Source organism: Mustela nigripes, chromosome 1 (assembly GCF_022355385.1).
Source record: "Mustela nigripes isolate SB6536 chromosome 1, MUSNIG.SB6536, whole genome shotgun sequence".
In the NCBI taxonomy this organism is placed as follows: domain Eukaryota; kingdom Metazoa; phylum Chordata; class Mammalia; order Carnivora; family Mustelidae; genus Mustela; species Mustela nigripes.
Window position 1 is genome coordinate 17858978 of NC_081557.1, and position 110268 is coordinate 17969245.

General features: G+C 41.0%; 4 protein-coding genes across 7 annotated transcripts; 2 read left to right on the forward strand and 2 right to left on the reverse strand.

Moving 5' to 3' along the window:
- The first annotated feature begins 4164 nt into the window (after positions 1-4164).
- Positions 4165-4726, forward strand: LOC132010607 (small ribosomal subunit protein eS24-like). Its single transcript, XM_059388375.1, has one exon. It carries the CDS (start codon positions 4219-4221, stop codon positions 4609-4611), a length of 393 nt encoding a protein of 130 aa, XP_059244358.1. The 5' UTR covers positions 4165-4218; the 3' UTR covers positions 4612-4726.
- Positions 4727-15497: 10771 nt separating this feature from the next.
- IFTAP (intraflagellar transport associated protein) lies at positions 15498-82862 on the reverse strand. 4 transcript variants are annotated; one of them, XR_009405291.1, is made up of 8 exons: positions 82722-82862; positions 65353-65508; positions 42256-42413; positions 40342-40413; positions 38682-38748; positions 26416-26555; positions 17610-17834; positions 15498-17337 (listed from the first exon to the last, which is right to left on the reverse strand). XR_009405291.1 is itself a non-coding variant. In XM_059405515.1 (8 exons), exons 3-8 carry the CDS (start codon positions 65483-65485, stop codon positions 17691-17693), a joined length of 714 nt encoding a protein of 237 aa, XP_059261498.1. In that variant the 5' UTR covers positions 65486-65508; positions 78994-79070; positions 82722-82862; the 3' UTR covers positions 17595-17690. The 4 variants fall into 4 exon arrangements, 3 of the variants coding, with proteins under 3 accessions (XP_059261498.1, XP_059261504.1, XP_059261484.1); XM_059405515.1 differs by lacking the exon at positions 15498-17337 and adding an exon at positions 78994-79070 and having other exon boundaries at positions 17595-17834; XM_059405521.1 differs by lacking the exon at positions 15498-17337 and having other exon boundaries at positions 17595-17834; positions 38688-38748.
- Positions 82863-83188: 326 nt separating this feature from the next.
- On the forward strand, positions 83189-84929 carry RAG2 (recombination activating 2). Its single transcript, XM_059388379.1, has one exon. It carries the CDS (start codon positions 83189-83191, stop codon positions 84770-84772), a length of 1584 nt encoding a protein of 527 aa, XP_059244362.1. The 3' UTR covers positions 84773-84929.
- Positions 84930-95931: 11002 nt separating this feature from the next.
- On the reverse strand, positions 95932-99241 carry RAG1 (recombination activating 1). Its single transcript, XM_059388381.1, has one exon. The coding sequence runs from the start codon at positions 99239-99241 to the stop codon at positions 96110-96112; it is 3132 nt and encodes a 1043-aa protein (XP_059244364.1). The 3' UTR covers positions 95932-96109.
- Positions 99242-110268: the final 11027 nt, after the last annotated feature.

Below are 110268 nucleotides of genomic sequence, written 5' to 3' on the forward strand. Positions count from 1 at the left end.
GAAGGGGAAGGGGAAGGGGAAGGGGAAGGGGAAGGGGAAGGGGAAGGGGAAGGGGAAGGGGAAGGGGAAGGGGAAGGGGAAGAAGAAGAAGAAGAAGAAGAGAGAAATCAGAATTCTGAATCCACCACACAGCCAAAAATAAAATAAAAACTCAACAGCAGCGCGCTCCTATCAGAGAGGCTTACTGCTTTCACCCAATTCATCATTCTGTGGGACAAATCAGCATCACGATAGCACGTTTCAAATTAATTAAAAGACATTTCTTTCCATCCAAGGTATAATCAAGGCAATTTACTTCCAAACATAATCAAGAAATTATGTAAAGGAAGATTAACCATATGAGGAATTTTTTCATGTATGAAGTTAATTGATTTTCATATTTTTTTTAATGTTTCCAAGGATTCTGAAAGACTGGGTTTTCTAAAATATCTCAACTCAGCGGAGTTTTGAAATACTTCTCCAAAGGAGATGACACTTTTTGCCAAAAAGTGCTCCCAGGCTGTGGAGGACACTGGGGCACTTAGTGCATTTGTCACGGACCTGCTGCTACATTCAGGGTTCCTGGAACTCTTGGTCAGTATTCCTTCTGAACATGCCGAAAGGGGCAGGAAGAACAATGAAAACATATCCTCTCAGGAAAGCTTGGAGCAACGCATCTGTACCATCCAGGTGGAGGCGAGACCCTTAGCAGCTCTTAGAATGGGAGAAGAACCAGGGATGAAAGAGGCTAGCCGTGTTTGCTCATCTCTGATTTTCGGGGGCAGAAAAACAAAACTGTTCACCTGCAATTATCAGGAGGACTGGTACCCTCTGCCAAGAGCCAAATAAGAGCTTTATTTAGACAGCAGACACAACTGTCATGACAATGGGGATTTGAAAAGGTTTCCCTGGTCCCAAATCTCTAGCTAGCATTTCCATAACCCCTTAAGTTTACTTCTGAGTCACTCTAGGGAAGCCCTCTCTGACCCAAATATTGTGGGAGGGCAACATTACAGGACCATGAACAGTCTTCATGCATGTTTGCCCGGTATCCTGACAATTAAGGATCCCTTTTATTATAGCTTCTACACACGTCTGTGGAGTCCATGTACCGAAGGAGCTTGCCAATCAAACTAATAGCATTTATTAACAATTCTCTGTTCCCTATGTTTTTTAACTAATACAGGACAAAGAAAATGGCAGTGTAAGCTACGGTCAGCACAGAGCTACCAACATCACTACAGTGATTGGATGTAATCCCAACCAAAATCCAGTAAGAGCAGTTTAGAGACAAAATTCTTGAGCCAGAGCACCTGGACTAGAATCCCAGTTCTGTCACTTGCCAACTGTGTGACTTTGTGATAGTTACACAACCTCCCTGTACCTCAATTTTCTCATCTGTAAGCTGCTAGTAATAATAGTACCAACCAATAGGGTTGTTAGACTAAATGTGTTAATATGAAGAACTTATAACACTGAAACATAGTAAATGCTAATTTATGGTAGCTCTAAATTTTTTTTAAACAAACTTATTTCTCAAAAAATCTCCAGGAAATGCTCCTAGAAACTTATGTTCCTGGATATTTGGATCTCGTGAATGACTTTACATAGAGGCCTTTTAAAAATTCACCTTGGGGTACCTGGATGGCACAGTCGGTTAGGTGTCAGACTCTTGATGTCAGCTCAGGGTTGTGACCTCCGTGTCCTGAGATTAAGGTTGTGAGATCAAGGCTGTGAGATCAAGTCCTGTGACAGGCTCAGCACTTAGCGTGGACTCTGCTTGAGTTCTCTCTCCCTCTTCCTCGGCGCCCCCTGCTCGAGCATGTGGACTTGCTCTCTCTCTCAAATAAACAAATAAATCTTTTAAACACTTTTAAAAAATAAGTAATTCATCTTGTTTTCACATGACTCTCACCAGTGTAATTAATCATACCATTAACACCATCTCTCTGCCCCAGGTGAGATGAAAACAAATACAAGTTATCTGCAGCAGGCTGTTTCAGTAACACTGATCTAGATCTTTTAAAATGACTATTTCTTCATTCAATAATGTTCGCCCCATTTTATTTGGAAACTCAAGATACGACCTTTTATCTGATAGAAGACATGCAGTTGGAAGAGAGAGCAGTAATAGAAGAGCAGGAAAAGTCCATTGGTTCCATCAGATTTCTGGGGGAAATAGGTCAAAATGTCCTAACTGCTAAACTATGTTACTATGCCCAGAGAAAATGAAGTATCCAGTAATCTTGGCATAAAGAAAGATCTCTGAAATTGACAGTGGCCTGATCTTTCTAAGTGCTGATATGGATAAGTATCCAGAAGATGAGACAGCTGGGCTGTGCAATCCCCATGCCAGCCAAGCTTAGGGCCACAAGCACTTGGGAACAGACTCTGTAGACAGACACCCCCTGCTTCCATCAGTTTCCAATACTGGCTCTGTGACCTTTTCTTTTTTTTTTTTTCCCCCTGGCTCTTTATTCTTAAGAAGCCACTCTGTGGCATGATTTCCTCATTTTTAAATTAGAGAAAATACCTGCACCTACTTTATAGGATTTTATAAGGATTAAATGACTTAATTATGTAAAGCTCCTAGAACAGTGACTGACACAGACTGTGTTACCTAAGTCTAAACTATTATATTTATTTTTAAAAAAATACAAATTCCTAGGTTTCACCCCAGTTCTAGTGAATCTGAATCTGCCATTCTCCCCTGAGTGATTCTGATGTGGAACAGCTTTGGGAACTACTGATTGGTGACTTTATTATTATTTTAAATGAAAATATCATTTGGTTATTTCATTTAAAATATCTCCAGGGGCGCCTGGGTGGCTCAGTGGGTTGAGCCGCTGCCTTCGGCTCAGGTCATGGTCTCAGGGTCCTGGGATCGAGTCCCGCATCGGGCTCTCTGCTCAGCAGGGAGCCTGCTTCCTTCTCTCTCTCTCTGCCTGCCTCTCAGTGTACTTGTAATTTCTCTCTGTCAAATAAATAAATAAAATAAAATAAAATAAAATAAAAAAATAAAATATCTCCAAATGGGGGATGCCTGGGTTGCTGAGTCCATTAAGTGGTTGCCTTTGGCTCACGCCATGATCTCAGGGTCCTGGAAGTGAGCCCCACATCAGGCTCCCTGCAGGGAGCCTGCTTCTTCCTCTCCCATTCCCCCTGCTTGTGCTCACTTTCTCTCTCCCTTTCTGTCAAATAAATAGATTTTTAAAATCTTTTAAAAAATAAAATATCTCTAAACAGGTCAAAAGTTACAAACTTCCAGTTGTAAGATAAGTAAGTCATGGGAATGTAACGTACAGCATAGTTACTATAGCAAATAATACTGTGTTGCCTATTTGAAATTTGCTGAGACAGTAGATCTTAAAAGTTCTTGTCCCAAGAAAAACATTGTAACTCTGTATGGTGATGGATATTAACTAGACTTACTGAGGTGGTCATTTCACAACATATACAAATATCAAATCATCACTTTATATACCTGAAACTAATGATATATGTCCATTTTACCTCAATTAAAAACATTTAAAGAAACAAGCCATTTAACAGGAAGAAGGAAAAAAAAAATATCTCCCAATGGCCCAGAAACAGAAATATGAGACAGTTTGATGGATCTAGACCTGCAGTTCTAAACTGAGATCAACTTTGCCCACCCCACCTCACCCAGCCAGGGCACTCTTGTCAGTTTTCAGAGAATGGTGCCTGTCGTAATTGGAAGGGGAGCGCTCCTGGCTCCTAGTGGATAAAAGCCAGAGATGCTGCTAAACATCTGACATACAATGCATCAGACAGCCCCAAAATGTCAATAGAGCTAAGATTTGGAGAAACCCTGATTTGAACCAATGCTTCTCAAACGTTTCTGTAACATACAAATTACCTGGAGATCTCATTAAAGTATATATTTTGACTCTAGAGATTTAGGGCGAGGCCTGAGAGTCTGCTTTCCTAACAAGCATCACTGGAGAGCCTGTTAGGGTAATCTCAAGTCCCACCCCAGATCTGTTAGCTCAGCATCCATATTGTCACAGTTTCTCTAGAGGACTTGCATGCACAAGAGAGTTCGAGAAACATTGCTCAAAAAAATCTAATCAGATTCATACTCATCCACCAAAGAGAAAGCTATTTTTCAGACATTGACAAAGAGTAAGATTGAACCTTATTCTCCAGGCGATTTTTCTTTCATTTAAAAATGATGTAGAACTGTCCTCTCCGGCTGCTTGAAGCTCGGCCGCCATCATGAACGACACAGTAACTATCCGGACCAGGAAGTTCATGACCAACCGACTACTTCAGCGCAAACAAATGGTTATTGATGTCCTTCATCCTGGAAAGGCAACAGTACCTAAGACAGAAATTCAGGAAAAACTAGCCAAAATGTACAAGACCACACCAGATGTCATATTTGTATTTGGATTCAGAACCCATTTTGGTGGTGGCAAGACAACTGGCTTTGGCATGATTTATGATTCCTTGGATTATGCAAAGAAAAATGAACCCAAACATAGACTTGCAAGACATGGTCTGTATGAGAAGAAAAAGACCTCAAGAAAACAGCGAAAAGAACGCAAGAACAGAATGAAGAAAGTCAGGGGGACTGCGAAAGCCAATGTTGGTGCTGGCAAAAAGTGAGCTGGAGATTGGACAACAGAAGGAGTAAAGATGCTGCAGTGGCTTTATCTTTGGTGATTGTGCAGATTTTTCATGAGAGGATTAATAAACTAAGAATGTTAATGTGAAAAAAAAATGATGTAGAACTGTGGGCATCTCAAGAGATGAGTCCCTGTGTTGGGACATTCAGAGTAGGGCTTAGTCAAAGCTCCCCTCCACCCCAGATTGTAGGGGCATCCTGGAAAACTGAAGGAGAGAGAGGCAAGGAAGGAAAGAAGGGGGAAAGGAAAGAAGGGAGGAAGGAGAAAATAAAAGAAAGAAGGAGAGAGAAGTAGGAAAAGAAAAAGAGAAAAAAAGGAAAGGTAGGGATAGAGGAGGAAGAAAGAAAGGAGGAAGGAAAAGAAAATGAGACCTCAGGGTTTGGGAGATGCCCCACACAAGATTAAACAGAAAAAAGTTTTCTTTACTGCAGGACTTCTCAGAGCCTTTAATGTTCTAATGTGTGATTTGACATTCCAATGAATGTGTTTTAAACGTTTGATCATAGAAGCTTTTCACTGTAGAGTACGTCAAGTACTTGAGGAACTCACTACTACTTACCTGAGCATGGAAAGGACTGCCATGTCCTCTTCCTGGACCACTCAACTCCTAGGTACTTTGTACCCCTTAGAAATCAGAAGAGACACTAATAATAAAAATAACAGCCCCCATTTTTATCGAGCACCTACAAGACACCGTGATAGAGACTGATACGCATTTTTTTCTCGTCATCACAGCAACCCTGCAAGGCAGGAATTAATCAGTTTACACCAGAGAAAAATAAGGCATGGAGACACTGAGAAAATTGCTCAGATCCACGCATGTTAGTGAAGCTAATCCAGCTCTATTTGATGGAACATTATGCTCCATGGCACAGAGGTAAAAACCAAGAGCCCCCTACCAGACTCAAATCCCGGCTATAGACATCTGGTCTCCTTGAAGCCCCAAATTCTCCTCTGCTAACAAATGGCCTGGCCTCTGTCCGGATTTTTAACCCACATCTCCCTCAACCTACTGCCTGGGAGCTCAGGCTCGCTCTCAGATTTCCCAGGAGGATTATGTCAGCACATCCGGCCCGAGAGGATGCCCACCCAGCAGAAGAAGGTATTGGCAGATGAACAGCTCCCATCTGGGGTGTCCCCTCACCTGACTCAGTACCGAGTAAACGCTGGAGATTTGGCATCTGTTGTCACAGTGGAAAAACAGGCGGTCCTCACACTGGACTTGACTGGGCAGCTTATCTTGTCACCTGATCCTCTGCGTTCATTACCCCTCCCCCCATCAGAAGCAACATCTGTACAACATCCCACTACTGAGTAATTATTCTGTACCAGGCACCCTGCTAAGTGCTTCCAAGTACCTCTTACAAGCCTAACAGCACCATGAAGTAGTATTACCCCCATTCGAAGAACAGTTAAGTAAGCGCAAAAAGGGTACATTATTCACACAATCCCCTAATACGTGCTGAAGTCAAACTCTGCTCCTCCTGATCCCACAACTCCTCCTCTTGCCCCATTAAGTCCTAAAGACCCTTGATCAAACAGTGAAATGCTCGGAGAACGCTACTGGAAGTGGATTAAAGAGGAGGCAAGGAAAAATCAGGCGTGTTGCTTGCTTTGCTCGTCAAAGGTACCTCATGAAGTTTTCTTGGCAAATATTTCCAACGACAGATGTGCAAACCGAGGAAGGCTGCTGTAACACACAATTGTATTTTTCCAGCCAAATTTACCACGAAGTGGGACTTTGGTTTATGTCAAAACAAGAGGCTAAACGTGGGTGCACAAACTCCAATTTCACAGAGATGTGGATTTGTAAAGAAAGTTCATCAAATCACAACACTGGAAAATGGGGACTGTGGAAAGCCACGCACAGAGCCTCAGCCCAGTTTGGGGTGAAAAAGATCATCGAGGGTCCTTTATCCTGGGCTTCGAGACCCTACAGGCCTTTTTCCTCTCAAAAGATGTCCTTAGGATATCAGTTACTTCATCTATAAAATGAGAGAATGGAACTAAACAGTCTCCAAGTGCCTTCCAATTCCAACTTTTATGTCTCTCTGAAATGGCAAAAACAGTTTTAAATGGCCCACGGGGAGCAGCTTATAGAACATTTCTTGGAAGAGATGTAGATAGAATCGGTCCTCTCCACACATGGGTCTTCCATGATCTGTTCAAGCTCAGCTTCCTGCTTCCCTGTAGTGTGGACTCCTGGAATTCCCAGTCATTTCTTGCTTCTGCTTTTTTTGGGGACCCACAAGTGTTACACACAAAACAGGAGCCCTGGACTCCCCATAACCCGCTTGTGATGGGGGACAAGCCGAAGGGGGAAAGAGCAAGAGCCAGCTCGATTTCCCTGCAACGCCTTCCACCTGCCACGTCATGTCATGTTGCTCCCTGTACTTCCGCACCTGGAAGCACAATGACATTGTCTATTGGCCTTGATTAGTGCTTCTTAAACTATCTGGGGGGGGAGGGGGACAGTTTTGTTTGTCCATTTGATTTCCTGTCCATCTCAGATAGAGAGTTTATAAAATAGAATAACAGTGAATTACTGGCGGGGGGTGGGTGGGGAATGAAGTGCTGCCTGGGTGTCACAGCGATTTCAAATTGCAATCAAAGTTTCTAAATGTTGACTCTTCATTTCCCAATTTGTCTCGCCGCAGACCTCCAGCAAACCGCTCAGAACAAACAGTTCACAGAACCACACAGGACAGTCGCCCACACAGAGCGGTACTGCCCTAAATCCCTTTTCAATTCAATTCCAGACATTTATTAGGCCATTCCGATGTCTGTGCTAGGTGCTGTGGGCACCAATGATATTTAGATGACTGGCTTAAAACCTCTTTCAGATGCTGAGATGAATCCGAATGAGGCTGGGCCCATTCAAAGTGAGAGTGTTATTAAATAATCCATAGGTTTTAACTTGAAAAGAAGGAAGATTGCATGTGGCTTGAGAAATATCACATCCAAGTCAGACGATGATGTTTAGGAGAGAACAAAACCTCCTATAATATCGTGCAATGCTGTGTTTGGAAGTTCTAGAAAAATCCCAAACTGCTATCAACATGTTTCTCTTTATCCTGGCTTTAACCCTGGGCGGTTAAAAGAGAAACCTGTACAGTAAAAATTTAAGATTTGGCCTCAGGCCCTCTCATCCACTCACCCTGCCTATAGCTAAGCCCTCATGGAGTCCCAATCCACTCTGCCTCCAGAGCAGGTCCTGAATCCTGCCACCCGCCACCATCACCTCCCACCCGGGTTACTGCAATGCCAGCCACTCGGCTGGTTCCCGTGCTTCTTCTCCCAAACCCAGGACAACCCCATCAGGCAGAATGGAGCTCTTAAGCTGGAAATCACCTCAAAGGTTTAACAAGCAAGCCAGTGGCTTCCCATAGCACTGAGATGGAAATCCAAGCCTCCACCATTACCCACAGTCTCTGGATCCCCCTGACCTGTCCGATCTCACCTCCAACAACCTCTGCGTCCCCTCTTTCCACCCCAGCCACATGGGCTTTCCTCCTGCTCCGTTGACCACAGAGTCTGTTCCCCCTTGAGGGTTTTAGCCTGAAGCCTGGGTCAACCAGAAAGACACTTTCTCCAGGTCCCTGCAGACTGGCTCCATCCTACTGTTCCACTCCCAGCTCCCCTGAAACCTCCTTCGTGAGGCATGCCCTTCCCACCCAAATGCTCTCCGCCACTTCACCAGAACGGATACTCCTCCTAGCATTTGTCAGTAATAGGCATTATGTCTTTTTCCCCGCTTTCGCTGCAGAATGCCAGGGCCTTGCCTATAATAAGCACTCAATAAATATTTATTATCTGAGTTGCTACTTGGTATGAAGAACAATGAATTCACTTTTAAAAGAAGAGTGCAGTAAAAGAAACTGAGGGATTTGTTTGCTGACTTTCTTGAGATTTAATTACACGGAGGATTTTGATGAAAAGAAGGAAAAATATTGTAGTACATTATGGCGCTAACGTGTGGGAGTTTCCAGTGTTTACCCCTGTCTCCATCCTGGGGCTTTATTAATGAGCCACTCTCTTGTATGTGATAATGTATTACAATGAGTTCCATTTGGTTGTGGGTCAAGATAAAATAGCAGAGTGTAATTTAAACGAAACGATGTTTGCTTGGCGAATGGCAGACTCATTTAACATTTGCTTCCTTCTTTCTGCACATCAGCCAAGCACTCCCCAAGTTGAACAGACCCAGCCTCCCTCCCATCTACTTATGGGAGGAGATAGACAAGCCAGCTGCTCAACAATCTAATCTGACCCCTGAAAAATGCAAGAATCAAGGTGGGCCCCCAAACGGCCACTCGTCAAAGACTCACCACCTTGCCTGCCAGCCTTTGAACGATCATGGGTCTCCTGACAGCCACCTGTGCTTTTCTGAAAAGTCGGGCAGGTATTCACCACCTGGTGACTTCTCAGAAGCAGCTCCATGTGCCAAAGCAGGGCACTGGTCCCAAAGGGGTGGCATTCCCCTCAACAGACAACCTTCAAAAGATGGGCAGCACCTTACGCCCACCTGTGTTAACTGCCAGCTGCCCACAAGAGAGGGTGCAGCGGTGGGAATGCCCCTGTTATCTTGGGCTTTCATCACTGTGGCAGAAAGAAGCTGTTCTTGTGGGCTGAGAGGGATGGATTTCAAGGGTTTCTTTGCCTTTGAGGTCAACCCTTCAGTACCACATGATGAACATGTGCCATCTGCGATCTAGCAAAGTGTCCAACAGGGACAAAGTGTCCAACAAGGAACCAGGACAGGCTAAGAAAATATAACCATAACAATAACACAGGCAGAAGGCAGAAGACAAATGTTATTTGTCATTGATGATACATAATCGAGATGAGCCTTCTTTCCCCAAAAGAACATCGAGCTCAACTTGTAGAAAGTTATAAAGCAAGTTGCTTCATTTCTGCTCTTTGCTGCAAAAAAAAAACAGAATTTGAAGCAGTGGGTCTAGCTAGCATAGCACTTGGTCACCCCTGGATTTCCTGGGATACTGCATTGACTTCTCTTTCCTGTCTAAATGGGCCACTCTGTAATGTCATAAAGTATATATTTGTTTTTTGGTTTTTTTTTCCTTCTCCGACATCTCACCTGAGATGCTGCTGGACATGCAGTAGACACTCAGGTGATACTTTGTATTTTCTTCATACTTTCTATTTTGGTCAATCATTGTTTAAAATGCAGTAACTGTCATATTTTGGGGACATGAACATGGGAGCACACTTTCTGCAAAAGGTATTTCATTTCTCAGTCTGAACTATTGTGACGGCATTAGACTGGGTATTTATCTGTTATGTAGCATATTAGAGTTTAATTTCAGGATGATGAGAAGGGACCCCTTCAGGTGCCATCTGGGTAAAACCCTCTGTGATCCTTGCAAATTCAAGACAAGGACTAAATAGGATACAATAGACTTGTTCGGAGTGACAAATACGGAAGCCATTATGGAAGCGAAGACACGTTCCAGAAGTGCTATGACCAGCACTTTACGCAGGCCCTGACATGTAGGCAGTCCACATGTCCTTAGTGTTTCTGCACACAGCAGCATCTCAAGGCCAGCACCCCAGACCTCCTCTGCAACTTGCATACATTCTTCTGTTTTCTTAAACTGCACCCCCTTCTCCAGAGCTCTGTGCACCTGCACAAGGGCAGCCAGGTGTTCAGTCGTTTAAACACAACACAACACAACAAGAAACATGTGCCTCTCTACGTTACACTTACACTCGGTGGACTGGGGTAAGCAGACACAGATGCTACAGGCAAAGCCACAGCCCAGAACAATAGAAAGGAAGAGAGTCGAGTAAAAACAAATGCTGCATGGTTTTTTTTTCCCTGAAAAAGGTTAACAAACTCCATTTCAGCCACACAGACCAATCTGTGAAATTTGTTGACATGTGAACGTAAGTCAGATTCACTGCAAAATAACATATATACACAGACATAGAAAATATATGCAAATCTGCATCGATTACAGGATGACACTTTATCCAACTGATTTCAAGAGAGGCATAAATAAGCCTCTTCAGGAATCAGCTGACCTTTATTTTCCAAGACACTGACCTTCTTAAACCCAAGGATTTAGGAAATCATTTTTGCAAAGGCATCTGAGACCAGGGTTTCAAATAAAAAATGCCCCAGTCTGTGTAGGACTCAAATCCTTCCCAGGTTTTGCCCATCCTCGTGGGGGCGGGAATGGAGGGGGAAGAAGAGAATAATTAGTGATTTTTTTCTGCCTGGTTGTTAAACACCCTAATTACTTCAAGCATCATTACTGCCACTTGCGCATAAGCCGTCCTCTGAAAAGACTTTTCAATCTAAACTAAAATTGATGCTAATTTCTTCTGAGAATATAGCCAATATTAACACAATTTGGAGAGTTACTGGATTTACTTTTTAAATCTTAACAGGGATGTCAATATTCTAAGTGCACAAAATGAAGATAATCCACTGGCCTCTGAAGTAGAACCAACAACAACAAAACTCTGGAAAGACTGGCCATTTTTATAGACATGAAAAGTATTACAATTATGTATCATGTGCCATAGCCATTAGTACTGACTTGCCATTATTTTGATACTCAACTGTCCTCTTAGACTTGTTCAGGAAACATTTACTAACATTAGAATTATATCGTTGTGGGTTTTCCCCCCCAACTTTCGTACTGGATGGAATTACTTTTTCTAATTGTTCTCTCAATACCTCAACATGCTGGCCTTGCTTGTACAGATATTTTGCATTCATTTCTTTACCCTCAATTCAATGGACTAATAAGTCATGACGTTAGCTATTTGTTTCTATAGCAAACGGCAGCAAAGGAGGCAAACGCTAGAAAAATATTAGTTGAATGAATAAATCTTCATTGATCCATGTTTAGGGCACTCAACCTGGATTTTATAAGTCAGTGATGCCCGTGGTGAGAACCACGATGTTCAAGAAACAGTGCTTCCTAACGCTGCAAGAGCAGTGGGATCTGGTGCTTGCCGTCGGGAATGGGAGGGATACGTGCACACAACTAATTCAAGGCAGAATGAGGCTCATGGTGTGACAGATATCAGGGTTCGGGAGAGATGAAATTATATCTGGTGAGAGACTGAAGTCTTCATGAAGTGGGTGAACTCTGGGGTCCATCTTCAAGGCCGAGCAGAAATGCAGTCGGCAGAAATGAAGGGTGACCGTCCAGAAAGAGAGAACAGTCGGAAGGAAAAGCGTGACGGTGGAAGGAAGCTGCGGCAGCTGCGTGTGGTCTGCTCCATGGGCTTCACGGGCATACACAGACACGGGGCTGGAATGCCAATTGGGGGAGTTTTTAAATACATAGACAATGAGCTGCTACAGGTAGTTTTGAAACAAGATAAATGCCATGAAGATGGATATGAAAGCAATGTGTAGAACAAGCCGGAGTGGCGAGAACAGGGGCAAGTAGAGTCTAACCGGGGGGAGGGAGGCTTCCAGGAGAAGGGAAGTAGAAATCGAAGGTCTGAATAACAGCAAGCAGGATACAGGGAAGGGAATGCAGGGAAAAGGTAGCGCAGAGGCCAAAGCAACAAACTTTGGCGACCAACGTGGTGCCATCAACAGGAACAAGAACATCAGAAAGGGGAAAAGGAGCCGCTTGAGGGGGGTAGCACACGAACGCCTCGTACATGTTGAAGGCCGGCAGCCGGAGATCCACCACCCTGGGCTGTCTTCTCGCCCCTCCCTCAGATCAAGGATCCTAGACCAGGGATCCGAGCCACCCCATGTTCACGCCTGGCGCTTTCTACACACGGCAGGAATATCCATGACCCTCTCGACATCTCACCCCACTTCCTGTGGCTCGTTCATCCAACATGGTAAGCACAAGTGCGTCCCCTCAAGACGTAACTCTTCTCAACAAGACCGAGGGTAACACACACCGCCTTCACCTTCCCGGTTCTGATGGTCTCGGCCCGATGCCCACTCCTGGCAGAACAGGATGTGTTTTCTTGGTGTTTGTCTTTTGTTCTGCTGTTCATGGAAATGGTTTTACTGTTTTGTGGACTTAAAAATAGTCTAAAATGCAAAAAAGAAGATACTATACCCACTGCCATAAAAGATGGGGATGATCAAGTTGAAAGGATCTCAGTACAAAAAGAGGAAAACAGGAGAGAAGGAGTATAGGATAGGAAAAGAGGGAGTGCTTTACAGGAGCAATCTAAGGAGTTCAACAGCTGAAATGTGGACGTTCTAGGAAGAAAGAAAAGAGGAAGAGAACTAAAGGAAGAGAATCATCAAAAAATTTACTCAAGACAATTTCTCAGAACTATGGATGTAGTTTTCTTTTCTTTTCTTTTTTCTTTAAAGATTTTATTTATTTATTTGACAGACAGAGATCACAAGTAGGCAGAGAGGCAGACAGAGAGAGAGGAGGAAGCAGGCTCCCTGCTGAGCAGACAGCCCGATGTGGGGCTCCATCCCAGGACCCTGGGATCATGCCCTGAGCGGAAGGCAGAGGCTTTACCCCACTTGAGCCACCCAGGCGCCTCCTGGATGTAGTTTTCTAAACTAAAAGCCTACTGAGTGCCTAGTATCAAAGGATGAAAATAGACCTGTGCCAATAAACAGCCTACATTTTCAGAAAACTGGGGATAACTAGATGACATACACTTGCAGAGGGAAAACCACGAACAGCCCAGCCCTGCATCCTCCTCTCCATGCCGACCCCTCCCCAGGATAGCACAGCGCACCCCGCCCTTTCCACCCACCTCCCCTCAAACCTAAGGCAGACCATGTCCCTCCTCTGCTTAAACCCCTCTGTGGATTGCACTGCACTTGGAATAAATGAAAATATAAAGAAAACGGGGGAATTGGACTTTAAGACACGTTTAAAGTTTGATGATTCTTAGGAGTATCAACATGTTTCAATGAGGGGCTGAAGGATTCTGCTTGATAGACAGCTACCAAAATGGAAGTTTTCCTCTTCCTACCTCTCTCTTCCAGGCTTGTTTTCTTTTCCCTTCCCAGTTTGGCTGTAGTCCATAGTCCATACTCCTCACCGCAGATGGTTGGCCGAATCAGTTCCCACATGAATTACTCCTGAACGGGATCTTTCGTGGAAGAAATCGTAACAAAATTTCCAAAGAGCAGCTGAGAAGTGGGTGAAGTTCCCATGTGAACCAGGATTCTCTCAACTCTCCACAAGGTTATGGTGAGGAAAAAAAGAAGGCACATGGAACACGGAACAGTTCTGTTCAGTCAAGCGAGGCGTCCCAAATTGGCCGTGGCCATCACCTTACCATGAGTCTAGGAAGTAAGGACTTGTATATTCCCATATATAAACTGAAAAGGTGTCTACGAAAATTGCTCAACGTATGTCTAACCAAACTGATATGATGAAATGGACCTCCAGGTTATTCAAACTAATAAACTTATCCTTTCAGGCTTGATTCATTCAATAAATGTTTACTGGACACCCACTTTACTCCAGGCCTTTCCATCAATAAAAAGAGTAAGTCTATACCCGCTTGCAGCTTGTGTCCTCGTGGGAGCATCTGGTAATAAACAAGGCAAGGTGAGGGGATGCGCAGCGACAGGGCGGAGGCTGTGAGACAGGAATTACTTTAGAGAGGGTGGTCTGGGGCAGACTCTGGGGAGACACAGTCCACCTGAGACCTGAAGAATGAGAGGATCCAGGGGCGTCTGGGTGACTCAGTGGCTTAAGCCTCTGCTTTCGGCTCAGGTCATGATCTCAGGGTCCTGGGATGGAGCCCCGCATCGGGCTCTCTGCTTGGCGGGGAGCCTGCTTCCTCCTCTCTCTCTGCCTGCCTCTCTGCCTACTTGTGATCTCTCTCTGTCAAATAAATAAATAAAACATTAAAAAAAAAAAAAATGAGAGGACCCAGACATACAAAGACCAGTGGGTACCAGGCAGAAAGAAGAACAAGAGTAAAAAGGCTGGTGGTGGAAACAAGGTGGTGTGTTTGAAAAATTAAAAAGAATAGCAACTGGTCATAGCATCACAAAAAATAAAGAAGATAGTTCAAGACGGGATGGGAGAAGGAAGCAAGGCCCAGACTATGTAAGGGCTGGGAAGACCATGGTGAAGAATATGGATTTCCATTCATCTGTGGAGAAATGGTTTTCTAGAAAATTCTTGGTAAGACTTAATAATAAGACCTAATAGGGGCGCCTGGGTGGCCCAGTGGGTTAAAGTCTCTGCCTTCGGCTCGGGTCGTGATCCCAGGGTCCTGGGATCAAGCCCCACATCAGGCTCCCTACTCAGTGGAGAGCCTGCTTCCCCCTTTCCCCCTCCCCCTGCTTGTGTTCCTTCTCTCACCGTCTTTCTATCAAGTAAATAAATATTTTTTTTAAAAAATGGTGAATCTTTTCTTTATTCACGACACCAAAATGCTGCATTTTGGGAGTCCAGTCTTGTGAACAATTAGATCACGATGTGTTGTCTTCAAGGCAGTGTGTATATAGATCGTGTGTTAAAATCTTGTCTTAACCTCGCAGACGCTCTCTCATTTCCACATCGTATCAATCAATAATCCTTGCTTGTTTTACTTCCAAACCTCTAATCACATCCATGCCCTCCACCTCTACCTCCAGCGCCTTAATTCGAGCTCTTATCATCTCCTACGCAAACTATTCCAACAGTATCCAACCAAAAACTCCTCCTGATTGCTCCCGAGCAAACTCAGATGTCACCCCTTGATGAAGATTCCCCAGCTCTCTGTTCTTGATTAAATAACTCCACTCACTTTGCCCCAGTAGCTTTCAGTGCACACCACTCTTCCAACACGGGCTGCCCCCTACAGCAGGGCTGGCAAATAGAAATATGCACGATGTGTGTGGAATATTAAATGTTCTAGAAGCCTCACTAAAAAGGGAAGGAGAGATCAGTGAATTAAATATTTTATTTAACCAGAGAGATTCATAGCATTGACCCATATCATTTTAACATGTCATCCACGCACAAAAAAATAAGAAGAGAGTCTACAATTTTTCATGTTAATTCTTCAAAAATCCAATATGCATTTCACATTTATAGCATATTTTAAATTAGGTACTAAAGTTGTCATCAAAAATAACTGATCTGTATTTACCTGTCATAAAATTTAAAGATGAAAAAAATAGATTCCCATACCTACATTGTTTCAAATGTATACCTGAAAGTTTTATAATAACTCTGTCAAATATCGACTTTAAAAAAAAAAAAAAAAGACCGGGGCCCTGTCTTTCTTTGTCATTGGCATACAGTGTATTAGTTTCAGGTGTATAAAATGGGGATTTGACATTCGTACACACTGCAGAATGGTTACCACAATAAGTCTAATCACCTACCACTTGTCACCTTACAAAGTTAATAGAATGTTTCTGACTATATGCCCCATGCTGAACATTACATTACCTTTTTATTTCACATCAAAGGGAAATTAACATTTAAAAATCCGTCCCACGGTCATCCTAGCTACACTTCCCGTGCTCAGCAGCCTCGCGCAGCCTCACGCAGCGTCAATAGCTTGTGGCTATTCCATCGGACAGCACAGCTCTGCTGGAGTTAGTGTACGCATCTATCTTCCAAACTAAATCAGACCACGTCTAATTTACCGCCTCCTCCCCATTGCCTGGTTTAAGGTCTGGCACGAAAATAGTGTTTTATGAAAGTTTGTTCACTAGATAAAGAAAAATAGATGTGGAAATCACTTGACTCTATCATTAAAACAAGAATGTCCTTTGTAAGGAATATCAGTGGCACCCACAAGCACAGGCCTGCATGAAAACTCATTAAGCCCACGCACACTGGACTTGTTACCGATTCCTTTAATAATGAAAATGACTTCATGCATACGATTCCCCCTTTTCCTGCGCCTTCCCTGTTCTTTCCTCCTTCCGTGAACACATTTATGGGTATCCTTCCCAATGAGCACTTCATAATATGCTTCCACATCCTCCAGTTACTTTCTCTACCTAAGTCTTGCCTTCTTAAATTATTCTAAGCTTCTGGATAGAGACACCATTCCTTGTACTTTGTAACGATCATCACAGAAGGCTTAATGGCAATGCCAAAGTACAAGAATTTAATATATGACATACATATAATCAATTCTCAGATGCCTCCTTTTCAGTGAAGCCTTTCCTGATCGATCCTAGGAGCCCAACCTCTCAGCACGCACATTCACACCCCAGTCTCCGGAGAGCTGGGACCAGTGACCGCCCCCCCACCACTGTGTCAGTTTGTCTCTATGTGCTACAGTGTTTCACCCCCAAGGAGGTGGGATGATGTTTCCCATCTTTGTTGCAATAGCGCACATTACCTAGCTGCTGTGCTATCATCAGAAAAGACCCTTCTGTTCCGTGCACCGTGGGTACCCTGGCAGGACGGGTGACGCTGAAGCAGGCACAGGCCAGGGAGTCCCAGGGCACTCTGTGCCTGGGGTGCCCTGGCAGAGGGGCTGGAGGTGAGGCAGCGTGTGGGACAGCAAGTCCCTGAGCTCTCCAAGCAGAGGAGGTCCTGGCAGGACAGCTGAAACTAAAGTGGGGTGCCAGAGAGGAGGAGGCTTAGGAGACAGGCAAAAACAGGTGAAGGAGAGTGGGAGATACAGGCTTCCAGTCAGGGGAATAAAAGGCACCACCTAGGGAATATAGTCAACGATAGCATAATAGCGTCGTATGGTGACAGATGGCTGGTACACTTGTGGAGAGCGTAGCATGAGGTCGAATCACTATGCTGTACACCTGAAATCAATGTAACATTCTGTGTCAACTACACGCAAATTAAAAAAAATTTAATTTAAAAAAATGGACTCTTCTGTGGGTATTGCTTCCTGTCCCTATTGGCCACCTCCATCTCCCCTCGCCTGCCATGGGATTTAGCAACACACGACAGAGGAGAATCCTGTAAGTGTACAGATCTCCCTGGTCTTGTTAGTCGTAGCTCCCTCTTGACAAAAACTCTGATCAACTCATGCACAAGAAAATTTCGACAAAGGGAATCCTAGTAGGTTTACCTTTTATTCTAATGTTGCTTGTATAACAACAAAATAAACACGAACACAAAGATGTCTCCGTGAATCAGCCGTGGGGTTCCTCTAAGTCTGTGTCGGTGATCTCTCTTGCTTGGACAGCTGTGTGATCGCATCAATCTCTGCAGGAGTGAACTTGGGGGTTAGCATCACAGCGTCATAATCAAATTCTTCGTCAAGTGAGAAGGGCTGGACTTCATCTCCGAGTGTCTGTAAAAGGTAGAAGGAGAAAAATCCTACGATCGCTGTAAATGAGGAAAAAGTTGAAAACATAAACTCCCTATTAATATTTAATTCAACTTTTTTTTAGAACTTCAGCACTCTCCGCTGATTAAGCTGTTTTTAAGTAAAGGAATAAATTCAATTATTCAATTTGACCTAATTTAAGTCTCTTAATATGCCCCATTTGTACCATCCTGCATCGGAATGAATATCATTAACTAATTCCACCCACGGCAAGAATCAGAGAGTTTCTCTTGCACACATTCATTACATTTTTACCACTTGCAGTGTTAGGGCTCGAGGCATATGGAAAAACTAAGAGTTACATTAAAATGTGAGAAAATATACCTTGAGATTTGGATCAACCTTCAACACACCTTCACCATTTACTAAAAAAGACTTGTATCTATACAACAATTTTCAAGATAAAAATACTCTACACTTATCATACTTACTTCTTCAGATAATACTTGTAACTCTGCAGCCAATAACAGTGGGAATTAAAACACACACCATCTCCTCAAAAATTCTAGGATCTCTTTCTTCTCTCAAGAATTTTAAAAAATATTACAGAATTTATCTACAAGTCAGAGTAGCTGCAAAGCGGCACAATAATTCTGTACCTATTTATTCATAATCTGTGAGTTTAAAGACTTCCTAGAGGAAGGTAGATATTTTCCAATAAACAAAAAGAGAATACACATTAAATCACATTGTATTCACCTCTTAAAGAGCTGCTCTGAAAGCAAATGCTTTGTAATACAATAAAATTACCTGGCAGTTCTATGTAACTCTATGATATGTATGGCGATGCTAAAATAATTGAAAACTATGGTTTATGGAGGAATGAAAAAAAAATGCCCTGAAGCTATAATCAGCTTTAAATATTCTTGCATTCAAGATTATCTCATTGAGTGGATTTTGCAATGTTCTCAAAAACAGACCATGTAGCTGAGAAACCATGTGCTGTTATTAAAGGTGGGGGGGGGCATGAAAAGTCGGTATCTCCTATCTGTTTGGCAAATTGCATCTTGTAGTTAGGTGTGCAGTGCTAACAGCAAAGATGTAGCCATCTACCATCCTTTCTAAGTAAAACCAGCAAGAGAACAGACTTCAGAGACTTGTTCATTTCCTCTGTATTTGGAACTGTCTGCAGGCTTTCCTGACAAAGGCAATGATGGGAGCTGCCACTGAGTGAGTTCCCACCTCATGTCTGCCCCAGTACAAGGAACAGGGTGGGTAACAGCAGTAATCTTCAAACAACCCCTCTTCTGAAGCTCTGAAAGGTTAAGTGACCGGCCTGGGGCTGTATCGTTAGTAAGGGAAAGAAGCAAGACTGGAACCCAGGGCAATCGGTTTCAGATGAAGCTTACCCTCTCAACCAAAACACCAGCAAAACTCAACCTTGGACTTCTCACTAAGCCAAGTCATAGATGGCTCTTGCGGAGAAAAGACCTTTTCCAAATAAGCTAAGTAATTCCCACGGTTTATCATAAAATCCATATCGAAGGCTCCATGTAACACCATGACTGTCTTGAAAAGAGCGTGCGTGCACAGGAAGCCAATCGGTCTACAGAGTGACCGATCTGTCCATTTTGGTCACTCTCTAAGATTACAATTATCTCCACAGTGGAAGTGACAGAGTGGTAATATGGCTAAGAACAGCTCAAAGGAGGAAACATAAACAGTCGTCTCCATCTCTACTCAGCAGGGAGCACTGTGGCTAGCAGGCCTGGCCACACCCCACCCTGAGCCGATTCCAACAGATCCTGGGAGAGGACCAGAAAGAGTCCCCTCTCTACCAGTGTATCCAGCCTGATGGGATTCTTGCTGCCCTTTTATGGCTGGTTCGAGGCCTGGCATCCACTTATCGGCCAAGTTTCAGGCTGCAAGTACCCACGTGGGTCCATCGCACTAGGAATTTGAACCATCGCCCCACCCTCAGCCTCTAAAACCTTACCTACCCTGTACCAGCCACTCTCTAGATGCAGCCACTTTGCTTTCACCCACCTCCTTCTGAGGCTGGAATGCATTTAATAGGAGACAAATCTCTTTGCTGTGCTAAAATCCCGGTGATACCAGACCATGCTCCTCACATTCCCTCTATACAACACAAACAACCCTCACATTCCCACCTCCCTCCCCTTTACTTGTTCACTCCATAAACACGTATTGAGTGTTTAATATGTGTTAGATACAGGGAACACACGGGATGAAAATAGCAAAATCTGTGTCCACCAGGTATCCTCCCTTCAGGGAGAAGACAGAGCAAATGAACAATTTCTACATCGTGTGCCATGCTCTCCAACAGAGAAATGCAAAGAGGGGCTGCAAAAACATAGAGGGGAAGTGCTGAGGCTTACCTTACCCTCAGCTTGGCATTGCTACTCTCCAGAAAATCCCACTTGCCTCCTCATTCAACACCCAACTCATGACCCACCTCATATTAGCAACCCAGAGAGAGAACAGCTTGTGTGCCGTACTTCTAGACTCTCTGCTAAGGGCTCACTCCCATGGCCCACTTAGCTCTACAAATGGCCCAATCCATCACACCCTTATTCCTCTGCCTTGTCTGAGGTCCCAACATAACTTGCAGCTGTAATATCCAACACTGTGGTACTAGAGAAGTAGAAGTCTATCCTTAAGTAGAAAAATCTTGTTTTCCTGTAAGTTTTTTTTTTTAATACACTTAAATTTTTTCTGTTAAGGAGTATGATTCCCTTCATTGGTCATTCAGTATTAACCAAAACAATAGCAAGGAATAAAGGTTTTAGCTGGTCAATAAATCTGATGGCAACACGAGAGTTACTCATTTATAATACATTTAGAGTTACAAAAATACACCTAAAAATATAAATTTCTTCACTTGGAAATGGAGTTATAATGGCAGCTATTGTTAAATTAACTCTCTAGGCAATCAATTCAGTGCTGAACTACAAAAGCAAGAAACCAAGAAGAGCAGTAATTTCATATTTGCAATGCCAAATGTAATGATACTCATGACATTTCAAACCATTTGAGGGTAGCCCTGTAATGTGGCCAGTATGTCCCTGATTCACAGTGTCAGAGGGGCGCCCTCCTGCGACCATTCAGTGACTTTCCATTCTTTCCACAAACTCTATGCGCCTATGAAATTCTAGACACTGCGATAGGCACTGAGGATACAAAGATGAAGTCTTGTCTGACATCGGAGAGAAAGGAGATAGACATTTAACAAGTCAGTAGAGTAAAATGGAGTAAGTACAAACAGTATGTTGGGGGTGATGGGAACAGAGAAGAGACACCTAAACCCACTCGGACTATAAGGTACTGGGAAGGAATCAGAGACGGCTTCCTGGGAGAGTTGATATCCAAGCAGAATCTTAAGGATATTAGTTAAAAAAGTTGAGGGAAGAACTTTGCAGATAAAGGGAGTTCTAGTGAGCAGGACAAGGAAATAAGATGCCAAGTTTCACATGTAAGGATCTGCAAGTAGTTAAGTGTTAAGGGAGAGAGAAACAGGAGATGCCAGATCACGACAATCTTAGATGCTATTTATCCTAGATATGATGAAGTCATTGAAGGATTTCTTCAAAGAAAGGTAGATACTTGGTCATCCATGCATTTCAGGTAAATTCCTTCATTCCTTCAAATTTTAACCAAGCAACTACAATGAGGCAAGTGCTGGACGGACTGCTTTGTGAAAACCAGAAAGACGCCCTACCCTCATGGAGATTACATCCAGATGGGTTACTTTGAAGAGTAAGAAGAGGGTAGATTTGGAGTCAGGGAGACTAGTTAGGAGCCTGATAGAGCAGTCCAGGCAAGAGATAACGAAAACAGGAAGCTGACAGCAGAGATATGAAAATATAAGAAAGCAAAACTGGCACCACTTGAGGACTGATTTGGATTTGGAAAAGCAAGAATGCATGAAGTGAAGCAGGCAAAGAAAGACAAGTTTGGCTTTGGACATGTTGATTTGAAGGCACCCAAAGGAATCTAGATAGAGATATCAACAGGCCACTGAAAACCAGAACCTGAAGCTCCGAGAAAGGTCTGAAGCTAGAGATGTGGATTTGAGGACAGAAGCAGGAAAGGTAAAACCTAGAGAGGAAAATGGATCCAAGTATGTTAAATGGAAAGAAGTTTAGCACGGACCCCTGAGCAGTACCAACTCAGGGATGGATGGAGGGAAGCCCCCAAAGGAGGCAGGGAAAGAACAAAGAGAGAAATGTACAAAGAATCTGGGGAGAGCAGTAAAGTGAGAACCAGAGGACCATGAGGGTCAGGCACAGCAGAGCGATCCATTAGGGCGCCTGGGTGGCTCAGTCGGCTAAGCGACCGACTCTTGATTTCAGCTCACGTCATGATCTTAGGGGTGTAAGATCGAGCCCCATATAGCACTTCGTGCTGAGCATGGAGCTCTATTTTTTCCCTCTCCCTCTGCCCCCCACTTCACTCTCTCTCTTTATTTAAAAAAAAAAAAAAAAAAAAAAAAAAGGACTGGAAAGTGTCCACTGAGATCTGGCAGTTACAGAGTAAGTGGTACCTTTATTCTGAATACATCCAGGCAGGTGACTAGAGCCAAGGACCTTCTGCAGGACACTGAATGAGGAATGAGGGGGAAAGAAGCAGAGTCAACGAGTGGGGTCAAGTCTCATAGTTACTGGAGTCTAGACGAGAACAGAGGGAGAAGAACGGACAGTAATCCAAAAGGGCCTGAGGTAGAGAGAAGGCTTTTTCCCTTTCCTTTTGTTTTGCTTCATTTCATTAAGGATGGGAGAGACTCGAACATGTTTACATGGTGAGGAGAATGAGGCAATAGAGAAGGAGAGAGAGAATGGCCCTGACCGTGTTGTTGTCGCAGATAAACACTCTAGGTGGGTAATGAGGTTTTTCTTTTATTTATTTGTCCATTCAGTATTTATTGCATGTCTACCATATGCAGATAGCACTGAACGCGGCACTACTTCCTACTTTTTCTGCTTTTTAATTAAGCTTATGAAGACACACATCAGTGAATTCAGAGTCCTCCAAGACAAGGACCACATTATGTAATCCAAAGCAGAGGTACACTGCAATTCAGAAGACATCACGGTGATCTTCAAAATGGTAGCTTTTAAAATGCAGTCAAGTTGCAATTCTACTTGTGTATTTCGGCTCTCGGCTACTGCGGCCCACGCTGGGAATTCTCTTCCTTCGAGTTAGGTTCGTTTCAGGGTTCTAAGCTGTACGACTCCAAGGCTTTGGGATTACAAACTGAAATTCTCATTTATTTCAAAGAGGAGAATGGATGCAATGGAAAACCAAATCCCCTGCTACTAAAAAGAAAACAACTGTGAATTAAGTTATTAACTTGTTATTTTTGCCTAAGGAGCTGAGAGAAATATGTGGATTTGAGGGGTCTCATTTCAAATCTAATTGAAATCTTTTCGTAGCCTCTCAGGGAATAGAATTTGCACAGTGTTAGAAAACGGCTAGTTTCCTTAAAATTGCTCATGTGACTCATTCAAAGAGAGACCCTGTTACCAGAGAAATCATTTTCATTCATAGTACCACACAGGCAAATTAGAGAAAACAGAACTAATGCTCAAATCAATAAGAGCAGCATTTAGCTGTAGGCTATCTGACAAAGTAATATAGTAAATAAACCATCTTTATAGGTGAAAAAATTTAGAGTCCCATTACGAACCAGAAAAAAAGGAGATCTCCCATTGAAATACCACCAAAGTTTCTTCTATGATTTGGGGTTGGGGGAAAAGGGTGGAGGAGAAACACACAATTTTTCATCTTCCCAATGTTACTATAAAGCTGTTACTAAATTCACTGAGACAGAATTACTAAGGCAACAAGTTATTCACAAATGGAAAGATGGAATGTCCTTGGCAAATGTCTGACTCTAAGGGGGAGATGCACATATATAAAACCCCAGTGACAAAATTAGGAAAAAATTTAAATTGGTCTAATCTGTATGAGGAAGTCAGAGCCTCTACTTAGAGGAGGTCAAGACATCCAGGATTCATTTTCATCTTTGAGACTGATATCACAGAAAGAAGTTACCATATTTAGCCCCAAATTGCCCCTTGGCTGGTCCTTACAGGATATATTTGCTAGAAATTGATTATTATGATGTTTTACTGGCAGTGAGTGCTTTAAAATAAGATTAACCAAGGCATAGTTGGTAAAGTATTAGGATTCTAGACAGTTCTGAAAAGTTTCTCTAACAAATCGTGGTCAGAAATAAAAATCCCAGCCAAGATAGTCTAGGTATTTGAAAACCAGCAAAAGCTCTCCATCTATGTTTTCTAAGTTTGCCAACACAAAATTTGTTCAGATCATTTTGATTCCAACATTTAAAAAATGTTCACATTTTCTGGGAAGAAATTGATATTTCTTTTCAAGATACAATCATATCCAAGGTTTTAACCTGCATTTTTTACTGGCTACTTGATGGATTCTAGGAATCATTCAGTTTTTTTTTTTTTTTTAACCCACCAATGGAAACGATTTTATAACAATTTCTATAATGGCACTAGGTGCCATGGCCACTGGCTGGTCCAGCAATTTGTATGGTCACAACTGAAGTCAAGAGCATGAACAAGTCTTTAAAAAGAAACTGATTCCTGCTAGAAATAACACTGCAATTTTAGTTTCTTACTACTTGGAGAAAGCAATCTGTAATTCAAAAAGCACATTGAAGAGTGGCTGTCCCCGCTACCAGTTTATCTGGTAGCCAATTCAGGGGTTTAATACAAGCCTGCAAGCCTCCCAGACACACTTCTGTGATGTCTGTAAACAAAAATTCTATGACAAAGAGGCAATTTAAAATGGGAACATGTGGATTACCTTTGACTGAACGACTGCTTCCATAACAGAATGTCTTTTTTTTCTTTTAAAGATTTTATTTATTTATGACAGAGAGAGATAGGGAGAGGGGAACACAAGCACACAAGCACTGGGGAGCTGGAGAGGGAAAAGCAGGCTCCCCGCTGAGTAGGGAGCCCGATATGGGGCTCCACCCCAGGACACTAGGATCATGACAGGAGCTGAAGGCAGCCGCTTAATGACCGAGGCACCCCCCCACCCCCCTCCTGGTAACAGAATATCTTTAAGTGATAAGATCTGTAGTACCTGAATGATCAAATAGGCAATCCCTAGGAGTTTTATGAGGAAGCAGTAATAAAGAGCTCTTCACAACTTCTTGTGCCTGAGACATTCTTCTGTTGGGAGTAAACATGGTGATCAAGGTCACACCCACCACCAGCAGCCTTAGTTAGTGCGTGTTTCTAACGTATGTGCAGAAGAGCTGCAAACAACGACAAATGATGACTTTCTAGGTGTGCCAGTGGGACAGGAAAGGCATGGCAGAGATTCCGTGCCCCCTGACTATGAAGCGCTGGGCTATGTGACACTTCCCAGTTCCCCCCAGTGGCTGGACAGGAACATACGGTGAAGTGGTTGCCAGCGGAAGGTGAGCAGAAATGAAGTCCTGAGTCCTAAGCCCTGGGGAAATGTGCAGCTCCCACACTCTCCCCTGCTGCCCCTATAGCAGGACCGTGACCTGAGCTGGAACATTCATAGGAGGACAATGTCCTGAGGCACAGCAGAGATCCAGAGAGAAGGAATCTGGGCCCTGGGGAATATCTTTATTTGAGCAGGGAACAGAGAAAACACTCACTTTAAAGGCTTTCCATAGGTGTGTGGATGGCTCAGTCAGTAAAGAATCTGATTTTGGCTTAAGTCGTGATCTCAGGGTCCCAGGATTGAGCCCCATGTTGGGCTCCCACTCAGTGGGGAGTCTGCTTCTCCCTCTCCTTCTGCCCCTTCCCCACTCCCTGTTTATGTGTGCTCTCTCTCTCTCTCAAATAAATAAATAAAATCTTAAAAAAAAAAAAAAAGAAGAAGAAGAAGAAGAAGGAGTTTTCCATAGACTGTTATCTGAGAGAAATAAAGTTCTATCTCCTTTTGGCCACTGACTTACTGTTGGGATTCTCTACAGCAACAGCTTGGCCTTACCTTAACCATTACAAGATGTTTATAGGACCTTGGATACAAGAGTAAAAAGCAAACGGCCAGTCCAGGCAATAAGAGAGAATCTATTGCATAGTCCCCAGATAACACTGTCCTGCAGCATGGTCTACGTCATGAAACAAAAATAGTTTCCACGTAAAGAAGACATAACTGCTCTCCGTGTTTAAAAGAAATCTGCAGCGGTGCCTGGGTGGCTCAATGGGTTAAGCCTCTGCCTTCGGCTCAGGTCATGATCTCAGCGTCCTGGGAGCGAGCCCCGCATTGGGCTCTCTGCTCGGCGGGGAGCCTGCTTCCCCCTCTCTCTCTGCCTGCCTCTTGGCCAACTTGTAATCTCTCTCTCTCAGTCAAATAAAATCTTAAAGAAAAGAAAAGAAAAGAAAAGAAATCTGCACATTAGAGATAGATGGCAGTCAGAGGGACTAGATTAAGCAACATGAATTCTAAATTTTTCCAAATCTAAGAAAAATAAAAAAGCACAAAGATATGGCAGCATTTCACTGAAAGGACAAGTTACAAAATCAAGGCAATTTCAAAACTGACTGAACTCCCTATGGAGTACCTCTTCTGTTTGCTCGTTGGCTCCTCTCCCAGCAGGCCCTGGCTTGACCCCAGGGGCGAAGGGCTGGGCCGCAGAAGGAATATAAGAAGGGACACGTGGGTAGAAGTCCTCCTCCACTTCCCCTGGAAGCAGCAGCAAGTCTGTTGGATACAAAATATTTCACGTGATGCTTTCATCAAGTTCACAATTGACCTACATCACCTAAAAGCCTACAATAATCAAAAGAATGAAGTAAAAATGCTCAAATAAAGTAGGTTCGTTGGAGACAATGCCTGCCCTCATTTGGCGATTTACCGAGAAGATTCCCTTTTCCATAAAATAGAAGTCATTTGTGCATTTATTTTTATCTTACTGTCTCAAGGTCACATTCGATCCAAAGGTTTGGGAGAAGGATTGTTTAGGGACTGACTTGATCATCCCTCTCACCCCCAACCCAATTTCTACCTCTGTAGGAAAATAAGGCAAGATGCTACCTTTGCCTCATTTTCCCACATTTTCCTGAGGGATGGAAAGAAAGGAAATGAAGTGCTGAATTCATCCTGTAACACTATGGCAAAAAAAAAAAATCATATATATATATATATATATATATATATATATATATATATATATATAAAAATAACAGTGATGCCAGCAGGAAAGGACTTTAACTTTCAGCAGAAAAATGAAGTGCTCTGTCATATGCTGAATTCACGGTCTGATGTTCGATCCCACAAACAACTTGTTTCCAGCTTGTTTAGCACCATGACAAGAATTCAATAACCAATCTGGGTTTTCTGATCTGTCCGTTGTAAGTGGATCTGTGGCCTTATTTTTGCATGTGTGACGGAACATGGGGCATCACCATTAGATCTTCCACAGCTTTCTTTAAGGGAGACAAAAAAGAAAAACAAATAGAAGCACAACAGGCCTCCTCGTGGATCCGGGCTTTCATAGGACCAGAAGGGCTGCTGGAGGTGGCCAGGAACTTGCAGCTGTCTCAGGACCATGCTGCCTGCTACTCCACTCGATGATGATCCTAATGAAGACACTAATTAAGTTCTCAGTGGAAGTGATTAATGAACAACAGGCGTGCCTTGGCGGTTGCCAATGGCAGCATATATAGGGAGATAATTAAGCCGGTATTGATATTCAAAAACTGAAACTTACTTGAAATACGTCTCTCACAACTGCAGATAACACCAGCACAAAAACATGTTAATTACAAAATTCTTAGGACTCCAGCAACAGAACATGGTCAGCCTAGAAACTGAACCTGTGAGTGGGTAGGGAGATCGTGAAGAAGATACTTCTACTATGATTCATTATTGGATCCTTAAAATATGACCAAATTAGAAGAAATAAAAACAACAGTCAACACGTATAGGAGCTGACATTTTACAGGCATCAGTTGAGCTCATCCTCCCAAGGATGCTATTACTTCCCATTTCATAGGTAAGGAGCTCTGAGCAAGGAGAGTAACCTTGTTCAAGGGGCCACAGCTAGAAAGTGTCAAAGCCGGGAAGTCGGGCAGCAGAGCCCATACTCTGCCCACATGTCACATGATGAACTTCTTTTATTTATTTATTTATTTTTAGGATTTTATTTTTATTTATTATTTGAGAGAGAGAGAAAGAGACAGAGTACATGAGAGGGGAGAGGTCAGAGGGAGAAGCAGATGCCCCACTGAGCAGGGAGCCCGATGCGGGACTAGATCCCGGAACTCCAGGATCAGGACCTGAGCCAAAAGCAGTTGCTTAGCCAACTGAGCCACCCAGGTGTCCCCGTGAACGTCTTTATATTTTTACTTATTTATTTATTTGTTTAAAAGATTTTATTTATTTGACAGACAGAGATCACAAGAAGGCAGAGAAGCAGGCAGAGAGAGAAAGGAGGAAGCAGGCTCCCTGCTGAGCAGAGAGCCCGATGCGGGGCTCAGTCCCAGAACCCTGGGATCCTGACCTGAGCCGAAGGCAGAGGCTTTAACCCACTGAGCCACCCAGGTACGCCCCCAGGAACTTCTTTTAAACAAGCAATTTCATTACATAAATTATTTAAATTTATCAGATTATACAACCAAACTCAGAGACAAGGAATGTCACTGCCATAGCACATTAGCAAGGTTAGTCAGTATTAAGTACACGTAAACATTTTATACCCAGAGAAGCAATGTTTTTAAACTCAGTAAGGCTGATGGAGAGGTTGGCTTTCTAAGATACCTATTCATGAGCTCCAACGCACCTCCCTCATTGAGCTCCCTGCTGTAACTGCCTAGGACTGACACAAGCGTGGTCAGGGGCCTGCCAACGACAAAGGCAAGCAGAGAAAACCTCTTCATGGGAAAACCAGTACCTCTGAGATGACCGGCTGAGAGCACAAAACATCAGTTCAGACGTGAATCAAAATCAATTCTGCTTTCAGAGCTATCTAAAATGTGACTGACGATATTACGCAGTGAGGAGGACACCTCTCAAATTCCTGTGCTGAAGCTCGTTGCCTCCCCGATATGTTTGCAGAGAAGGGAGGATTTTCAACAAAAATGGTTTCTTTCCTAAAGATTTTACTGCCATGGAAACAATTCCCTCAAAACAACAAGATTCAGTTTCCCCTACACTTCAAATTCTTGCCGTTTGTTTTTTCAGTGTAAAAGCAAAATGCACAAACGCGTATTCACCAACGTCTGACACAACACCTGACACACAGCAAATTCTCAACAGATACTTGAGACGGGAAATGAATTCCCGCACTTCCCCTTCTAAACCGAACAGTAAGTACCAAGAGTTACCTGCTAGGAAGACACTGTAGATGTCTATATAGAGTCCTCACCCTCAAACACTAAATTCTGTTATAGGGGTAAGATTTTCACACATACAATCAATCAGAGAGTGATCAAGAGTAAAATTGAACAGCATTAGCCCTACAGAGGATGGATTTATAAAAGAGTGACACTAATATGTACAGGGATAGTCTGGTAAGATGTACTTTATGAAGAAGGCTACCTTATCTTTCAGCCATTTTAAAATCACGCATCGGTTTATTTATACACTCACAGTGTCTCAGAGAGAAAAATTATTCTATTCATTGGTGGGGGGAGGGGAAATGGAATGTCTGAAGTCCTTTGTAAAATTCTCCAAAACTGAAATGCTTTATTAAACTTAACTTGTTCTTATTTTTTTTAATTTTTTAATTTTTTAAAAAAGACTTTATTTAGTTATTTGACAGATATAGATCACAAGTAGGCAGAGAGGGAGGAGGAAGCAAGCTCTCCACTGAGCAGAGAGCCTGATGCGGGGCTTGATCCCAGGACCCTGGGATCATGACCTGAGCCGAAGGCAGAGGCTTTAACCCGCTGAGCCACCCAGGCGCCCCTTAACCTGATCTTATTAACTGCTGTTTCTGAAACAACCAAAGGCCTTGTTTTCATCTTAACTACACACCATTATTTTGGCTGACGTACATTGCACAGTCCAGCCCTCTCTCAGAAGTGAATGTTCATGTTCCATGGCAAGCCTGGTTGAAAACACTCCCATCTCTTCTTTCTCACTCCATGATAAGAATGTCAACATTTACAAACTATGTGTTTATGCCATTTGTATTTCTGTATGAAGTCAATAATCAACAGTCAAAAGCTATAATCAGATAATCTAATATAACATTAAAAAGTAAGCAATCTACCTGATATCTCATAATTTGGACAACAATATTTAATCTGAGTGGCATATTTATAAAAATTAACCAATCTGTTCCTTTGTTGCTATGTAGAAATGGCCAAAATTTTCTGAAATTTTGGGCCCTCCCCAAAACTAAAAAGAATATAGATAAGAACTGTATTAGTAAAATACAGTAAAATAAACCTCTTCAGCACACGGTTTTTTGTTATGATAGTCCATCTCACTGGTTCTTTTTCTTCAAAATTTTTGAGGACCCCAAAGAGCTTTTGTTTATGTGGTTTATATCACTCAATATTCATCATATTAGAAATTAAAACTGACAAATTTGCAAATATTTATTTATTGAATCACTGACAATAATACCATTATATGTTGAAATACATATTTTTATGAAAAATCTCTTTCTCAAAAACAAAGAAAATAGTAAGGAAGAAACACTGTTTTACATTTTAAAAATTTTGTAAATGCCTTAGGAGAAAAAAAATCTAGGTTTTATATTTGCTTCTGCATTCAATTTTGGAATATGCTGTTTCAGTTGAAGTAAATGAAGAAAATCTAGTCTTCACAGAAATGTAGTTGGAAAAGAAAGGAGTACTTTGATAGTCTTTTTATATAATTGTGGATATTTTTCTTTGATGCTATACCAGATCTTGACAAACGATAAAGTTTTAAAAAATAGTTTCAGTGTGCAATCTGAAACTATTTCAGTGAATTTTTCATACTGTTACATTAAAATTCATTGGTCTATCTTACACACTGAACAGATCTTTCTCCTATGCATAATTTTGTAACATCATAAATTGGTCATTTGGAAAATACTGGTTCACTGTTTTATGTAGGTCTTCCAAATGTTGACACATTTCATTATATAGTATAAGGATCACATTAGTTAACATCACCAATTTTATCAGAATAGTCATCAAATATTGGGAAGCTGTCAAGCACACAGGACTGGATACAAGTTTTCCAAAAATGAATTTTCACTTGATCTACTGCCAATTTTATCATTGGCAACGAATATTACCAGTGTTTCTCTTGAAGGGACAGGCTTGCTTCTTTCATTCTGAGAACTATAGTTTGTCTGTCAGTCATTCTTTTAAGTAAAAATGTTATTCCATGAAAGTAAGGGGCAAAAAAGAACTCGTTCAGCACACCAAGCAATCACACAAGTGTTTTCCCATGAGACAACCAAGTATGGCAGAATGCCCCAGAAGTGCTTTGTGCATACCTATGGTTTCAGAACATAAAACAGTAAAAAAGGTGTATTCAAGAATCAAGATTTAATAAAATTAATAATTTTTACCAATTCATCAAGAACATGTTCAATGGAAAATAGCACTCATTTTATTTTATTTTTTTAAGATTCTATTTATTTGTTTGAGAGAGAGAGCGAGAGAGCACCAGTGAGGGGTAGGGCAGAGGGAGAGGGAGAAACATACTCCCTGCTAAGCACAAAGCTTTCCCTAGGAGTTTCCCTAGGAGTTCCTAGACCACATCCCCAGGGGTCTACTGGTCTACCTAATACCATCTAACCCTCTGATCAATAAAAATAATAAAGCTAGATAAGTTACCAAAAAATCAACTATTTAAAGGCATTGGTGAGGGGCCCCTGGGTGGTTCACTGGGTTAAGGGCTCTGCCTCCAAATCAGGTCATGATCCCAGGGTTCTGGGATCGAGCCCAGCATCAGGCTGTCTGCTCAGTGGGGGTCTGCTTCCTCCTCCCTCTCTGCCTGCTTCTCTGACTACTGGTGATCTCTGTCTGTCAAATAAATAAATAAATAAATAAATAAAGGCATTGGTAAGCTACCAGGGTAACCAGGGTAGCCTAGGACTTGAGTGGCCAAGATCCCAGAGAGATGGAAAGTACCGAGAAGGGAGTCCAAGAGTCTAAGATGCTTTTCAACTCGTGGCATTTACTGATTTTCAAGGAGAAACTGAGAAGCCAAAATAAAGATGAGAGAAGCTAAGAAGCTCAGAAGCTTAGCAGAATTGCCAACAGAAATCACAGTGTTATGAAGAAAAAAATTAGAGTTCAGGGTCTCCAAGAAGGCGATGCTATGATTTACCTTGAAGGGCCACACCCTAGAAGTAAGCAAGAACTAGAAGGAGAGCAGCCCCCACAAGGCCTTGACCCCAGTCCTAAATCAGCCCAATCCCAGACTGGATGAAGGTGACCTTTTACTACTCTAATTGCTAGCAAAATGTTGAACAAAAGCTATGCTAGAAAAAGATAACATCATCCAGTCCCTATATATTCTATATGCTATGTTCAACATTTAAACAAAAATTACCACATATACAAAGACATGAAATCAAAAGGAAAATGAATAATATAAATAGACCCACAGGAGATCCCAGGTATTAGCATTATAAGACATGAACTTTAGGGACACCTGGGTGGCTCCAACATTTAAGCATCTGCCTTTGGTTCAGGTCATGATCCCAGGGTCCTGGGATCAAGTCCTGAATTAGGCTCCCTGATCAGTGGGGAGCCTGCTTCTCCCTCTGCCTGGTGTTCCTCCTGCTTGTTCTCTCTCTAGCTGTCTCTCAGGCAAATAAATAAATAAAATCTTTAAAAAAGAAAAAAAAAGACATGAATTTTAAAATAACTGACTAATATGTTCCCCCCAAAATACATTATAAATGGAGAATTCCACCACAGAACTGAAATCTCTCAAAACAGATATTCTAGATCTCTTTTAAAAGCTAAAATAACTGAGGGGCATCTGGATGGCTCAGTTGGTTAGACCTTGGACTCCTGATTTTGGCTCAGGTCACAATCTCAGGATCAAGAGATCAAGCCCCACACTGGGCTCTGCACTCAGTAGGGAGTCTGCTTAGGATTCTCTCCTTCTCCTCTCCATCTGCCCCTCCCTGCCCCTAATCTGTCTCTCAAAAAAAAAAAAAAAAAAAAAAGCTAAAATAACTGAAATATCCATGGCTTTTAACAGAAGACAGACACAATTGAAAAAAGAATTAGTAAACTAGAATACAGATGGTAGAAATACTTTTTTTTTTTTAAGATTTTATTTATTTACTTGAGAGAGAGTCCATACAAGTTGGGGGGAGGGACAGAGGGAGTGAGAGAGAAGCAGACTCCCAACTGACCAGGCAGCCTGATGTGGGGTTTCTATCTCAGGATCCTGAGATCATGACTGAGCCACCCAGGCATCCTGATGGTAGAAAATATTTTAACTGAAGCAAGAAAGGAAATTAAAAAGGATGGAAAATGCAGAAAAGAACATAAAAGATAGATGTATGGAATATGGTGAAAAGATCAAGGCACAAGTATTATATGAAAAGACAAGTGCTGAGAATTTCCCAATATGTATAAGAATCTCTAAAAACCCCACACAAAATAAATTCAAATTAAATAACACCAAGGCACAGTGAAAGTACTAGAAAAACAAAAGAGAAACTTATAAAAGCAGAGAAATGAGAGGGAAAATATGTTATCATCAAAGGAACAACCAACAGATTGACATCTGGTTTGCAACAATTAATACCAAAAAGAACAGATTATCATCTGTAAAATACTGAAAGAAAACAATTACAAACCTAGAATTCCCAACTGAGCAAAAATAGTGGGCAATGAAATAATACAATAATAGCTGATTAATCTAAAATAAGCAAGAAATGAGGGGAGGGGGAGGCATAAAACTGGCAGGACAAATAGAAAACAAAATGATAAGGTACTAGGTATAAAGCCAAAGGTATCAGCAACTACATTAAGTGTAAATGAACTAAATAAAAGACAAAATTTTAGAATGTGTGTGTATAGATGCATACATATAAACCATACATTGCTTTCAAGGGACACATTAACACCTATTTTGAGAAAAAAAAATGCACAATAAATAAAAATGGAAGTGAAAAGGAGGAGAAGATAGTGATGATGAAGGAAGACTTACTTCACTGGGTGGGGCTGGCATTGGACAGTGACAATAAATCATAGCTCTCTATCTTCAAATATAGAAACAAAAGAGGAATAAACACAGAAGTCAGAAAGATGAGGATTAAAACATGAGCTTTACAACTAATAGAGCTGAATTTGAAAACAGAGCTTGTCCAGCAGTCACATTTGGGCTTCTTATGTATCAATCTTTCCTACAAGTCTAGACCATGGGATTCCATTTAACAGGAAGTCCACACAGCTGACACGGATCCATCCAGGTATAAGAATAGCTTCCCTAGAGCTCTTCAAGTCAGGCTTCAGAGAGTAATGCCTCCAGATGTCTGCCTAGAGTTGGTTCCCAGCCTCAGCTGCATAGGAGAATGACCTGAGAAGCTTTAAATATCAGACTACTGAAAAAGAATCGCAAAGGCAGGACTTAGGTATCTAATTTTTTTTTAAGTGTTTCTACTGCGTCTCTAAGGTTGAAAACCACTGAATAAGGTAGGCATTGGGCCGCCTGAGGTGTGTCTACTATAAGAAAGATGGCACAGACACAGAGGAGAAGACATACATCTTCCAAAGAGCATGAACCTAAAAGAAGAAACAAAGGGGCTGATCCATAAATACATAGTTTCTTTTCCCAATTTCTCTACATAGATAAAGTCTTACATTTCCCTTGGGGAGAAACGGGCAGAGGATTTGGAAAGGGCAGAAGTATCTTCCCAGTTCTGTGCTCTTCTCAGGAATGGAGTTCAAGTTTCCTTGTATAATTGTGAGGCTCGGGCAACTGGTTTGCCCTTGTAGTGGATGTGACTTTCAAGCTAGGCCTTCATAGAGAAATTTGCACATACAAAAAATTGGAGGAACAGGAAAAAAAAAATGGAGGAAGAGTGGATGAAGGAGAATTTGGAAGGAAGGATTTTTTTTCTCTCTCAAGATGTTTTCAGTGATCTTCTGGGCAATGATAGAATAATTTTTTTTTTTTTTAAAGTAGACTCCACACCCAACATGGATGCCAACATGAGGCTTAAACTCAACACCCTGAGATCAAGACCTGAGCTGAAATCAAGAGTCAGATTCTTAAGAGACTAAGCCACCCAGGCATCCCTGAAAGAATGATTTTTTTTTTTTTTTTTTTTTTTTTTTTAAAGATTTTATTTATTTATTTGACAGAGAGAGATCACAAGTAGGCAGAGAGAGAGGAGAGGAAGCAGGCTCCCTGTTGAGCAGAGAGCCCGATGCGGGACTCGATCCCAGGACCCTGGGATCATGACCTGAGCCGAAGGCAGCGGCCCAACCCACTGAGCCACCCAGGCGCCCCAAGAATGATTTTTAAAGTACTATGTATAAAATAAGAAAAATACCTAAATTACAAGTTGGCTGAAATATGTCTTTCTGAGCTCAGGACCTTCAGCGACTCATTCTTTATATCGCAGGCTCTCAGCATTCTCCGATCCTACGGACAAATTGAAGTTCCCCTGCCATAGGTTCTCGTGACACGCAGAACAATTTAGAAACCTGTATTAGTGATTATCTGGTGAATGTCTGGTCAATGAATTCAATGAGGACAGAAGCCGGATCTGCGTATTCTTCATTAGATTCCAGGCTCCGGCCAGCGTTGTTCCAGGTCTGTCGAATAACAGTCCCAGGCCATTCACTGGCAGCAAAAGCTGCTCGAAGTTGCAAATAAGGAAAGAATTTTTTTTAAAAAAAGAGGTGGTTGGGGACTTCATTAGAATTGGGAGTATCAGACAGCTTGAAAATGAAAATCAAATAAGGTTGCCAGTCTTTGCACAGGGCTGAGTTGCCTGTTCTCACCCAACATGATCCGCCACAGTGTAAGCACGCCCGCCACCAGTCAAGTGACCTGTATAAGGGGCACCTGGGTTGGCTCAGCGGGTTAGGCCTCTGCCTTCAGCTCAGGTCATGATCTCAGGGTCCCGGGATCAAGCCTGGCATCGGGCTCTCTGCTAAGCGGGAGCCTGTTTCCCCCTTTCTCTGTCTACCTCTCTGCCTACTTGTGAACTATATCTCTTAAGTAAATGAATAAAATCTTGGGAAACAAAAAAAGAGAGAGACCTATATAAGACAAGATGATTCTAGAATAAGACCTCAAAAGACCATCTCCAAGCAGTCAATTGCACTCAGCCAGGGCACCTGCTCGGCCGAATAAGGGGAAAAATAAATAAAGATGTCCAGAAGATTCTTCCTGCTCTAACGCCTCAGCATAATAACCAACACCTATTCCAAATAATCATTTTTCTGGACAACAGTCTGGGGCATGACAGTAACCATGAGGTTAACTACCCGACCTTGAATTCAAAGGAGGAAAATGTGGTTAACTCGATGTCAAATAAACACAGGGCACCAAACTCCCTGGTAAATGCTACCCTCAAACAACTGCTCAATTCAGTTGCACTGCCTTGGCTCTTCTGAAAAACCATCTCTGCCCGGGCCACCCAAATGATAAGCCAAATCCTGGGAAAGAATCATGCTCCTGAATCTTGGGGAATATTTATGAAAGCAAATACAGGGAACAAATAAATTCAGTGATAGAAAAACATACCCAGCTCTCTTCCACGTTGCCCTGGGCAAATCTGTTGCTTAAACAATAACAACAGGATCTAATCAGTAAACCTCTCGGCTGCCAAAATTATACAAGCAACTTGCCTATTTAAAATGTCACATTTCCCCATCTGATATAAATATCTGCCGTCTGCTCACATTCCTAAAGTGTAATACAAATTAGGCCCAAACTAAAATCTACCGTGGCACAAACTAATTTTTTTTTCCCTTTCAAATGACCTAGATCTTGCATTATAAAAATTGTGAAGCCCTGGTGGTCTTTTCAGTAATTGGAATAGGTCAATGAAGCCTGGGTTGCTTTTCAGCCCCGCCTGTCCACATTATTTTACACATGGGATAGGCTTGACTAGCTCATTCTCTCTACAGAGACCTGGTTCAGCCTCAGCAACCTCTTATACAACACCACAGCAACACTGCCTGTTATCTGATTGCTGGGAAAATCGTAGTAGTGAGCGTTTTTTATGCTACTGCATAGATCTGGTAATAAAACAAAACAAAACCAAAAAACACACAACTTGAAAAATATTTTTTAAAAAAATGTGGAAATAATGGAAAAGGTAAAAAGGCTAATCTGAAGACTAATATAACTATAATCAGATTTGTTGCCTATGTAGGTTTATGCCAGTATACAGATTTTCTCATTAATGCCAGGAAGCAAGAAATGTAAGCCATGAAAAAATACCCAACCTGTACACTTTGGTGCCTTCCTATAAAATTAAATTTATATTGCAAACGCACTACATGCAGACCAGAACCATTTGTCTCCAAGTGTCTTCCTTGGGCACAGCTATATCACGATCCCCTGGGGTAGTGGTAAAAAATGCTGTCACCAAACACCTTCTGAATTAGACTCTCTCTTAGGAACAGGACCCAGGAATCTGCATTTTCAACATCTCCTGTTCCCCTCAAATAGTGTGCTTGCTCTGCAAACCCAGCTTCCTGATAAGTCCTTAGCTATCCCTTCTGATCCAATCGGACCCCCTAAGCTGCTTACATAGAGAAATTCAGAGCTGCCTGGGCTTTTACAGTTAAGAGAACCTCTCCCTGGAGCTTGTGATTCCTTTAGATCTCTGATCTCACTTGAACCAAGTTAAGTAAGGAAAAATTCCATGCAAAGTCTAGTGGTTAATAGAGGGCAGAAGAAACAATACTTTCGGTGGAGTAATGTGATGTTTGGAAGCTGAATAAAAATGTTAACTGCTTCCAATCTCGAAAGCCTCTCAAATTCGGGCAACCAGAGAAGCCAGAGCCATTCCCAAACCACCACCACCCAGCACTGTCACTTCTGTGTGATTATAAACAAATCACCTTCCCTGATCATCAACACCAGCACCCATGTTTGTGATTACCTAAAGCCTATAACCAACAATTCAACACCAGCAACCAAACCCCCAAGGAAAATAGCCCCTTCCCTAATATTCACTATCAACTTTGAGATATTCTTGCACATTAAATTAGGAATGAGAATTTTCAAAACAAACAACTCTAATTTTGAACATATTTCAAAGGTCTTTTGAGCAACAAAGGATACCTATGTTTACACAGTAATGTCAAGCAGGAAAGGAAAAAGGCCTCATATGCATAAACATCATTGGACTGGCATTAAGCCTCCCCCAGTCCAGCTCAACTGGAAAAAACGCCCCAAAGAAACATTTACAATATGTCTTTACTCTTTAGTGTTTGGCTTATCTGCTTAATAAATACTTATGAAAGTCAAGATTTTGATTTTATTTTTTATTTTATGATGAGTTCTGCTATTTTTATGATCAATTGCTATATGATGTTATCTCTCAATTTACACGGCACTTCTAAGATATAAAGAGTATGACTCAAATGGCGCTCCTTGAGAAAATTATCCAAAATTCAACCATGTGGAGGCATGTTGGGGGAGGGGGGCACCTTTATTTCATTTTAGACCAAAGACTTCACAACCTTCATCATGCTTTGACCTTTCGGCTGAAATCTTTGTTACTGAAAAAGAAATCGCAGGACTGTAGTTTTCCCTAAGTCAGGGAAGGCGCAAGTAGGGCTTGCCAAAAAGAAAAAAAAAAAGAAGAAAAAGCTATCTAAAAGTCTTACTTGTAGTTTCTGGAAAGAGGTCAAGCAGTATAGATAGAGGAAACAGAAAGCATACCCTTACTCATTTGGGGCTGAGTCTCTTCATCCACATCCAAATCTTCTAAATCTAGGAAATTGTCTACCTAGAAAAGAATTAACATCATTGTTATGTATATTAGACCTAATGAAAAAGTGCAATTAAGAATCAATGAATCCACTTCCACAGCATTCAAAGTGTGCAACTGAATCCACTTTTCTCATTAACTTTTGAGTCCCAGCTAAAGGTCTTTGTGTTCACTGTGGTTTCCCAGAGATATCTGAAAGAAGCAGTAAATTTGGAAGTTGGCCTGGATTTCATAGGCACCATAGTAAGATCTCTATACTGAAAGGGAAAGAACAGTCTGAGGAGTTTTTTGAAAAGGGACTCTCCCAGGATATATACCACCGCCGAGACAGTCCAAAACAGTCTCTACTTTTTGTTTTCGTTTTATTGCTTTTGCTTCTCAAGCAAATGATGGTGGTGGGTCTGGCTATTACCATAATGGGCTTTTCACTCTACAGAGTCAGAGAGAAGAAACTAAAGAAAGCAAAAGAGAGGGGCGCCTGGGTGGCTCAGTGGGTTAAGCCGCTGCCTTCGGCTCAGGTCATGATCTCGGGGTCTCGGGATCGAGTCCCGCATTGGGCTCTCTGCTCAGCAGGGAGCCTGCTTCCTCCTCTCTCTCTCTCTGCCTGCCTCTCTGCCTACTTGTGATCTGTCTCTGTCAAATAAATAAATAAAATCTTAAAAAAAAAAAAAAAAAAAAAAAGAAAGCAAAAGAGAAAGGCTCATTCGAAACAAAAATCATCCTGCCCCAGGTAAATCACAAAAGAGGTGAGTGGGGCCAAAAATCAAGTGTTCTTTCTTTCCAGCAAATAAAACTGAAAATTACTTCAAAGGTAAAAAGCAGAGCAAATGACCTTTACAGCCACAATAGCAGCATTTCAATGAAAGACTATTCCACGTGGAATACTGCTTTCCACAGCAAGCTGACAATGAGACATTTCATATTAACAAAATGGTAACATTTCAGACACGAACTAATTCATCTCAGGTGAATATCAAAGAGTGTAAATAAGAAAATGATTTCACCACCAGCACAAAGGAGACCTAGCAGAGTAAAGGTGTAATGTCGAAATGCCTTTTATGCTCATGACCTAAAACGTGTTCATAACAAAATACCATAAAATTACAAATTTAGATCTCCTAAGTGGAATTCAAAACATAGCCTAGGTCTTTCTTCCCCTAGCTCTACACCCCAGACCACGGCTCTTACATACGAATTACAAATGGTAGCTTCCATTGCTTGCACGTACATAACTGCAGTTCTTTCCTGGCATCCAAGTGACAGCAAAAATTTATCTTCCCCACGATGGTTTTAGTGCCAAAACTGCTAAATTGTCATTTCTCTTGATGGTGTATGTTCAGGGTGACTGAAGTCATGTTTCTGTACTCAAGAACCCATTCCATTTGCTAAGCTTTGAGGAAGAAAGATCTGGAACCCAGCCAACTGAACGTAGTTTAAGATATTTAAACACCAATTAAAAATCATATATATATATATGACAGAGAGAAAGACAAAATCTGCTAAATTCTCCGATTTTGTATGAATGACAGCAAATGGGTCCTTTGGGATTTTTTGTTTTGTTTTCAATTTTTTGTATTCTTTGCCATGGAAGAAAACTGAATCATCCCTTACCTTCACCTTTCCAGCCCGATTCAGATCACCTTGAAAGGAACTGCCAACTTTTTGGCCTTCATCTATCACTATCTGAAAAAGAAAAAAAAAACCAGTGAGGACATCTTGATGAGAAAATGAAACAACCAAAAATAAAGGAGCTGATCTTGTAGCCCTTCAGGCAATAAAACTCCCCTTCCGGTTTTTGTTAATTAGCTATGCATGATGGACCAGAGCCACTAAACCATAGTAGTGGTCAGGGAATAGTTTTCAGGAGGTCTGACTTCTACTTGTGCTTGTAGACTCATCCACAGAATAACCTAGAGTAAATTACTTAACCTCAGTTTTCTCATGTGTAAAATAGGAACACTCCCCACCTCATTACCCCACCCCCCATCCCACCCCAATGCACCTCTCAAGGACAAACCAGAGAATGCTAATACAACATTTTCAAGTTATTAGGAAACAATATCATTAAACAATTCATTGCCTCTCCACATGCTGGTTAAAGACTCAACAGAAAATGCCTCTCCAACTGCCAGCAATAGCCAGTATAAAGTGAATCCTCTAGGGGGAAAAAAAAAGTTCTAACAACACCCGGTGGCTCAGTTGGTTAAACATCTGCCTTTGGCTCAGGTCATGGTCCCAGGGTCCTGGGATGGAGCCCTGCACCAGGCTCCCTGCTCAGCTAAGAGCCTGCTCTCCCTCTCTCTCTACTGCTCCCCCTACTTGTGCTCTCTCTCTCTGTCAAATAAATAAATAAAATCTTTTAAAAAAAGAAAAAGTTCTGGTCCCATAATCATTTCATTGGATGCTAAGTTCTGGAATTAAAACACTATAGGCCTCTGGCATACAGAAACACTTTTCTAACACAGAGACTTTTGTTCCCTCATATGAAACCACATCTCACATATAATTTTGTCCACGATAACACAGGAAGACATGATGAGCTAGAAAATAGAAAACTGGGGCACCTGGGTGGCTCAATCCTTAAGTGTCTGCCTTCAGCTCAGGTCATGATCTCAGGGTCTTGTGATCGAGCCCCACATTGGGCTCCCTGCTCAGCAGGAAGCCTGCTTCCCCCTCTCCCACTCTCCCTGCTTGTGTTCCCCTCTCGTTGTGTCTTCTATCAAATATAAATAAAATCTTAAAAAAAAATAAAAGAAAGAAAGTAGAAACTCAAATGTTGTAAAAAATACAACAGCTTCCACTAGGGTTCCTTGAAAATTAAAAAACCATAGCTAAGGAGAATATAAATATTGTCTATTAAGTCTTAAAGATTAGGAAGAGAGCATCCAATATTTAATAACAAAATGTTGGAAAAAATAAGATAACAGATTTTACTTTAAGAGATGAATCCAGAGCAGATAATAGAAACTCCCATTTAACACAGAGAATTATAAAAAGCAATTCTTTTGTCCAAAATAGAGGACAAGCTAAAATATGTAAATAATTACAAGAATTTTTAGATGGCAGTTCCTTAAAGGAACTTAAAAACTTGGGGTTAACCAAGTTACCCTCATAAACACTGGCTGCTGAAATCATAAAATGTAATGACGATTTTTGGGGGTGCCTGGGTGGCTCAGCCAGTTAAGTGTCCAACTCTTGGTTTAAGTTCAGGTCATGATCTCATGAGTCCTGGGACTGGGCTCCACATTGGGCTCTGCACTTTGTAGGGAGCCTGCATGACCTCTGCTCTTCCCCCAACTCTCACTATCTCAAATAAATAAATAAATAGATCTTTTTAAAAAAGGAAAAAGAAATATAATAATGACTCTTAATAAAGTTTCCCAATGGCACTCCTTCCAGAATTAAGAATCTGAGTTACTGATCCAATAACTGTCCAATGTTTCTTATGTTTTTACAGTTTCTTTCTCTTTTTAATTCATAAAGAATGCTCTTTTTCCTGTTTCTATAAATGTGCTATGACATTACCTGTTCGTCTTCTGAACATTGTGATGAAGTATGAAGAAAGACGGCTTTGTTTCTAAGATGATGATCATTTGGTTCATTTTCATGAGCAAATTTTACTGAAGGAAATACATTTTCTGAAGAATCAGTTCCAAATGCTCCTCGTTTGGTCACATTATCCTCTGAAATGAAAGTTACACATTAGAAAATATACAAACACCCAGTCTTGCTTATTTTGCATTTCCTGAGTCTTTCTTCCAAACAATAACAACAACACATGCTCTTCAAAGTCTACAAGCAGAATGTTTGAGATACTGAGCACTCTGAACTTTATAAAATTTTTTCTAAAAATGCATAGAACGATAACACTATTTCATTCACTTTTCAACAAATACTAAGTGCTTACTATTATACCCAGCACTGTTCTCAGCCATTGTTAAAAGGTCAATGAAGTATGGTATTTGAAAAACTCTTGGACATTAATTATCTCATTTTTTCCCTAAATTTGAAGGGAGGTTTTCCTTATATGGAAGCAATGTATGTGTCATTTTAGAAAGTTTTTAAGAGAAAAAATTAAAATTAGAAATAATTCTGCAAAACAGAAAAGCTATAACAATTTTTTTTCAATGGCTATTTTTCTCGTATTTTATCTGTGGATCCATATACTTCTAAAAAGCAATGTTTGACTATTCTTGACTATTTAAAACTATAAACAATTAATACTTTTGTACTAAATCTATGCATATTCATGATTATGTTCTTAGGATAAAGAAAGTCTAAGATTAATCCTAAATTAAGAGATTGAGAAAATTATGATAACATGATGCCATTAACAGAAATGTGGGGGATAAATTCAGATGAGAGATAATGAATTAAGCTTTGATCATGTTCATTTGAAGTGCCAGTAGAAATTGTGAGGGAAATGTCCCAGAGGCAGCTGCAAATGCAAGTTAAAATGTGGGCGAGATATCACAGCAATAGGTAAATATCTGCTAAAAATCACACTGAGATAATGGTCTAAGCCATAAAACTGCTTCCTATATTAGAATTAATCATTAGGGTTAATGTTTACTGTGTGTCAGATAGTCTTTTATGAGCACTCATAAATCTCATTTAAAGCCCGCAACAACCCTATAGGTGGTTACCATTAGTACCCCCATTTTACAGATGAGGAAACCAAGGCCTACAGAGAGGTCGAGTAACTTACTCAAAGTTACATGGCTAGTGGGGCACCTGGGTGGCTCAGTGGGTTAAAGCATCTGCCTTCGGCCCAGGTCATGATCCCACAGTCCTGGGATCCAGCCCCGCATTGGGCTCTCTGCTCAGCGGGGAGCCTGCTTCTCTTCCTCTCTCTCTGCCTGCCTCTCTGCCTGCCTGTGATCTCCGTCAAATAAATAAATAAAATCTTTTTTTTTTTTTTTAAGATTGTATTTATTTATTTGAGAGAGAGACAGTGAGAGAGAGCATGAGAGAGGAGAAGGTCAGAGGGAGAAGCAGACTCCCCATGGAGCTGGGAGCCCGATGCGGGACTCGATCCCGGGACTCCGGGATCATGACCTGAGCCGAAGGCAGTCGTCCAACCAACTGAGCCACCCAGGCGTCCCAAATAAAATCTTAAAAAAAAAAAGTTACATGGCTAGCAAATAGCACAGTGGGGATTTGAAGTCAGGCCTTTAGACTCAGAATCCACACTCCCAACCACAGTGTTATGCCAACTGGAGTAATATAGCAGATAAAGGCAAAGAGTCCTTAGAAAACAGAAGAATGAAGCAGAAAAAAGACAAAGAAAAAATCCTGGAAAAGAGACAAGAGAAGTTTACAATAGCACCAGAAGAAGCAAGAGTGCATAGAAGTGGCTTGCTGCAAATGACCAGAGCAAATGCAGGAATCTGTGTAGTGATCAACAGAAGAGTGATAAAGAGATTCAAAAGAGGTCAAGTGGCAGAAATCAAGCAACAAGCAGATTGGAGAACCCTGTTCCATCTCCTTATGGTACTCCACCATGAAAAAGCTCCAGGGTCACAAGGACTGTCTGATCTGTGAGCTTTGTAGGCAGGTATCTGCTAAAGGCGTTACAAGACAGCCTAACCCAGCCCAGTGGCCAAGCTTGTTTCTCTTGAGCTGTCGATTGCACGGCTTCAGAGTCAGTGAGATTCTTGCTCACAGCCGGGTGCAACTCCAGAGTCCTTTGTTTGCTTCCTTCTACCCCATCACCGGCAGAGTTAAGACATGTCGGGGTACCTATAGGACATGAACACAGAGATACTGCTGGAGCACAGAGGTCACGTAACCTAGTCTATAAGCCAGTGAGGGAAAATGCAAATACTAACTGCACCACTTTCTCTTTAAAAAGAATTAAGAAATAACACAAGTTCAGGCCAGCTCTCTCTACTGACTCGGGAACCAACATCTGTGACTCCTAATGCTTTCCACGGGCACAGTAGAAACTCTAATGTGAAGCACTAGTCTTGGCAGGGGGCAGTGAGGGAACAGAGGGGTAGGAAGGGGGAGAGTGAGTGAGGTAGTGGGAGGGTTGCCGAGAATACTGCTGGAGTAATCGACAACAAAAAATTCTCTTCCAAATCCACAGGCTGAATGCTTGAGGTACTAAAAGACCAGAGAAGTGAGGTAGAGAAGGTCATGGGACTTCTCCTCCTGGACTTTTTTTACAGCCACAGAGGGGTCCTTCATCAGTCCTAGGGCCAAGATAAGTGATGGTAGCAGGGTGGAGGGAGATAAGCGTAGTAACAGGAGGAGTTCCTCAAACTCCATCAAAGTTAGAGGCAAGAAGACTACTCGTGACTACCTGTCATTCTTCCTCAGTGCACTGTTCTCATAGGAGGTGGAAGTTTCCCTTCTCCCTGCTTATCCTTTATGTCTAGCACAACCTCAATCTAGTATTGACTAAGAAAACACTATGTCCCAGCACACTGTTGTAATAGTCTATTGACTTAAGAACCTGAAAAGCACAGCGATGTCTGGGAAGAATAGATGCTCTGTAAGGACAAGCTCTATTTATTCTCATAATCACTCAATGTACACCTCTGTCATTTCCAATAAAACATGCAGGTTATTTGACAGATAACCCGATGAAACTCCTTCAAAATAAAAAGCAATGTATCACAAAGTCCCAGGTTCTGATGCCGACGTTGGACTATTGTTGGGGTCTCAGATCTAACAAAATATTTGGCTCATCCTTTTAAAACTTTATTTCGTAAACATAAAGCTTTCATTTAAAAATACCAGAAGATTCAGAAAAGAATGTGTTCTCTCTCTGACAGAACCTATAGTTGAGGCCTCCTTCCTGAACCTTGAAAATCGTTCCACAAGAATATATACTCAATCACTCCAAAGACCCAGAAGTGCTTCTCATAAAAGCTTTTATCATTTTTTTTTTGAAAAAGCAGCAAAATATAAATCTCTTGGCAAAATAAAATAGGAAAAAAAGTTCTTTTTTTTCAATATGATAATGTCAAAATGGCAGATGCTGGCACAGCCCAGAATCCAAAGTGGCCTACAGCCTGATCAGAGAGCCAGCTGCTGCCTCCTGGAGTTACCCTGGTGGCATTCCAAACGTGCCACCCAAGTGTCCGTCTCATCTCCTTCTGTTTCTGTGTTCCATTGAGCCCTCTTCCCCCTTTCATCTTATCCCTAATGTTCCTTGCTTTGAAATAAGTGTCAGACATAATACACTTTAGAAATCTAGCAGCAATATTTCAGAGCACAAGTAGGTTACTGAGACCTGAAAGAGAGTTTCTCTGGGTATTTCTGAGTGGAAACTTCAATACAGATGAAACAAAGGCTTTTTGTTGTTTTGTTTTGTTTTGTTTTTTTCCTCTCCTAAAGGTTGCATTATTCTGAAGCAATGGAATTTCAATTTTCTTTTGATACCAAACAGACACGCTTCCAACAGATCTCCCTTTCAAGGCCACCAACTAGACCCACCGTGTCTAATTTCAGGCCAAGGAAAAAGATTTCACTCCTTGAAAAGGTCGAAACCACAGATGCCTCGATAAATTAAACACTGATCCCATATTGATTGTATAGCTTCTGGATGAACATGACCGCTTTCAGAGAACTCCATTTTGAAAGAAAAAAAAAAGTTTTAAAAAATTCAAATCCATCCATACAAAAGTCAGATTAGACTAGACCCCAGGTGCGGAGAAACATCACTGCACTGGCAGGAGAGTTTTCACAAATCAACACAACCAGCATCAGAATTCATGACCAAATCCCGACAACAACCTCCAGTGTCTTTACTTCTGCACCAGGGTCAGTGGCAATGTAAATCAAGAGCATGTTCTCAATCGTGAAGAGATATTGACCATGTGGCTAGAAGGAAAGAAAACTTCTTGGGGGGAAATTCTGTGCAACACTGGATATTTGCAAAAAGCCCTCTGCAAAGAGAATAGGGGCTAAGCAATCATGCTGATAACAAGGCTGGGTACTTTGAAAGTCAGGGGGTGATTTTCACATTATATTCCTAGCCTGGAGCAATGTTTCTCTGGACAATAATATTTGCTCTTGATTTGTCCAACCAAACTACTTCACTCCACTGCTTCTTGATCACATGCTCCTTGGTATCCGGCCTCCCCTGGAGCGATAGTCATTAGGATTAAATAAGCAATTTAAAAACCAATCAATCATAAATCAGAATAAATCCAAAGAAGCTAAATTCAGCAGACAAATGTTTTGTCTAAATTCCCTTCGCAGTGTTCTGAATTCCAACTGTTTTATGTTCTTCATTTGAAAGGGCACAGGGAAGAGAGGATTACCTCAGCCCGGCCAGTCAGGAATAATTGTGCTTTCCCCCAGGCTGGATGATAATTGACTCATTATTCACAGTCATAGCTCTCAAGCTGCCAAGACACAAATGCACAACCCTGGCCCAGGGGAAAAAAAAAAAAAGTGTGTGTCAAAGCCCAAGATGAGGGGCACAACAGCAGTAAGTTAACATTGTTGAAACATCCAGTTTTAGGTACTCATAGAGAGAAAAATGTGAAGAGAGTGTAAAGTGGTTGAAAGTTGATTTATGGGAAGAAAATCCGAGTGGCCGTTGAGTCATACAATCCGTTCAGTCTGGAAAATTATACTCCAGGCATCAACTATATGCAAGGTGACAAAGATGGGGAGCCCCAGTCCCTGCCCTTACAGAGTTTACACACCAAGAAGTTAACCCAAGTATGTCAACCACGAGAAGAGAATACAACCATGGAAGACAATGGAAGGGAGTCCAAGGTAAGAGAATGGCAAAATCACAACAGGTTTGGGAGAATTACAAGAGGCTTCACATAGACATGGAGCATCTGAGTTGGGCTTTGAGAGACCGCAACAAATTTCAACAGGCAAGCACTGCTGAGGTTATCCCACAGAGGGAAAATGGCATGAACAAAGCCCCCAAAATGGGAAAGCAAAGCCCCTGGGGAAGAGTCACAAAGTATTCCAGGAAGATGGGAGCACATGTGCTGTGACACATGGAAGGGCTGATATTTGGAGGGCCTGACAAGAACTCTGCAGTTTATCTAGGCCTTGGAGAGTCACAATTAGAGCTATGCTCTAAGGAGAGGAAATGAGTAGAAGGGAGCATTGCAGACCAGACACTGGAGTGAGCAATAGAAAGTCAAGGTAGTAATCCAGGTAAGAATTAAAGGGACCCTGAGCAAAGGATTTAAGAAAGAACTCCCTTTGTGAGTTCTTTTTTCATCTGTGAGACAGAAATGAAGACATTATCTCCAAGTGGTTATATTTCCTCCTCCCTGTAGATAACTCAGAATATGCACCTTATCTTCCCACTGGAATCTGTACTATTCTTCTAATTTGGCACACCCTAAGTAACTTCTTTTTTTTTTTTTTTAACAATCTCTGTGAAGATGGAAGTAGATAATACAGCACGCTTGCAACCTGTGAAAGGGATTACACTCTGATGCAAAAGAGGCTACACATGTCACCCCACAAGATAAGCTCACCTTCCCAGTGGATTCAGCCACGGAAGTGAGGTGGCCCGCGGTAGCAGCAGATAGGGCACATTTGAACAAAGCTTTCCTTAGCTCCCAGAATCCTTAACAGGGTGACCGCTGCTGCTGACATGTCTACACAAGGTAGGATCTTGTTACATCCAAGAAGTTCCTTTCTTTTTCTATCACAATCCTTACCTACTTAAAACTTCCAAGTCTATGCACATACACTTCATTTTCTTAGTCGGAAATATGAGGACAGACAAACAGGTCTCTCCTCATTCTTGAGCCAAATCCAGAGTCACAAGGCCATAGACTCACCTAGTGAAAAACTTACAATAAACATCTCAGTATCCATGAAGAGTAGCTCTACTTCTCCATTAATGACGTATAATTTACTAAATTCACTTATTTTAAATGTACAATTCAATGATTTTTAATCAACACAGAGTTGTGCAACCATCACCACAATTAAATCTTTAGGTCACGTCCTTCACCCCAAAAAGGTCTCTGGGGCACATCTGAAGTCACCCCCTGTTCCCACATCTAACTGCAGGCAAACCATACCACTAATCTACTTTTTATAGCTATAGATCTGCCTTTTCTAGACCTTCCATATAAATGTAATCTTACAATATGTGGTCTTTGAGCCTGACTTTTTCACCTAGCACACATCTTTGAGCTTCACCCATGGTAGCATATATCAGTACTTCGCTCTTTTTTATCTACTGTGTGGAGAGATGCCATTCTGTTTTTTCCATTCACCAGTGAATGGACAATTGGGGGCTTTCCACATCTTGTACCCCCTTGATTCTGAGGCTGAGTTTGATCAAGGACCACTACTGCTAACCCAGTTCTGTGCTGTGCCACTACAGGATAAAGCCAAAACAAAAGACAGAGTTCCAGCCTCCCTCCACACCCAGACAGTGGGAAGAATGCACATACTCAGTGAAGCTAAAACTCTCTCATCATCTCTCTTCACATGGTCACAGCCTTACAATGAGGCCACTCTATTACATAGTCCTGTTTTCTTCAAATTTATCTGAAGTCACCTGAAACTACCTTTCTTATTGTTCATTGTCTACCTCTTCCCAGTAACGTAAGCCTAAGGAAAGCAGGGACCTCTTGGTCAGGAAATCACTCACAGTTCCTGAAAAGGAAAATATTCGTTCTCCACTCCAAAGGGCATGTAACATTTAAGACCGAACATAGAGTGATGCTCAACCTTTCCACCAGGGAGTTCACTGTGTGAACTGAGCTGGAAGATTCAAGGAAGAGTTAAGAAAGTTATAAGATGGTCAACTCCACTCAGATCATGATCTCAGAGCCCTGCACTGGGCTCTCTGCTCAGCAGGGAGCATTGCTTCCCCTTCTTTCTGCCTGCTGCTCTGCCTACTTGTGATCTCTCTCTCTGTTAAATAAATAAATAAAATATTTTTTAAAAATAAATAAAATCTTTAAAAAAAAAAAAAGGAAAGAAAGTTATAAGACATGGCCTTTGTCTATGAGAAACATATAATTTATTCTCTTAAAACCTGTACTCACTCAAAGGCACAACATTTTGCATATCTTTCAGCCAGCATTTCCATGTCTAAGAATTTATCCAAAAGAAATAATTAAGTATGTGGGCAAAGATTTCACTACAAAGCCAAAAATGTCTAATATTTTCCCTTGAAATTTTTTACTTAATCAAGGCCTCAAATTTTTGCATATCTTTGAATTTCCATGTGTAAAAATGTATCCAAAGGCCATAAATAAGAAGGGTACAAAGAAAAAAAAAAAGCATACAAAGATGTAGCTACTGAAAAAATAAATAAATAAGGCCAAAAGCATTACTAGGAACCTACGACGCTAGCCATGTCCACGCCTCAGCTGCCCTCCATACCCTCTGACCTCAGCTCCCCCCTCTCACCCTTGTTCCTGCCACTCAGGCCACAATGACCTCTTCCCTGCTCCTCAACCAGGCCCAGAGCTGCTGTGACCAGGCCTCCACACTGGTTGTTCCCTTGGCCTCAAATGCCTTTCCTTCAAGAATCTATAGGCTTTCCTTCATCAGCTCCTTCCAATCTTCACTCACATTTTACCTTCCCAAAGAGGCCCAACAGCATCATTCTACATAAAAATGCAACCCTATACCTCCCCATCAGCACTCATGACCCTCAGATCCTGCTCAGTATATTTTTTTGTCTTTACCAGAACAGTTACTATCTTCTAACATAAATATTTTTCTTACTTATTATGTTTACTGTTCGTTGCTCTCTCCCCCTGCTAGGATTCAAATTCCCTGAAGGGTAATGACCTTTGTCTCTTTTGGTCACTTATGTGAGCATTACTTGGCACACAGTAGGTGTTCAATAAACATTTACTAAATGAATGAGGATAGACAATGCAACATCATCTGTAATAGCCAAAAATTGGAAATAACTAAATGTCCAACAAAAAAGAGAAGGGCGAAATAAATTATAGCATATCCACACAATTGAATACTATGCAGTCTAACAATTCTATTAAATTATCATATTTATTAATTGGGAAGTTCATAATACATTATGTGAAAAAGCAAGGAACAAAAAGTATGCATAGTATGATATCACTTTTATACAATAATTATAATAAATTTGCTGAATATATAAATGAATGAAACTATTAGGTTGAGACTATAATTTAGGTAATGTTAATACAAATAAATATAAAAATATATGTGTGGTTTTTGTATATATGATTATTTAATCCTAATAACACATCTGTGAAGTAGAGGTTATTATACCCATTTTACAGATGATAACACTGAAACTCAGAGATTCTAAAAACTTTCCCAAGACCACCTCATTAGGAAACAGTGGAGCTCAGATTCAAATCCTGGTTGTCTCTAAGTCACATGTTCATAGCTAATAAGTGCATCTATACACAAACTAATAGAATAATTCAGCAAGGAAGTATACACCCATGGTTTATCTCTAAGATACAGGATCACAGTTTTATTAATTAGTTAACTGGATACCGCTTTAGTTGTATGAAACAGACACCTCAAGTAAGCATGGCTTAAATGAAATAGAAGTTTATTTCTCTCTCATGCATTAATACAGAGATGCAGAGAATCCATAATAACATGGTTATTCTGCTTCCCAGAATTATTCTAGAACCCGGGCTACTTCTTCCTTTCTGCCATCCCTAGGGTACCACCCTTCTCCAACATGGTACACAATGGTGCACGACCCACTCTTGCTCTATGCAAGAGGATAAAGAGGAGAAAGTGTGTACCTCTGTTCCCTTCTGTCATTAGCAAAGGCATAGTTTAAGCTCTTCTATCAAGGAGGCACCAAAACAGAGCAGCTCAAACAGGAATTTCATTTCTCTCTCAGGTAATAGTTTAGGGCAAGTGGGCAGGCTGTGTTCCATGAGATGGTACAAGCACACAGGCTGGCAGGATGCTGTGCCATCCTTGGCACATGGCTTCCATCTCTGTGTCTAAGGATCACTCCCACAGTTGTCTATTTCCGGCTGGGAGAAAAAGATTAAAGGAGCCTAGGCCATGTTTCTTGAAGATATCACCCCAGAAGTTACACATATCAGTTCCCCTCCCTTCTTATTGGCACAAACTTGGGCAAACAGTTATACCCAGCTGCAAGGAGACTCGGGAATGTCATCTTTATTCTGAGGGGCCATGCAGCAGCTAAAAATGTTACTGCTATAGAAAAAGTGTATTTTTTGTTTGTGTGTGAGGGTGTGTGTGTTTATGCCTTTTTATTTTCTTACTTTCCTACCATGAACAAAAAAATAAACATCGGTAGAGGTGAAAAGCACTTTATCTAACCAAGTCTCTTCCAATTTTTAATCTAGGGAGAATACCTACAAGCATCTCCTTCCTTCTTAAAAAGTTGTTCCTAGAAATACTAAGAAAAGAATACATCTACATACATAATATCTCACATTTACATTTCTTTATATTGTAGACACAAGATTCTTTTAATATTCAACTTTGATGTCCCTCTTTTAAATCCTAGTTATCTAGTCATAAAATTTTACATCTCAATAAGTTTTAAAAGTACCTTCATTTATAAAATACACAGCAAAAAAGGTACAAAAAGCACTGAAATTACTGGAGGAACACTTCCTAGAAGTACAGGTGACAACATACCTTCATGCCTATGTGGTCTCCCTACACTGTTGCCTGTGCACTTGCCAATGGCAAAATGCTCATAAAGAACATAGTTCTTCCAGCAATAACACAAGTAGCCAGATTTTCGCTGTGATGGAATAACTCTGGCCCGTTCACACATGCTCTACAATCCTTCAGACTTGGGACAGAATATACGCTAATCCAAAGCTCACCTTAAAATTCTGTAAGCAAGGGGCGCCTGGGTGGCTCAGTGGGTTAAAGCCTCTGCCTTCGGCTCAGGTCATGATCCCAGGGTCCTGGGATCGAGCCCCACATTGGGCTCTCTGCTCTGCGGGGAGCCTGCTTCCTCCTCCTCTCTCTCTGTCTCTGCCTACCTCTCTGCCTACTTGTGATCTCTGTCTGTCAAATAAATAAATAAAATCTTTAAAAAAAAAAAAAATTCTGTAAGCAAGTATACCCTGTTCTCCCTATCAGAGATCAGCAAGATCACAGTAAAATTATTCCTCTAACCCATCATTCTTTGTCTACTGTCGAAGTTCCTTTTTAAATAATATAAAATGGTGACGTGACATTAAACAAAAAAAAAATTATGGTGAAAGTAAAATAATAGTTCTTACTCCCTGGGCAGGGCATGTAGATGATTTCTTCATGAAAGCTGTGGACCTTATTCCTGGGAAAATGCAGTACATACAAAAGCAGAGAATTTTATGGAACACAAACATTTCCCCCTTCCTCTCCTTGATCTCATTCAGAACATATTTCTGAAAGTTGGTCTAGAAGTCAAGGCTCCTGGTCCATCCATACACTAGCACTGTTGAACTAAAATTTGGGGACTGATTCCCCAAGAATCCACATTTTAATAAGCTTATTAAATGATACTTGAGGTAAGACTCCCAAGGAAAGGTTTCTTGGAGTAGAATGCAAAAATTGAGAATTAAAAAGAGAGGGAGGTACAGGCTTCTCATTATAGAATGAAGAAGTTCACAGGGATGAAAGGGACAGCACGGGGAGTAGAGCCAATGGAATTTTAATATTGTTGTATGGTGACATAGCTACACATGTGGTGAGCACATTACAATGCACAGAGTTGCTGAATCACTATGTTGTACAACTGAAACTATGTAACATTGTGTGTCAATTATACTTCAATTAAAAAAAAAAAGATGTAGTATCTGATATCTTTGTCAAAGTATATAAATACCTTTGCTTCAAGGTTCTGTGTAGACATACTATTTAGTCTATCCACCAGAGGCCAGTGTAGGATTATTCCCTGAACTGTGCAGTCTTACACTATACGAGAGACTCTATACATAGATACTACACAATATATACCATACAGAGTTCGTTTTGACTCCACCAAGGGTGTGGACAGCTAACACGGTAAACAATACTTTTACCTTCTTTATATTGTAGATTCAAGATTTTTTTTTTACTATTTAACCTTGATGTTTCCCTTTTAAATCATAAATAGCCTCCACAAATAAAAACCACACCGGAGTACATCTTTTTAAAACCTACCAAGTACCTTCATGTATATTTCATCGGCTTCACCTCACAACCATATGAGACATACTGAGCAGGCAGAATTATCCCTCATTTACAGATTCAGAGAGAATAAGCGGCAGGCCTGCAGTGTCAAAGAATTAATAAGTGCCTGGATCAGGTCTTCTGAATCCTGAGCTCAAAGAGAACCCTTTCTGTAACACTGGCCCTGCTCGCAACAAAATGAGAAATAAAAGGGCAGTACACTAAACTCTTCATAAAACCAAATCCCATCAACCTAAAAAATCTTCCTTCACCCTAAGATCATACCCTCCTTCTGCCTGCCTACACAGTGATACATCAACTTAAGACAACCTTTTTTATGCACACAGGTTGGAGAAAGTCAGGGACTGCGAGGTTTTTCTACCCTTTTACAAATAAATGCTTTTTAGGAGTTTTCAAACTGCCCAAATTTGCAATAATCCAGGACCCATTCATTGGTATAAAGCATTGGGGCAATGCAAGAACACACTTAAACTGTACATGTCTCTCACATTCCCTCATTTTTTTTTTCCAGTGCACTTCAGGGTGTCCCTCATTTAAAAAAAAAAAAAAAAGCTTGAAGTCAAAAAAGGAGAAAAAACAGTCTGAAAAATCTACTGTTCTAATCATTCTGATTTCTCTTTTTTAAACTCATACAGAGGGTTTATTCTAATCTAAAACTGAGTCCCCCAGACCAAAGGCAATATTCTGCATATTGTTTTATCAGCACTACGTAAAGAGTGGTTAGTATTAGCTTACCAACTGACCTCTAACTATAGTGTGCTTGACTGCTAGTGTGCCTTCACACATCTGGAGCATTTGAAACGCAGAGCACACAGAAATAAGTAAGAATGACGTATCAGACTAGGGACTCTGTCTCGTTCATCTTATATTCCCAGATTTTAGCTCAATGCCTAAAATACAGCAGGAACACAGTCAATACAGAAATGATTTCAACATTTGCAAGAAGAACTGCAGTGACACTTTAATTGGGGACTAAGCCTAATACCCAGAAATTAGATGACTGGCTACAAGTCACACAAAGCATAATTGATGGAGGAGAGGAGGAAAACGTGTCACTTGATCCACAATCCCTTTTTTCTAATCAGCAATCCATACACTATAAAACCTAAGGCAAAGTCAGGCTAAGCTCAAAAAACACATGAAACTGGTATGATTCAAGAAGAACGAGTTAACTGGTGCCACTTAAACCTTTCTCATCTGGAGGGAATCCAAGTAGGAGGGGGAAGAAAAAAGACACTAACAATCTCAAACTAGACAGACTGTGGTTTGATTGTCATACAAAGAAGATGTGAGTTTGGCTGCAATAAAGTTTCCTGTTTGTATCCCTTTGGGTTTAGCTGACCATTTCAAAGAAAATATTATTGGTCTACGGCTGAGAGATTCCAGATTTGAAAGCCACACACATTTGAATACAGACCCATTCAACTGAATCAAAGGATACAGTCTTAAAACCACCTCAGTTCCAAGCTACACAATTTACTCTTTCTTTTCAAGCGTAACAGTACATTTAACAATGAATAATAAAAATAAAGTCTCAAGTTAAAGACCAATGCATACAAAACAACTGTGCACTCACTCAATATTGTTTTCATCAGCCTCTTAAAGGCTGACTGTGACCATCTTTAAAGTTTCTTTGGCCACTAGCAGTTTTCTGCTTGTCTTTTGTAGAAGTTCAAGATTCCATTTGCCTGGGACACTTGGGTGGCTCAGTCGGTTAAGCGGCTGCCTTCAGTTCAGGTCATGGTCCCAGGGTCCTGGGATCGAGTCCTGCATCAGGCTCCTTGCTCCGCGGGGACCCTGCTTCTCCCTCTGCCTCTGCCTGCCACTCCACCTGCCTGTGCTCTCTCTCTCACTCTAACAAATAAATAAATAAAATCTTTTTTTAAAGATTCCATTTGCCTAAGAAAATTTACCTCTCTCATCTATATCCACACACACAATATATATAATATATATATGTTGAAAACATATACAGAGAATCAAAGAAAATTATTCTTTATTTATAGGCCAACCAAATTAAAAAGCTCATAATATTTTATTTCACTGAGAAACAAATTTATTGCAACAAAATACTATGCGTTAAAAACGCTGCCAAAAATAAATTTTAAAGCTTATAATTCAAAATGTTGTAAATACTTAAACATATTTTCTCTCCTTTATGCAATTACACCTGAACTATAGCAGGCACAGAAAACAAACGATTATCTATGGGCCAAATATTCATGGATAGAATATGAATCGTAACAACCACAGCTGAACATTTACGCTAATATATCTGAAACAAAATAGCTTAATCAGCTCAAAATGCATCGTAATTTGAGGGGAGAAATTTCCTTCTATCACGAACCAGTGGTTTTCTGTGTTTCCTAATTTGTCAATTTGTTCCCTAAATGTACTGATTTAGTGATGACAAAAGGAATAGAGAAAAAAATGAAAATTGCTTAATTACAGTTTACAGATGTTCCCCCAGAGAGAAAGAGTAGGGTAGTGCTGCTGGGGCTGTTTCCCCCACCAGGCTTGGCTCTGCTAGTAATGATTTCACTTCGTTCCACACTTTTTCCTCCTTCAGCCTTCTAGGTGGTTTTTGGTACTCTATTTTGATGAAGTCGTCACATACATATGGCTACTGATCTAAAACCAATATAAACTGTATTTCTGTTCAGGGTCCTTGCAGGGCTCCCTAACTCCAATGTTTCTCCCCTCCTTTGCAAAATCACTTGCACTGTCTGCTTCTCTGTGTGGGGGACTGCATTACCAGAACTATAGTCTCAAAACTAGTGGAGCCAAATTACTAGTTAAGAGCCTTATGAATGTAAAAATTCCTGGACCCCTCACTATAGAGCCTCTCATTTAATAAGCCCAGGATAGTGTCTAGAAATCTTTAGTCTTTCTTTCTTTTCTTTTCTTTTTTTTTTTGGAAAGCTTTAGTCTTATATAAGTTTGATTTATATCAATATAAAACCATGTTCTTTTTTTTCCCCACTCTTTCTAGCAATACAAAAAAAAAAAAAAAAAAAAAGAGTCAATGAAAAGCTTCGATGGGGCTTCCTTATTCTCTCCCTTGAGATGCCAAGATGCCAGACTAATTAGTGGGTTTTTTAATCACCTGGTTGCTTTCATTAGCAAGTCCTCCTAGGATGTCTCCTACAACTTTCCCTTGAGGTTAACATCCCAGTGGCCTATGTCTTCAGTCGAAGGATGGTGGCTGCTATTTGCTGGGCTGTTTCCACCGTGGGCTTCGCTGTTCAACTCCCATTTCCAAACGTGCCTCCCAAGCAGCCTTTTTTTTTCCCCCTCAGTGTGACTAACGGAAAATTTTTTTATAAAAAGGAAAAACAGAAAGACTGCAAATGGCCTGTGAACTGAAAACACCACTCAATATTCAGTAGGGAATTAAAGTGCCTGATAACAACCGCCCAGAAACTGGGGCGCGCGTGCCACCTGGAAGCAGAAAGCCGGCCGTTCGCTCCAGCTTCCTCTAGCCGGCGATCTGCCAGTTGCAAGGGTATCAAAACAATGTTAAGCCCGCTGGTCTTTGTCTAATACCGACTGAAAACAACCGCAAAAGGCTACACAGCAAGGATTATTTTTTGTTTTGGTGTGTTCTTTTACGAGTGAGAGAAAGCTGTTTTTTATGCTCCACTGAAATTTCTTTCCTGCTCTGAGATTGGTAAGAGGGCCAGCTGCTTTCGCTATTTTTTTCTCTGTGGTATTTTTCAACAGCCTACCTTAAATGCATCCTTCAGACAGGGAAAGGACTCTCTGTACCCCTATGGAACTTTAAAGATGTGTTTTTCTAGCGTTCCCATTCAAAACAGCTTTGGGGAACAAAATGATATGTCAGCTTCGGAAATGTGTTGTTTTATGCGCTGTCACCACTTTCATTTTTAATTACATTTTCTAGAGGTTGTCAAGTATGCGGAGCGATATTCCTTTGCCTGAACTGACAACTCAAAACTTATCAGTCCAGAGGAGTGAAGCAAATCCCAGCTCAGGATTCTAAGCTCTTGACAGAAGTGACGCCCAATAAAAAAAGAAACAAAAGCCTCCTGAAAACGAGAAACATGGACCTTTGAACAGGTCCCTCTGCCTCTGCGGGCTTGGCCTCTCCCAGGCAGGACACCTCTGACTGCTCTTAGACTCTTTCTTCTCCCTTGTCCTCTGTGACTCTTGTTGCCAAGTGCCCTCAGGGTCTCATTACCCTTCCCTGCTTTCCTTGTCCCCCTCTCCTGGTCCATATCCCTAAAGCTGTATTTCTGTTCAGGGTCCTTGCAGGGCTCCCTAACTCCAATGTTTCTCCCCTCCTTTGCAAAATCACTTGCAATATCTGCTTCTCTGTGTGGGGGACTGCACTGCCAGAACTGTAGTCTCAAAACTAGCCAAATTACTAGTTACTAGTAGCCAAATTACTAGTTAAGAGCCTTATGAATGTAAAAATTCCTAGACCCCTCACTATAGAGCTTCTCATTTAATAAGCCCAGGATAGTGTCTAGAAATCTTTAGTCTTTCTTTTTTCTTCTTCTTCTTTTTTTGAAATCTTTAGGCTTATACAAGTTTGACATTGTAAAAGTCTTTTTGATACTCAGCCAACTTTAAGAACCACACTGGTCTCTAGCAGATCTGCCCAGTAGAAATAGAACATAAGCCACAGGTGTGGTTTTAAATTTTCAAGCAACCACATTTTCAAAAGTTTTGAAAGTGAAGTTAATATTCATAATGTATTTTATTTAAGCCAATTTTCCAAAATATTGTCATTTCAAATGTAGTTAAAATAAAAATGTTATTGAGGGGCACCTGGGTGGCTCAGTGGGTTAAGCCTCTGCCTTCGGCTCAGGTTGTGATCTCGGGATCCTGGGATCAAGCCCCGCATCAGGCTCTCTGCTTGGCAGGGAACCTGCTTCCCCCTCTCTCTGCCTGCCTCTCTGCCTACTTGTGATCTCTCTGTCAGATGGATAAATAAAATCTTAAAAAAAAAAATTAATTAAAAAAATAAATAAAAATGTTATTGAGGTATTTTACATTCTGTTCTCATACTAAGACTTCACACACCCCTGTGTATATTTTGCATTTATAGCGTTTCTCAATTCAGATGTGAATTTCTCATCAGAAATACTTGATCTGTATTTGTAGTAGTCAACCCCTCTTTCTTGAGGAATTTGTTCCAATACTTTCAGTGGAAGCCTGAAACTGCATATAGTACCAAACCCTATCTATACTGGTTGTTTCAAGTACATATATACCTATGATAAAGTTTGATTTATAAATTAGATACAGTAAGAGATTAACAACAATAAAGTAGAATAATTACAACAACATACTATAATAGAAGTTATGTGAATGTGGTCTCTCTAAAATATCTTATTATACCATATTTACCCTTTTTCTTCTTGTGATGATGTGAGATGATAAAATGCCTATTGGAAGAGATGGAGTGATATGAACGAGGCAGCAATGTGATGGAGTGTTGGGCTACTAGGACCTTCTGATGAGAATTCAGAAGGAAGACCATCTGCTTCCAAAGCCTGGTTGACCACAGGTAACTAAAACCATACAAAATGAAACCACAGATGGGGGGTGGGGAGGAACTACCATGTATCTCACAAAATTTACATTTGAAAAAATTGATTCACACATCTAAGTTGTCCCAAAAACATTTAAAAGCTTTCCAATAACTGAACTGAGAAGCAATATTTTTATTTAAGCTTAAAACAATTAAAATTAAGTGAAATTTAAAACTCAGTGAGCAGCACTAGCCACACTTCAAGTACTCAACTGCCTGCCACATGGGCTAGTGGTCTGTACTAGACAATGGGACCTAGTGATCACATCATACGGTAACTGTACCTTCCTGAAATTTGCAATGGTGACAGAGCATTGGCATAGCTCCTTATAGAACTAAATGTGAATAAGTAAAAAAATATATATATATGGATTATACTCTCTTATGATTACGTAAGATTACTAAAATCTAAGATAAACTGAAACCTATTTAGAGGTTTTGAAACCCTAAGAGTTTGGAATAATCAAAGGCCGGACCACCACCAGTTTATAAATCCACAGGCATTGGCCATTTGGCCTGAATGTCCTACCCTCAGGAGGAATTTAACAAATATGAAGGAAGAGGGAGGTTGAGTCAATGGGCTTTTTTTTTTCAAAGACGCATTGAAAGAATAATAAAACACTAAAATCACAAAGTATTGCAAGTGAAATGAGAAGAGCATCAAGAGAACTAGAAATGAAATCACACATCAAAATCAGAAACAAAATCTTTGATCTAGACATAGGAAAACAGGTTAGAGTAGATAAATACAGCAGTGCATAGAGAGCTGTTATGTGGTAATATAGAAACTGGTAGAATCACTGGGGAAGGGTCCTACGTGTTCTAAGATTAAAAGGAGAGAATGAAAAACAAAGAATTAGTTAACAGTCATAAAAACCACAGTAGATTCATTTCAATTTCCAAACTATTTTAAGTTAAACAGTTGGCAAAGTGGGTAACTTTAATGGAAATTAATCATGCAGCCTGAAGAACAAAATCAGAACAATGACACTATGTGTGTCTGAGAGAGAGACAGAGAGAGAGAGATGTTAAGATCTGGGTATAACTACTATAACCCTCCCCCCAAGGTTTCTACTATATGTAACAAATGGACTTGAAACAATTGAATGTCCATTTCTAAGTCACTGGCTTCTTAAATATATAATTTCTGTGTGACCACAATATGAGTAGTAACTAGCACTCTAAAAACTGGGAGCAGATGGCTCCCAAATCCGATTGTGCGGTAATCTTGGTGTGAAAGAAAGTTAGAAATAACTCTCACCCTTACTAAAACAAGGCTCCATCTCCACCTCCACCATATATTATTTAAAGAATATATATATTAGTACTAAAACAAATGGAAACATGATCTAAAGGACAATCAACAATGGAGGCATTTTGAACATCTTTCAATTTGGCTCTTATCTGCCAAAACTTCCTGCATTCTATTTTACTTATGTCTTAGGACCCAAGGCAATTTTTGGTTCAGCAGTTACTGCAGACTCACTATGGGCATCCTCTTCAATGGGTAGATTATACTGTCTTCCCCGCCCAAGTCAGTGCTGTATGTCCCTCTTATGAGCTCTCACAAAATTCTGTATTTTCCACCATTCTGGTACTTATCATACACTCATGTAACTTTTTGTCTACTTATTCATCTTCCCTCCTAGATTATGAGCTTGAAAACATAACCTATATCTTATTTTTGGATCCTCATCACCTAAAACAATACATAGACCATTAGGAGACACAGATTAATGAATAAGTGAATAAAGGCATTAACAGAAAATCAAATATGTTTTCACAATCTGTGTTTTCAGAGATCACAAGTAGGCAGAGAGGCAAGCAGAGAGAGAGGGGGAAGCAGGCTCCCCGCTGAGCAGAGAGCCTGATGCGGGGCTCGATCCCAGGACCCTGAGATCATGACCTGAGCCGAAGGCAGAGGCTTTAACCCACTGAACCACCCAGGTGCCCCTAGATGTAGAGTTTAGAAAGACCTGTAAATTAGGGATGTCTGGGTGGCTCAGTTAGTTAAGCCTCTGCCTTCATTCAGCTCAGGTCATGATCCCAGAGTCTTGGGATTAAGCCCCTCAGAGGGCTCCTTGCTCAGTGAGAAGCCTGCTTCTCGCTCTGCCTTTATCCCTTCTCCCCGCTTGTGCTCTCTCTCTCTCTTTCTGACAAATAAATAAATTTTAAAAAAAATTTAACCTGTAAATTAATCACATTCACAAAGAAACTGAGATGCCAAAGATTGAAACTTAGCCTCTTATCTTTACCCACAATAATATCAACAACATAATAACATCTTCACCAATAATGAATAAAACCAAATTCTGCACACTGACTTTCTTTTTTTTTTTTTTTTTTAAGATTTTATTTATTTATTTGACAGAGAAAGATCACAAGCAGGCAGAGAGGCAGGCAGAGAGAGAGGAGGAAGCAGGCTCCCTGCTGAACAGAGAGCCCAATGTAGGGCTCGATCCCAGGACCCCTGGATCATGACCTGAGCTGAAGGCAGCGGCTTAACCACTGAGCCACCCAGGCGCCCCTGCACATTGACTTTCTAATACAAATCTTGCAACTTGGTCTTACTCTCTTGAACTGATGACAATACTGAGAATTCAGCTATAACTGTTTGTTTAAAATAAATAATTAATATGTCTCTTTAAACATTTTGATAGAAGATTGTATTTATTATCAAGTATGTACCATGATCTAAAAAAAACAGAATTGCTTTAAAAAAAAAACCCTGCCAAACGTGATCAACATCAACATACTGGAGCAAAGATTTTGCTACAATATTTACAGTTTCCAGTGATTTTCCAACAGTCTGAAGCAATGATGTGAGTTTCTTACAACCAGGCTATAGTTAAATTTTTTCCAGGGAAATATTTTTAATAGGATTACTGACCCTTTTAACACTCTTGGAAAGAAAATGAATCCTATAAGCATTCTGGCATATAACTATTATAAAAATAAATAGAACAGTCAGTCAGGGGAAATCGTAATAGACTTGAGAAACCAAACTCTAAAGAAATGTACATGATAGTGTATTGGTAACCACTTTCACAGGGAGAAGATTCTACACATTAGCAAAACTGAGCACACGAAGACAGATGAAGGGCTGGAAAGAAGGGGCAAAGTCTGAAGAAACAGCTTTCCTTTCTTCCTTAAAACAGAATCACAATCACTTCGATCAATTCTGCGGGCTGTCACTTGATGCTCCGGCTGTCCCTAAGGGCTGTTTGGTTTTTCAGAAGGTACTTAAATGTTTCAGGGGGGACAAGGACGCTTACTGATTGAAGACACATTTTTGCACTCACGATTCTTTGTGCTTTAAGAAGAATTTTTTCAGGTCATTAGTTTATAATGTGAACTGGCGCCTAGGGATATTTTGAAAGGAGAAAAAAAAAAGTGCGCTTGGAGATGCAGTTTATGTGACTTGCGTCATCATTTATTTCAGCTCAGTTTGGAGCCCAAAACTGAACTTGCAATGAAGTCACCATATCTGCAACAGTTTCTTTCTCAGCATGCAATGACCTAACAGAAATCTGAGAACAGAATATACATCCCTTGGCCTCAAAACAAAAACATTATAACCTCTTTAAAATATCCACGTGCTTGCAAGAAGTTCTTACTGTTTCAGAGTATGAAAATAAAGTCAGTTTTACAACTAATTTCCAAAAATAATTTGGATTATCAAAATGCCACTGGCATTCAGAATGTATTAATCCTGCTAGTGTTACTTGTTTCCAGGACCCTACCCCAACCATTCACGCTGCACTGTTAGGTACAGAGAGCATGGAACAAAATCCTTAGGCTCAGGGAAGGCAAAAATCTTCCCAAACCCAAGGTCACAGACCAAAAGATGATTTGGCCATGAATCAAGAGTAGTTGGATCCACATATCCTGTCAGAGGAGATCATTCACAACCCCAAAGTAAACTAGATATTACCTAATTTTTCCATTAAGTGCAAACAAAAACACAGTCCGCAGTTTAAAATTGTAAACAAAACAAATATGGATATTCCAGTGGATGAGGGAACAGAAGGCTGGCAGAGGGCAAAGCAAAAGCTGACACCCTACTCCTCCCCCAACCCCTGGGTGGGACAAGTGTGACATTCTTTAGGAGTCTTCCAACTATGTTAATGTTAATACCTTGTTAAGAAGGGGAAAAGGACCTGGACAATGACAAGGCCTAATGGCCTCCAGTATTCTGTAGGTCCTCTTTAGCATATGAAAAGTTCTCCATCATATATAACCTGTCATGCCTCACAAACCCGGGGCAGCAGCTCTTTCTGCCTGTGGGTCCTGTCCCCGTGCTTTAATAAACCATCATTTTGCACCAAAGATGTCTGAAGAATTCTTTCTTGGTCATCGGCTCCAGACTTCACCCCACTGCACCTCACCTACATTCTAAAACTTCATCACAACTATCTTGCAAAAGAAGCAAGGTAGACTCTGGACGCCTGGGTGGCTCAGTTGGTTGAGCATCTGCCTTCGGCTTGGGTGATGACCCCAGGGTCTTGGGATAGAGTCCTGCATCAGGCTCCTTGCTCCATGGGGAGCCTGCTTCTCCCTCTGCCTCTGCCTGCCACTCCCCCTGCTTGTGCTCTCTTTCTGACAAATAAATAAATAAAATCTTAAAAAAAAAAAAAAAGAAAGAAAGAAAGGTACAATCACTTTTCCTTTTCTTCACTGTAAAAACCTTTCTTACACATTTGTTAAGGACAAATGATAAATGGTTTAAAATCATGAAGTCAAGTATCCTGACAAATGTCATCACCTCGGGAGATTCTGAAACTCCCTGTTCTCAGTCAGGTACACATTAGAATCCCCAGGGGGAATTTTTACAAAGTGCAGGTTTCTGGGCACCCGTTAAGACTCTGAGGGGGCCCCAGAATCACCGCGCTCTACAATACCCTCCGCTGAGTCCACAGTGCAGCAAGGGGGGAACCTACTGCCTCACAGATGTGGATTGATGACCCACAAAGAACCAGAATGAGAGCAGGTCAGCAGCGGGCTGAAGCGAAACCCAAAACGAAGAGGACAAACTCAAACGCCTACAGGCACCACTTGGGTGAATGAAGCAGGTGAGGCACACGCACGCATGCATTTTTACCATGTGTGAGAGCCAGAGGGTGTGACAAACGGGGAGCTCATACAGCAAAGGTCTCCCGAACTCTAGCTGCTATTGCCATCAGGGAAATAAGAGGTAACAGGTCTCCTCTCTTAATTGGAAATACACAAAGCAAGTCAATATTTTTATGTAAAATTTCCCATCCTTTAAATGTTAGCTCAATAAAAAAAAAAAAAAAACACAAGACATAATGAAACAGGCAATATGGGTATGGCTTTAGGCTTCAATTTATCACTTCCGATCTAAAGGATTGTTTCCATTCTCTAGAAACCCTAGCATCATCATCATAACGATGACAAGAACACAATACCTAGCATTCATTAAGTATTTACGCGCTTGCCACTAGGCTCAGAGTTTGACTTGAAATTACTTCAATTAACCTTCATCCTTTAAGGTACTGTTTTTACCCCAACCCCAACTCAAACCCCTCCGCCAAGGTCACGTGCCCAGAAAGTGGCAACACCAGGATCCAAATGGATACAGTGTAACTCCATAGCCTATACTATGCTGTATGTCTTAAAAGTTTTAAATACACTTTAAAAAACCTCCACTCTTTGCAGTTACATTTCTTCAAAAATAAAGGAATTACACAAAATTATTTCTCAGGTCCCTGTTGATTTTCAAATGCAATGGCTCTGACTCCATAATACAACTCTTGGTTGTATAAAAATGTTGGTATTTATATCCATCTGTCTCAAACACCTGATTAAAAGAAAGGAATGGATGCTTACTGCACAGTCTTTTTGAAAAGGCAGCAAAGACATAAGATTATAATAAAATCTATCTCTACTGCTGTAGAAAGTCTACTTCTCCATTTTACCTTTTGAAAGATGAGTAAAAGTGCTCAGGAATTCTTCATATGTTTGTTCATGGCAATTTACAAACTTATCCAAGACTTCTTCAATTAATTGATCTTCATCCATGATCTCCAAATCTGATATTTGGGCAGGCATTCCTTCTCACAAGGCCACTTTACCTAGGAGACAAAGAAAAACACGAACTAGAGAGTTGTGCAGGACCAGCCTCCTTGAAAATGCTGTAGAAACCTGCAGAAATTCAGTCTTTCAAGGTGAGATGGATTTCAAAGTATGTCAACCACGCATCCAATGACAACAATAATAGCTTATATTCATAAGCTACTTATTTAGCATTTACTATGTATGAAGGGCTGTTCTGAGCATGATAATGTTAACTTTGTAACAATCTGAGCTCAGGTCACAGAGCCAGTAGGTAGAAGTAATGGGTTCTAGAGCCGGATCCTTAGAACGCATGCCCTTACACACTTTACGATGTTTTTCATTCTATCTGTTACGTGACACTCTGGCCCCACCATGTACTATTGTACTGTTGCGGCCAAACAATTGACTTGTCTGTGCTTTAACACACCCAGCGACTCGGAACTCTGAACATTCCAAAGAAACCTTTGGATAGCTCTATTAAAGACCTCTTTTAAACTCTCTCCCTGTACATTTCCCCAACTGGTCCCTGAGACCCTGAGATCATACTGAATAATTTCAATCCTTCTTCTACAGGACAGCTTTCCAAATATTTGAACAAGCCTATGCTGTCCCTCCTCAATTTTATTTCACTCACTTAAATTTCTTTTTCAAAACCCAGCTCAGAATTCGGTTTCTCTCTTAGCCTTCCATCTCCCATCACCCCAGAGAGCTGATCATAATTTCTCTGGGCTGCTTCTGGACTCCGACGTACATTGTATTAGAAATAGCTGTGTACATTTCTGTGTCCAATTAGACACAAATCCCATGAAAGGCAGGGCCCCCGTCTTTTCATTTTTGTACTCCAAATGTTAACAGCTTAGGATGGGGCATACAGCTGGCAATCAATCAATATGAAGCTAAAATTACTCATTTAAGCAGGTACAGTAGTCAAATACTGCTAGAAGCTGGCAAAACATTCAACTAAAGTCGCCCAATTATTTCACCTATGCCTAACATGACATAACTTCAAGAGTTTCCCCCCTCCTGCTCAATCTACCTGGAAAAGATTTCATACTGTCTGCATCTCCCTTCAAAATATACAATTCTTGGGGCACCTGGGTGACTCAGTTGGTTAAGCAACTGCCTTTGGCTCAGGTCATGATCCCAGAGTCCCAGGATCCACATGGCACTCCCAGCTCCACAGGGAATCTGCCTCTCCCTCTGACCTTCTCCCCTTCTCCTGCTCTCTCTCACTCTCTCTCAAATAAATAAATAAAATCTTTAAAAAAAAAAATGCCATCCAAAAATGAAGCCAAGATCCCAGACATGGTCTGGATCCCGTGAAACTGGACTAACTCTCACATTCCAAACACTGCACTGTGTCGCCGACGTGCACCCACGTTGCCGGTAGCCTGCTCGCACTGTTAGTTCATTTAACACACTGCTAAATGCCTGTCAGCTAAGACACAATGCTTCCATCCTTGCAGTTCGAACTTAGTTTTTCCTTGTGATATTTCATCTTGTTAAATTCCATTCATTCGGTATGAAATATCATTCTTGCATAGCTTTGAGAAATTTACTATCTACAGAAAGCAGAAGAGTCTTTACTGCCTACACAGTCAGTGTAATTCGCGGGGGATAATAAAAAGGAGGGGGTTCTCCAACAGTGTACAGCAGGAGGAGAAAGGGCCGAGCTTCTTCCATTTCTCTAAAACAGGAGAAAACTTTGTTATTTGTTACTCATTTTATTTGGCATTTACCAAAAGTTCAGAAAGACACAAAAGTGTTCTCATAAGATGACATCTAACATCATCTGGGGGCAAGACCTGATTCGAATTAACATGAAAGTATTTACGGCTTTTATTTCTTCTACTCAGGGTGACTGCTCATACATTTCCCTGAAGAAATCTTAACGAGCTTGTTTTTGAGGTGCTTTCCCAGACCCCACTGTAGATTTTGTGTCATATGTGGTATTATCCCTGATTACCTTTATAAACTCCAAAAAATTCTGAATTCTGAAACACATCTGACCATAAGGGTTTTTAATAAGCAACTGTGACTCCACACACCCCTCACAGGATCGCTCTGAGGATCAAATGGGCACACACGGCCCTTCAGAACTGCCGGCCACCATGATCATGATGGTAACAGATCAGACTTAGTATTATACTCTGCCCTTGACCTGCTTTGACTGTGACCCCTCTGCCTCTGAGGGCACCAATGTCACCTGAAGACAAATAAGATAAGCACTCATGGTTTACACCTCTAGATAAAAATATGCTGTTGCAGAACCCCCCAAAATAAGATGGAAATAATAGGGGCACCTGGGTGGCTCAGTGGGTTATAGCCTCTGCCTTCTGCTCAGGTCATGACCCCAGAGTCCTGGGATCGAGCCCCGCATTGGGCTCTCTGTTCAGCGGAGAGTCTGCTTCCCTCCCCTTCTCTCGCTGCCTGCCTCTCTGCCTACTTGTGATCTCTGTCTGTCAAGTACATAAATCTTTAAAAAATAATAATAATAAAATAAAATAAAATGAAAATTTTCTACAGAGCTGTAGATGAACTCAAAAACCAAAGAAACGATCTCAAACTATTTGTACCTGAAAATTAAATATAGGAAAAAGCATCACTTAGGGTTTATGCAAATTTACCTGTAACACAGCCAGGCTTTGACAAGCCAAAGTTTAATAAATTATGCTGCAGTTACTAGATAAAAAATAATAAATTTTTTTTTAAGATTTTATTTATTTATTTGACAGAGAGATCACAAGTAGGCAGAGAGGCAGGCAGAGAAAAAGGAGGAAGCAGGCTCCCTGCTGAGCAGAGAGCCCGATGCGGGACTTGATCCCAGGACCCTGAGATCATGACCTGAGCCGAAGGCAGCGGCTTAACCCACTGAGCCACCCAGGCGCCCCTAGATAAAAAATAATAAATAAATTTGAAGGTGACTGTTATTTCCCTGTCAGTAGGATATGTATTTAATTACAGGAATGTTAATGTCAATCTGCTTTTCCAGAACTGGACCCCAGCAAAATTCCAACTCTGAATGACATCAATCTCTCCCTCAAACCATCTTGGGTAATCACCTTCAACAAGCAAATACCAAACAGAAGCAGCCAGGTTGTGTTTTATATCGCTGTAAATGTCTCCTTGTGGATGCTTTAAAAGTGATCATAGAAATTCTTTCCAATTCTCAAAGTGGTATATTTTGAGGTTTTTAGCCTTAACGCATCTCAGTTTTACCAAAGGGAAACAATTAACAAGCTATGCACAGCGCGCATTCAAACTCCTTCAAGACCTTTAATTTTATTCATGTGGTTATCACAATACAGGAGAAGAAATGTTTTTATTGACTTTTTAAAGACTTTTGGAAAATCCAGTTTCCTAAACGGTCATTATTTGAAGAGTTTAACAAATACCCACCTGCAAATTCATAACTTTCCTTATCTATAAAAATACATATAACCCAATGTTGAAAGTCCCCAAGGACTGACAGAGCAGATAATCATTTACCAGACAGCCAAAGTGGTTTATGCAAATCCCAGTGGTTTTGTAGAAGGAAGTAATGTTTTTTCAGTTGCCATTCATGTATGTTTGTGTTATCATGAAGTATTATTTCTAAAAGAAAAAAAAAAGGGAGACACACTTTCCCGTAGTAGGGTTCTTTGTTTTGGTTTGATTTTTATGTTTTAAGGCTTAGAGCTCTTCATGAAAGGCCCAGAACATATTGTGAAGATAAGTAAATGTGTAGAAATAATGACCAGTAAATCACACATAACACTTTTACAATCACAGCCATTAGGAGGAGACACAGGGAGGATGTTTTGCTCTACTTGGACTAGTAAATTTCACAGGAAGACCACAGGTTTGGTTCTCTTCCTCTCCAGTCACTGAGAAATGGAGAGAAAAATCACATTAATCTTCCTGGAGTCCTGTTCCTACCACTGAATAAAGAAACTAACAACCTCCCAAATTAGTTTGTGTTCTGTGCTCTCCGAAAGGACATCATTATGAAAATATGGCATGTGGAATTCTCACCATTGATTTAACGCATCTTTGATGTTTATCTTCGGATCTCTGCTTAATGCAACCCACCTAAAGAAAATGCAACTTTCAGAAGCAAGAGTGGTTAAATCTTTGGAAACAAGTCGCCACGAACTAGTCTCCTCTCAAAGTGTGTAACCTGTTTTCTAACAGCACAGAGAGCTGTGTGTTAGTAAAAATAGGGTTGTCTTTTTTAAACTGCAAGGTTTACTGCTGATATTCTAAAATAATAAATAACACATTTTTAAAGAGTTGTGCAGAGGCTGTCAAAATCCACTTTCTCAAATTTTCATAGTTCTGCTCAATAAGAATCTCCTGGTGTGCTGAACGGTAAGATGGAATATTATCAAAAGAATTCACCTTGCCTACGGAAATGAAACCAACAACCTTGGTACTTCACAGGATGGGTCTCCTTTTATATTTCAGAAAATGGGCAAATCTCAAAAAGACCAAATTACATAGCAAGTGTACAAATTTATTTATGGGATAGAAGAGACCCAGTATGAACTGATTTCCTCGTCCTTGACTGAACGACGCCGATTTTACATCCTTTAATATTTTTCATGTCTTTTAGATCGTATTAAAAAGAGAGAAAGAAATCCAATGACTGAAATTGTCACAGATTCTCAGGGCTGAGAGAAACCTGAAGGCCATCTAATCCAGTGATAGAGAATAAATCTGAGAAAGACACTTTGGGTAGGGTTTTTGTCAAGAAATGATTATTGATGAGAAACAGTAATGTGGTTCTCATATCAAAAGTAGTAATAGCATGCTTCTGATAATGAATTTCAAGGCATACATAAAGTCGGCAGGAGATTAAGGAAAAGGCAGCAATCTCACCCAGATGGGTATACCCAGGCCTCCAACAACACTCTGTACCCAGTAACATGCAAAACACCCTGAGGAAAAGAAAGGGAAAGAATATGTGCACGTGTGTGTGCATGCACGGGCACAGTAACTTTTCTACTGTGTTTTATCAGCATGAGATAAAAACATGCCATTCTAGCATCAAAGAATATGCTGTACTTTAAGTTATAAACTTTTCCCAATGACCTTTTCCTAACACTTAAAGGCACAGAATTCTTCATTATCACCAAAATGTTGATGCCATAAGCATCTAGACCTCTATATAGATTTTATTTTATTTTTTTTTTAATTTGACAGAGAGAGACAGATAGCACCAGGAAGAGAAGTGATAGGCAGAGGGAGGAAGAGAAGCAGGCTCCCCGCTGAGCAGAGAGCCCAATGTGGGACTCATCCCAGGACCCTGCAATCATGACCTGAGCCAAAGGCAGACACTCAACCGAGCCACCCAGGCGCCCCTTGACCTCTATAAAAAGACTTCCCCAGGGCACCTGCGTGGCTCGGTCCATTAAGTGTCCAACTCTTGATTTTGGCTCAGGTCATGATCCCAAGGTTGTAAGATTGAGCCCTGCTTAAGATTCTCCCTCTCCTCCCTCTGTCCCCAGCCACTTCCTCTCTCTCTCTCTCTCCTCTCTCTCCTTCCCTCCTCTAAAAAAAAAAAAAAAAAAAAAAACAAACGCTTGCTCTAAGTATACTTCTGCAGTAAATTTTAAAGGAAATACTTGGAGTTGGGAAAAGCTTGGAGATTACTATTGACTACAGAGCTTATGAAGGCAGAAGCAGTACTGCCATCCAAGCAAAGGTCTTAGTAGTAGGCATTTTCAGGTACATTTTTTTCCTTGACAAATCTCACCGTGAGGAAAAGAGAAAAAGCAGACACCCATTCTAAAAACTTTATCCAATTAAAAAAAAAAATGTGGACTAAATACATGCTTACCATGAACACAGATCCCGCAAAAGCTGCCTTGATAGAAACAGATCTTGTTTCTTATCCTAAAGAGGATTATAACCTATGCATCCTATACAGGACTCCATTTTTGGAACAGGAATGACTCTGATGACCCATGTCGTGATTAGTTTTACATTAGAGCAATATGGAATTGCTCTAATGTATGGAATTGCTCTAATGTGCTCATGTCATGATTAGTTTTACATTAGAGCAATAAGGAATTGAGTGAAAGTATTTTTAAATGAAGGCTGTAATAGGAGTAAGAATAATAAAAACATCTCAAGGTAAAATAGTGGATTTTATAAAAGAAGCACAAAAAAATACAGACAATCTTTAGGACATAGGACTAGGCAAAGAGTTCTTAGACTTGACACTCAAAGCATGCTCTATAAGAAAAAAAGTGATAGATTATACCCCCATCAAAATTCAAAACTTTGTTCTACGAAAGATCTTGTTAAGAAGATCTCTTTAAGATCTTTTTGAGATCTTGTGAAGAAGAGGAAAAAAAAAATCACAGCCTAGAAGAAAATGTTTATAAATTACAAATACAATACAGGACTAGCACATAAAATATTTAAAGAACTCTCAAAACCCAATATTCAAGAAAAATCCAAATTAAAAAAACTAGAGACATTAACATTTTACCAAAGAAGATATATAAATGACAAATAATCTAATGAAAAGATAGTATCATTAGCCATTAAAGAAATACAAGTTAAAACCACAATGAGCTATCACTACACACTCCTCAAAATGGATGAGAAAAATCATCAGAAAAATTGTGGGGATTCAGCCACTCTGGACAATAATTTGGCAGTTCCTTTCAAAACTAAAAATGGACATACCCTACAAGCTAACAATTCCACTCCTTGGTATTTATCCCAGAGAAATAAAGACTTATTCCCGTGCAAGAACTTGTATATGAATGTTCATAGCAGCTTTACTCATAAGGCAAACCCAGAAAACTACCCAAAAGTTCTTTAATGGGTGAATAGTCAAGCAAACATGGTGCATCCGTACCACAGAATACTACTCACCAACAAAAAAGAACAAACTATTACTTGCACAACAACTTGGATGAACCTCATAGAAATTGTGCTTAGTGAAAAAAGCCAATCTTGAAAGGCTACATACATACTGTATGATTCCATTCATGTGACATTCATGAAACAACATAATTATCAAGACAGAGAGAGACTAATGGTTGTTGGATTAGGGATGGGGGAGATATAAATAGGGTAACATGAATGGGGTAGTGGTGATACAGCTGAGTATCTTGACTGTGGTGGTGGTTATACAAGGCTACACATATGATATAGTTTAACCACACACACACACATTAGTGTATATATAACTGGTGAAGTCTGAATATGTTTGTGTTTTGTACCAATATCAGTTTAATTATTTTTATGCTATACTACAGATATACAAGATGTTAACACTGCAGAAAGCTGGAGCAAGGGTGCATAAAACGTCCCTACGCATTTTTTTTTTTTTTGGCAACTTTACGTGAGTCTATCCTATGATCTGTAATTATTTTGAAGTTAAAAGTTTACAGGTGGGTGGGGGGAAGAGGAGCAGCAGAAGAAGGCTAAGTCAATGAAGGCAAAAAAGACTTAAGAAAATCATCACTAAAAGTTTACCAAGAATGTTGGAACTCATGCATGTTAATTGTCTTCCCCCCTGCAGAAAGTTCTGGGGGGATGGGAGTAACACTAATCTATAAAATAACATGTTTAAGCAGGAACTTTTCTCTTGAAAAATTTGCTTGCCTTTCCAGCTCATCCATCCAAGCTACCGTAATGAGATTTCTTGAGGCTATCATTCATTAAGCCTTGCTGTTCATCAGCAGATTGTATAAAATCAATTTTATTTCCCCAAAATATACTCTTCCTTCAAGCTGTTTAAGCCAATCCACAAATGTCTGCATTGACTCACCGAGGCAGGTCAACTGAGTATTAGACTGTTTTCAATTACACAGTTATTAATTCCATTAAACAAAGAAAAATGCAAACCGTTAAGCATTCAAACTTCCTCTTCCCACTCAATCCCTATTGTTTTATAAAAAGCAGATTGCCAGTGGATATGGTATCTGAAGGATATACCCATAAGACAAATTTCAGAAAATCTACTATTTTGGAAATCAGACTTCTTTTTCACTATCACTTTTGTTTATCCCATTTGTTGAAAAAGTTCAAGTTATGGATGATCACAAGTAAATACCCTGTCTTCACCCCCTAATAAACCTCCTACAAGTACATCAATTCTAGACTAGCACATTTATCAAGAAAAATGTTCAATACATGTCTTTCAACCACATTCAAAACTGATCTCCTATCTTCAGAAATGTAATCAACTACATCAGTGAGTTATGAATGATAACAGTTAAGTCTTGCACTGAACATTTTTTCCTCAAGGATCCTAACAAAGCTGTGAATCCAGTAGACGCAGTAGTTTCTGGGTCAACTTCAGAGCTCTATAATCACTCATTAGTATTTCAATTGTAAGAGATTTTTTAGCTCAGTTGTAATCCCATCTTCGCATGGGATGCCCCATTAATGTGGGGCATTAATATCCCATTAATGCTTATGTCTTCTCTACTGCAGAACAACTTTAACATAAAGGCAAACACTCTTAATTAAAGTTATCCCCTTCTAGCCAGCTTCCTGAGCCTGTAAACCACCTGCATACTGCACAACACTTCTAAAACACCAGAAAGCTTGCTTTAAAGCAAAATCCACACAGCTAGTCAGGAGCAGGTGTAGACAAACCCAACTAAATCAAGTCTGCTTGCAGAAATTAATTTCTAAGTGTTTCAAAATGCCAGATCTTGCTAATAAAATCGACCTTTTCATTTGACATTCTCTTAAAAGAAACAGGATTTTAAGGATGCATTTCTCAACTATTTTTTATTCTAAATTCCTATGGCTGGAATAATAAATGAGCTTTCAGAGGTCATACAGTGCTTTCCCAGATTCCAATTAATCTCACCATTTTATTTGTAATTTTACCTCAATATATACAACATAACATACATACACCAACATGGCTTCTATATCCAAAGAGAGTAACTAAGAAACATAAAATACCTCCTTCTCTAAAAATAAAAATTTTTGAAGTGAATTTTTTTCCTAGTACAACATTGTAAATCACCTCTGAAATTTTTCTCCATTTTATTTTATGGCAAAGAGTGCACCTTAAATCACAGAACAATGAAACATAGGAAAATACCAGTCATTCTCGTCAGGTGGCCATATTTAATTAATTGCCCTAAGTAAAAAGTGACAAGTCACTTGTCATGTTCTTCTCTTGACAATCCATCACACTAACTGTAGATTGCTTCCTTCTATATATTTCCTCTTCCTTCCTCTTTTCTCCTCTTTGCCAGTTTCAGTTGTAGCTCCCATTATGGGAGCTACAAGTATCTCTTTTCCTATGCTATTTGTATTATTTCCTTAAAAATCAGCCACTTATTTAAAAAATAAAAACTATCCATTCCCATCGGAATGCTATGAAAAGTTGTCACTAACACTTAACTAATTCATCAAGCAACCATGTAATTTGTTTCCCCATTTATAAAACGGGGATAGAAATGCTTGAGAGGCACTCTGCACAAAAACAGTCACGAGTTCACACAAGAGTGCTTCTCCCCTGCCTCCCCTCAACCCACCCTGTATAACACCCCTGCAGCTGTGTTATTCTTGTCGCATGGTTTAACTTCTCTGGCCTTAAGCTGTTTGAATGCACAACTAGAGGGACTGGACTTGAAGCTGTCTTCCATCACTGGCATTCTGTTTTTCTCCAGCAATGCTTCCTAACTGTTCGGTTACTATGTCAGTACAGCCTGCTACTTTCATCTCCCTGCTGCTAAATAAACAATATTTTATTCTGTAATTGCATGGACTTGCATTCTTTCATTATCCGCTGGTTTTGGATGTAAGGTAGGCAAACCAACATATTTCAGTTTAAATTTGATTCTGCCTCAAGGTTTAAGAATGAGCTGAGCAACCTATAATTATGATTTCTTGGTGAACTTTTCAGAATTTTAAGGGTGAGTGTAAGAAGTATGTAAAGTTGCTTCGTCCTACTACCATGTATGTTCCTTAAAGGCAAGCCCTGTGTCTGTGATAATTTTTCTCATTCTCCAATGCCTCTGTACATAGTGGATGATCAGTAAATAATGTTGATTATTTCACATTTAGTCTCTATGCTGAGCACTTTAAGCAAACTAGGATCTTGACTAACATCACTGCAAGTTCAATGTCCTCCTAATGGTGTGGCAAAGGCTGAGGGCTTTAAAACCCATTTCCAAATGTGTTGCTAATTTCCAGATGCTTCAGGAAACAAATAACCCATTCAGCAACAAACCGCCTGTTTTTTTTTTTTTTATGTTAGTAGTAAAATACAAAGGCAAAAATACTTGCATAAACATACCCATGGTTTCTGTGTTACATTGCTTATTTTGCATTTATTATGGAGATATCCAATATGTCAATTTTATGAGAGCTGTCATTGATGCTGGAATTTCAAGTACTACAATCATTATATAACACAATAAACAGGTTAGGGAAATAATCCAATACTCTTTTGCAGACAAAGAAAAAAATCATCATGGAAGTAACTAGGAGAGATGACGAGGCTTTTTTAAAGGACGGACCAACACTTCAAATGATGAAAACCAGCCAAACAACTGAGCTACTCATCAGTTTTTAAAAAGTCAACCCTGACACTATATCCTAAAATTTTGCAAAGAATTAAAATAGTCACTTGTTCAAATGTATTTATAGTACCATCATCAGACAAGATTTACTAAGTATACTCTCCAAACACTTTATATCAATTAATCCTTACAATAAGGCAGGTAGCATCTCTGTTTTAGAAATAAGGGAACTGAAGCTCAAAAAGATGATTTAGCTAGTAAGTGGCAGAACTGAGACTCAAAGTCAGACCTGTTTTCCTTTGATCACGCATTCTATCATCTAAGCTACATGGAAACTGATTAAATGACCAACAATTCCATTTACTTAATGGAATTCTAGGAACTTATTAAAAATTATAAAGGTGAAAATAAAATATACGATTATAGTGTATATGAAATATTATATTAAAAAGATAAAATGAAATTTAAATGTACTCTCATTATAACCAGGTAAAATGTATATATATTTAGATAAACATCATAGTAGAGAACAAATCAATAAAAAATTTGATGATTAGTTGATGGGCTAATGAGTGGTATAGATTTTTCCTGAAGTAACTGTTTTTAATGAATCGTTTTAAAATTAAATCAGCGATAGTAATCAAAATAGTGTGGTATTAGTGAAGAATTGACAAACTGATCAATAGAACAGAACAGAGAACAATGAAACAGACCCACATAAATAAAATCAACTGATCTTTAAAAAAAAAAAAAAAAGAGCAAAGGCAACACAGTACAACAGAGATAGTCTTTTCAACAAAGATTCTGGAACAACTGTATCTCCATAGGTAAGAAATGAATCTAGCCACAGACCTACACCCTTCACAAGAATTAGCTGAAATGGACCATAGACATAAACAAAAAAATGCAAAACCATAAAGTTCAGAGTTCACAGGAATGGCAACAACTTTTTAGATACAACACCAAAGGTATAATTCATAAAAGAAATAATTGGTAAGATGGCCTTACTAAAATTAAAAAACTTCTGCTCTGCCAAAGACACTGACAAGAGAATAAAAAGAAAAGCCACAGACTGGGAGAAAATATTTGTCAGAAATATTTGCCAGAAACCCAGCTGATTATCTAAAATATTGCAAAGAACTCTTAAAATTCAAAAATAAGAAAACAATCTGATTTTAAAATGAGCTGAAGGGGTGCCTCAGTGGGTTAAAGCCTCTGCCTTTGGCTCAGGTCATGATCTCAGGGTCCTGAGATTGAGCCCCGCATCAGGGTCTCTGCTCAGCAGGGAGCCTGCTTCCCCACCCTCCACCCCACCCCGGCCTCTCTGCCTACTGGTGAGCTCTCTTTTCCCCTCTGTCAAATAAATAAATAAAAATCTTAAAAAACGAAACAAAACAAAAATGAGCTGAAATTTAACAGACAACTGACCAAAGAAGATATACAGATGACAAAAAAGGGACATGAAAAGATGCTCCACATCATACATCATCAGGGAAATACAAACTAAAACAACAATGAGATACCACTACACAGCTGCTAGGATGACCAGAATCCAGAACACTGGCAACACCAAATGCTGACAAGGATGTACGGCAACAGAAACTCCCATTCATTGCTACTGGGCACTGAGCACTTTAAAGACATGAGCTGACTTAATCTTTTTCTAACAATCTTTTGAGGTGACTACTTCTATTATCCCCATTTCAGAGACAGAGAAACAGAGGCTTTGAGATTAAGATGACTCCACAGGCAAACGGCAGGCTGGCAAAGAAAACCACATCACTTTGATTCCAAAGCCCATTCTCGTAATCATTCCGCTGTACAATATTATACCGCAGCTCCTGTATAAAATTGTACAAAGGAGGCCTCCAATAATTGGAATGACCTCTGAGCTTTGCATTAAACAAAATGAAACTGGGGCGCCTCAGTGGCTCAGTGGGTTAAAGCCTCTGCTTTGAGCTCGGGTCATGATCCCAGGATCCTGGGATCGAGCCCTGCATAGGGGGCTCTCTGCTCAGCAGGGAGCCTGCTTTCCTTCCTCTCTCTCTGCCTGCCTCTGCCTACTTGTGATCTCTGTCAAATAAATTAAAAAAAATAAAAAATAAAAAAAATGAGACTACTAAAGATCAGTTCAAAATCAAAATGATTGGCATTGGTATTGGTGGCCTCTACTTTAGGAAAAATAATTTACCACTGTATTCCTAATAGTATTAAAGTCACAGCAATTATATTTATTCTTTTCTATATTTTTCTAAAATGTTTTTAATAAAAACATAAATCAGGTTGCAGGCAGGATTTTTTTTTTTTTTTTTTTTTGGTCTTTACAAATAATGGATTGTGTTTCTATTGTTGCTCAGTAAGGAAATAGTTAAATCTTGAGCGTATGTATACCCTGGTGGATATCTCCCTCAACCATCTAAAGACAAGAAAAAAAAAGGTCACAGTCAGTTACTCCCGTTAGATCAGTGTTCACTGAAACATCTGTAGGCGCATTTACACACTCTCTTGACTGTGAGCCTCCTGCTCGCCACAGTCAGAGTGGTCAGCCAGTGAATCTTCCCCAAGTGCTGACATTTAATACCTGGTCTAGCGGCAAAGATTCAGAGAGGGGTGAGCAACCCTTCTGGCCTTCAGGTAGGTCCAAAACCTTCATTTCTACCAAAGCTAAAAGATGGGCACCCACGTTTGTCAACTTTCAGGGAAAGGTGATGCTTCCCTGTACATTCTGTTAGTCACAGATGGACTGGGTGTCCAGACGGGGAGGGGATACTGTAAAATTCGGAACTATGGGGCTTTCTGGTGTCAAGCTACTGCAAGGATTTAATTCCTGTGGCATCAGAGCCCATGTACATAAATGTTTCTCTGGCATAAGTGTCAGAAAAAAGACCTAAACCTGGTTTCAGTGCCAGGAAAAAAAAAACAAATCAAATAATATATGCCTGGAACCTGATTAGCTGTGCAAGATAGTGTTAATTCATGGACGGAATGACTACAGTTACATGAGGTTACCTGCTATTTTGGAGTGATCAGGAAAACATGGGCAACACCGATCAGTAAGATTTAATGCCTCCGAGTACAGTACCTTTCTTTGGAAGGAAAAAAGAGTTAGTTCAGACACAGGAAACTACAAACCCAGACCTCACACCATTAGTTCTCTTTTGATTCTTAACTATGCCCCAGCTTCACAGTGAATAAATGAAAACCTCCCTGCTGAGGAATGTTAGCATGGGGTTGGGAAAATTGTATAAATTTATTGGTCCTCTATTTCTGTCTTTTAAAAAGAATCTTTCATGTGTCAACTTTGAAACTTCCTTCAGTTGAAGAACAGTATCTTCTTTTTCAAAATCTACCTTTTTTATCTAGCCTATTTAAAGAAAGTAGATTATTTTAGCTCTAGTAAAACCTTTCAAAAACTCTTAAAAACCAAGATGTGATTAATATAGTCATATTAAGACCATGGGAAATATACAATAGTCTACTCCAGTGAAAACATATTTAAGTTAATAAAGCAAATTTGAAAAACTAAATAAATATGGCAGAATAATATGAAAACACTTTCAGTGTTTCAATATTCCTGTTTACTCTTTCAATACCTAAGTCATCTGGTCATGGTTTAAAATGGATATTCTAAAAATTAAATGCACAAATACTTAAAGTGTGTCACCAGAGGAAATAATTCATCCTACTAGTAATAAGCCTCACCACTGTTTTTAGGACCCTAAAATCATGAGGTATACCAAGAGCGGGGCATCAAAAGAAGGACAGGTCAGAAATCTTTAGGGACCCAAACTAAGCTACAAAAAATGGGTAGTAATTTTTATGCCTTGCCTAAGAAAATGTGTCTGTTAATCTACAGTAATCATGTTTTCACTTATGAGAAGCCAAATTCCCTATGACAACCTTAAAATGAAGCCAATAGGCCACAATGAACACTTTAAAAAAAAAAAAAAAAACTCGCTGTTTAAAAGCAAATGCTCTTGGTGTATGTTCATCCCTTGGGATCTAGAATGCATTACCCCTGTATGGCTTGCTCTACATCCCAGTAACAGTCTTCAGAGGTATCTAAGATAAACAGGCTTTGGCTTCAACGCTCACTCCACCAAAAAATAAACAACTCTCTGACAATCATCACATATCATGCTAAGTGTAATCACTTATGGTTTTCATTTACTGAATTGAGGGTTAACAGTATTTCCTTTTAATTCCTATGGAGAGCATTTTCTTAGTTCCCAGAAGTCTTCTCTTATGTATATTTGGATAGGCCCCAAATAAAGAAAACACCCATGTTATTTTGTAAGTAGGCCAAGTTGCTGAACCTATAAACCATCATGGTCTAAAGAGACAGGCTTGCTTTTGCAACTTTAGTAATAATGCTTCTCACTCACCATGTCCTCATTTGGTTTAATAACCCACAAGATGGGGGAAAAAAAAAACCCACAAGATGATTATTAAAATATCACATCTTGAGGAATCTCCTAAGTAAACTAAATAGAAGAGAACATTTAGCAATTAATTACATCTGATCTACAGAAGTGCTTCAAGGCAAAAGCACCCCCCTCCAAGATGTCATGAAGACTGACCATAGATTCTAAATGGTCCAAGAAATCTTTGCAGGGAGAATAAAAATACAGTGTCAACTAACATTTATTAAATGCTCATTATATACCGGGCACTGTGCTTTGTGACTTACATGTGTTATCCCGTTTATCCTTCAAAACAATCCAATGAATACGTACTAATACGATTCCCATTTTACAGGAAAGAAAGAACAGAGGAAAAATAACTTGCCCAAGATGGTTACACAGCAACTAAGTTTCAGAGCCCGGATTTGGACTCCGACTTCATAGTCTGCCTATTTAATGAGTGGTTAGAGAAAGGGTAACAGAAAAATAAATGAATTATTTCCTGTTATTTAAATTGAACTCACCACTAGCTGCTCCACTGATATGCTTATCCAATTCTCATTAGTCAAAAAAATTAATCAGTCTAAACCCACGGACCAGATCCCAGATCCTAACTCCCTTCTAAGCATCTCCAACGTTATATCATCTGCCATGACTGCAGGTAATTGTGTACTAACAACCATCCCTTTGGTAAGTTAAAGCATAATTATAAAAACTATCACAGTGTGCAAAGCCCTGTTCTAAGTGCTTTACGTGTATTAATTTACTAACCATAAATAACCCCGGCCAAGGATGTAGTAATTACCTCATGTTACTGATGAAGAAACTGAGATAGTGAGATGTAAAATTACAAGCTCATAGCATTAGTCGTGAGAGACAGGATTTGAATACGGTCCACCAGCTTGCAGAGTCCAGACTCTGAAGTACTGAGAGCCATATTCAGAGACACTCTTTCAAACTGTTTTTGAAGCATATTAACAATTTACTCTTGGGCGCGCCTGGGTGGTTCAGTGGGTTAAGCCGCTGCCTTCGGCTCAGGTCATGACCTCAGAGTCCTGGGATCGAGTCCCGCATCGGGCTCTCTGCTCAGTGGGGAGCCTGCTTCCCTCTCTCTCTCTCTCTCTCTCTGCCTGCCTCTCTGCCTACTTGTGATCTCTCTCTGTCAAATAAATAAATAAAATCTTAAAAAAAAAAAACAAAAAACAATTTACTCTTAACAGTCAGGAATCTGTACTATTTTGTTTCCTCTAACCTTTGGTGTCTAGGACTTCACTTTTACAACAGGGAGCTTACTTTTAAAGCTCCTGGAATCTCTGAAGGTAAGTAACAGTAATAAAAACTAACTTAATCAGGTTTCCTTCATCTAATAAATACCTTTTTTAAAAAGTACTATAATACTGGGGCACCTGGGTGGCTCAGTGGGTGAATCCTCTGCCTTCAGCTCAGGTCATGATCTCAGGGTCCTGGGATCGAGTCCCGCATCGGGCTCTCTGCTCAGCGGGGAGCCTTCTTCCTCCTCTCTCTCTCTCTGCCTCTCTGCCTACTTGTGACCTCTCTGTGTGTCAAATAAATAAAATCTTTTTTAAAAAAGTACTATAATACTAGTATTAATCCTAAATAATTTTGGCACCTCTTTGCTTGGCGCCTGCTTACTACAGAATTACTGAAGAATTATTTCAAACGTCTTGGGCTGAAGAGAGAAATCTGAAATAACAGCCACTATTTTTTTTTTTTTTCCCAAGAGAGAGAGTGGGAGAAGGAAGAAGAGAAGGATGGAGGAGGGAGGGAGGTGGTTAGGAGTCTTCTCTGCTTCGCTAAAAGAATCCTAAACACCGGAGCAAGAGCGACTGCGGAAAACAAGGAGCCTTAGCAAGGCACCACGCTCGCTAAAATCGAATTCCAGAGTTTCCATTACTGAACCATTATCTGGTCACTTCTACCCTGCACTCCAGGTAAACAGACGCTGGTCCTTGGCCTCCGTAAACTAGTCAAACAGTGGCAACCTTTGTGACCTCCGTGTCCCCCTCGTCCCACGCCCTCCCCCACCCCCCGTCCCAGCAACCTAGGGACCCTCAGAGCTGCAACTGAGTCCAGTCCCCCAAAGCGTCCCGGCGGGAGGAGTCTGCAAAGACGCCTCGGCCGGGCCGTCCCTTCAGGCTGCGGTTTCCAGGCAACCCCACTGGAGCCAGAAGTTGCTGTGCCTCCTACCGGGTCACCCGTTTAAGAGACCCCGGAGAGGAACCGGCAACAGCCGGCGGCGGGCTGCCTGACGCCCCTCCTGGGGTTGCGGCCTTCCGGGAACCCGGATGTTGGGTGTGGGTCGGCCACTCTCACCTCCCATTCCCTAGTTTTCCGCTTTAGCTCCCATCTAGTCACTTCGCACTTTGAGCGTCTTTATTCAGAGAGGCATCCTAGGAGTCTCCTCTCCTGTAGCAACAAAAAACAATCGTAGCGCCGTAGCCCGATGAGAACGGATTCCTGGGAAATGTAGTTCTTTCTGCCAACAAGCGGTGACTCTGTGAGGAAAAAAGGACTACAATTCCCAGAAATCTAAGGGAGACTAGTCCATGTCTAAAACCTGTCCCAGTTGCTTGGATCCTCTTAGGAAGAGAGGTTCTGTGGCTCTGTGCTTCTAGATGCCCGGGTTTTGCTAGTCCCACTACAAGCTTGTTGAAGAATTTTTTTTTTTTTTTAACAAGTTTAACATGTGAGGTGATCCAAACAGTGATTTGTTTGGAGAGATATATGTCATTTTTTTTTTTAATTCTTTCAGATAAAAGATCTCCACAGGATCAGAAAATATGTCACTACAGATGGTAACAGTCAGTAATAACATGGCCTTAATTCAACCAGGCTTCTCACTAATGAATTTTGAGGGGCAAGTTTTCTTCTTTGGCCAAAAAGGCTGGCCAAAGAGGTCCTGCCCCACTGGAGTTTTCCACTTTGATGTAAAGCATAACCATCTCAAACTGAAGCCTGTCGTTTTCTCTAAGGATTCCTGCTACCTTCCTCCTCTTCGTTACCCGGCCACTTGCATATTCAGAAGCGGTGTAGAGTCTGAAAAGCAACAGTACATCATCCATGGAGGGAAAACACCAAACAATGAGCTTTCCGATAAGATTTATGTCATGTCCTTTGTTGGCAAGAACAACAAAAAGGTTACTTTTCGCTGCACAGAGAAAGACTTGGTGGGAGATGTTCCTGAAGCCAGATACGGTCATTCCATCGATGTGGTGTATAGTCGAGGGAAAAGTATGGGTGTTCTCTTTGGAGGACGGTCATACATTCCGTCTGCCCAAAGAACCACAGAAAAATGGAATAGTGTAGCTGACTGTCTGCCCCATGTTTTCTTGGTGGATTTTGAATTTGGGTGCTCTACATCATACCTACTTCCAGAACTTCAGGATGGGCTGTCTTTTCATGTTTCCATTGCCAGAAATGATACCATTTATATTTTAGGAGGACATTCACTTGCCAGTAACATCCGCCCTGCCAACCTATACAGAATAAAGGTTGATCTCCCACTGGGTAGCCCAGCTGTGAACTGCACAGTCTTGCCAGGAGGAATCTCTGTCTCCAGTGCGATCCTGACTCAAACAAACAGTGATGAATTTGTTATTGTTGGTGGCTATCAGCTTGAAAATCAAAAGAGAATGGTATGCAACATTGTCTCTTTGGAGGACAATAAGATAGACATTCGCGAGATGGAGACCCCAGATTGGACCCCAGATATTAAGCACAGCAAGATCTGGTTTGGGAGCAATATGGGAAATGGAACTGTATTCCTCGGCATACCAGGAGACAATAAACAGGCTACTTCAGAAGCTTTCTATTTCTATATGTTGAAATGTGCTGAAGGCGATGTGAATGAAGATCAGAAAACACTCACGAATACTCAGACATCAACAGAAGACCCAGGGGACTCCACTCCCTTTGAAGACTCAGAAGAATTTTGTTTCAGTGCAGAAGCATGTAGTTTTGATGGTGACGATGAGTTTGACACCTACAATGAAGATGATGAGGAAGATGAGTCTGAGACAGGCTACTGGATTACATGCTGCCCTACTTGCGATGTGGATATCAACACGTGGGTACCATTTTATTCAACTGAGCTCAACAAACCTGCCATGATCTACTGCTCTCATGGAGATGGGCACTGGGTCCATGCCCAGTGCATGGATCTGGCAGAACGCACGCTCATTCAACTGTCAGAAGGAAGCAACAAATATTACTGCAATGAGCACGTGAAGATAGCAAGAGCACTGCAAACCCCCAAAAGAGTCCTACCCTTAAAAAAGCCTCCACTGAAATCTCTCCACAAAAAAGGTTCTGGGAAAATTATTACTCCTGCCAAGAAATCTTTTCTTAGAAGGCTGTTTGATTAGTTTCACAAAAGCCTTTCAAATTCACATGCATCAAAATTTTAAACCCATTTTAAAGAATCATAACAATGATGAAAATTATATTTCTAATTTTTTAATTGAAAATGTCTGGGTTTTTTTTTTAGTTTTATAAATTAAGTGCCAAGGAAAACTGCTCATAATACAATGCTAAATACTTGAAAATCATTTACTCAAAGATATCTTAAATGAGAATTTCTAACCTGAATTTTTTCATCCAGGGAATCCTAAATCAGAAGCAGTAATAGTAATCAAGATATACTTATATCCCACACAGGATTTTTGGTTACAAGTAAGCTATAGGGTACTTAAGACGAAGTAAAACTGTTCAAGAAACTAACACCCAAAAAATTAAATAAATTATTTTGCACAATATAACAATTTGGTGGCTGGCCAAAAATTAAAACCAAAATCACTTATATCCCACGCTAGTGCTCTTTGTACACCTCTAACTGTAAACTGGTGTCTTAGTTATGCCTGTGAACAGAAGAAGGTCCCTATAGCTTATGTAAACTATAAGACAGTCTCCATTGACATGAAGGAAGAGAAAGGCATCTACAGCAAGTTTGTTACATTTTATCAAGTTACCTGCATGAACTTTCTTCAGAGGATCCCCCCCACCATCTGGTGCATGGAAGATGAACCAAGGCCAGTCACTTGAACAAATTCTTTTTGAGAGATTTAATGAAAACTGAAGTCCACTGCTACTTAGAATTCTGGGAAAAGAGAATAAAAGTGAGAGCACACTAAGAAAGGACCACTGATTAAATCTCATAAAGAGCAACAGTATTATTTCCCCCAAATAAAAAAAGTTTGAAGGATTTTCTAAAGTTAATAGGTAGACGATTTTAAATGGGGAAAAACAAATTTGTGTGTGTATGCGTCTAGTTGATATGTGGAGTTTGCTGCCAATGAAAATTATAAAATCAATGTGCTTGCAATGGTTCATTTAGATACTGTCTTGAAAGAAAATTAAAAAGACTTCATTTTGAGGGTCCAAGACATCAACTGATAATCAGATGATCTTAAAGAAATGTCATTCCTTTTGGAGTATTTTTCTGGCAGAGCCTCTCACCTTATCCTAAGAGCTGAAGCCGTGGCTTCTTATTCATCAGTCTTCACTGAAAGTCCACAGTGTATGTGTGAATTACTATGGCCAGATTTAGGGGAAACGTGACCATATAGGAGATAAACCCCCGGAACACAAGTTCATCTACACCAGTTCCGTGTGTTAGATACTAAAAGTAATTTGGATAAATTAAATCACGTTCAGTTCATTTTAGTAATGTTGCTTAATGAATATTCCTTTTGAACCATTTATTATACCACTGTTTCATTTTTTGTTGTTTTTGTCACCTATGTAAAACTAATAGAATATTAAAATGTCTTCCATTGGTATTGATTTCCTCCAGTTATTAATTCTCCCAATTAGAGACAATATTTTACTATTTCATTTTCTCAGGATCACTCTATTTGATTTCTTTTTTCCTGTTAAATGGAAGTGGTAGACGTTAAAACTGAAATAACCTTCATAGAGTTCAAAAGAGCTACTTCCTCAAGAGGTAGATACATTCTATTATCTTGACTTGTCTATAATGACTAAGCGCCTAAAGAATTATTACCACATTTGTTTTGTAGTCAGTGAGATGAAGATATGATAACCAAGTGATTTAATTCTGAGCCCACTGGGTTCTGTAGTTAAACTCAGACCCCACCAGCATAGCTTCTTCTGTGGGGTGTGTGTGTGTGTGTGTGTGTGTGTGTGTGTGGTATATGAATGTATGTTACAAAAGCAAGTACTTTGGTTTTGCTTACCATCTATTTGAGTAAAAATAGGTCTAAGTCACCTCACCAGTGAGTCCATCAAATGTGACATTAAAGATAATGAGACTTCTGTTCTAATAATCATATGCAAACATTCAACTGAATCACATTAGAAGAGTACTCACTTCGGTGATGTACTGCTTTTGCTTAAAACGTTTCTCTATTTTTTTGGATTTTATTTATTTCTTTGAGAGAGAGAGCATGTGAGAGTGAGTGGGAGGAGTAGCAGAGGAGAGAGAAAGAATCTGAAGCAGATTCCACACGGAGCTCAGAGCCCAATGTGGGATTCAGTCCCACGACTGCCATGAGATCATGACCTACGCCGAAACCAAGAGTTCAACCAAAGTCAAGCAAGTTGAGCTTAACCAACTAATCCATCCAGGCACCCCATAGTTAAAACATTTCTAGGACTCACATTTTAGTCACCTTCAGGGCTATGGTTTATTTCTCTCTCTCTTTTTTTTTTAAGGTTTTATTTTTTTTATTTGACAGGTAGAGAGAGAGCACAAGTAGGCAGAGCAGCAGTCAGAGGGATACAGAGAAGCAGGCTCTCCACTAAGCAGGGAGCTCAATGTGAAGCTCAATCCCAGGACCCTGGGATCATGACCTGAGCGGAAGACAGACGCTTAGCTGACTGAGCTACCCAGGTGCCCCCTCATGGTTCATTTCTTTGAAGAAATTTAACAACTGCCCCTCTCCCACCATTAGAGATGGAATTGGTTTCTGGAAACAGACAAACATCATCCAAAGCCTAGTAGGGTCTAATGCTCAGTATTATATTACCACTTTAGGTAAAAAAAAGAAATTCTGAGTACAAGCTACTAGATGGGCTTTCTGATAGGGCACATAAATAAGTTCTAAAGATAAGTCTGGAAATGGTTTATGCAGAATAGTATCAATAAATAAGTATAGGGCTTTCCAAGGTGATCATTTTAGTCTACAAGTACAAGTGAATTTAATGTGTCAGGAGGAAGGGAAGTGTAAGGAAAAGAAATAGGCTAATGGCCCTGGGGTGAGGTGAAGGTCATCACCTTTGAGGAACTGAAAGGTCAGTCTGGCTAAAACATAGTAAACAAGGGGAGTATGGAATGTCCTGAGCCTAAAGAGAGAAGCAAGGGCCAGCCCCCTGTGGTTTTCCTTAGTAAAGTCACATACAACTTCATTCACAGTATTTGCCCTGTCCCCTGTACCTCCTGTTTCACTACTTCTTTCACTGCTTTCTTTCTTTTATTGTGCTCAATTTCTAGAAATGCTAAACTGATAACATTTCTAGTGAGAACCCCTAGTTGTCTCCGTACTCAGGGTTTTTGACAAACCCATCCTCTCTACTGGGCATACCTTTCCTCTTGTGCTTTATCACTCCGGCTAATATTTAGTCCAGCTGGCCCATTCCTGCCCACTCCACATCTCAGTTCAGATGCCTGCTCCCCAGGAAGACTGCTCTGAACCCCATCACCTCCTTGAGGGCGCTAGCAAATCTCTGCTTATATACTCAGAAGTACAAGAAACAAAATTGTATTTTTCTGTAACTTATATTGTATTATGCATCTTTTTATTGTGGGTTGGAAATTACATTTTGATAAATTTAGGGTCCTCTCTCTTCACCCAACTTTTTTTCTGAGTTCCAGGGAGAAATATAATGCCTGGTTGCCAGGAGTAGGAGTGATTGGGGGTGAAGCGTCTGATTCTTAAGGTCATCATCCTTCTCACTAGCTTCCACTACAACATCCACGCTCCCACAGGGCCTGAGGATATCAGCTTAATAATGACTCCTGAGTTGTGTATCAGCCTTAACCACAAGAAATCATTAGATCTAGTTCTCTCTTAGCTGTTTTTGGGTCCCTAGTGGGCTCACATAATAAGGAGATCATTCTGCCCCTTCATTTCTAAGCGTGGCCACAGTTGTCTCTGTGAGGCCACCTAGGACTCAGCTGTTTTTGTACCACTCTTGAGCATTTCGTGATAAATTTAGATTGAATAAGCAGCTATTCTAATCTACAGTGACAAGAATTCCACATTATGTATATGCCACCAAATTCCACTCTAGTATAGAATATTGCCTTTTGACTTGGAATGTATCATAAATGATATCACATTTCCCCAAACCTAGTTCTGTCAGGAAACATCTAATAAAGCACATTTATTACTAAGAGAGCTAACAGCTTATTCTGTCTCTAGATATCAACCCAGTAAACGTGTATTGGTTTACATTATAATTTTTAGAATAAAAGGAAAATGCAGGCTCTGTGGATCCCCTGTTTCCTCCAGGATCATGACCTGAGCCCAAGGCAGACGCTTAACCAACTGAGCCACTCAGGTCTCCCTCATCAGCCTTTTAAAAGGGTTATGGGGTCCTCCAGATTTGTAGCTGACTGGCAGAAGTATGGGCAGACTGGGCACCTCATTTATGGCTGGTATCAAAGTGGGGGGCAGTCTTATGGGACTGAGCCGTTCACCTGGGAGTCTAGGCTAACTTTGGATAGTTAATGTCATAATTGAATGGACTTATGGGACATCCAGTAGGTATTAGAGAATTGGAGAATTGATCACTGTGGGTAAAAACATGTCAATGAACTTCTCGAAGACAAAAATGGAAAGATATGTGACAGACCTCAAGGTATTTATTTAGACCTTGATCAGACCTTAGCATAAAAATACACATACTTGGCCTGCAAGTAACTCAGTGTGTATTTTGTAAGGGCAGAGATACATTGTCACTATCAGGAGGGGGCAAAGGATTGTATAGAATCCAAGGAGAAAAGGAACTTCCCACAAAGAAGAAGGAAAACTGTCATGGGAAGAAATGCTAAATTCATGAAAAGATGATGGTACAGCCAAACCTCCCTTCGTGCTGGCCACAGTCATCTGAGGGAGTGAGATATGTGAATTAGCAGGCCTGGTATAATTGACATTAAAAAAAAAAGTTTGAAATTACTACTTTGTCATTTAAATATATATGCATGACCCTTCTCAATCTCGGATAAATCCCCTCACAGTTAGACCTTACGTAAGCATTTCACTCATGTCCCATCCCTGACTTGGCATGGATGACAACCATTGTCTGCTTAAAACTCTTCAAAGATTTCCATTTGCACTGGGTAGGGTTCAAAGTCTTCTCCCAGCCCACGCATCCTGCATAACGAGGCCTCTGCCTGATTCTCCAGACACGCAACTACTTTCCTGCCTTCACTCCTTCTGCCTCTGCCAGATGGAACTTTCTTCTGTTCCCAGACGCCACTGATTGCTCTTCAGCTCAGAGCCTTCCCACAGGCTAAGTCGGCTCCAGGTCCATCCCTCCTCATCTGCCCCCACCTCACTCCCTCTACCCATCTCTCCTTCAAGGTTCCTTCTTCCTAGACACTTTCTCTGATCTCCCAGTTTAAATTCCATTGTCCTACTGTACTCAGATTGTACTCAGTACTTTTTCTTCCTAACACCTACTAGAGTGTGTTGTGATGCATTTGTTAGGCTTACTGTGGTTTTAATTTCTACTTTCACCTAGTTCTTTGTGAGCAGAAACTGTGTTGTTCACCACTGTATGTCCAGGGCCAAGCACACACTGCCTGGTGCAGAAGACATCCTCCACATATTTCTTTAAAATATGGACTGAGGGGCTCCAGGGTGCCTGGGTGGCTCTGTTGGTTAAGTGTCTGACTCTTGATTTGAGCTTAGATCATGATCTCAGGGTCGTGAGACGGAGCTCCGTGTCAGCTCTGCAGTGGGTGCGGAGCCTGCTTGAGATTCTCTCTCTCCCCCTCTGCCCTACCCCCCACTCATGCACACACACTCTCTCTCTAAAAAAATTAAAATAAAATAAAGGCTGAAGTAGTTAGAAAGGGTACCAGGAACAGTATAGAATTTAGCTGGGCCTTAAAGGGCAAAGAGATGCCTCCTTCTCAAATGCAGTGGTAACATTCAAATACTTAGTGAAAGGACACAAACTTTCAATGATAAGATGAGAAAGTTCTGAGTATCTAAAGAACAGCGTCCTGACTACAGCTGACAATACTGTATTATGCACTTGACATTCAATAGAGTAGATCTTAAACACCCTCCCCACACCCAAATAAAAGGTAATGATGTGAGAGGATGTATCAGTTAGATTATGATAAATATTTTACAAAGCATATCAAATCATTATGTCATACATGCAATATACAATTCTGTTTGTCAATTACGTCTCAATGAAAGTGGAAAAAATAAAATAAAACCAGGCAAGGATAACAGGTAAAAAAGAAACCAAGTAACCGAGCCAAGAAAACAGTGCGGGAGCAGTCCTGAAGGCTCCCTGAGGTGCTAGGATTAACCTGTTACTTGCTGGATCTTGAGTTCCTAGAGGATGGGGCAGGCTGCCAGAATGGGAAGGGTCCTGGGGGCTTTGGGACACAAGCTATTTGCCTACAAGTACAAACATATTTCTGTATTTTAAAAACTGGCACGGGCACCTGGGTGGCTCAGTGGGTTAAGCCGCTGCCTTCAGCTCAGGTCATGATCTCAGAGTCCTGGGATCGAGTCCTGCATGGGGCTCTCTGCTCAGCAGGGAGCCTGCTTCCTCCTCTCTCTCTCTCTGGCTGCCTCTCCAACTACTTGTGATTTCTCTCTGTCAAATAAATAAATAAAATCTTTAAAAATAAAAACTGGCACGGTGACACAGAAGCACCAGGTTGAATCGTTGTTCTGAGCAGGAGAGAGCTCAGAGCTCTCCAGCAAAGGTGGTGCTGAGATGCTTGAAAACTCATGGTTGACAAGGAGACCACCCAGTCATGGGACGGTAAGACAGGCAGGACTGGATGGGGAAACCGGAGCAGTGGCTCTGCCTCCACGCAGGCTGAGCGGAGCTTCAGTGACCACGCACATGACAGGGAAGATCTGTGAGAAAACCAATGGCAATTCCTTTGACCCTGTTTGCGAAGGGGCAGATGTTGTTTTAGTAGTAGTAGTATCACCGGCATCATTGCCATCAGGAACACCACTGGACAAAAGAACCTGGGATCCAGCTCTGTACTGCCACTCTCTCTGTGACCATGGACAAGTCAGCCACTCTGATCAAAGTTTTGAGTATATGAAAAATGTGAATTTTCTGGGGAACAGGCCCATATTTTTATCAGATTCTCAAAAAGAGTCAGAAACTATTGATTTTCAGAGTGTCTGGATGGCTCGTTAGGTTAAGCGTCTGTCTTCGGTCATAGTCCTAGGATGTTATTTTTCTTTTTTTAAAGATTTTATTTATTTATTTGTCAGAGAGAGAGAGAGAGAGAGAGAGAGAGAGCACAAGCAGGAGCAGGCAGAGAGAGATGTAGGCTCCCTGCTGAGTAAGGAGCCCCATGTGGGTCTAAGCCAAAGGCAGACACTTAACCATCTGAGCCACCCAGGTGCCTCAATAAATAAAATCTTTAAAAAAAAAAAACAAAACAAAAACTATTGGGAAGCCTGAGTGGCTCAGTTGGTTAAACGGCTGCCTTCGGCTCAGGTCATGATCCCAGGGTCCTGGGATCAAGTCCCACATCGGGTTCCTTGCTCGGCGTGGAGCCTGCTTCTCCCTCTGCTTCTGCCTGCTTCTCTGCCTGCCTCTCTGCCTGTGCTCACTCGCTCTCTCTCCTTCTGTCTCTGACAAATAAATAAATAAAATTTTTTTTAAAAAAAGCTATTGATTTTCAAATTCTACATTTTCTTTTCTTTTCTTTTTCTTTTTTAAGATTTTATTTATTTGACAGAGAGAGACACAGTGAGAGAGGGAACACAAACAGTGGAAGTGGAGAGGGAAAAGCAGGTTTCCTTGCAAGCAGGGAGCCGAATGTGGGGCTCGATCCCAGGACCCTGGGATCATGACCTGAGCCAAAAGCAGATGCTTAACGACTGAGCCACTCAGGAGCCCCTAAATTCTAAATTTTCGAAAAGCTTACTATTCACTTCAAATATCCAGAAACAAATGGTCTCAGCTGATATTAGGGTAAATGATATCTATTAATCACTATTCTGTTGCCCTTTATTCTAAAGATCACCAAATTTATTTTGTATTTCCCTCAGGAAATATGCGTTACTTCATTTTTTCAAACGTTGCACTCAAGAGTATTATTTGAATATAAATCACAAGACACACTTATTTCCAAATTTTAAACCTTTATTTCAAATACTTAAGCATAAAATTGTTAACAATAACCATAATATTAATAAGAAGAAAAAATATTAAAATACGAAAGTAAGTATTGAAACACATACTTTATTTAATTTCAAAACATTTGACATGGAAACACAGGTCACCAACATCAAATAAATGCCATTGCATTCTGGCACCTGAACGTTCCCTAAAACACAAAAAAGAAGGCTCTCGGGAGCCATTAAACAAACTTTATGATTATTTGTTAAGAAAACAAACCGTAGGGCGGTTCTGCACAAAATATCTTATCAAAAATGATTTCCAAGGTGTATTTATGTAGATTACTATAGTTAAAGAAAAATAAAATAAAATAAAAGAGAACGAAATATCCACCCTTACTTAAAATGTCTTAACAGTACAAGAATGGAGCATCGCTCACACAAAAACTGAAGAGACATACATTATCCGCACTCAGAAATCCCTCCCATCACTTGGTGATTTGCTCCTCCCAAACACCACTGCTGCCGTCTCCTGGTGCAGAATTTGAATTCTGTTTGATATAATGCGAGACCTGCATACTCAACCAACAAAATCTTTATCTTCATCTATATTGTGTGAAAACAAATTGAGGCAAAACTACATTCCAGCTCACCTGGAAAAAGGTATCTTTTCTCCTGCTCTGGCATCTCAGTGCTTGTTTATGAATCCCAGAGCACTTTCTGACCTCCCCTGGACCATTCCTCGGTTTTCATCAGCCATTAATACGGGTCCCTGCAGTGTGTCTCCATGGGTTGGCAGGAAAACTTGTAGAATCAGGTTTCACGGGAGGAAAATGCATTGCCCTTCTGAAGCCCCAGTCTATACTCCAAAAAAAAAAAAAAAAAGCTCTATCCTGTGTGGTTAATTTCCCTGGAGTATGTGACCACATTTACAATGGGCATTGTCAAAATAAAACCTGAGGATAAAACCAGACCTTGGATATTGCAATCTCAACAAGGAGGGCTAACACAACCATAGGCAGCATTTCGACATCCTGAAATGTTTGCGGCCAGATGTTCCTGGGGCTTATCAAAATGGCATTTGATTAAGAGATTATTGCGAAGGTTGTTTTATAAATCATACAGTGTGCCATATGCATTCAAAATAGTTCCTACAATGCTAGAAAAGGAAAATTTAATACCAGAAAGTATTTACAGTGCTACCAATCAGACAACAGAGTGGAAACGGGGCGGGCGGAGGGGGGAGGGGGTTGGTCTACAAATAACCAGCACCAGCATGCTTCGGGAAATGAGTGATTACATGAATTTAGCTGTTTATTAGTGCAGAGACATGCTGTAAGGATTAAATGAGAGGAAAGGAAGGGGTGGCCCAGAAGCCCATTAGTTTGCCAAATACAAAACTTGACATTTTCGAGAAAAATACAATTAAAATGTGTATATATTTTTGACAACTAAATTACAAATGTCTTTGTAATTTCTATATATGTTGTATATAAAAAGCAAGGGAAACTGCTGTATTTTTTAATGGAAAATGGGGGGTTCAATCCCTGCAAAAGCACCAAATGCATATCATTTAGGATAATGCCTCTGACACACGTTTGACAACTAAATTACACAGCTCTTTGGTATACTGTGTATGAATAGTGGCAATTATGGCCAATAAAATCAAAGAAAGAAAAAAAACTAATTAACACTAACATATCATTATGACTCACTAGCATATAAAATCCTATGCCTGCTCTAAATTGCCAGCAATTGGCAATTCCCAAATTTCTAAGGATGAAGACAATAGTCTCCAAATAACTGGAGACACCCCAGCTTTGGGGGGGGGCTCTCAGGAGCTTTCCCATCACTTTCTCCTATCAAAAGGCCCAAAGCACAATAATGACTTATCAACCCACCATCCCCACTCCCAAGAATTGTAAACTGCAGTGATTAGTTGGGGATCCTAAGCGAATTATGACACTGCCTTATTAAAAAAAAAAAAAAAAAAGATGGTGGTTAATTTTTTTTAGTAGAAAGAGTATGGAATTTGGAGACAAAAGGCCTGAGCTCAAATTCCAGATTAGACATTTATTATCACTGTAACTTTGGACAAATTATTTAACTCTCCCTCAAGTGGGAATAGTAACAATGTCTACCCTCACAGAGTTGTTGTGAGGACAAACAAAGCAAAATGAATGTGAAAATATTTAAAAATGAGGAAAAAAACACTCTAACAAATGTTAACTCTTCCTCTGTGCTATGAACAGGCTTCGTCTAAATTTAGCAGGTGAGAAAAGTAGAAAAGTATCCTGCTCCAAAAATCTGAATGCACTGAAAGTAAACTGATCTTAATAGAAAGAGTGACACACTTCAGAGGGAAGGACTCCATGAAATCTGGATTTAGTAAAACTGACTCAGGTTTCACATGGAGAAAAATCTGGCAGAAATTTTTGGCAAGACATTAAACCTGTTTTTACACAGTGAGTCAACCCAGATCTTAAAAGCCTCTGTGGCTTTAAGATTCTATACGAGCATCAGAGATGCTAAATTAAATGAAATTTAAAAAAACAAAAATAAAAATCATACTTGGCTACCGACAGCTAAGTAAAAATGAATTATCAGAAGACTTAATAAATAACTGTAGATAACAGTTTTATTCTTCCAACTTTATTCCTGAAAAAAGTCATAGTCACAGATGACCTCCTAAACTCTTAAGGTCACTCCATGGTGACATCATTGAAACCCAGAAGAGGGCTGACTTTCCAAAAATTTCCTGGATGTAGGGTATTTCTGCATAAATGTACCAAGTAAAAAAACGTACTGAGGCACTCTGCGAAGGCCATCATGTCATACAAGTGTGTAAGATGTTCTTATTAAAGAAATCTGAAAAGCTTTTAAAGATTTTTTAATCTTGTGGCATAAGCCCAGATCTGCAAAATTTACAAAATAAAGAATTCTCCAGAAATGGTATAAAAAAACAAACAAACAAACATGTGTATCTCAATACAAAGTATAATAAATTGAAGGGGTAGAGAATGGAAACCACAAAACAAATTCCTTTCCTGGCTTCCTGGGCTGTTTTTTGACAACTTTGGCTATGATTTTCCATGTCACTCAGTCACACACAATGCACATCTTTGTTCATCTCTGGTCCCCTGCAGTTACTCCTGTTCTGAGTTACTGAGCTTTCAAATAACTGATTTCTCCTGTTGCTTTTCTGAACTCCCTAAACGGCTCCAGCAATCAGCTCATCAGTTATCCATTCCTGACATGCATGTAGCACCGCGGGCCTCTCCCGTCTACCACTGCCTGGGTGGCGAAACCCTACACACAGGACTGAAGCATGTGAGGAGGGGGTCTCAGTGCAACCCAGAAGAAAACTGATTTGCAAAACCAACTCAAAAGCAGCTGCCCTCCTTAAAATTCCATCGAATCTTGAGTTTCCGGAGAGTCCTCTAAGCCTAAGGGGTCCCCTATGCCTGCCTGTGAGCTTAAGGTAAACCCGGAGTTTTTATATGCATTATGAGCATTCATAAACTTCTGCAAGTATTTGGAGGTATACAGCCAGTGGTGTTTCAAGACGTCTTCCATCTCATAACACTTGGACTGTCTGGCGTTCATTTTTCGGAAGCGCCTGAACAGTTTGTTGCCAGACTCATTTCCCTCGCTCGCCCATGCCCCAATGGAGCCATCTCTCTCAATAATTTCAGGGACATGTGCCAGGGTTTTGTGAAAATAATTGGTGATTTTGCCCTCATATCTATACTTGAACTTGGTAGAGAGGAGCTCAGCAAAACGCTGTGAATTGAAGCTATACTGGCAGAGAGATTCGGGGCACTCTTTGGCAGGACACGATGATCGCCACACAGGCTTCATCTTAAGGTAAAGGTCCATCAGCTCCCTCAGAGCTTCGTGCCTCTCCTCAGAGGGAATTAACTCACAGACTGCTTCAACGGTCTCTTTGGTCATGAGCTTCCTGGCAAAGTTGCCGTTCATCCTCATGATCGGTTTCAGGTTCATCTTCTTCCGGAGATGCTTATCCAACGTAGCCTGCCATCTCTTCCTTTCCTCTTTGGAGGCGTTGGGATTTTTGTACACCTCCCCTATCTCTAGCTGGAAAATCTTGTAGAACTCGGCTGCATTGCCAATGTCACAGTGGAGCGCATCAATGGAAGGGACCGTCTCGATGAAAGGTTTCGATGAGACCCCTTTCACCCGGTCCCGCAGCTCTTCCACGGACTCGTGGTACGGGTTAGAACGCCACACCTCATAGCGCTCCAGGTTCTCGGAGTGGCTTCTGGTGATGGAGTGGAAGACGAGATTTTGAGACGCTTCTAGGCGGGTGGCGTCACAAAGGGTACAAATGTAGACTGAGCCAGAAGCCTCGAGGCCTTCGACTTCCCGCACGAGTTTCTCATCGTAGCCGGTGCCCCTGAAGATGAACTTGAAACTCCGAAGGATGCCTCCCATCTCAAGCATTAATTGACTGTTCTTCATGGCCTCCCGCTCAGCAATGAGAGGACTCAGGATGGCCGTCAGGGTCTCGTGGTCAGACTCATCCGCCAGCATGAGACACAGGGGCTTACAGCACAGTTCAGAGTTGGGTTTGACTTCTTCAAACACCTTCACATGTTCAGAGCCATGTGCTATCGTAATTTTCATGACCGTGAACGAAAACCGAACAGCCTTTTCTGGAACCACGGGCCCGCTGCCGTGCTTCTCGCTCACGTCTCCCATTCCGTCGCAAGACTCCTTCACCACGACGGTGAAAGGGCCGTTGAGGTAGTCATCAAGGTCTTGGGCTCTCATGCCTTCCAGGATGTCTTCCTCCATGTCCATCAGAGCAGACACCAAAGCTGAATCGTAGCGGAACCGCTTCGCAATGGTGTCCACAGGGTAATCGTCCACAGAGGAGGACAACCCTGACAGGCCATCAATAATGCCCACGTCGGTGCTGGAGGACACGTTCTTCAGAGGCGGCTGCCACTCAAAGGGGTGGTAGCCCGGCAGGAGGACCTTCTCAGCATTCCGAAGGGCATGCAAAGGCTGAAAAATCTGCCTCCCAGTGATGGCTTTCACAGTCCTGTACATCTTGTGATACTGACTGCAGCTGAGGAAGGTGTTGACACGGATGGCCAGGCAGACAGCTGGCTGCAGGCCAGAGCCCCGTCCCTGCATGATGGCCTCCAGCTCGTCCGCCTGCCTGTGCTCATTCCTGGCCCTCAGTGCCAGCAGGAACAAGGTCAGACACACCGATTTCACATCTCCACCTTCTTCTTTGTCCGCGAAAGCCTTGACTTGAAGTTTGAGCTCCCTCAGGCGGTGCTTCTGAGCCCTTCGGGTCAAGGACAGGAGATGCTGGCGGGGCCGACCCCCCTTGTTAATATGCACCAAAGTCTCCTTGGATTCCTTGTGGCTTGACACATGGTGATTGTATTTTTCCAAGCTGATCTCCTCGTTGCACTCTTTGGCTGGACATTTCACCATCAGGGAATTCAAGATGCTCAGAAAGGACTTCACTGGGCTCTCCAGGTCGGTAGGGAAGCAGGGATATTGGCAACAGGGACAGTAGCTGCCCATGACTTTCAGGCATCTGAGAATGCAGATCCTGCAAAACACGTGCTTACAGGTGGTCTCCACGGGGTCAGCCAGGATGTGTTCACAAATCTGGCAGGAGATGGATTTCACAAAGTGTGCCGGGAAGTCCACGGCAAGAAGCTTGGTACTAAGATGTATATGACTGCAGCTGGAAATTTTCTGCATCACTTCTTTGCTGCTAATCCTTGCCTTCGCTCTTCTCTTGTGCCGACGGGCTCTTCTAGCTCGGTGAACCGCAGTTTTGAGTTTTTTGCTGAGCTGCATGTTTGGCTGATGGCTCTTCCTCTTGAGTCCCTGGCGGGCAGCGCGACAGATGTCACAGGATGGTGTGTGGGGGTGCCACTCCATGGTTACATTCCTTGGGAAGGAAACCTCACATGGGGCACTGCTAAACTTCTTGTACATGATGCGCCAGCAGTTATGGCAGAACTCAGTGGGGTGGATGGAGTCAACATCTGCTTTCACATCCATCCGGAAGACCTTGGCAATGAGGTCTGGCCAGGATGTAGCTCTCCTTTCCTTCTTTCGTAAGAGGACTTGGGTTTTACCATCCACGGGCCCATGGACTGGATATCTTCTATTGTGCTCATCAGTTTTAAAAGAATTCCCACAGATACGGCAGAGATGTCGAAGGTTGGCTTGGTGGATGGCTTTGTCTCTTTCTTTCCTGTCATCATGGGATTTCTTCAGAAACTTAGGGTGAACGTTTACTGCTGGTTGACTCAGAGCTGGCTTCTGACCATCAGCCTTGTCCGGGACTGCTGGAGATTGCTCCAGAGAGGGTTTCCCCTCAGAGGAAACTTTCTTTTCTTTTTGAGCCTCTTCGGGGGCCTTTTCAAAAGATCGCACCCTGAATAGTTTAAATTTCCATTCTGAAAATTTAATATGCGGATGCTGAATTTCATCTGGGGCAGAAGCGAGTCCCAGGGTGGGTGGCAAAGAGACAGCCATGCTGGCTGAGATTCCTGAGAACAATGAAAAAAGTCAGATGAAGAAAAAATTCTATATCCCACTGATGCATCTTAGAAGGAATGCAAATTAATACATTCAACTATTCATTCATTCATTGATCCAAAAAGTTACTTATTAAACCTCTTATTTTAATATACTCTGTTAGGTGCTGAGTATACAGCAGAGAACAGTCATTCTCTGCTTTGACCATGTCCATGGTCATCTTTACCAACATGCACCTCTGTGGTTCATTTTATGTATATTTGTATGATCTTATTTTCTTGCCACCAAAACCTTAAGGTCTTTGAGGACAGACTCTCTGAGTGATTCATCTCTATCTCTCCAACATTCCTAGTACATACTAGGGCTGAATATTTTTTTTATTTGTGGAATAAATACAAGGAAAAACTGGCTAGTAAAACCATGGAAAAGTCATATTTCCTGCATTGTATTAGCCTCATTGCACTAGCTGGACAATATATTTCCAGCTTTTTAAAGCAGTCTCCCAGGAGGTTGTTTGTTTATTTCCTCCGAGCCGGTCATAAAGGGATGATAAAGCTACAAACCCAAAGAAACTAATTACTCACTACTTGAAAGGATGAAGTGAATTTTGAGGCTTTATGAATGCTAACTAATAATAAGTATCATGGATAGTAATTATGCTTACAATTTTAATTAGTGAACACTGCTGTAAATTATAAGGCTGTGTCTACATTAGAAACAAAATACCACAGAACTCTCTAAAGCTGCCATAGTATGAACCTACAAAGATTCCCAAGGACTTTTAAAATGAAAAATTCAAGTAGTGTCAGGTAAAAAATAACACAGGTCATCCTGGAAGTCATTACTAGACAATGGTCATTAGCTTGATAGCTTGTAATAAGAAGAGGTAGGAGTAATATGTTTCTTCTGATAAAAAATATTAGCAATTACATCTGCCAGGAAACCTTACCAATCTGGGTAGGGCTGCGGAAAAAAAATCTGCAAATGCCATTTGAGTCCTCTCCTGATCCTTTTAGCTCAGTATTTTCAAAATGCCTTAGTACACATCACTGGAAAAGCAGCAACTGTGTTTCAATCCGTAATCTATTTATCCCAGATGTGTTGGGGTTAACACTCTTGACCCACAAATTATGTGAAGCAACACTTTTTCCACCTGAATTAATTAGCTACCTAGATTGGGGAGTCTGGGTGGCACAGTCTGTTGGGCATCCGACTCTTGATTTCGGCGGAGGTCATGATCTCAGGGTCGTGACATCCAGCCCCACATCAGGCTTTGTGCTTAGCACAAACTGCTTGAGCTTCTCTCTCCCGCTCTGCCCAGCTCCCACCCCGGACTGATACTCTTTGTCTCTTTAAATAAATAAATAAATAAAATCTTTTTTAAAAAATTAACTAACCAACTTGATTTTTTTTTTTTTTAAGATTTTATTTTGGCAGAGAGAGACACAGTGAGAGAAGGAACACAAGCGGGGGAGTGGGAGAAGCAGGCTCCCCACTGAGCAGGAAGCCCAGTGTGGGGCCAGATCCCAGGACCCTGAGATCATGACCTGAGCCGAAGGCAGACACTCAGTGACTGAGCCACCCAGGTGCAGCTGATGATGTTTTTTATAGAGTCACGTGGTCATGGAGGCTAATCCTCCGATGAACAGCTGGGTGGGCTGGGGCTTGCGGGGAAGGAGGTGCAGCGGTCAATACTGACTGCTCTACCGAAGCTTCTTTTCAAGTCATCCCTTTAAACTACAGTTTGGTCCATCGTGCATGCTCTAGGCTTCAGAGGCTGATGTTCTTCATGGAAACTATAAGCCAATTTCCAAGACATGGTTAAAAAGGAAATCCTGTTCAATTGTTCTATATGCAGGACCGTGTCAAATCTAAACAATTTCAATCATCTTCAAGGTCTCATTAATCTCCAAAGTATTTCACCTGCAGCCCAGCAAACACTGGGCTTGTTGTTTAGGGTTCAGTTATGTTCCTAAATTCTGTCCTGTGTCAAGGGTGAAGACCTCCCAGGTCTCCCCGGCCCCACTGGCTAGAATTCCTTCTCAAATGCCTTTTTAATCCATTAGACTTTCCTACCCAGTCTTTTTGTATCATGATTGTTCTCTGGATTTCCAAGATAGTCTTCTGAGTTTTTACTTTTAAAAAACTGCGTCACCATCACTGGAGTTAAATAATGAACTTTCATAATGAGTAAATCAACCACAGGCATGTTGGAGGGATCTCTAGAACTCTCTTCCTACCCTACCCACTCCCCTTCTGACTCCCACTGGTCTGAACTGTTATGTCCAAATCTGCCCAAATACATTCATTTAAATACTCCCAGAGAAAGCATACCATCACCAATCAATTATTAGCCATTGACATCCAAATCAAACGTATTTGTTGTTTTCAACGCAACTGCTGAAACTTTATCCTAACTAGAAGCAAGAAGGGGGTAGAAGGGATGTGTTCTTCTTGTTTTGAGGGAAATATACACCAAGATGCTAATCGTGATTATCTGTGGATGTTATAGATTTTTTTAAAGATTTTATTTTTAAGTAATCTCTATACCCCACGTGGGGTTCGAACTCACAACCCCGAGATCAAGAGTCACATGTTCCACCAACTGAGCCAGCCAGTCAAACCCAGCTATAGATGTTTTATGTTTTTTATCTTACCTATGATTTCTACTTTTTCTGAAATAAACATGTATTACTTTCAGAAGACAGAACTTTTAATAACTAGATCTAATGAGGTATGTTTTATCTATCTGGTTAACAAAGATTGAAAATACTACTACTCAACATTAATGAAGGTATGGGGAAATGCAAGTGTCTTCATACATTCTTGGGAGGACTCTAAATTGATATAATATCTCTAGTGAACAATTTAGCCATTTTTTTAAAAAAGTTTAACTATATCTTTGATGCGATCAACTTGCTTTTAGGAAGTTATTCTAGAGAAACATTCCCACAGGTCATTTCTTGTGTGGGAATAAATATGCCATAAGTTATTCCCACAGTGAATATTGCATGGAGAGAGATGGAGACAAAGAAAGAGATTTATATTAAAAAAAATTATTTGTTACTTTAAAAAAAAACCTTAAGCACTCCACTCCACTGTAAAACAAAGAAATAGCATAAATAATCACCAATAGGACATTATTAAGTAAACTCTGGTCCAGAAATACAATGGAAAACAACACAGACATTTAACACTGCCATATGCTTTAATGCATATGTGCAATTTCTCTATGCATCAATGATGCGGAAAGATACCCACATGACAATGCAGAAACAGGATAACAAGAGCTAGCAGGATTCCATTTACGCACATTTGCCCACATCTACAAGCACACACTTTGTGGGAGGATACGCCCTAAAATCTTAACAATTTTTATTCTCCAAAAACAGAGATACTGTAAGAAGGTCTCCTTAATTTTCTGTTTTATTCATTCTTACATCATTTTAATTTTTTATCACAAATATGTATTATTTTTAAAGTTTTGTGATCAATTTACTTTAGGGAAAAAAAATGTTTTAAAAACTAGATTTATGGGGCGCCTGGGTGGTTCAGTAGGTTAAGCCTCTGCCTTCAGCTCAGGTCATGATCTCAGGATCCTGGGACTGAGTCCCACATTGGGCTCTCTGCTCGTCAGGGAGCCTGCTTCTTCCTCTCTCTCTCTCTGCCTGCCTCTCTGCCTACTTGTGATCTCTCTCTATCAAATAAATAAATAAAAATAAAATGTTTTTTTAAAAAAACGAGATTCAGGGGCACCTGAGTGGCGCAGTGGGTTAAGCCGCTGCCTTCGGCTTGGGTCGTGATCCCAGGGTCCTGGGATCGAGCCCCACATCGGGCTCTCTGCTCAGCAGGGAGCCTGTTTCCTCCTCTCTCTCTGCCTGCCTCTCTGCCTACTTGTGATTTCCATCTGTCAAATAAAGAAATAAAATCTTAAAAAACACAAACAACAACAACAAAAAAAAACGAGATTCATATGTACCCATTGTCATTTTTCTTTATTTCTTCCTAAATCCCCCCCAAAGTTTTAAGACCTGGCTAAGCCTCAGATCTGATCAGCAACCTCATTTTTCTTTCCTAGTGAACGAGTAGAAAGCCAACAAAAATATGGACCTCGATAGAGCACGAAGTTGGGATTATGTAAGAGTCATTGTGTGGCCATCGTTTGACACTCGGGAATCTTACCAACGCCAGATCTCTCTTCTAATGAAAGATCTCAGCGGCAGACCAGCCTCGCTTACAGGCTCAGCTCTGTTCCCCTGAGGCACTGCCATCTCAATGTGGCTGTCACCTGCCATCACAGCTGTGGGGTCTTTGTCAACACAGGGCAGATTCATTTGGACAAAGCAGGCTGGGATAGCGTGGCCGGATAAAAGCTTCAGTGTGGTGAGTGCGCGACAAGCTGGTTTCAGAGGCTGAGTCACACAGCAGCACCACCTCCCACTCCCAGCCCCGCCCCCACCTTACACATGCCTACATCCAAGCCCTTGACCTACAGTCTCCCCTCTTCACATCCTCGACTTGGTCTGTGTACAATGGCCAAGTGGCCACTGTGTGCCCAAGCGGGACCCCTCATTGTCACACCTATCCCACTCAGGTACTCATGCACCCAACCATTCACCCCATAAGTACCCATCTCTACTTTCTGCCCAACACGTTCATCAAAAAGTCAGCAGCAACAGCAGCCTTTCTAGAAGTCTCAGGCATCCACAAAATGACTCTCAGATTCTTTCCCTTCCTCCAGGCAACCTCTTGCTTGAACTACTTCAGAAAGAGAAGGACACGGTCACACACCCTAGTCTGGAATCCCAGTTCAAGCACATAATCTCCGTGTAGCATCTCTACAGGGGCAATTCTAAAAATTATTATGTGTTAGAATCACTGGGGAGCTTGTGTAAAATAATAATAATAATAATAATAATAATGCAGATCATCTGGCTCCAGAGGTTCTGATTCAGTTTATCAAGCATGGAGTCCAGAAATTGCATTTGTTAAGCATTTCGGGGATTCTGCTGTGAGGAGTAGTCCATGATCACACTTTGAGAAAAGCTGGTGTCCTACTTACTCCAATCGAGTTCAGGAAATTGCTGTCAATACTGGGAGTACCTGGGAAACTACATTTCCTCCCACCCTGAAATTCTGTTTGCTGATTACTTACCATGCCTAGATAAACACAACATTTCTTCCCAAGAGTCACACCTTCCTTCTGATAATTTATTTACTCATTTATTTGAGAAGCACTCCTTAAAGGTTTCTTCTGCTCACCATACACCTTTCCAGCAATTTGGAGATCTGTATCTTCTTTATGAACCTACGCTGTCTTTCTAAACTTGGCTTCTTATCCCTTTCCAGTTTTTACGCATTAGAAAGAAAAATTAAATTGTTGTCAGCTTCCCTTGATCCCTCCCCTCATCCCCTGCAAAGAAAAGATGCCCAAGTCCTTCTGATTGGAAACACAAAAATGTAATAAATATTGTGGCTCAGGGCATGAAAGTACAAGCGTTACCTTGCTCAGCAGGCTGCCTGGCCAAAGGATTGGGATGTCTGTAATTCGGTTGATATGACGTGATAACCAAAGAGAAGGCCAAGTGTGCTCTCCTCCCCCTCTTGGCTCTCTCAGCGCCCCCAGAGCAGACAGCGGCATTATTTATCTGCTTCCACTGCCCTTCCCAGCCTCCCCCCACCACAGAGGGCTAACCACACAAGCCAGCAGCCAATCACAGGCCAGGAGCCTCCATCTCCAGCTGGCACCTGGCTCTTCAGGAAGCTTCGCTGGGGACCCGAGTGTCATGGGGGTGTGCTGGAACGTTGCCAGAGCTGCCAGTTCACTCCCCAAGCCTGTCTGGGTTGGACATGAACTTGTCAACAGAAGTTCAGGCTTCTGCCAAAAGATGCAGCGATGGCCCTGTGCCTCAGTCTCCTCATCTGTAAGATAGAAAGGCTAACAGCATATACCTCAGAGTCAGCGACATTATACAGTGAGAATTATCACAGGAAAATGTGGGGGATGGAATCTGCCTTTAGTAGAAACTCACCACATACTAACTCTGATTATTTTTATTCTTACTTTTAAATAAGATCCAAACCCATCCCAGAATCCTCCTACCTGGGCAATTCTCAGTCTGGGAAGGTTGTGCTCCTTGCAACAACACTGGGTTTCAACAAGACTAAACGTGTTTTGAAGTCGACAGGCCTGGATTTGAATCATGCCTCAGGTCTTCAATACGTTACTTAAATTTTGGGAGCCAGAATCTCCTCATCTACGAACTGGATTGATCATTTTAGCCCCGAGCAATAGGCTAGGCTTCTAAGTGCTTTACGTATTATTTAATTGTCCCAGCAATCTATACATTTGACATTTTTATCTCTAAAGAGGAGCAGTACACGTTTAGAGCAATGGAGAACCCATCCAGGGTCACACAGCTACTAGCTGGTGAATGCAGTTTCCTTAAGCACTCCACTCCACTGTAAAGGAATAATAAAAGCCAGTCTGTAGTCGTGGGGGAAGATGACTCAAGAATATACTTCTGGGGATGCCTGGGTGGCTCAGTGGGTTAGAGCCTCTACCTTTAGCTCGGCTCGTGATCTCAGGGTCCTGGGATCGAGCCCCACATGGGGGCTCTCTGCTCTGCGGGGAACTTGCTTCCCCCACTCTCTCTCTGCCTGCCTTTCTGCCTACTTGTGATCTCTGTCTGTCAAATAAATAAATAAAATCTTTTAAAAATAAGTAAATAAATAAATAAGAATATACTTCTGTTTACTTAACACCATCTCTGTTTCAAACCCCATTCTTAGTTCTTAGGCCAGGTTTATTCCCAAAGTACATCTCTGTCCCCCTAGTATGTGAGGGATCTTCTATGTTCTCTTCGCAAAAATTGTCAAAGGGGCAGGTGCAAGGATTTCTCTGTGCTGTGCTGCCCGCGTAAGACACTCCTCTTATATCTCCAATATATTTTTTTAGTTATAGCCAATGTGATTTTTTTAAATTTTATTTATTTATTCATTTGACAGAGAGAGAGAGATCACAAAGCAGGCAGAGACAGAGAGAGGGGGATGCAGGCTCCCTGCTGAGCAGAGAGACCATGCGCGGCTCAATCCCCAGACTGTGGGATCATGACCTGAGATGAAGGCAGAGGCTTTAACCCAGTGAGCCACCCAGGAGCCCCATATCTCCAATATTTTGCACTTGGGCCGATCTAATGGCACAGCAGTCCTTGGGCACACACACAGCTCCTGCTCCCTAAGCTAAAGACAGATCAGGAGCCACTGCTCCTGGGAGAGATGGCCTGTGGTTTCTACGTGCTTCGGTGTGTTTGTGCTCACAGGAACAGACCCATCACCTGAGGTCCCTATGACACTGAGACAGGACAGGTGGGAGCTAAGAATTCCCTAAAGACGGTGTCCGTGTTCAGATCAGCAGGAAGCAGGACCTGCAGGATGGGTGGGCTTTATAGCCTTTAAGTCCTTCATTCACTGGGGTCAGGTAGAGAGGAGACAACACAGCAGACAGGAAGACAACGCCCTTCCCAACCCTCCTCCCAGGGTCCAAAACCCTGCATCTTCCCGGGACTCACAGAAAGAGAAAGGGCCAGATGTTCTTGCTTCATGTTGAAGGAAATAGGAAATTATCACAGAATTAGAAAAAGCAGGGAGTCCCAGCTTCCAAGTATCAGGCAGGCTTCGGTTCTAAAGACTCACCTAGAAGTTAAGCGATACTAAGGTGGCCAACCCACTTTTCTGGAACATTCCTGAAGTCCAAACAAACAATGTCAGTGGGTCACGTGACAATGTCCCACGTGACAAGCAAACTCGGACTTCCGTCTTAAAACAGCAAAGTCAGAGCTGCCTCGGATGCCACGTCGTTCCGAGCAAATTAAAAATAAAACACTGCTGAAAGATCTTGGCCTAATTTAGCAGGAGGAAAAGCACAAAAAGACCAAACTGGTGTTTGGACGATTCAATGCCCGTTTCCAGCCTTGAGCCCTGCACTCCCTGCTAAGCGATTAGCTGTGGTTAATTCTGGAAGTGTCTAAAGGTCCTGCACTGGCCTGGCTCCCTCTGGGCACGTGCACCTGGCCTGCCGGCCCTCCTTCCCCCAGCCTCTCCATCCAAGCCCCCAACTCTCTTCAGCAAGTTGCCTACATGTATCCCTCTTGGCTCTCTGCAGGCCCTTTGAAGAGAACTTTTCAAATTCAATTTCTTCCCAGACAGCCATGAGTTCCAGTTGTTGATACCAATCAAAATCTGCTCCCGCAGCTGAGGTCCGAGTGTGTGAAGGCGGCGTTTTGCGCTTTTATCATAAACCAGCAGATGCTCTTCACTGACATCGTGATTACCCGTATAAGCTTGTATCTGTGTATCTCCAGCTTGCAAAACTCCTGCCTCCTAACATCACCAACCCGAACGCCAGAGCTAAAAGGGAACTTGGAGGTTATCGGACCCGATGAACACGTCTCATAGGTGAAAAACAGTCCCCAAAGGGCAATGTCACAGGACAGAATTAGAAGCAGAAATAGCATTCCAGACCAGGTCTCTAGGATCCCAGGATCCCAGGACAAGATTTTTCCCACCGCGCTAGAATGGGAGCATTCCTCCCTCTCCCGCCCCCGTGCCATCTGGCTTCCCTTAGCCTGGAAAGGAACTTGAGCTGGCAAGGAAGCAGAGTTTTCATAGGTCACTGCTAGATGAGAGCCTTCGGTGAGAACGTGAACTTGCCCCAGTGCCGGGAGCCGAAAGTCAGCATCTCTACACGCTCATTGCTCCCCCACTTCCCCAGTCTTGAAATTGCTTTCTAATTAACTCAATGTGGATTATCCCTGTTAGTAAATTTTCTAATGTGTTATTAATTGCTCTGAACGTCAGCTGCTGCTCATTCTCCACAAATTCTAGAGTACCGCAGCGGGCTTTCGGGTGTCCGGGAGGCTGTTTCTAAACAACCACTGCCATCGTGTGGGCAAAAGAAGTCCCTCAGGAAAAGCCTTTCTTGAGCCTAAAGCAAGTCTGAAATCGGATCCATGAACGGATTCCAGAAGTCTTTAAACTTGGTTCTCTTTTCTCCTCCCCTCATCCCCGACTTCTTCTTCTTCTTTTATTCTTTTTTTTTTTTTTTTTAGATTTTATTTATTTATTTGACAGAGAGAGATCACAAGTTGGCAGAGAGAGAGGAGGAAGCAGGCTCCCTGCTGAGCAGAGAGCCCGATGCAGGGCTTGATCCCAGGACCCTGAGCTAAAGGCAGAGGCTTAACCCACTGAGCCACCCAGGCGCCCCAACTTCTATCCTCCCTAACCTTCCCCTCCACCACCCCCTACCTCCGTCGGATTCCCCCATAATTCCTATCGACGAAGAAACAATGCCAAAAGTTTAGGCTATCCAAGCAACTTCCTCAAGACCCCACACCTAGTTAATTGCAGTCTTCCCCTGAAGTTAAGGGAGGTCCAACATGAAATTCAGCACTGCTAACTGGCCCCAGAAAACATGTAATAAATACCTTCTCTTCGCTCCGAAAATAAGTAAAGACGTGAAGACCGTGCCCTCATGAGGGAGTTGGAGGAACTTAGAATGATGTCCAGTATTTAGGACTCTACTAGACATCCTTTCTGATTTGCAGGCATCTGACCCATCTTCAAGCCCCAAATATAAGAAGTTGTTTCTTTCTTCTTTGTCATATTTAGCTGTCAGGGTCTAAGAATGAGTTACAACATCAGTGTAGGATGAATTTGATCGAAATTTCTTAAAGCTAGAATTCAAGTTTGAGGAATGAGCTTTCTCAGCCTAGAGTAAACATAACAGCCTGAAATTAGTACTCACAGGACAACAAAAGACAATTTTACAAAATGCCACACTGGACAACTAAAAGCTCTACAATTTGGGGGTTTCCAAAATTTCACAATGATTTTTGGAGGGTGAAAAAAAGATACTTTTAAACAAAGGGACTTAAACTACAATTTAAATTAATTTAACCATGTTTCTGTTTAATTTAACTGTTCCTGTCTATTTAACTGTGTTTCTGTTACAATGGGGTTTGATTTTTTATATAATGAAAACAATTGCTATGTTTTTAATAAATGTTAGTGAAAAACTGCTCTTTTCAACTTATGAATAGTGGTTCTAGAGAGAGAGGGAAAGATAAAATCAACTCCTAATTATCAAGGGCAAAAATCTGCCCTTGAATTGTTTATAATGTGTTTCTTTCAAAATAGTTTATAATTTACTATGTGAGTTAAATACTTATCTTGTTATATACTTATCTTGTTATATACTTTTCCTGGGACATTCTTCCCACTCAAACAAAGAGCACAATTTCCAAATGCAAGTAAAATCTCACTTTGCCCTTATCATTACAGAAAAGAGAAATGTCTGTCTCTTTATTTCCACATCTAGGGATGGCTATTGGTAGTAACAATTCACTTTATTAAATAAGTTTTGTAAAGACCAATCTGGAGTCTACTCTTTCCTGTCTTCATGTCAATCTTAAAAAATATCTTTGCTTTGTGACAGGAAGGGAGGGACAAGCTGAATTGAACTTTAGTGAGATTTTCCATCCTTTGTACTTCTAGCAAAAAAAGAAAATATCATCATTCTCCTCCAACTTCTCTTAACATTTCCAATCTCTTCAATACCCCCTGCCTCCCCAAAAATCACCAACCGTAACTAAACCCTTGATTATCTTTCACTAGCCATATATAAGACCAAAAAAAAAAAAAAAAAAAAAAAGTTCTCAATAACATGACATCATGAAGGGTTCTTAGACCTCCTAAATCTTCTTGTGGCTTCTCTGTTTCTCATCACCTATAAACTGCTACGTAGAAACTATGTGTAAAATACCAGGAATCAACTCCAGGCTCATTGACCTTTCAGCAACCTGGACTCAAGACTCCCTCTCTCCAACAAAGCTATTTCTCCTTGGTAACAATCAGTAGCATAATAAAGTGTTAAGATAATTTGTGTTTTATTTATGCCTGTTGATCTGAAGGTGTTATGGGCTGAACTGTGTCTCCCAAAATTCACGTGATGAAATTGTAAACCC

Coding starts and splice junctions, on each gene's coding strand:
- RAG1 (XM_059388381.1), bottom strand. CDS start 99,241: ATGGCTGTCTCTTTGCCACCCACCCTGGGACTCGCTTCTGCCCCAGAT.
- LOC132010607 (XM_059388375.1), top strand. CDS start 4,219: ATGAACGACACAGTAACTATCCGGACCAGGAAGTTCATGACCAACCGA.
- IFTAP (XM_059405501.1), bottom strand. CDS start 65,485: ATGCCTGCCCAAATATCAGATTTGGAGATCATGGATGAAGATCAATTA. Junction 38,749..40,341: donor ATCGGGCTGGAAAGGTGAAG/GTAAGGGATGAT, acceptor ATTCTTTTCTAG/GTAGACAATTTCCTAGATTT. Junction 17,835..26,415: donor CCAACGAGCAAACAGAAGAG/GTACTCCATAGG, acceptor TACCTTTTACAG/ACACTCGGAGATGAAGTCCA.
- RAG2 (XM_059388379.1), top strand. CDS start 83,189: ATGTCACTACAGATGGTAACAGTCAGTAATAACATGGCCTTAATTCAA.